This window comes from Hemiscyllium ocellatum, chromosome 45 (genome assembly GCF_020745735.1).
Source record: "Hemiscyllium ocellatum isolate sHemOce1 chromosome 45, sHemOce1.pat.X.cur, whole genome shotgun sequence".
Classification (NCBI taxonomy): domain Eukaryota; kingdom Metazoa; phylum Chordata; class Chondrichthyes; order Orectolobiformes; family Hemiscylliidae; genus Hemiscyllium; species Hemiscyllium ocellatum.
In genome coordinates this window covers 12,434,958-12,579,136 of record NC_083445.1, presented here as the reverse complement: position 1 = coordinate 12,579,136, position 144,179 = coordinate 12,434,958, and the positions used below count along the sequence as shown (strand labels likewise).

The following is a 144,179-nucleotide window of genomic DNA, read 5'->3' as shown; positions in this document are numbered from 1 at the left end:
AAAAAGTTATCTTACCTGCAGACAAAGGATGCTTGACTTTGGATGCTGCCTGAACTGCTGTGCTCTTCCAGCACCACTAATCCAGAATCTGGTTTCCAGCATCTGCAGTCATTGTCTCTTAAAATGGGATAAAAACAAGCTTTTTCCCGGCGTGAAGGATTCAATTACGAGAGGTCATGCTTTCGGTGTGAGAGGTGGAAAGTTTAAGGGGGATACACGTGGCAAATACTTCACACAGAGGGTGGTGGGTGTTTGGAACGCGTTGCCAGCAGAGGTAGTAGAGGCAGGCACGGTAGATTCATTTAAGATGCGTCTGGGCAGATGCATGAGTAGATGGGGAGCAGAGGGGTACAGATGCTTAGGAATTGACCGACAGGTTTAGACAGTACATTTGAATCGGCTCAGGCTTGGAGGGCCAAAGGGCCTGTTCCTGGGCTGTAAAATTTCTTTGTTCTAAACTGAAGAAGACGACATTGAGAAAGCGAACGCACTGCTTGCGGATACTGACGCTTATCAACACGTGGCAATACACCTGACCCCACAATTGAAGAACCGGATCACAGCCCTACTCAAAAACCTTCAGATATCTGGAGAATTAAACATGACAGATTTCCAAACAAATGAAATCAAACAGATGCAATGCACCACGCTTCTACGGATTACCCATAATTCCCAAAACCTGAACAACCACCCCCCTCCCCACCCCACCCCCCCCAGATCCATAGTCTCGCTACCCGGAACACCACCGTACAGATTGTTCAAGAAGCTACACTAAAGACTATAACACCTAGTAGAAGACTCACTCCATTCCGTTGACTCCACCCAAAAATTCCTGAAGACCATCAAAGACACCAAGGTAGAAGAGGATGAAAAAACGGTCTCCTTTGACGTAACTGCCCTGTTCACACCTAGCCAAGGAAACACTGACTACACTATTAGAAGAACCAAAGACACATACAGCAAACACCGCCAACTTCATCAGCAAGGACAACACTGTCATGCTGGTGGACCTATGTCTTACCACCCACTCCACTTTCAATTACATAACCTACAGACAAACCAATGGAACACCTGTGGGATCTCTGACAGCAGGGTTCTTAGCAGAGGCAGTCATGCAGAGACTCGAACAAACAGCTGTACCAACCATTCAACCCAAACTTTGGGTCTGCTATATGAATGACACCTTTGTCATCACTAAACAAAACAATTACAAGAAACCTTCAGGATCATCAATAATACCTCTACTGGCATAAAATTCACTAAAGAAGAGGAAAACAACAACAAACTGCCATTCCTAGATGTCACAGTAGAGCGAACAGCCAATGGGGAACTTCAAACCAGTGTCTACAGGAAAACAACATATACGGACCAAATATTAAACTATAGAAGCAATCATCCCAACGCCCACAAATGAAGCTGCATCAGAATATTATTTCAATGAGCCACCACATACCGCAATGCAGAGGAACTACGCAGAGCAACGTATTCAAAAAGAATGGGTACCCAATGAACACAGTCTGCTGATTTCTCAGCAACAAACCCAAACAAGCAGACAAAACACATCCAGAAACCTTAGCCACTCTCCCTTACATCAAAGGCATTTTGGAAATGACTGCCAGACTACTCAGACCCCTTGGTATCATGGTAGTTCACAAACCCTCCAACACTAAAACAGCAGCTAATGAACTTGAAAGACCCTATACAGCCAACAAGCAAAACTAATGTCATTTACAAAATACCTTGCAAGAACTGTAGCAAACACTACCTTGGACAAACTGCCAGAAAACTAGCCACCAGGATACATGAACATCAACTAGCCACAAAAAGACATGACCCACTCTCAGTAGTATCCTTACATACAGATGAGGAAGGACACCACTTCGACTGGGACAACACATCCATTGTAGGACAAGCCAATCAGAGACACGCACAAGAATTCCTAGAAGCATGGCATTCCAATCGACTTGGACCCCATTTACCACCCTCTGAGAAAAGGAACAGGAAATGACATCACCAACCCAAGGAAACCTGAACACATAAAGAGAAAATGGGTTACTAACACCAGTGCTTCCCTGGAGACTCGCTGATGATGTTACCTCATATGGTGTCGAAACGTTTGAAAAACGAACCTTCCAGCTCAGCGAGCAAACTTACATCCACAGGTTCATAGTTCCTTGAAAGTGGTGTCACATCTGGTCATGAGGTATTTGGTATGCTTGCCTACACTGGTCAGAGCATTGAGTATAGGAGTTGGGATGTCATGTTGCAGCTGTACAAGACATTGGTGAGACCACTTTTGGAATACTACATACAATTCTGGTCACCCTTCTATAGGAAGGATGTTAAACTAGAAAGGGTGCAGAAAAAATTTACAAGCATGCTGCTGGACTGGAATGTTGAGTTATAAGGAGAAGCTGGGGGATATGGTGAATAGCATTTTCTAAGGTAGGGGAGACCAAAACTAGAGGGCGTAGCTTTAAGTTGAGATGGGAAAGATTTAATAGGGACCTGAGGGGCAACATTTCATGCAGAGGTTGGCACATGTGTGGAATGAGCTGCCAGAGGAAGTAGTAGAGGTGGATACAAAAGCAACATATAAAAGACAGAAGTTACATGACATCAGGTTTTAGTCTGACAGAGTAAAAACAAGGACTGCAGATGCTGGAAACCAGATTTTAGATAAGACTGGTGCTGGAAAAGCACAGCAGTTCAGGCAGCATCCAAGGAGCAGGAAAATCGATGTTTCAGGCAAAGGCCCTTCATCAGCAGTGATCTGAAAGCTTGTGATTACAAATAAACCTGTCGGACTATAACCTGATGTTGTGTGACTTCTGATTTTGTCCTTCTCAGTCCAATACCAGCGCTTCCACATCACATATGAAAGACATTTAGATAGGTACATGGATAAGAAAGGTTTAGAGAAACATGTACCAAATGCAAGCAAATGGGACGAGTTAAGTTTGGAATTCTTGGTCAACATAGACAAGTTGGGCCGAAGGGTCTGTTTTCATGCTGTACAATGCAACAACTCTCCATACAATACAGCAACCGTCTTGGAATGGTATGGTCCACCATTTTAATTACATGTCCAAAGTGGGCTTTCAGGAGCATTGTCTCGATATTTGTTGATTGGGCTTACTCTAAGATTTCAAGGTTTCTAATCTGGTCTTGCCAGTGAATGTCGAGGAATGAGTGAAGAATGATATTGATAACGAATGGTGCCTGTTGCTAGTTTCAACAGGCCTCTGTTATTTGTAAAAATGAATGCTTTCCTCCCAATACAAAGAACTCCATCTCATTCTCCCAGTTCCTCTGCCTCCGCTGCATCTGCTCAGACAAGGAGACATTTTACTCCCAACTATCCCAAATGTCCACCTATTTTGAACAACATGCTATCCCCCTCTTTTGTCATCCAGACAGCCCTCCATCACACTTCCTCCTCCATTCCCCACTTCACTTCACTAAATCCTCCCACTCTAAACACAATAAAGACAGCATCCCCCCCACCCCATCCTCACCGATCGCCCAAGTAGTCTCAGCATCCAACGTATCATCCTTAAACAATTCCACCAACTCCAATTAGATACCTTCCCTTCTGCCTTTCACAAGGATCATTACCTCTACCAATCCTTGGTTCGCGCCACTATCCCCACCAACCTCACCCCCCAAACCCCAGAAACCTTCCCCTGCAACAATAAAAGATGCAAAACCTGCTGGTACACCATTTCCCTCACCTCCATCCAGGGCCCCAAACAGTCTGTCCAGGTGAGACAGAGGTTCACCTGCCTCTCCTCCAACCCAGTTTACTGTATCCTGTGCTCCCAATGTGGTCTTTTCTACATCGGTGAGACCAAATGTAAACTGAGGGCACATTTCGTCAAGTTCTCAGCCAGGCCTGCAGGGGCTGACCTGACCTCCCAGTCACCGTCTTTCCCAGTCCCTTTCTGACATGACCATCCTCGGCCTGCTCCATTGCCACAGCAAATCAGACCACAAATTGAAGGAACAACACCTCATCTTCCGCCTGGGCAGTTTACACCCTGAAGGACTCAATATTGAGTTCTCCAATTTCAAATAACCTTCCTTGCCATCCCCCCACTCCCCATCCAGCCCCACCCCCTCCCTTCCATTCCTCTGACTGACTCCTCCTTCCAGCTCCCAACCGGATTCCTTCCTCCCATTGACCAACCAGGTATTACCCTCTACCTGTGTTCACCTATCACTACCTCACTACCCTGCCCATCTGCGGCACCCCTTGCACCCACCCTGAGTCCTGAAGAAGGGTTATACCCAACATGTTAACTTCTCCACCTCCTGATGCTGCCTGGCTTGCTGTGTTCTCCCAACCTCCTACATTTCATCAGAATGAGCCAAAAGCTGGGATATTATACAAATGACTATTTAAATATTATAGAATAATATGTATGTAAATATTCTATATTAACCAATTCATTTTAGCTCAGTTCCAAATTTTCTCTATCAGTATTACAAAAGTTATTTTGCAAAAGGTTTGGTGTTGGTATACATGGAATATCAAGTGATCCAAATTGTCTCAGTGCTGTATATTTTTTGTTGATGCGTTTTTCCTCGCTGTCATTTAGAATGTATTTTGACAGGCTATTCACCAAGTAGCAACCATACCAACTTGCATTTGTGTGGTGCCTTTCATGTGATGCAACATCCTCCTGTGTGTTATACAGGAGCATTGGAAAGCAAAGTGTAACTCTGGATATGTGAGGAGATATTGGGGCAGGTGACCAAACGCTCAGTCAATTGGCGACCATGGAATATCATAAAGGAGGTAAGTGGGATGGGGAGGTGAGGAGGTATAGCAAGGGAATTTCAGGACTCTGGACTCTGACTACATTTCTCTTCAGCAGTTCTCGATCGTAATGAAAGACTGTGTCAAGTATTTTAAAAAATACCATTCTCCAGCAGAATAAGTAACTTTGAGGTTGTGTGGGACGGGTGATCTAATTGAAACATACAGAATACTGAATAGCCTGGATGGAGTAGATGTTGGGAAGATGCTTCCATTGGTAGGAGAGACTAGGACCTGAAGGCACAGCCTTAAAGTAAAGGGAATACCTTTTAGAATGGAGATAAGGAGAAACTTCTTCAGCCAGAGAGTGAATCTATGGAAGTCATTGCCACAGAAGGTTGTGAAGGTCAGGTCATTGGGTATATTTAAGACAGAGATAGATAGGTTCTTGAATATCAAGAGGATCAAGGGTTACGGGGAGAGAAAGTGGGAGAATGGGGTTGAGAAACTTATCAACCATGATTGAATGGTGGAGCAGAATCAATGGGCTGAATGGCCTAATTTCTGCACCTGCGTCTTATGGTTATGTGAGGTTAGACTCTGGCACTTGATGACTCTGCGCAAAAATTGAAAACTATTAAACAGAAAAAAACAGGGGATGCTGGAAATCAGAAACACCAGCTACTGAAGCAACTCAACAGGTCTGACAACATCTGTGGAGAGAAAGCGGAGTCAATGTTTTGGGTCCAGTCTTCAGAACCTGGACCCGAAATATACACTCTGTTTCTCTCTCCACTTATGCCTCCAGACATCTGAGATTTTCCAAGAATTTGTTTTAAGATTACTGTCTGACATTCTGTTATCTGCTAGTTTATGACTTTGTCAAAATGACTTTATAATGGAGTGTAAGTACAGAGCAGTAGTGGGTGGCATGGTGGCACAGTGGTTAGCACTGCTGCCTCACAGCGCCAGAGACCCGGGTTCAATTCCCGACTCAGGTGACTGTGTGGAGTTTCCTCCCACAGTCCAAAAATGTGCAAGTTAGGTGAATTGGCCATGCTAAATTGCCCATAGTGTTAGGTAAAAGGAGTAAATGTAGGGGTATGGGTGGGTTGCGCTTCGGCGGGTCAGCATGGACTTGTTGGGCCGAAGGGCCTGTTTCCACACTGTAAGTAATCTAATCTAAAAAGCAGTATTTCTTTGTACTGAAGGGTCCTGTATATTGAAATTCCCTATGGCTAAAAATATATGTATGTAGACCTTGAACTGAAAAGCTGTGAACAAAAATCATTCGTAGGTCAAACATGTAACATTTAAACATCTTTATTAATATTTTGCACCATTTTCAATGAGAACACAGTCAGAGTTTGTTTCAAAGACAATAAATAAATGATGACTGGTATTATCGCGTGTTGGTTCAAAACATATTGGAAGCGACTCAAGAGAGATTCGGATATGTTGTGATAGTTTAACAAGAGGGAAGGCCAGGCTAAAGCAACTAAGTCTCTGCCTCACTTTATCAGAGGCTCCGGAAGAAACATAACAGCGAGCAAAGAACTTTGCTTCAAACACAGAGTCATCACAAAAATTAATACGTGAAGGAAATGATTCAGCATTCGCTTTTCCTCTGGTAGTTTCTCACCCACCCTCGGTTAGCCAGGTCAATAGATTTTCCATCAGGTTCAACTGGAATCCAGCCCTGGGCTTATTCAATCTCTGAAATGAAACAGGACAGAATGATTGATTTGAATATCACAGTAGGTTAACTGGGAAAAGTTAATGTTTTATGAAATATAGGTAAAACACTTTCAGAAATAAATGACAGAACATTTTTATTAAAAGTAGTGTTATTTTATCTACTGAAGAAGTTATTTTATCTACTGATTCCTGAGGAAGGGCTTATGCCCGAAACGTCGAATCTCCTGTTCCTTGGATGCTGCCTGACCTGCTGCGCTTTTCCAGCAACACATTTTCAGCTTATTTTATCTAACTTACGGTACAGCTCAATATTTAGAATTTTTTTTTGTTTAATGTCTGGTTAACAGGGAGGCTGTTATGACGACTAAAATAATTGTGAGACCAGATGCCAACAGAGTTAGTGAAAGTAGCGATGTCGCTAGCCGGAGAGAGGATATTTCCTCGCGTGGTGAAATCTAGAACGAGAGGTCATGTTTGAGGAAAAGGGGTGGCAGATTTAGAACAGAGATGGGCAGGATTACTTCGCTTAAAGGCTTTGAATGAGCAGAATTCACTATCCCAGAGTGTGGTGGATGCCAAGATATTGAGTAAACCTTTGAAGGGTTAAGGAATGTGGGCAGGAACTGGAGTTGAGGCCGAGATGAGATAAGCCACGATCATATTAAATGGCAGAGCAGGTGCAAGAGGCTGAAGGGCCTACTCCTAGTTGTTATGTGCGCGCTATAGCTCAGCAGCTACTTCACTCTTGCCTTTAAGTCCGAAGATTGTGAGCTGAAGTCTTCAGACCACAACATTCCACTGGGGGAGGGCTGGACTGCCTGAGAATGACAGAATCCCTACAGGGTGGAAGCAGGCCATTTGGCCCGTTGCATCCACACCGACCCACTGAAGAGCGTCCCACCCAATCGCTGTAACCCTCCATTTCCCATAGCTAATCCACCTAACCTACACATCCCTGAACTCTATGGGCAACTTAGTATGACCAATCCACCCTAACCTGCACATCTTTGGACTGTGGGAGGAAACCGGAGTACCCGGAGGAAACCCACGCAGACACTGCGCGAATGTGCAATCTCCACATAGACACCTGAGGGTGGAATCGAACCGGGTCTTTGGTGCTGTGAGGCAACTGCGCCAAGCTGGTGTTGGAGGGAATGAATGTGAGTGATTTGTGCATTAATTTGAAATAGAAGTATTAACGTTGTCAATTTTAGATTGATTAAAGCCTCAGCCCAAAGTGCTTAAGTGTCAACTAAGTGTTATTTGTTGGCATATTAAAGTTGGCATATTACTTTAGCATCAATGAGATCAAAGATCCTATGTCATCAAAGCTGGGTGATGTAGATTTCTAGCTGCTGATAGAAAGCTGACTGCACCGGTGCCACATTTTGACCGAGATGTTAAACCGAAACCCCACTTGCCATCTCAGCTGGATATAAATGATCCCATGGCATCGTTTCAAAGAAGAGCAAGGAAGTTCTCCCTTGTATATTTATATTCCTCAATCAATGTCACAAAAAAATAGATGCCATGGTTGTTAGCACATAACGGTCCCACAACAGCTGTGCACAAAATGGCTGCCGAGCTCTCCACAGAACAATCGCAAGACTGCTAATTAGCTATGAAGTGTTTTAGAATAACCTCACACTATGACAGATGCTATGTAAATGTAAGTCTTCCTCGGCTACTCATTGTTGATTTGGAATCAAAAAGTGTAGTGCTGGAAAAGCACAGCAGGTCAGGCAGCATCCGAGGAGCAGGAGAGTTGACATTTCAAGCATAAGCTGTTCATCAGGAATGCCTGAGTTAATCAGGACTTCATTTGGAAGTTCAGATTAAGATACAATAGGGGCATTTAAGGTGGTTTTAGATAAGCACATGAATATGCAAGGAGTGGAAGGATATGGACCAAGGGTGGACAGAAGGGACTAATTTAATTTGGTGTCATAGTCAGCACAATACCGTGGGCCGAAGGGCCTGTTCCTATGCTATTCTGTTTTACCGACACCTTCCACCCCGACCTCAAATTTACCTGTACCATCTCAGACTCCTCCCTCCCCTTCCTAGACCTTTCCATTTCTATCTCGGATTAACACCGAATCAACACGGACATTTACTATAAACTGACTGACTCCCACAGTTACCTAGATTACACCTCCTCCCACCCTTCCCCCTGTAAAAACGCCATCCCATATTCCCAATTCCTTCATCTCCGCCGCATCTGCTCCCAGGAGGACCAGTTCCAATACCATACAACCCAGATGGTCTCCTTCTTCAAAGACTGCAATTTCCCCCCAGACGTGATCGACGATGCCCTTCACCACATCTCCTCCACTTCCCGCTCCTCCGCCCTTGAGCCCCACCCCTCCAATTGCCACCAGGACAGAACCCCACTGGTCCTCACCTACCACCCCACCAACCTCCATATACATCGTATCATCCGTCGTCATTTCCGCCACCTCCAAACGGACCCCACCACCGGGGATATATATCCCTCCCCTCCCCTATCAGCATTCCGAAAAGACCGTGACTCCCTCATCAGGTCCACACCACCCACCAACCCAACCTCCACTCCTGGCACCTTCCCCTGCAACTGCAAGAAATGCAAAACCTGTGCCCACACCTCCTCCCTTACTTCCCTCCAAGGCCCCAAGGGATCCTTCCATATCCGCCACAAATTCACCTGCACCTCCACACGTATCATTTACTGCATCCGCTGCACCCGATGTGGCCTCCTCAATATTGGGGAGACAGGCCGTCTACTTGCAGAACGTTTCAGAGAACACCTCTGGGACACCCAGACCAACCAACCCAACCACCCCGTGGCTCAACACTTCAACTCCCCCTCCCACTCCACCAAGGACATGCAGGTCCTTGGACTCCTCCATCGCCAGACCATAGCAACACGACGGCTGGAGGAAGAGCGCCTCATCTTTTGCCTAGGAACCCTCCAACCACAAGGGATGAACTCAGATTTCTCCAGTTTCCTCATTTCTCCTCTCCCTACCTTGTCTCAGTCCCAACCCTCGAACTCAGCACCACCTTCCTAACCTGCAATCTTCTTCCTGACCTCTCCGCCCCAACCCCCACTCTGGCCTATCACCCTCACCTTGACCTCCTTCCACCTATCGCATTTCCAACGCCCCTCCCCCAAGTCCCTCCTCCCTACCTTTTATCTTAGCCTGCTGGACACACTTTCCTCATTCCTGAAGAAGGGCTCATGCCCGAAACGTCGATTCTCCTGCTCCTTGGATGCTGCCTGACCTGCTGCGCTTTTCCAGCAACACATTTTCAGCTCTGATCTCCAGCATCTGCAGTCCTCACTTTCTCCTCCTATTCTGTTTAATGTTCTATAAGGCCTAACATTTATGTTATTCTTAATTTAAATTGGAGAGGTGGAAAGAAGTTTTCTCTCATGGGATTGAATGAAGTGAGTAGGATTTGTGATTGTGGTCTTTGTTCATGGCATGTGGATTCGGATGAATGAATTTTGTTTTCTCTTCAATTCAGTTGGCTACTTTAAGAATCTCGTTTCAAATTACTCCGAACTGTAATCTGGCCCAGTGCTCATTCATAGATGTGGAGAGAACGACACGTGAGTTACAATATGTCTGAAAGTGTACCACTGCATTGAGGAACTCATCTTGCCTTCACAAGTGGCCTGTATGTAGCACTCGGACAATTGGAGACCTGGTAAATTGTCACAGGTTACTCGTTGGTCATCCAGACGTTGGCCCTGTTTGTCAGCGAGCATGTCCAGAAGTTCGTTGATTGGACGTTCACAGTTGGTCTCTGCCAAATAAAAGCCGAGAGACTCATTTAAATGCAGGGCACATCAATAAACACATTAAAACCAAGAGGAAACAAATTCAAAACAACACTTTAGGCATCTTCCTGTTCGGGTGAACTACACTCTCTGTCCGAGATGAGACATGGAGTCATACAGCACGGAAACAAAGCCTTCGGTCCGACCAGTCCATGCCGAAACATAATTCCAAACTAAACTAGTCTCACTTGCCTGCTCCTGGCCCATTTCCTTTCCTATTCATGGGCTTTTCCAAATGGCTTTTCAATGTTGTAACTGTCCGCGTATCCACCACTTCCTCTGGAAGTTCATTCCACACGTGAACCACCCCCTGTGTCTCATGTGTTTTTTAAATCTCCCTCCTCTCACCTTACAGTGTGTCCCCTAGTCTCGAAATCCCCCACCCTAGGGAAAAGACACCTACCATTAACCTTATCTGTAATCTTATGATTTTATAAATCTCTATAAGGTTGCCCCTCAGCCTCCTATGCTCCAGTGAAAAAAGTCCCAGTCAATCCAGCCTCTCCTTATAACTTAAACCTTCCATACCCGGCAACATTCTGGTAAGCCACTTCTGAACCCTCTTTAGCTTAATAATAAGACCATATGACATAGCAGCAGAAATTAGGCCATTCAGCCCATCGATTATGCTCCGCCATTGAATCATGGCTGATAGGTTTCTCAACCCGATTCTCCCGCTTTCTCCCCATAACCCTAGATACTCAAGAACCTATCTATCCTTCCTGTAACATGGTGCCCAGAACTGGACACCATATTCCAGACGACGTCTCATCAATGTCCTGTACAACCTCAACATGACATCCCAACTCCTACACTCAAAGATCTGAGCAATGAAGGCAATGAAGTGCTAAACACCTTCTTAACTACCCTGTCTACCCAGACTAGGAAATGAATTCAGCTGATTGATAGTCACATAATGCTGGTTGGAGTAAGAACAGGCACAGTGTTGTTAGATTTATTGAAACAACGTTTATGACATATGAAAGCAAAGTGCAGAGAAACCTCGATTATCCAGCATATGACTATCCAGATATCGGATTATTCAGCAAGATCGCAAGGTCCCGATGCTCAGCTGAACTATGCCAGCCGACATTCGGTTATCCAGAATTCGATTAACCGAACGAAATACTCCCTGCCTGTGTCCTTTGGATAATCGAGGTTTCCTCTGTACTGTGAATGCTGGAAATCTGAAATAGAAATAGCAAGTACTGAAGAGACTCAGCAGGTCTGGCTGCATCTGTGGAGGGAGAAACAGAATTAACTTTACGAGTCCAATACATTTCTTCTGCCGAACTTGGACCAGTTAAAACAAGTTAACACAAACACATGAACTTATGGACAAAACTGGGAGCAACACGTCCCATACTTCAGTGACGAGTGCTTCGATCAACGATCAGCAAGCAGCACGCACACACATACGTGCACACACATACACAAATGTGCATATACAAACATGCACAGACACATACAGACAGAGTAACTCTCCTTCCCTGTTGCTTCATCAGCACAACTAGTCTCAAACCCTGGCCGTGGTAGCTTAGAGTGGAACTCATTGAATGGAGAGAAGCTGAATTTTATTGCACTTTCTATAATTTTCAAATTCAAAATTATTTGCCCTCAGGCTGCACACCTGGAGTGTCTATTATAAGCATTAAAGTTGTGAAGGTGACGTTGCCATAGCCCCACCCTTCCAGAAGAGTGAGAGACGACGGCTGGTGGTTTAACCTGAGGCTCACCATGCCCCTGGTGAGGGGGCTGAGGTAGGACCTTTGGAATTCCCTCGCCGGGTGCAGGAATTGAACCCATGCATGTTGGCATCGCTCTGTGATTGCGAACCAGCTAACTGACCCCAACTGGGGTGAGGTGCTGGAGGGGAGACGGGTCGAATGTTTTAGGAACACAGACTCAGAGAGCAGATGTTGGTCATTTTTTGAGTCTTCTCTACCATTCAGTAAAATTCTGATTGATCTGGGTTGTGGTGTACAAAAACATTGGACTTAGGATAATTCTATGATATTTTCACAATTTTTAATGTATTAGTTATAATTTTGGGAGAAACAAAATAACCAACTGTGTGGGGGCGCTGGGTCAGTTGAGACTGTGTTGTCATCAATACATCTGATGCCATTCAAATGCTTTCTACCCAATACTACATCCTGGATGGTGATGGCTGGGTTTAGCTTGGACGCTGGTTAGTCAGCAGTAGTGACACACGCAGAGTGAGTTCAAATCCTGCACTGATTAGATTAGATTCGCCACAGTGTGGAAACAGGCCCTTCAGCTGAACAAGTCAACACCAACCCTCCGAAGAGTAACCCACCGAGACCCATTTCCCTCTGACTAATGTACCCAACACGATGCGCACTTTAGCCTGACCGGCACATCTTTGTGACTGTGGGAGGAAACCAACGCAGACACAGGGCGAATGTGCAAACTCCACACAGACAGTCGGCCAAGGCTGGAATCGAACCTGGGATCCTGGTGCTGTGAGGCAGCAGTGCTAACCACTGAGCCACCATGCCGCCCCACTGATCACGGTTACCGTGAAGGATTCTCCTTTCCAACCTATCCCCTCACCTGAGACGTGGTGACCCTCAGGTCATCTCCCTCTACAAAGGGTGCAGGACGATAGTCACTCTACCTTGAGTCATAGAGACATACAGCACGGAAACAGACCCTTCGGTCCGTGCTGACCAGATATCCTAATCTAGTCCCATTTTCCAGCACTTGGCCCATATCCCCCTAAACTTTCCTATTCATATACCCATCCAGATGCCTTTTAAATGCTGTAATTGTACCAGCCTCCACCACTTCCTCTGGCAGCTCATTCCATACACGTACCACCCTCTGTGTGAAAAAGTTGTCCCTTAGTTCCCTTTTAAATGTTTCCCCTCTCACTACAAAGTGCCCAGATACAAAATGCAGCAGTACTTCATTCCCCCTTCCCCAAAGCATGTTCCACCGTTCACTAAGATCAATTATCTGTTTGTATTTCAAATTCCATATTCCCATCTACCCTCACATCAGAAGTCAGCCTTGATGTCCACTCCAGGGGACAGCATTCTCTCTGTGTCACATTGGCAGTGTTATGTCAGTTTTGAGAAGATTTGTAGCTCAGGTTGAGGTTCTGGATGTAGGTTTGCTCACTGAGCTGGAAGATTCATTTCCAGACATTTCGTCACCCTACTAGGTAACATCCTAGTAGGCTACGTCCGGAGGCCCACGGAAGATATTACCTAGTAGGGTGACGAAACGTCTGGTAATGAACCTTCCAGCTCAGTGAGCAAACCTACATCCAGTGTTACGTCAATTAAAATGATCTAATAATTACTCTTAAGGAAGTGGCTAACCCGACGGGTTATTAAAACAGAAATTACTGTAGAAACTCAGCAGGCCTGGCAACAACTGTGGAGAGAAACACACTTAATGTTTCAGTTCCAGTGACTCTTACAGTCATAGGGATGTACAGCATGGAAACAGACCCTTCGGTCCAACCCATCCATGCCGACCAGATATCCCAACCCAATCGAGTCCCACCTGCCTGCACCCGGCCCATATCCTTCCAATCCCTTACTATTCAGATACCCATCCAAATGTCTCTTAAATGTTGTAATTGTACCAGCCTCCACCACATCCTCTGGCAGCTCATTCCATACACGTACCACCCTTTGTGTGAAAAAGTTGCCCCTTAGGTTTCTTTTATATCTTTCACCTCTCATCCTAAACCTGTGCCTTCTAGTTCTGGACTCCCCCACCCCCAGGGAAAATACTTTGTCTATTTATCTTATCCATGCTCCTCATAATTTTGTAAACCTCTATGAGGTCACCCCTCAACCTCCGACACTTCAAGGAAAACAGCCCCAGCCTGTTCAGCCTCTCCCTGTAGCTCAGATCCTCCAACCCTGGCAACATTCTTGTAAATCCTTTCTGAACCCTTTCAAGTTTCACAACATCTTTCCGATAGGAAGGAGACAAGAACTGCATGCAATATTCCAACAGTGGCCTAACCAATGTCCTGTACAGCTGCAACATGACCTCCCAACTCCTGTACTCAATACTCTGACCAATAAAAGAAAGCATACTAAATGCCTTCTTCACTGTCTACCTGCGACTCCACTTTCAAGGAGCTATGAACCTGCACTCCTAGGACCTTACCATTAAGTGTATAAGTCCTGCTAAGATTTGCTTTCCCAAAATGCAGCACCTCGCATTTATCTAAATTAAAGCCTATCTGCCACATCTCAGCCCACTGGCCCATCTGGTCCAGATTCTGTAGTAATCTGAGGTAACCCTCTTTGCTGTCCACTACACCTCCAATTTTGGTGAAATCTGCAAACTTACTAAATGCACCTCTTATGCTCATATCCAAATCATTTATATAAATGACAATAAGTACAGAATCCTTGTCCTCCAATCCTTGTGGCACTCCACTGGTCACAGGCTTCCAGTCTGAAAAACAACCCTCCACCACCACCCTCTGTCTTCTACCTTTGAGCCAGTTTTGTATTCAAATGGCTAGTTCTCCCTATATTCCGTGAGATCTAACCTTGCTAATCAGTCTCCCATGGGGAACCTTGTCGAACGCCTTACTGAAGTCCATATAGATCACATCTACTGCTCTGTCCTCATCAATCTTCTGTGTTACTTCTTCAAAAAAACTCAATCAAGTTTGTGAGACATGATTTCCCAAAGCCATGTTGACTATCCCTAACCAGTCCTTGCCTTTCCAAATACATGTACATCCTGTCCCTCAGGATTCCCTCCAACAACTTGCCCACCACTGAGGTCAGGCTCACTGGTCTATAGTTCCCTGGCTTGTCTTTACCACCCTTCTTTAACTCCGTTCTGACAAGGGGTCATTGGACTCAAAAACGTTAACTCCGTTTCCTGTCCTGATGCTGCCAGAACTGCTGAGGTTGATTTGTTTCTGATTTCCATCATCCACAGTTCTATGATTTTCTTTTGAACTTTGTGGGTTAGTTTATTGAAGACAGTAGAACACAGTATGAGTTATGAAGCAGACATCAGAGCAAACTGACCCACAGCAGGTTATCTGACAGACTTAGAGCATTATATATGCACACCACACAGAGTCATACAGCACAGAAAAGGCCCTTCGGCCCATTGAGTCTGCGTTGACATAACTATCATTAAAGGCACGCTAATCCCAATTTCCTGCACATGCCCATATTTGAAGTGCTCATCTAAATTTTTTTTTTAAAGGTTGCAAGGGTTCCCGCTTCCACTACCTTCCCAGGCCCTGCTTTCCAAATTCCTACCACTGGCTGAGTGAAAAAGATTTTCTCAATTTTCCTCTGAGTCACCTGCCTGGGGAATTGACCCGTCGACCAAGGAGAACGGCTGCTCCCCTATGCAGCCTCTCTATTCCCCTCATAATCCTACACACCTCAATCATGTCCTCCCTCAGCTTTTGCTGCTCTTAAAAAAAAAGTCCAAGCCTCTGTAATCTCTCCTAACAGCTCAGTTGCTGCATCCCAGACAACATCCTGGTGAACCTCCCCTGTACTCCCCGAGCGCTATCACATCCTTCCTGCAGTGAGGCAGCCAGAACTGCACAATGTACTCCAGGTGTGGTCTGACCAATGCTCTGTCCAACTCCAGCATTACCTCCTTGCTCTTATACTCTACGCCACGCTTGATGAAAATGTCCCATTTGCCTTCTTAATTGTCCTATTCTACTGACTTAAGCGATCAGTGGATAATGACCCCAAGATCCCTCTGCTCCTCTAAGCCACCCACTGTTCTGCCATTCATTGTATACTCCCTCATCTTGTTTCTGCTTCTAAAGTGCATCACCTCGCACTATTCGGGGTTAAATACCATTTGCCACTGGTCTGCACATCCCATCTATATCTTCCTGCAATCTACGAATATCCTCTTCATAATTAACCATCCCACCAATCTTGGTGTCATTTGCGAACTTGCTTAACATTTCCCCCCACCCCCCCCCCCCAGCATTTTCATCAGTATTATTTATGTATGTAACAAACAATAAGGGTCCCAGTACTGATCCTTGTGGTACACCGCTAGCCACTGGCCTCCAGTCACTTGGACAGCCTTCCACCATTCCCCTTTATGTGTTCTTAAGGTGAACTCTCTGAAAGGCAAGGTATACATACAACAGGCAGTGAGATCCTTTTCCCACCCTACTTACTACTTGCATCAAAAATTGGTTTTTTAGAGGGTGTCTCATTCCATCCAAGGTTGCAACGCTGGTCATCCATTCGGTTCCTTTGAACATGACTCACCATGTTGAAGAACCCTTCATTTTCTGCCTCGTTGGGATCGGTTTCCTGTTGAGGAAAAATCACAAGGTTTGAGATTCTGAGGTAGGGCCTGCCCATTCAGCCTCCTCCAACTACCTCCAATACAAATAAGGCCCATCCATGCCCTCCTAAGGTGGTACGACTGAGCGTCAGCAAAATGTGCTGCCTTCAGAACTCTTCATGGTCAACGTCATTCTGCCGCTTCACTCCCGTGTTAAGGTCACAGTGGTGAACTGTGTGTTTTGGTCTGTATTAGAACATAGAATAATACAGTGCTGAACAGGCCCTTCGGCTCTCAATGTTGCGCTGACCTGTGAACTATTCTCAGCTTGTCCCCCTATACTATCCCATCATCATCCATGTGCTTATCTAAGAATTGTTTAAATCTCCCTAATGTGGCTGAGTTAACTACATTAGCAGGTAGGGCATTTCACACCCTTACCATCTCTCTGTGTAAAAAACCTGCCTCTGACGTCTGTCTTAAATCTATCACCCCTCAATTTGTAGTTATGCCCCCTCGTACACGCTGACGTCATCATCCTAGGAAAAAGACTCTCACTGTCTACCCTATAGATCATTAAAGGAAGATTGTGGCAGAAAAGGGGAAGAGGGAGATGGAGCCATTAGGTTAGTTCTCTAAAGGTAGTGGGCTCAATTCCCACTCTTTCAGCTGCAAGATTTGAATTCCGATGTGGAGGGGCCAGTGTTGGACTGGGGTGGACAAAGTTAAAAATCACCCGACACCAGGTTATAGTCCAACAGGTTTATTTGGAAGCACTAGCTTTCGGAGCGCTGCTCCTTCATCAGGTGGATTTGAATGAGTTATTGAATAAATAAATTGTTATGGACCAGACTAGACCCCCTCAAAATATTTGAAGAAGGTAGCCTGAACCCTAACTTTTTCTTATTTTAAAGGCAAATGTAATGTGACAGTCCCAGATACAATGCAACAGGTCAAATTATGCGACGTTAAGCAGAATACACTTTATTTAAACACTGTAGTTAAAATACTACCAAAGAAAGAGGAATTTAGAATAACTTAAAACTACTGGAAAACTTAACAGAACAATAGATACTGTAACAATTACTGATTAACTGCTCCAATTTAGTAACATCCCATAAACATACCCTTTAGCAAAAAGGCAATTACAGAAAAACAGATTTTGTCTCACATGCAATCTGTGGAAGAGAACCCTCAGCCTTTGGCTGTAATCAAGAGAGAGAAAAATAGCTTCCATTTCTTCAAACCCACAACAGGGTTGGAGGATTTGAGCTAAAGGGAGAGGCTGAATAGGCTGAGGCTGTTTTCCCTGGAGCTGAGGGGCGATCTTATAGAGGTTTATAAAATCATGAGGGGCATGGATAGGGTAAATAAGTAGACAAAGTCTTTTCCCTGGGGTGGGCGAGTCCAGAACTAGAGGGCATAGGTTTAGGGTGAGTGGGGAAAGATTTAAAAGGGACCAAAGGGCAACTTTTTCACGCAGAGGGTGAAATGAGCTGCCAGAGGACGTGGTGGAGGCTAATACAACTACAGTGTTTAAAAGGCATTTGAATTGGTATATGAACAGGAATGGTTTAGAGGGATATGGGCCAGTGCTGGCAAATGGGACTGGATTAGTTTAGGATATCTGGTCGGCATGGATGAGTTGGACCGAAGAGTCTGTTTCTGTGCTATACATCTCTATGAGTCTATAACAGCAACTGCCTGAATCTAAACCTAAAAACTGTAAAAAAAACCCTAGAAATCTTAGCTGGCTACACCCATCCAGGCTGCTCTATTGTTCCAACTTTTAAACACAAGGCTTCCCAAGCTGTTTACTCTCGTGGTTCTGGTAGACCATGCTCTACCTCTGCCTTACAACCTCTCTTCAAAGAAAAAGGTCAAAATAAACTCTTAAATCCATATTATTGTCACAAAATCTAGAATTGGAAAGCTCATCGCAGTAATGCTGACTGTGAGAATGTTCACAGATTGTTGCTAAAAACCCATCTTTCCTTTTCTTAGCCAGTCTGGCCTATACATGACTCCAGATCTATAGCGATGTGTTAGCCTGCTAAAGTAGCTGAGCAAGCTGCTCAGTGAAAGCAACCCACTGCATCCAGTGATGTGGGTCTACTTACACCACATGCAATATGTTTAAGAAGATAGATCACTAGCCCCTTTGAAGGCAATTAGGGACTGACGGGCGATTCTGACCTTGCCAATGATATCCTTATTCCAGAAATTAATATTAAAATCATCAGGAGTATAGATAAGGTGAATGGCAGGGTGTGTTTTTCCTAGGGTAAGGGCTTTCAAGACTGGGGACTTCTTATCAAATGTAGAGTAGAAAGATTTAAAAAGGACATAACTGGCAATTTTGTTTTAAACACAGAGTGTTTTGAGTGTTCAGCGAACCTCCAGAGTGACAACAGTTTAAAAGTGGCTAAGTTCATGAATAGCAAAGGTTTGGAGGGATACGGACCAGGAGCAGGCAGGTGGGACTAGTTTAGCTTGGGGATTATGGTCAGCATGGACTGGTTGGGCCGAAGGGTCTGTTTCTGTGCTGTGTGACTCTGTGGCTCCATCTAAAACCAAGAACTGTGGACATGGGAGATCAGAAACTAAAACAGAAAATGCTAATGGGAACAGTTGCTTCCTATCTATCCCGTCCATGGCCCTCATGATCTTATACACCTCTATCAGGTTGCCCCCTCAGCCTTCTCTGCTCTATAGAAAACAAGTCAAGTCTATCCAGACTCTCTAGGTGTGTCATAAAGTAGCCAAACAAGTTGATTATGTATCTGTAAGTCCTCCTGATGCACTTAAGACAGGTGCTAAGAGTGAGAGAGTTTCTTGGTCAATCAGAACAATATACTAGCTGCACTGCAACAGTCTCCCCTTGTTAATAAGCTACATGTTTTGATGATTAGGTTAGATTCCCTACAGTGTGGAAACAGGCCCTTTGGCCCAACAAGTCCACACCGACCCTCCGAAGAGTAACCCACCCAGACCCATTCCCCTAACACTACAGGCAATTTAGCATGGCCAATCCATTCTAACCTGCACATCTTTGGACTGTGGGAGGAAACAAGAGCACCTGGAGAAAACAGGGAGAACGTGCATACTCCACACCTGACGTGGGAATTGAACCTGGGTCCCTGGCACTGTGAGGCAGCAGTGCTAACCACTGAGCCACCATGCCACCCAAGCTGATTGGATGTCACAATGGCTAGCACTGCAGCCTTACGGCACCAGGGACCTGGGTTCGATTCCATCCTTAGGTGACAGTCTGTGTGGAGTTTGCAAATTCTTCCTCTGGGTTTCCTCCCACAGTCCAAAGATGTACAGGTGAGGTAGATTGGCCATGGGAAATGCAGGGAATAAGATTGGGGAGGGAGTGGGGGGGTGGATCTGGATTGGATACTCTTTGGAGTGGGCCAATAACCCTGCTTCTGCATTGTAAGGATTCTATGTTTGATTCATTGTAACGGGATACAGTGAAAAGTGTTGTTTTGCATGCTGTACGGCAGATTGACCCATACAAAGTGCATCAGGGTAACAGGACAGAGTGCAGAATACAGTGTTGAAGGTACAGAGTGAGAGAGAGAGAGTGAGAGAGAGAGAAATCAACATTAACAGTTGAGAGGCTTGTTCGAAAGTCTGGTAACAGCTTCATTCCCAGGCTCAGGAACAACCACATGGACACGCATACTCCATTTCCCTGATTTCATTTCTGAAAGAAGTTTATTGAAGGCTGGGTAGGAGACAGTGTCCATCAGGCCTGGTTCGACCTCAAAGCGCAGGTCAACCCAAAGGATGTAGCCAAAACCATTACCTATTACTGAATCTTTCAGATCCCCCTCCTCCCACCCTCTTTATTTCTCTCTTCCTGCTGGGTGGTCACGAAACCTCAAGCATCTGCCTTAGAACCAGCAGTTGGCCATTCTGCCCCTCTATCCTGTTCCATGATTGACCCCTGCTGATGCCTACATTTCATTTTGAATAGACCAAATCAAGAGCAATTCATCGTCGGACGTTTTGGAATTTTCAATGGGCCTCAATGGTTTCCTTTGGAGAACGGAGTCACAGATTTCTGCTGGCGTGATGCCTCTTGACCTGGAATCTCCCACCAGAGGAACTATTTTAGCTCTATCTGCACCATCTTAAACTCGATCTCCCCTTCAGCCATTCTCAGGGAGGTGTGGGAAATATCCATGCAATCTGTCCTTCCAAAGGAACCCCTTCAGCCCCTGTGATAGCTTTATGCCTCTGCAGCCTTCCCGAGACCAGTGTTGGATCTCACTTGAAAAGGGATCTATGGTAAACTGGGTGTTGCCAGGCACTCTGCCAACTGGAATTCTTCCTAATCAGCATTTGTTTTCCTGTTTAAAAGATAGAATTCCTACAGTGTGGAAACAGGCCCTTCAGCCCAACAAGCCACATTGACTCTCCGGAGAGTATCCCATCCAGGTCCATTTCCCTATTTACCCTGACTAGTGCACCTAACCTACACACCCCTCGACTCAATGGGCAATTTAGCATGGCCAATTCACCCTAACCTGCATATAGTCATAGAGCCATAGAGATGTACAGCATGGAAACAGACTCTTCGGTCCAACCCGTCCATGCCAAGCAGATATCCAAACCCAATCTAGTCCCATTTGCCCTGTCCCTCCAAACCCTTCCTTTTCACATACCCATCCAGATACCTTTTCAATGCTGCAATTGTACCAACCTCCACCACTTCCTCTGGCAGCACATTCCATACATGCACCACCCTCTGTGTGAAAACGTTGCCCCTCAGGTTCCTTTTATAACTTTCCCCTCTAACCTTAAACCTATGCCCTCTAGTTCTGGACTCCCCCACCCCAAGGGGGACAAAAGACCTTGTCTATTTACCCTATCCATGCCTCATCATGATTTTATAAATCTCTATGGATTGTGGGAGGAAACCAGAACACCCGGAGGAAACCCACACAGACACGGGGAGAATGTGCACACTCCACACAGTCAGTTACCTGAGGCTATGAATCGAACCCAGGTCCCAGGCGCTGTGAGGCAGCAGTACTAACCACTGAGCTACCATGCCACCCAGCAGTCAAGTTCAGTGTTTGGATAATGTATCCTTTCAACAAGCTGATGATAATAGTAATGGGTTGTAAAATCAGCAGAAGGTCATGATCCTGACATTGAAACCGTTAAATGATTGGGTCAGTTTTGGTTCCTGTGCCTGAATGAAGATATACTGCCCCATCAGTAAAACTGTCAGCTCGATTTTCTTCAAAAGCCAATCAGGAGGTCATGGTATGAGGGTGAATGTCAGCTCAGTGTTCAGTTGTGGAAGTTTAACCGTGATGCCTAGTTAGATCTACCACCATGACAATAAACCTAATTCAATTCAATTCAATAGTCCTTAGTCAATAGACAATAGGTGCAGGAGCAGGCCATTCTGCCCTTCGAGCCTGCACCACCATTCATTATGATCATGGCTGATCATCCTTTATCAGTATCCTGTTCCTGCCTTATCTCCATAACCCTTGATTCCACTATCCTTGAGAGCTCTATCCAACTCTTTCTTAAATGAATCCAGAGACTGGGCCTCCACTGCCCTCTGGGGCAGAGCATTCCACACAGCCACCACTCTCTGGGTGAAGAAGTTTCTCCTCATCTCTGTTCTAAATGGTCAACCCCGTATTTTTGAGCTGTGTCCTCTGGTTCGGCACTCACCCATTAGCGGAAACATATTTCCTGCCTCTAGAGTGTCCAATCCTTTAACAATCCTATGTCTCAATCAGATCCCCTCTCAGTAATCTAAACTCAAGGGTATACAAGCCCAGTCGCTCCAGTCTTTCAGCATAAGGTAGTCCCGCCATTCCAGGAATTGACCTCATGAACCTACGCTGCATTCCCTCAATAGCCAGAATATCTTTCCTCAAATTTGGAGACCCGAACTGCACATAATATTCCAGGTGTGGTCTCACCAGGGCCCTGTACAGCTGCAGAAGAACCTCTTTGCTTCTATACTCAATCCCTCTTGTTATGAAGGCCAGCATGCTATTAGCCTTCTTCACTACCTGCTGTACCTGCATGCTTACCTTCATTGACTGGTGTACAAGAACACCCAGATCTCTTTGTACTGCCCCTTTACCTAACTTGACTCCATTTAGGTAGTAATCTGCCTTCCTGTTCTTGCCACCAAAGTGGATAACCATACATTTATCCACATTAAACTCCATCTGCCATGCATCTGGCCACTCACCTAACCTGTCCGGGTCACCCTGTAGTCGATCAGTCCTTGTGAATTCAGTCGGTCGTGATATTTGAACATCAAGGTTCAATTCTACTTTCAGACAGTGGTATTATTATTCTAAGCACAGTAGCTGACTTGTTAGCATTGCTACCTCACAGCACCAGGGATTTGGGTTCAATTCCAGCCTCAGGCAACTATCTGTGTCTATGTAGAATTCCCTTGGGTGCTCTGGTTTCCTCCCACAGTCCAAAGATGTGTGGGTTAGGATGGAATGGCCTTGCTAAATTGTCCACAGCATCCAGGGATGCGCAGGCTAGATATAGCCATAGGAAATATAGGATATGGGGTGGGTCTGAGTGGGATGCTCTTCAGAGAACCAATGTGGACTCGATGGGCTGAATAGCCTCCTTCCACACTGTAGGGATTCTACGTTACAGCGGTGTCTTGCTTAATCTAAGGTTGATGAATATCTGACACTTCTGGAGTTCCATCAAACCGTTCCATTTACAAAATAACGGTCTGTCATACAGCTCTCCAGTGGTTCAATACTCGAACCGACTGAAGTTAGCCTGAAGGACTCTCCTGCTCTTGAGGAATGGTGACCTTCAGGTTGAATCACTATCAGTCATCTCTCTCTCTCTGTAGTGAGAGAACAATTCTATGGTCTGGTAGGACTATGACGACTACTTTTACTGGTTACTCTATCTCGTTCTCTGAGTCTCAATAGTATATGTCAACTGACCTCAGTGTTACATTATGCATTATACATTGATAGCATCATTATCACTAACATGTACATGCTCATTATACAATAACTACCTGCTCTGTGGGGGCTATGGACAGCCCAGATCCCTCTCCCGTTCAGCTATAACTAGGGGCGGCACGGTGGTTCAGCGGTTAGCACTGCTGCCTCACAGTGCTAGGGACCCGGGTTCGATTCCAGCCTCAGGTGACTGTCTGCGTGGAGTTTACACGTTCTCCCTGTGTCTGCATGGGTTTCCTCCAGGTGCTCTGGTTTCCTCCCACAGTCCAAAGATGTGCAGTCAGGGTGGATTGGCCATGCTAAATTGCCCGTAGTGTTAGGTGCATTAGTTAGGGGAATGGGTCTGGGTGAGTTGCTCTTCGGAGGGTCAGTGTGGACTGGTTGGGCCGAAGGGCGTTGGTGATTATTTTCCAGAGTTCGATAGATTCGGGATCAGTTCCTGCGGATTGGAAGGTGGCTAATGTTGTACCACTTTTTAAGAAAGGTGGGAGAGAGAAAGCAGGAAAGTATAGACCAGTTAGTCTGACCTCAGTGGTGGGAAAGATGCTGGAGTCTATTATAATGGATGAAATTACGACACATCTGGATAGTAGTAACAGGATAGGTTAGAGTCAGCATGGATTTATGAAGGGGAAATCATGCTTGACTAATCTGGAATTTTTTGAGGATGTAACTCTGAAGATGGACGAGGGAGATCCAGTGGATGTAGTGTACCTGGACTTTCAGAAAGCTTTTGATAAAGTCCCACACAGGAGGTTAGTCAGCAAAATTAGGACGCATGGTATTGGGGACAAAGTACTAACTTGGATTGAAAGTTGGTTGGCTGACAGGAAACAAAGAGTAGTGATAAACGGCTCCATTTCGGAATGGCAGGCAGTGACCAGTGGGGTACCGCAGGAATCAGTGCTGGGACTGCAGCTTTTTACAATATATATTAATGATATAGAAGATGGTATTAGTAATAACATTACCAAATTTGCTGATGATACTAAGCTGGGTGGCAGGGTGAAATGTGAGGAGGATGTTAGGAGATTACAGGGTGACCTGGACAGATTAGGTGAGTGGTCAGATGCATGGCAGATGCAGTTTAATGTGGATAAAAGTATGGTTATCCACTTTGGTGGCAAGAACGGGAAGGCAGATTACTACCTAAATGGAATCAATTTAGGTAAAGGGGCAGTACAGAGATCTGGATGTTCTTGTACACCAGTCAATGAAGGTAAGCATGCAGGTACAGCAGGTAGTGAAGAAGGCTAATAGCATGCTGGCCTTCATAACAAGAGGGATTGAGTATAGAAGCAAAGAGGTTCTTCTGCAGCTGTACAGGGCCCTGGTGAGACCACACCTGGAATATTGTGTGCAGTTCGGGTCTCCAAATTTGAGGAAAGATATTCTGGCTATTGAGGGAATGCAGCGTAGGTTCATGAGGTCAATTCCTGGAATGGCGGGACTACCTTACGCTGAAAGACTGGAGCGACTGGGCTTGTATACCCTTGAGTTTAGATTACTGAGAGGGGATCTGATTGAGACATAAGATTGTTAAAGGATTGGACACTCTAGAGGCAGGAAACATGTTTCCACTAATGGGTGAGTGCCGAACCAGAGGACACAGCTCAAAAATACGGGGTTGACCATTTAGGACAGAGATGAGGAGAAACCTCTTCACCCAGAGAGTGGTGGCTGTGTGTAATGCTCTGCTCAGAAGGCAGTGGAGGCCCAGTCTCTGGATTCATTTAAGAAAAAGTTGGATAGAGCTCTTAAGGATAGTGGAATAAACGGTTTTGGAGATAAGGCAGGAACAGGATACTGATTAAGGATGATCAGCCATGATCATATTGAATGGTTGTGCAGGCTCGAAGGGCAGAATGGCCTACTCCTGCACCTATTGTCTATTGCCTATTGTGGGGAATCTAATCTAAGAACCTGTGTCCAGAGTAACTCTCTGTTGAATAGTATCATTTGATCTCGCGAGTGTGCTGTATTTCACTTGAATTGCATTCAAAGGCAGCTCAGAGACAACCCATTCAACTGATTTATGAATGAAAGATTTTGTCAAAAAGTTAAGCAGGTTGGACCTTTACTGATGGGAGTTAAGAATGAGGTGCTCATCATGTAAGATCCTTGGCCAGATGGGTGCAGAGGAGATGTTGCGCTGTGCGTGAGAGCACAGATCTAGGGGCCACAGTTTAAAAAGTAGGAGGTCTTCCTTTGAGATGGCGGTGCAGATGAACTTTGTCTCTTAGACTCTGTGAGACTCCCTTCCCCAAAAAGCAGTGGCAATGAGTTCACTGAATATATTCAGGGCTGCACTCAATCAAGTTTGTGATCATTGAGGCAGTTGCAGAGCTGAAAGTGGAGCAGAGATCACCACCAAACCTTACAGAACGGTCCAGCAGACTCAAGTGGTCGAATAGCCCGCTCCTGTTCCGCGGTCTTCAGCATTCCCCCCTATGGCACAGAGTTTACAGGATTGTCACTTCATTATCATCCTGGGTGGCACAGTGCCTCAGTGGTTAGCACTGCTGCCTCACAGCGCCAGAGACCTGGGTTCGATTCCAGCCTGGGGCAACTGTCTGTGTGGAGTTTGCGTATTCTCCCCCTGTCGGAGTGGGTTTCCTCCCACAGTCCACAATGTTCAGGTCAGGTAAATTGCCCATAATGTTCAGGGATGTGGGTGTTAGGTGCATTAGTCAGGGGAAATGTAGAATAATAGAGTAGGGGAATGAATCTGGGTAGGTTATTCTTCAGGGAGTCAGTTGGTGGGCCATAGGGGCTGTTTCCACACTGTAGGGATTCAATGATTCTTTGTAACACACTTACCTTCAAAACAAAGGCCAATGTTCCACTGCATGCAAGGTAGGCCAATGTTCAGGCAGGGTCACAGCATTTTGTATACACAGCTTTCAATGTGAACTCTCTTCAAGGTAAAGTACGCAACACCTTCCTTTCCAAAAGAATGTCCAACTTGTGTGAGGTAAGGATGTGCTGCTAAAGCCTGAAATTATGTGCCTAATAGTTTCTGACCCGGTCAACGTACAGCATCTATGACTTCATTCATTGGTTCTGCAAAAGGAATTGGTGAGCTATTGCATGTTGAAAATTTTATGCTCGCACATTTCATTACAGTGTCCCTTAGAGTTAGAATGCCTACACTTTGGAAGCAGGCCATTCAGCCCATTGAGTCCACACTAATCCTCTGAAGATGGTTCCACCCAGACCCAGCCCACCTCCGCAGTCCTGCGTTTCCCATGGCTAATCCATCTAAATAATGAAAAAAGACAGAGTACCCACAGGAAACCCCCACAGACACGGGGAGTACGTGCAAACCCTGCACAATCACCTGAGGGTGGAATCAAACCTGGGTTCCTGGGAGGCAGCAGTGCTAACCTCTGAGCCACCGTGCCACCCACTGTCTCTGCCAATGGCCTTTTCTGTTGCTTGCCTTTCCAAATTGATTGAAAGCTGAGCATTTCCTTGTTGCAAACAGAAGCCCTCACCCGTCACATCTCCTGCTGTATTTGGGCACTCTAGTGTTTGTATCAACCACCAATTTCACACAAATAAGTTTCTCCCAGACTGGAAATGTCAAGTACTCAGGGACATAGGTTAAAAGTGAGAGGGGGCAAGTTTAAAGGAGATGTATGAGGTCACCTTTTATTTATACAGAGGGTGGTAAGCTGCCTGGAACACGTCACTAGGGGAGGTGCCAGGGATAACAACATTTAAGAGGAATTTAGACAGACCCGTGGACTGGCAGGGAATAGAGGGATACAGATGATGTGCAGGCAGAGCGGGTTAGACTAGAATGGCATCATGGTCAGCACAGACATGGAGGGCTCAAGGGCCTGTCCCTGTGCTGTACTGTTCTATATTTGTCAGCCTGTGAAGATTACTTTGTACTAAATTCAGCCTCCAATAACCATAGCATATCTCTCTGAGAAGCTGCCCTGGGGGTAGATGCAATCATCACCTCAACAATCCTGTTCACTAACTGACCATCTGAAAAAAACAATCACAGCTCGAGAATTCCCTGCTGCATTTGGGTCTACGGCTTCTATACACTCCTGTTTAAATGACACGAATTCTAGTCTTTGATTATGGAAATTTAAATCAGAATTTGAATTGGTCTTTTAATGCCGTGAATATCTTTTGGGGGTCTTTTAGCTCATTGGCTATTAATCCTGATATGTTAACTATATGTAGACCTGCCTTCCCAAATGCAAAGCAAATACTAACGGCTTCCTGTTCCATGTAGGGCACAACTACATCCAGAAACAATAGATCTTTAAGTGTTTTAATTTCTGTTAAGAGGTCTGCTGTGTCCCAGTTTAACTCGGAACTTCTGTGGATGTTCTGACAGTAAGCTTTTGACCTTCCCTTGCGTACTATTGACCCTGCACATACCCGATCACTTGCTTTCTTCAAGTGAGTTGAACTGGACTCTCAATCAGGATTCGCCTGCTTACCAGCAAGTTGTGTTTTGAATATTCTCCAATGCTGTAACAAGGAAAGACTTTGAGGATTGTCTCATACAATTTGATTTAGCATTGTTCACCATGTGTTTCACCGGTAGATTAACTTTCTTATTGACTGTTCAAGCACAATCATTTCTCATGAGTGACTGATCAACTTTGTTTCATTTAAAACAGTAGAAGACATAATAAGTTATGAAGCAGACATTACAGTAAACCAATTTCTGTGCATGCAATTTATGAATCCAAGTAGAAAGTGAGGACTGCAGATGCTGAAGATTAGAATCGAAGATTGTGGTGCTGGAAAAGCACAGCCGGTCAGGCAGCATCCGAGGAGCAGGAGAGTGGACGTTTCAGGCATGAACCCTTCATCAGGTCCTGATGAAGGGCTAATGCCTGAAACGTCGACTCTCCGGCTCCTCGGATGCTGCCTGACTGACTTTGCTTTCCCAGCACCACACTCTTTGACTTATGAATCCAAAGCAGGCTATCCGCCTGGAAGAGTCACAACATTATGTACACTTAAAACATGGAGTCCATAAAGGTACGCAAACACCACCTAACTGCTTCTGTTTACTGAAAACAAAAAATGCTGGAAATCTCAGCGGGTCAGACAGCATCCATGGAGAGAAAACAAGCTAACGTTTTGAGTCTTCATCAGAGCATGGGAAGGTCAAAAGCATATTTCCTAGTTGAATTGGGACACAGCAGACCTCCTAACAGAATTTAAAATGCTTAAAGAGACATCATTTCTAGACTTGGCCCAATAGAGAAAAGCAAGCCATTAATATTTGCTTTGCATTTGGGAAGGCAGGTATACAAAAACTTAACTGGTCAGGATTAATCACCAAAGAGCTACAAGAGATCCCCAAAAGATACAGACCCATTTTTATTTATTCTTTCATAGGAAGTGGGCATCGCTGCCAAGGACAGCATTTGTTACCCACCCCTAACTGCCCTTGAACTGACTGGCTTACTCAGTCATTTCAGAGAACGGTTAAGAGTCAGCCAGATTGAGTCGGGCTAGAGTCACATGTGAGCCAGACCAGGCAAGGGCAGCAGATTTCCATCCCTATAAGTCAAAGAGTGACAAATGTTTGGACAAGGTGATGGTTTGGAGATACCGGTGTTGGACTGGGGTGTACAAAGTTAAATATCACACAACACCAGGTTATAGTCCAACAGGTTTAATTGGAAGCACTACCTTCGGAGCGCTGCTCCTTCATCAGGTGGCAAAGGAGCAGCGCTCCGGAAGCTAGTGCTTCCAATTAAACCTGTTGGATTATAACCTGGTGTTGTGTGATTTGTAACTTTGGACAAGGTGAGGAACGGTTAAATCTGGGTTAGGCCCAAAAAGGAGAGTGATAGAACATTGCATTAACAGAATGAATGCAGTTGGCCCTGTTTTTTGGTATCCTTATCAGTAGGAGCTTAATCATTCTGAAATTGCCCTCATTGTGAACATTATAAGCATTTCCATTTTGTCTTTGAGTTATTTAATCCTGATGAAAACAAATGCCATTTTAAGATATCTTTATCCACCATGAAATCGAGTCACACAGGAATTTGCATCATAAGGTTGTCTGGTCACTTAATTGTCTTCCCATGAGGGATTGTTAAAGGACTGGGAAAAGCCTGCTGACAGAGATTTATCCAAAAGACAAACAGGACAGAATGTGTAATGTGTATGGTTCGTGTCTGAGGGAGGGCCACTTGAGGGAGACACGAGGAAGGGGAGAGGGGGCAGACACACTCTCAGGATCTTCCAGAGCAAAGGGGATTGAGTGTAGATCATTTTCCAGATGAAAAACAAAACCAAATCTCCAGAACGAACACTATATTTTAAAATTTTAATAGTTGCAACATAGGTGAAAAGGATTTGTCAGCCTGAAATAGGAGTTATACAGTTATACCACTCCTGGAGTACAGGAGTTATCCCATTATAGAGTCATAGAGATTGACAGCACAAATAAAGGCCCTTCGATCCATCACATCCATGCCAATCAAAAATAACTACCTAATCATTCTAATCCCATGTTCCAGTATTTGGCCCATAGTAGGGCAGCACACTGGCACAGTGGTTAGCACTGTTCCCTCACAGCACTAGAGACCTGGGTTCAATTCCCACCTCAGGCGACTGACCGTGTGGAGTTTGCACATTCCCCCTGTGTCTGCGTGGGTTTCCTCCCACAGTCCAAAAATGTGCAGGTTAGGTGAATTGGCCACGCTAAATTGCCCATAGTGTTAGGTGTAGGGGAATGGGTCTGGGTGGGTGCGCTTCGGTGGGTCGGTATGGACTTGTTGGGCCAAAGGGCCTGTTTCCATGCTGTAAGTAATCTAATCTAATCTAATCTAATCGAGATGCCTTTGAAATGTTGCAATCATATCAGCCTCCACCACTTCCTCTGGCAGCTTATTCCATACATGCACCACCCTCTGCGTGAAAAAGTTTCCCCTTAGGTCTCTTTTACATCTTGCCCCTCTCACCCTAAACCTATGCCTTCCAGTTCTGGACCCCCCCACCCCAGGGAAGAGTCTTTGTCTATTTATCCTATCCATGCTCCTCATGATTTTATAGACTTCTGTAAAGTCACTCCTCAGCCTCTGACGCTCCAGGGAAAACAGCCCTAGCCTATTCAACCTTTCCCTGGTGTATTAGCCAGGGGTAAATGTAGGGGAATGGGTCTGGTTGGGTAACTCTTCGGAGGACTTGGTGGGCTGAATGACCTGTTTCCACACTGTAGGGATTCTATGAAACATCTATTTACTGCAAAGATAGTGCAATTGTGCAATTGATTGATAATAGTTCTTTGAAAGTGGTGTCACAGGTAGACAGGGTATTGAAGAAGGCATTTGGTCAGAGCACTGAATATAGGGGTTGGGACTGTACAGGACATTGGTGAGGTCACTTTTAGAATATTGTGTACAGTTATGGCTGCCCTGCTACAGGAAGGACGTTATTAAATTGGAAAGTGTGCAGAAAAGGATTTAGAAGGATGTTACTGGGATTGAAAGGGTTTGAGTTATAAGGAGAGGTTGGAAAGGCTGGAACTTTTTTCCCTGGAGCGTCAGAAATTGAGGGGTGACCTTCTAGAGGTTTATAAAACCATGAGGGGGTATGGATAGGGCGAATTGCAAAGTTGTTTCCTCTAGGGTGGGAGTGTTCAAAACTAGAGGGCACAGATTTAAAAGGGAACAAAGGACAAGTTTTTTCCTACAGAGGGTGGTGCGTATGTGGAATGACCTGCCAGAGAAAGTGGTAGATGCAGTACAGTTCCAGCACTTATAAGACACTTGGACAAGTGCATGAATAGGAAAGGGTTAGAGGGGTGTGGGCCAAACACAGTCACATCGGACTGATACAGGTTGAGAAACCTGGTCAGCACGGACCAGTTGGGCTGAAGGGCCTTTTTCCATGCTGTATGACTATGAATTATTCTAGATGAATTATTCTAGATGAATTATTCTAGATGAATTATGAGATGGGCTAAATGGCCTGTCATCGCCATAGTTTGGAAAAACGTGAAGTGATTTTGTGAAATGACTGCAATTTGAAAGGGGCCGAGCCCAGGTTAGAAGTTGAAAGGCTATTTGTGGCAGTTGGGAGAGTCCTGCATTGCAGGTCACAGCCTCAATGTGGAGGTGTTCAACCACTTTGGACTGAGCTGAGGAGAAATTTCTGAACTCAGGGGGTTGTGAATCTTTGGAATTTTCTCCCTGAAGGGTTTGTGGATGGTCATTGAGTATATTCAGGTCAGAGATCAACAGTTCAATGATTAGGCCACTTTTGGAATATTGTGCGCAATTCTCTGCTATAGGAAGGATGTTGCAGCACTTAGTCATAGAGTTAAAGAGATGTACAGCATGGAAACAGACCCTTCGGTCCAACCTGTCCATGCTGACCAGATATTCCAACCCAATCTAGTCCCACCTGCCAGCACCCGGCCCATATCCCTTCAAACCCTTCCTATTCATATACCCATCCAAATGCCTTTTAAATGTTGCAATTGTACCAGCCTCCACCACTTCCTCTGGCGGCTCATTCCATACATGTACCACCCTCTGAGTGAAAAAGTTGCCCCTTTAGATCTCTTTTATATCTTTCCCCTCTCACCCTAAACCTATGCCCTCTAGTTCTGGACTCCCCTGCCCCAGGGAAAATACCTTGTCTATTTACCCTATCCATGCCCCTCATGATTTTATAAATCTCTATAAGGGTCACCTTTCAGCCTCTGATGCTCCAGGGAAAACAGCCCCACCCTATTCAACTACTCTCTTTAGCTCAAATCCTCCAACCCTGGCAACATCCTTGTAAATCTTTTCTGAACCCTTTCAACTTTCACAACATCTTTCCGATAGGAAGGAGACCAGAATTGGACGCAATATTCCAACAGTGGTGTAACCAATGTCCTATACAGCCGCAACATGACCTTCCAACTCCTGTACTCAGTACTCTGACCAATAAAGGAAAGCAGACCAAACGCCATCTTCACTATCCTATCGACCTGTGACTCCACTTTCAAGGAGCAATGATCCTGCAATCCAAAGTCTCTTTGTTTTGAAAGGGTTCAGAAAAGATTTACTAGGTTTGAAAGGTTTGAGCTATAGGGAAAGTCTGAATAGGCTGGGGCTGTTTTCCCTGGAGCTTTGGGGTTTGGGAAGTGGCCTTATAGAGGTTTATAAAATCACGAGGGGCATGGATAGGGTAACAAACCAAGGTTTTTTTCCCTGGGGTGGGGGAGTCCAGAACTAGAGGGCATAGAACATAGAACAGTACAGCATACTCCAGGCCCTTTGACCCTTGATGTTGTGCCAACCTTTTATCCTTCTCTCAGATCAGACTAACCTATATACCCTTCCATACACCTATCCAAGAGCCACTTAAAAGGTTTAGGGTGAAAGGGAGAAAGTGAGGACTGCAGATACTGGAGATCAGAGCTGAAAAATGTGTTGCTGGAAAAGCACAGCAGGTCAGGCAGCATCCAAGGAGCAGGAGATTCGACGTTTTGGACGTAAGCCCTTCTTCAGGAATGGGGAGGGTGTACCAAGCAGGCTAAGATAAAAGGTAGGGAGGAGGGACTTGGGGGAGGGGCATTGGGAATATGATAGGTGGAAGGAGGTTAAGGTGAGGGTGATAGGCCGGAGAGGGGGTGCGGGCGGAGAGGTCGGGAAGAAGATTGCAGGTTAGGAGGGCAGTGCTGAGTTTGAGGGTTGGGACTGAGACAAGGTGGGGGGAGGGGAAATGAGGAAACTGGAGAAATCTACATTCATCTCTTGTGGTTGGAGGGTTCCTAGGCGGAAGATGAGGCGCTCTTCCTCCAGGCATCGTGTTGCCATGATCTGGCGATGGAGGAGGCCAAGGACCTGCATGTCCTTGGCAGAGTGGGAGGGGGAGTTAAAGTGTTCAGCCACGGGGCGGTTGGGTTGGTTGGTGCGGGTGTCCCAGAGGTTTTCTCTGAAGCGTTCCGCAAGTAGGCGGCCTGTCTCCCCAATGTAGAGGAGGCCACATTGGGTGCAGCGGATGCAGAAAATGATGTGTGTGGAGGTGCAGGTGAATTTGTGATGGATATGGAAGGATCCCTTGGGGCCTTGGAGGGAAGTGAGGGGGGAGGTGTGGGCGCAAGTTTTGCGTTTCTTGCGGTTGCAGGGGAAGGTGCCAGGAGTGGAGGTTGGGTTGGTGGGGGGTGTGGACCTGACGAGGGAGTCACGGAGGGAGTGGTCTTTCCGGAACGCTGATAGGGGAGGGGAGGGAAATATATCCTTGGTGGTGGGGTCTGTTAGGGTGAGGGAGGAGGATTTAAAAGGGACCTAAGGGGCAACCTTTTCACACTGAGGGTGGTACGGGTATGGAATGAGCTGCCAGAGGAAGTGGTGGAGGCTGGTGCAATTACAACATTCAAAAGGCATCTGGGCAGGTATATGATTAGGAAGGGTTTAGAGGGATTCGGGCCAGGTGCTGGCAAATGGGGACTAGATGAATTTAGGATATCTGGTTGGAATGGACCGAAGGGTCTGATTCTGTACTGTCCATCTCTTTGACTCTATGATTCGTAGGCACTGAGGAAGTCAAAGGATGTAGGGATAGAGTAGGGAAACTGAGTTGATGTGGAGGAGCAACAATGGTGTTTATTGAATGACGGAGTGGGCTCAAGAGGGATATGGTCTATCTTCTTTCTGATTTCTTTCTGATATGTTGCAGATTGAACAGAGAAACGAGTGACACCAATTGAAGCACTTACCAGCTCAGTATCAATGGCACTGGACAATTCCTCAAGCATTTCCTCCTTGCAGTCTGTCCCCGTATCGGGCCTACCTGGGTCGGGTGTGTTGAGATCACTGGTGGGCGAGCTCTGCTGAAGCAGCTTACTGCCGTGACTCATCGCTGGGAGGGACTGGTCACAGCTTACAGAGGAGAAGGCTTGGTCAGCACTTGCTCACGATATCCCGTCCAACTCTTCAACTCTGCTCAACAGATGCTCATCGTCGTTCAGGGGATCTCACTCATCTCCTGCTCACCCCGTTCCACCAGCTCAAATACCACAATCACAGATGCAGGGCAGAGCTAGTCAGATCCCGCAACTCTCAGTCTTAGCTCATTGCAAAAAAAAAATCCACCCTGGTTCAGGTTTACAAATCCTGCAATCCTCTCCAACGCAATGCTGCAGCCTATATAGCAAGCGTGAGGTAAACACCCAATATGTTTAATCTGACAGGCAGCTTATCTCCAATGCACAATTGATGAGCTAAAAGAGTGATTAACTCTTTCGGACATGCATTAATAAACAGTCTGTACCAAATTAGACCAGCATCACGGAGTACACAATTTTGATTTCCATTTTCTAAAGAAAAGGTGCTGAAGGGGATTTTTTAGGAATTGTTAAACTGAGAGGTTATTACTGTCAGGAAAGATTCAACAGGCTGGGCTGCTTCTCTCTCAGAGAGAGAAAGAGAGAGATCAGGAGGGATCTACTGGACATAGGTTTGAGAGAGTATTATACAGAGGAAAACAAAGAGCAATAAAAATAAGATAGTCAGTGGAGATTCAGGAGAAAAGTCCTTTACCCTGAGTATGGTTGAAATGTAGAACTTGCTTGCAAAGGGGGTGTTCAAGGTGAATGGTATTGATACTAGACAGACAGATGTACTGACAAGGAAGGAAGGAATACAAGATTATGCTGATTGGAAGAGTCAAAGAGGAGATGAAAGAAAAGGTTGCGTGCAGCGTAAACTATAGCATAGACCAGTGGGACCGAATGGCCTCCCTTTGTGCTGTACGTTCTGTAACATCCTCTGTCAGTTACAAGGCATTCATCCATTCACTCATGAAGAGGTTTGTTTCTCATTTTCCTGTTGAGGAAGGTAGATCTCTCGAGCTGTCAGGTCCCTTTTACTCAGAAGTTTAAATATAAAAAGAACGCAACAAGTGAAGAGGCCATTACTTTTGATAAATTTGCCTATTGCAGACAGACGTGTCTGTTCAATTTATTGTTGAAGCCTGCACTGAATCCCAGCAGCACAGGAATCATTGAACCCTGGGAAATATTTTATGAACAATTACTCAAAACCTTGAGAATGGATGGCACAGTGGCTCAGTGGTGCCTCACAATGTCAGGGACCTGGGTTTGATTCCAGCGTCGGGCAACTGTATGGACATTGCATGTTCTTCCAGTGTCTGCATGGGTTTCCTCCCACAGCCCAAAGATGTGCAGGTGAGGTGGACTGTGTGTTGAATTGCCAATAGCGTGTAGGCTAGGTAGATTGACCATGGGGAATGCAGGGATTGGGGTGGGTGAGATGCTCCTCTTTGGAGGGTCAGTGTGGACTCGATGGGCCAGATGGCCTGTTTTCCACACTGTAGGGATTCTATGAACAACCAAACAGGGGAAGAAAGAAACAGAGTCATCGAGGTATCTATCTTTTATAGCACGTTGTAAATCTCTGACTCAAAGGGATGAGGTAGGTCGTGTCCCTACCTCTGAGCTTGGAGTTCTGGATTTGAATCTCAGTCAAAGAAGATGTGTTCATCACGTAGTTGATTATCAACTTGGAAATCCTTCCAACACCCACCAAAGGGAGGCGCTAACAGTAGGAGAGATTCTTGGTCAGCATGGATAGGAGAGAGAGTTGGAGTCTTGACTTTGACCAGTCACGGCTTCGGGCTGCAGGACGTTGCCATGGCAGCCTGGGTACCCTCAGTGGGTCCAGAACACAGCACCATCACTCTTCCCTTACCATGGCCTTTGTGACGTCATTTTCTGAATGGATTGCAATTTGAGTGAAGACAAAGAGAGCAGATTAATCAGGCCTGCCCAATGCTCGCATCACATTACGACCCATCCTGCCACATAACTGAATTTAGCAGGGCACAATCAAATGAAGGCTTAAGAGTGGTCTATTTTGTGACTAAAATGGACCGATTTGAGATTTCTGCAAGTTGGTCTGAAATAGGGGGAACAAGGGTTGATGGAGCTTCTGTGTGAAGTGATTACATTGACTGATTTCACCGGCCCCTCACTTTGTAGAGTGATCCTGCAGATTCTCTCTAGAGATTGAAGATCCAACAGAGTATTTTCATTGAGCACTAGAATCCTGCCCACTCTGGCTAACAGCTGCTGAGGAAAAGATTTTTAATCCCAACGCAGTGAAGAAAGGATTGGATCTTTCCCAGAGTTGTAAACTCTCCACTCTCCTCCTGTCGCTAAGGTCTTTCTGAAAGACCCTGCAGCCCTCTTCAAATCTCACGATTGTTAACTTCCCTCCAATTCCTTCCGCAAGGCCGCTCAGAGTTCAGCCACTGTTGAAACCTTTAGGATACTTATGACATTGCTGACAACAACACAGCAATCCTCATCCCCACAAAATCTATACAACCTTGACTGTGAGGTGATCTCTTTTAGCACTGCTCATGGGGAGTCAGGACTGAGTAGTGTTCAGGTGAAGTGTGGTTTGAGTACATGGCTGAATCCTCATTTAAAATAAAAAAAATCATGCATCCTGTCTTTCTTACGTAGAATTCGATAACATTTACAGCATAGAAACATTACTCAGTTTAACTGATCTATTTAGTGATTATTTTCCATCGAAGTCTCATGCCATTCCACTTTATCCATACATTCTTTTATTCCTTCCTGTGTTTATCAAGCTTGCTCTTAAATGTATCTTGGCTGTTATTGAATCATGCGTTCAGAAGAGGCCATTTGGCCCATCATGTTTGTACCACGAAAACTACCTATGTTAGTCCCACTTTCCAATACTAGACCCATAGTCTTGAAAGTTATGACACTTCAAGTGCTCATCCAAGTACATTTTTAAAGGGCTGTTCTCCTTAATTTCTGCAACTGGAGGAATCCTGTTCCAAATTTAAATATTCTCTAGGGAACGGAGAGTCTCTTGAATTTACTCCTAGATTTATTAGTAACGTTTTTTTGTTCAACACCAGCTTATTTGAAAGCACTAGCTTTCTAAGCGCTGGTTCTTCATCAGAGGATTGTGGATCAGGACCATAAGGCACAGAGTTTATAGCAGAAGATTACAGTGATAAAATGATACCTTGAACAAACCTAGATTAAGTCTTTCATCTTTTAGAATGGATTTGCTGGTTTCGGTTCTTCTGAAAGATGAAAGACTCAACGATCTAGGTTTGTTCAGTGTATCACTGTAATCTTCTGCTATAAACTCTGTCTTATGGTCCTGCTCCACAATCACCTGATGAAAGTGCGGCCAAATAAATAGTACTTCCAAATAAACCTGTTGGAACCTTAAACCTGGTGTTGTGAGATTTTTTAACTCTGTCCACCCCACCCCAACACCAGCTCCTCCAAATCATGACCTTTTTTTTGCTCTTCCTACCTTGTCTTTTCAGATAAAAGAGCCCTATTGTGTTCGGAGAGTTAAAACTTCAGTTCCGTTCCCATAATCTTAATCATTTTCTGCTTTCTCCAGTGGTTTTCTTGGGCTATTGACACTAGACCTGAACGCAGCATTCCAAGAAAGGCCTAACCAAGATTTTGTAGCAATTTAACCGTCTCCTGGTGTTTCCAATCTATTTCTCTAGAAACGAATCCCTGTGCTCTGTTAAAAATAAAAAATGCAAACAATGCGTTCCTGATTTTTAACCCTCGCTTCTATTCTTAAATTTCACAATCAAGCCCCATATCTATATTTAATACCTGACTTGAGAATGGATGTACTGGCACTGGAGGGGATGCAGATGAGTTTCACTAGGTTGATTCTAGAATGAGAGGGTTGGCTTATGAGGAGAGATTGCATAGACTGGGACTGTACTCCCAGTTGAAGTTTAGAATTAAGAGGGAATCTTATAGAAACATATAAAATTCTGAAGAGAACAGATAAGATCGAAGCAGGGAGATTGTTTCCACTGGTGGATGTACTGTACTTTTAAGGGAGTTAAAAGCTATCTCAATAAGATACAATGTAAACATGTGGTCCAGCTTCTGGGGTAGCTAAGGTAGCTGGTTGCCTGGAGACATAAACAGATTTGAATTAGGCCAATCAGTTTAAATATACCCCCCAAAGAAATACCAAACTCCAATCCAGTTTGATTTAGTACATTGGCAATCTTAAAAGCCAATGACACAATCTGATGCTTTGGGGACATAATGTCAGGGAAAATTGAACAGTTGGGAGGAGAACTGCCAAGCCAACAACATCTGCAAACTGCCCAGAGAATAGCTCTCTTAAAGGTACCTTTATCGATCAGTGACCTGTGAGGCAGAATCCCCAACATGAAGAAAAGAAGACCGGAATATAAAGAACCAAAAGCTGCCTGGTTTTGGGGTAAGAAGTTTTATTTTGAAAATCTTAAGCAGGGTGGGGGCGGGGTTAATCGGACTAGTAATATAGAAGGGAAAGCTAAAGATAGGTTCGAGGAAGGAGTTGTAAATAGTTGTTAGTTAATTATTCTGTTATACTTTAAGAAATAAAGTTGTTATTTTTACTTTACTTTTACTAGTTCTTGGCCTACTGAATTTTCACAGATTATTGCACGGGATAAATCTTCTCTGTGATGCTGGGTTCCAATAAGCAGGAGGGTTTACCCACTGTTGTAACAGTTTGAGAGTGCTATTTTCTGGGCTGTCCCTACATACTGGCTTGGCAATTCTTCTCCCAAACGTTCAATTTTCCTTGGTCTTATATCCCCAAAGCATCGAATTGTGTCATTGGCTTTTAAGATTGTCAATATACTAAAGATCAAACTGGATTGGAGTTTGGTATTTTTGGGTGGTATAATTTAAACTGAGTGGCTTAATTTGAATCTGTTTTTGTCTCCAGGCAACCAGCTGCCCTAGCTACTCCAGTAGCTGGAGCACATGTTACATTGTATCTTACTGAGAACACGATGCTGTCACTGCTAGCTTTTAACTCTCTTAAAGGTACAGTACACCCACATCTTCATAACAGTGGGTGGAAGTAGAACAGGGGCGTAGCCTCAAAAGAAGGGAGAGCAGATTTAGGACTGAGTTGAGGAGAAACTCCTTCATCCAAAGGGTTGTGAATCTGTGGAATTCCCTGCCCAGTGAAGCAGTTGAGGCTACCTCATTGAATGTTTTTAAGCAAAGGTAAAGGAATTAAGGGTTATGGTGAGCGGGCAAGTAAGTAGAGCTGAGTCCAGGAAAAGATCAGTCATGATCTTATTAAATGGCGGAGCAGGCTAGAGGGGTCAGATGGCCTACTCCTGCTCCTAGTTCCTTATGTTCTTATATCTAGCAGGAAATTGCTATGTAAACGTTCATATTGTAATTGCACTCTCCCACCAGTGGTGGCACTGCCGAGACCCTTCCCTCCTAGAATTTCTCATTTACCTCTGCCCACTCTGTTGGGACTGTGCATGCACTCAGTGCTGATCAGCAAATAAACAACTCCCCGGTCGTTTCAGGAGAGGGTGAGAGAGCAAATGAGGGGAAAAAAAAGTGACAAAACAGCATGACAGCAAACAGTACAACAGGCTTCACTGACAAGTGGGTGTTATACTCTTGGCATCAAGAGGTCTGAATGTCCCATAATAGTTCCAGTTTCTCTCGACACTGCACTGAAAATCTTGGTTCAAGCAGCTTTACACCCAAACTAATGTAAACTGTGATGGTGACTGTACATTTCAGAAGTCTCTAAACCGTGACTTGCTACAATATTCATTTAAGAGGAACAGTCAGCTGGTGAACGAACCTCTGTCCATTCTGACTCATTAAATCCCATCTTAAAATTCTATGTTTAGCTAATCCTTATTTTTGTATTTAGATTTAGCAAATCCTAGCTTTAGGGTAAACACTCTGCAAATCCTGGCTTTGAAGCACTTACACTAATGGAAATTGGAAATTTATGCTTTGTTGAGGAGATACTGAACACCACAGTAACATGGACTCAATCATAATTACCAGCAGAACTGTGCTTGTGTCGTCGAGGTTCAGGAAAGAGGCCATTCAGTCCACCGCATAGGAGCGTTCTTCTCCACATTCATCAGCTACAGATTTCAAATGGTCTCTGGTCTGACCATTCCCTGTGGTGAATGATCCCTTATTTCAGCAACTCGAAATCCTCCACCCCGATCATGGTTCATCCCCTTGGTCATCAAGCATCTCTACCTCTGCCTTAAACATTTCTACATCCACTCTTGAGGAAGGGAATTCCAAACCCTCTGATTGAATACTTCCATTAGATGTGGGCTTCGCTAGTGAGGCCCACATTTATTAACCTCCCTCTGGACAATTAGGGATAGGTAAGAGTCAGCCACATTGTTTGGAGTTACATGTAGGTGAAAGTGAGGACTGCAGATGCTGGAGATTAGAATCAAGAGTGTAGTGCTGGAAAAGCACAGCGGGTCAGGCAGCATCCGAGGAGCAGAAAAATCGACATTTCAGGCAAAAGCGCTTCATCAGGAATGTGGAGTTACATTGTAGGCCAGACCAGGATCACAGATTTCCTTCCCTAAAAGACCAGATATGCTCCTACAACAAAAATTATAGTCACTAGTACTGAGACTGGTTTTACATTCCAAATTTATTCATTGAATTTTAAACTGAGAAGACTACAGTGGTGGAATTTGAACCCATCGATTCATGGGGAGGTCCAGATTAACACTGCGACATTATCAGGAAAGCACTTCTTTCCTCAGTTGATCTTCTGTCGTATCTCCAGTTATGGTCACAGTGATAAATCCATAAACATTAAAAGGCCATCAACTGATCCAATGTGACCCTCTATTTAGATTGAGAACTCTATTTTGTTCTGGCAACAGTAGCAGTATGGACAAGCTACATCTCTTCCTCCTCCCCCTCGATATTGCTAAATGTTTCATCCACTGCTGCTCATGTTTCTGGTACTCCTACAACAGCACTCCACAGGGGAATCTCAGGATCTCTAAAACCAATACTTCCTCCAATTCCTCACTGCATGTGGTCTTTTCCTCACACTCCACAGTCCCTTTTGGATCATTCTGCAATCTTGTATGCACCAGGAAGGGGCTAGGTTCAGATCGTTAGATCCCTGTGCTTTAAGACTTCAACGTTGGACGAGCAGAGGGATCTTGGTGTCCATGTACACAGATCTCTGAAAGTTGCCACCCAGGTAAATAGTGCTGTGAGGAAGGCATATGGTGTACTGGGCTTTATTGGCAGAGGAATTGAGTTCCGGAGTCCTGAGGTCATGTTGCAACTGTACAAGACTCTGGTGCGGCCTCATCTGGAGTATTGTGTGCAGTTTTGGTCGCCATACTATAGGAAGGATGTGGAGGCATTGGAACGAGTGCAGAGGAGGTTTACCAGGATGGTGCCTGGAATGGTAGGAAAATCTTATGAGGAAAGGCTGAGGCACTTGGGGCTGTTCTCATTGGAGAAGAGAAGGTTTAGGGGAGATTTGATAGAGGTGTATAAGATGATTAGGGGTTTAGATAGGGTCGATACTGAGAACCTTTTACCGCTAATGGAGTCAGGTGTTACTAGGGGACACAGCTTTAAATTAAGGGGTGGTAGGTATAGGACAGATGTTAGGGGTAGATTCTTTACACAGCGGGTTGAGAGTTCATGGAATGCCCTGCCAGTAGCAGTGGTGAACTCTCCTTCTTTATGGTCATTTAAGCGGGCATTGGATAGGCATTTGGAAGTTATTGGGCTAGTGTAGGTTAGGTAGGATTCGGTCGGCGCAACATCGAGGGCCGAAGGGCCTGTACTGCGCTGTATCTTTCTATGTTCTATGTTAGGGCAGCACAGTGGCTCACTGCTGCCTCACAGCACCAGGGACCCAGGTTCAATTCCAGCCTCAGGTGGCTGCCTGTGTGGAGTTTGCACAATCTCCCTTTGTCTGTGTGGGTTTCCTCCCACAGTCCAACAAGTTATCTATGCTAAATTGCCCATAGTGTCTGGGGATGTGCAGGCTAGGTGGGTTAGCCACGGGAAATTCAGGGTTACAGGGATAGGATAAAGAGATGGATCTGGGTAGGTCCCTCGTCAGAGGGGTAGTGTGCACTCAATGGGCCAAATGGCCTGCTCCCACACTGTAGGGATTCTACGATTCCTGCACAGTCACTCCTACGCTCAGCTTAGAAGGAACTTTGCATACACCCATGTGAAATATTAGCCCTCTGAGAGTGTGTGAGAGTGTGAGAGTGTGAGTGTGTACACACACACACACACACACACATTCACGTAATGTACTGCCAGAGAAAGTGGTAGAAAAAGACACTTGGACAAGTTCATGAAGAGGAAAGGTTTGGCAGGTGGGGCTAGTTTAGTTTGGGAACAAGGACTGGCTGGACCCAAGAGTCTGTTTCCATGCTGCGTGACTCTGTAACCAAAACCCTGCAGTCTGAAATTCTTTCCTTAAACCTCTTTCCTGCAGGACGTGTTCCCAAACTTCCATCTGCCATCTCTCCCACCACTTTGTGACTTGTTTTAACAGGGGACAATGGATCAGCATTCACACTGCACCTGACCCTCTTCATTAGGCAGGTTCCACTGGAGAAACAAAAATACAATAGAATCCCCACAGTGTGGAAACAGGCCATTTGGCCCACCAAGTCCACACTGACCCTCTGAAGAGTAACCCATTCAGATCCATTCCCCTACTCTATTACTCTACATTTACCCCTACCTAGTGCACCTAACCTACATATCCCTAGACACTATGGGCAATTTAGCATGGCCAATTCACCCTAACCTGCACATCTTTGGACTGGGAGGAAACCGGAGCACCCGGAGGAAACCCGGCACAACAGTGCAGTCCCTCCTCCTCCTTTTCCTGTCCCCCATTGCCAAACCACCAGTTTCTGCCCTGGACAGTCGCTGAGTAAAACGAAATATCATTTTGATTTGGCTACAGAGCACCTCGGGCCATGTTAGAAAGGACTCTGAATGCAGGGTGGTTTTTTACTACATTGAGGCTGGAAATGCAGCGACATACATCTAGCTTGGGGTTAACAAGAAACTGGAAGGGGACTTGAAGCTGAATTCAATCATGCGCTATTGTTCTTCTTTACAGGGATTGCTAGGATGGGAGAAACAACAAGACAACATGGAACATTACAGCACAGTGCAGGCCCTTCAGCCCGCGATGGTTTCACAGGTTGGCACAACAATCTGAAGCCCATCTAACCTACACAATTCCATTATCATCCATATGTTTATCCAATGACCATTTAAATGCTCAGAAAGTTAGCGAGTCCCCTGTTGCAGACAGTGTGTTCCACATACTCGGAGTAAAGAACCCACCTCTAACATCTGCCCTATATCTATCACCCCTCAATTTAAAACCTAGCCATCACCAGCCAAGGAAAAAGGCTCTCACTGTCCACCCGATCTAATCCTCTGATCATCTTGTATGCCTCTATTAAGTCACCTCATACTTCTCTCTAACAAAAACAGCCTCAGGTTCCTCAACCTTTCCTCATAAGACCTTCCCTTCATATCAGCCAACACCCTGGTAAATCTCTTCTGCACCTTTTCCAATGTTTCCACATCCTTCTTATAATATGGAGACCAGAACTATACACAATACTCGAAGTGCAGCCGCACAAGAGGTATGTACAGCTGCAACATGACCTCATGGCTCCGAAACTCAATCCCTCTACCAATTAAAACCAACACACCATATGCCTTCTTAACAGCCATATCAATCTGGGTAGCAACTTTCAAGTATCTATGTGCATTGACACAGATCTCTCTGCTCTTCTACACTACCAATCTTACCATTAGCCCAGTACTCTGTATTCCTGTGACTCCTTCCAAAGTGAATCACCTCACACTTTTCCACATCAAACTCCATTTGCCACCTCTCAGCCCAGCTCTGCTGCTTATGTCTCTTTGTAACCTGCAACATCCTTCCGCACTGTCCACAACTCCACAGACTTTGGTGTTATCTGTAAATTTACTAACCCATCCTTCTATGCCCTCATCCAGGCCATTTATAAAAATGACAAACAGCAGTGGCCCAAAAACAGATACTTGCAGTACACCACTAGTAACTGACCTCCAGGATGAACGCTTCCCATCAACCATCACCCTGTCTTCTTTCAGCTGGCCAATTTCTGATCTGAACCATTAAATCACCCTCATCCCATATCACCATATTTTCTGCAATAGCCTACTGTGGAAAACCTTATCAAACAATGATTTTAAAAGTCAAGTTGCCATTGTCTTACCAGGCCATAGGGCTGCTCTGTCTCAGAGAGAGACGACTGGTGGTGGTTTAACCTGAGGGTCACCTTGCATCAGGTGAGGGGAGAGGTTGAGAAGCAGAGTCCACCACAGCCACGGAGGGAATTGCCCATGCTGTTGGTATCACTTCACAATGCAAACCAGCTATCCAGCCAACTAAGTTATTCAACCCCCTGAAACAATGGCTTTAAAGGTTGGTGACGAGGGGCACTCTATTCACAGAATAGACAAATTCCCTAGTGTGGTAGCAGGCCATTTGGCCCATCAACTCCACACTGACCCTCTGAAGAGCATCCCACCCCTATCCCTGTAAACCTGCATTTCCCATGGCTAATCCACCAGGCCTGTACGTCCCCAGACACTATGGGGCTAGTTAGCATGGGCAATCCACCCCAACCTGCACATCTTTGGACTTTGGGAGGAAACCGGAGCACCCAGAGGAAACCCACACAGACAGTCACCCAAGGGTGGAATCGTACCCAGGTCCCTGGTGCTGCACTGCTAACCACTGAGTCACCATCCTACCCTGGTTAATGTCGGAGTATTTCATTGCTTCATTTAGTTAAACACTTGGACTTGTTAAAATATGGCAGATGTAACTTTTTTTAAAATTACCATTAGAACTTGTGACTTCACAGTTGGATGAGGTCACAACTAAATCCAGGTAGAAGAGACAAACAAATGGAGCCACTCAGTGTGGTCAATTTTAAGCTCTTGGTAGGAAACGAGACACCGTTTGACATGAGAACATTTGACAAGTCAGTCAGACCTAATGTGAGAGTGGTCTAAATGCAAACCTTTTAGAAAATTTGGGTTCAGAAGTTATCTCCGAGCACAGTTACATGCTTCCCAATCTCCTGGATTCCCAATCTCCATCCTGCCAGGACAAAGTCAGAAGTCACACCACACCATGTTATAATCCGACAGGTTTATCTGAAATGATTTCAAATAAACACCTGATGAAGGAGCAGCACTCTGAAAGCTAGTGCTTCCAAATAAACCTGTTGGATTATAACCTGGTGTTTTGTGTGACTTCTGAATTTGTCCACCCCAGTCCAACACTGGCCCGTCCACACCCTCCCACTAGGAGGGCAGACAGAATTTGCTGACCTTTTCTGAGGCCTGACTTTTAAAGCAGACCTTCCTCATGTTGTAATCTCCCCAAATTTCCTCCTCTCTGAATCACAGACCCCTTCAGGACTAGGTTCCCTGGGTGTTTGACTGGCTTTGGAATACTCCATTCCTTAGCCGACACAGCCTCCAAAATCTCACCGTATCGTGGTGTAATAATGAAAAGGAACTCGACATTGCAAAGTTGGAAACTGCTGTCTGTCACTGAGAATGTTCTAAGCTCAGAGGTTTGTCTCATAATAAATTCTCAAAAGAAAAATAGGTCATTACATTTCATTGAAAAGTGATGCATTTAGCAATCGCATTTGTGAGCAGTAGCAATATTTAAAGCTGTAATGACTAATTCATGAACCAAATAACAAGGGAATTAAAGGCTCAACTCCACTGTGTGCCCGGAGACTCTGGAATTGAAGTCAATGATAATAGTGAATCCATTCCACCATCTGGAAAGGCAATTATTGCAAAGTGCTCTTTGAAACATGACATGGTTAGTTAACAGAGGATTTCCTGCTTAAAGGGAGCAGAAGGTCATTGAGCTCTTTAATGTTCATTCATAAAATGATTGAAATAACCCAAATTACAGTTGCCCTGTCATAATACCTCGCTATATCTAACGGCATTATTTGAAGAGCTGGTGGGAAGGCCTCTTTTTCGGTCTCTCCAGTGTCCTGGCTGATAATCATCCCACATGCTGTATATCTCTATGACTCTTAAGAGTTTCTTTAAACTATGATCATCCACATCACAAAGACGGATAAGGTGGCTATTATTGCAAGCCCATTGTGTTCCCGACATTCCAGAGACCGGCTACACTTCATAAAGTACTCTGTCAAGATGGTTGGCTCGTCCAGAGATGATAGAAGGCACTATCTAAATGCAAATCCTTCCAACAAGCTGGCTCGGGGCAATCCTCAGTGGGGTTCTCCTAGCTCCACTGCCTCTCATTCCCATGACGGGGAGTCATTCTGGTTCTTTGAAGTACAGTGCCTAATTGAAGCCAAAATTATCAGCACTCTTCATGCCTTGAATTCACATCCCCAAGAGGCAGAGCTGGTTTGAGGCTGCCCAGGCATATTTCACTTGGGACGTTAACAACCAAAGACTACCCTTCATTATAATTACAGAAGAGTAAGTGCAAACTATTAAATGTAGAGTTACATTTTGACTTGCTAATTACAACCATGGTTTATTCATTAAGCATCATTAAGAATGATTTTCAAAGGTATTTTTCTTTTGCCTTGTATACAGCTCCAACAAAATCATATCTTGCATTGGCATTCCCATTAAATCCCATCCCTTCCCTTCCCAGGCACAAAAACTAAGATTCTCGACCCCCCACCCACCTCCCCGAGGGATATGCCACTTGGAATGAGGGTTGCTTCTTCAACCCCAACATTGGGAAGATGCTTTGTCCACTCTCAGTAGATATAGGAGGCCTCAGTCAAAGTTAGAGATCTACTCCCGAATCCCAAAGCACTGAATCAAGACACACATTGACAAATAGAGATTAATTTAATTCTGTTCAAAAACTTGCTACGGTAGGATCTGAAGTCTGGGATTGCTAGTCCATTACTGAAACAAAACAACAATATTCACAGTGCGAGCCTTCAGTAAACCCTCTCCTTTACTCAGCTTAGTGTTGTGAATAGCAGCAGCACCAGTGCAAGGCAGGGGAGGACCTGCCGTGGCTCCCACTGCCGATTGGACAAGTTGCTCCCGAAGACTACCTTGTGCGGTCGCTGCTTTTTCCACTTGCATCTCCGTTCCCACTTCCCCGTTGACTTCCGCCTGGAGTTGCGGTTGACCGAGTGCCTGATTTTCTTGCAGGAGAGGGTGGGCTTAGGGGGCATTTGGACGGGAAGGAACGGCTTCCCCGCCAAGAGGGTGCAGGTTTCCACCCAGTCCAGGTAGTGGGCGTACCTGGTGAACAGGGCGGTGTAGTTGCACGACTGTTTGCAGAAGCTGGCAGCTCCGGCTATGATCCAAACCTTCGTGCGCTTGTCCTGGCATTCGAGTGGGGCTCCGTAACCTCCCTAAGTAAAAAGAAAACCTGGAACCAATATCACTGCCATTACTTGGAGCGTTCATAGTCATTGAGCCAAGTGATAGCCTCAGCTCTTTAAGTCTGTGTTTTAGTTCAGACAGTACACATTTCTTGACTATCTGAGCCCTTGCTTGGACAATACCATATTGGCGGCCCCATTAATATCAGCGGCTTGGCTGATTGAGAAAGGCAACAACAAAATGGTTGCAATGACAGTGAAAACCATTCCAGCACTGACCTTCACGAGTATGACTCAGCAGATAACCATCAATACCCCCTGTCTGTGGGCATCTGCTGTAGGAGTCTACACTGACAAGCAATTCAAATCAGGTGGGGAAGTACAAATTACGTTCCATTCTTTCTCAACATCTATCCTCGAGAACGTATGAAACCTCATGAATCTTCTTTGATCATCTTTGAAACCAGGACAGAGAGACAACATCCACGTAGGACATTTCCTTCAGAAGATCCAAGATTAAGGAATAGTTTATATGGTCAATGAAAGGAATGATTAAATGACTTTTTTTAAAAACAAGAGGCGTATGGCACAGAAACAGACCCTTCAGTCCAACTCGTCCATGCCGACCGGTTTTCCTAAATTAGACTAGTCTTGTCTGCCTACATTTGGCCTTCTAAACTTTTCTTATCATGTACCTGTCCAGATGGCTTTGAATGTTGTAATTGTACTGTCCGCCACCACTTCCTCTGGTAGTTCATTCCATACTTTTGGAGAAAACATTGCCCCTCAGGTCCCTTTTAAATCTTTTCCCCTCACTTTAAATCTATGACCTCTAGTTCTGGACTCCCCCACGCCAGGGGAAAAGCTATTTAAGCTGCCCCTCATGATTTTATAAAATTCTATTCTATGAAATAAAAGGTCATCCCTCAACCTGTGGACTCTTCAGTGAAAACAGCCCCAGCCTATTCAGCCTCTCCCTATCGCTCAAACCCTTCAGTCTTTGTAAGGATTTTTTTGCAGCCTTTCCAGTTTAGCAATATCCTTCCTATAGCAGGGAGAACAGAATTGTCCACAGTGCTTCAGAAATGGCCTGGCCAATGTCTCGTACAGGTGTAGTATGATACCCCAACGTCTAAATTCAATGCTTTGACTAAGGCAGACTCCTCTTCACTGCCATGTCTACCTGTGAAGGAACTATGTACCTGCACCCAGAGACCTCTCTGTTCGACAACGTTAGGGCCCTGGGGAGTGTTAAGTGTATAAATCGTGTCCTGATTTGCCTTACCAAAACATACTCATCTAAATTAAACTCCATCCTCCACTCCTCAGTCCACTGGCCCAGTTGATCAAAATCCTGCTGTATTCTTCTAATAACCTCAATGTTCTAGACTGACAAGTTCCCTTTAATCCAACATTTCTTGGTCTGGGCCATGGTGACAGAAGGGGTACTGCAACCAGAGGAGAATCAAAACCAGGGTGGGGACTTCGGAGGGTTTTTCTCTGCGAGAAGCACACAATTGGTTTCAGCCACCTCCAAAATTGCTCCAAACTCAATTTCTCAAATATCCCACCAAAATCCACCCGTCTAGATTCAGAGTTGGATAAGTTTCTGCCCGTCTACTGAGAACTGTAGCGCAAGCATATTGAGAAAGGAGGAACAAACAATAGGAGGAGAAGCCAGCCATTTGATCCTTCAAGCCCACTCTGTCATTCAGTAAGATCTTATCTTGTTCTCAGATACACCATCCCCCATTATCTCCACATCCCTTTATATTCCCAAATATCTAGTAAGCTCTCACTTGAATACTCCATGTTTGAGTATCCAGAGACCTTTGGGATAGAGAATTTAAGATTCTTAACCCATTGTGTGAAGATATTTTACCTCCGATTGTGGAGGAGGTTTGAAATCCTTGAAGGCGGAGTCGCAGGTAGATAGAGTAGTGAAGGTGGCTTTATTAGTCAGTGCATTGAGTTGGGAGGCCATGTTAGGGCTGTACAGGAATTTGTGTGCAATTCTTGTCTCCCTCCTATCGGAAGGATGTTGTGAAACATGAATGGGTTCAGAAAAGATTTACAAGGATGGTGCCAAGGTTGGAGGGTTTGAGCTACAGGGAGAGGCTGAATAAGCTGGGGCTGTTTTCCCTGGAGTGTTGGAGACCGAGAGGTGATCTTAGAGGTTTATAAAATCATGAGGAGCTTGGATAAAGTGAATAACCGAGGTCTTTTCCCTCGGGTATGGGAGTCCAAATCTAGATGGCATAGGTTTAAGGTGAGAGGGGAAACATTTAAAAGGGACCTAAGGGACAACGTTTTCATGCAGAGGGTGGTGCGTGTATGGAATAAACTACCAGAGGAAGTGGTCGAGGCTGGTACAATTATAACATTTAAAAAGGCATCTGGATGGGTATATGAATAGGAAGGGCTTAGAGGGATATGGGCTAAGTGCTGGCAAATCGGACAAGATTAATTTTGGACATCTGGTTGGTGTGGACAAGTTGGACCAAAGGTTCTGTTTCTGTGCTGTACACTGATTTTCTCTCTGGCTTACAGTCAAACCCTTATTCTGAGGCAGTGTCCTGTTGTTCTACATTCTACAGCTGGGATGGGGGAAAACATATTGCCAGGATTTCAGAGTCACACTTATCATCAAGGAAGCCAATTTGAGATCAAAAACAAGTTTTCCTTGACAGAGTAGATAAGGGAGAAATTGTTCCTAATCATAAACATGGCAGCATGGTGGCACAGTGGTTAGCACTGCTGCCTCACAGCGCCAGAGACCTGGGTTCAATTCCCGCCTCGGGCAACTGTCTATGTGGAGTTTGCACATTGTCCACGTGGGTTTCCTCCGGGTGCTCCGGTTTCCTCCCACAGGCTAAAAATGTACAGGTCAGGTGAATTAGCTATGCTGAATTGCCCAGAGTGTTAGGTGAAGGAGTAAAATGTAGGGGAATGGGTCTGGGTGGGTTGCTCTTCGGAGGGTCAGTGTGGACTTGTTGGGCTGAAAGGCCTGCTTCCACACTAACTAATCTAAATCATAAAAAGGGGTCAAGAACAAGAGGTTACAACTTCAGGGTAATGTGCAAAACCCTTTCTCATGTGTAGAAAATAGAAGAAGGTTCAATTGACCCCTTCAAGAGGGCATTCGATAGCTACATCAAAATGGAACCAATGTGCAGGGTTATTGATAGGGGAAGGAGATTAGCAGTAATTCACAATGCTCATATGGAGAGCTGGGGCAGATAAGCTGAGCTGGATGGCCACCTTCTGTACTGTCACAGTTCTGTGATTCTACGGGGCATTGGTTTAGCTCAGTTGGCTGGGTTGGTTCGTGAAGCAGAGTAATACCAACAGCATGGGTTCAATTCCCACACCGGCTGAAGGTACAAGTGGAAGGACTCAACCTTTTCTGTTGCCTGAGGTTGCAGTGGGCCTCAGGTTAAACCACCACCCAATCGTCTCTCTGGAATGAGAGTGCAGCCCTTTAGTGACACGCCACCTGTAGCTCACTGTTAACAGAACACACAGCATTGTAAACAAGTATTACCATACACAAAGACTGCTTCTTGTCCCAGTTTGTCACGCAAATCAGATCTTTCCTCAGGTTCTGTGGGTAGAACTTCTCACAGGTTGCAATTGTCTGATGCCCAACATTCTGCTTCACCATGTGGTAGATCGGAGGCATGGGACCTTGAGCTTTGCACAGAAAGCAAACAGGGTTAAAACCTTAGGAAAACCAGCTCCATTTCAGGCTGAGCCTAACTTAGCGAAACTGCTGAGTTTAAGCACACAAGGACAAAAATTGGAACGTCGTACGAGATTTATTCTTCAGTACTTTCCAAACCACCGGTTCAGGGTTGCTATTGCACATCTCTGGAGCAGGCAAGACCTTACTTCTAGACCAGGGGATCCAGGTTAAGGACACTACCACTGCGAAACAAGCACCTCAAAAGCAAAAGGTTCTCATATGCACTGAAGGCAAGCCCCTAAGCTGGATTTTGGACTGTCCCATTGCCTTTGTACTCTTTCCATTTTGTAACTATTTCTTCAGTAATTATCAGACATCATCTTGGAGGCACAATGGTTGACACATCAATGTATAAGGCATTGCCTACAGCACCAGGAACTTCTGTTTAGAAAGGAAGTCAGTGGAATAATGAAATCAAAAATAATGACTTTAAAAAAAAACTAAACATCCATTGGGAGTGTGGGCTGTGTACCGGTGGAAACCCAGAAGGTACATTCCCAGTCCAACACTGAGGCAGTGCAGTACTGTCAGAGATGCCATCTTTTGGCAAAACTAAGGCCCAATCCATCTGGTGCAGTAGGTGCTAAAACATCAAAATGACCAGATTTGGTATTCCAGATGGACATTTTTCCCCATGGACCATAGGTAGTTGAAAGGTGAGCTTAAAGAAGTTTAAAAATAGTGAGGGGTATAGATACAGTTGACGGTAGTTGCCTTTTCCCGAGGATGGGGGATTTCAAGACTAGGGGCCCATTTTTAATGATGACGGGAGAGAGATTTTGAGGGATATTTAAAAAAAAACAGAGATCGGTTTGCACGTGGAATAAACTTCCTGAGGAAGGGGTCGATGTGGGTAGGACCACAGTAGTGGATAAGTACATGAATAGGAAAGGTTTGGAGGGATATGGACCAGATGTGACTAGTTTAGTTTGGGATTATGGCCGGGCATGGACTGGTTGGACCAAAAGGGTCTGCTTCCATGCTGCATGACTATGACTCTAGCACGTCAAACTCTCTGGCAGCATCCTACTTCCTAGATAGGACATAGCCCAAAAGGTATGAGAGAGATGTTCTACCCAGGCAGGAAGGGGAGATGTGAGATAGGGGCACATCAATATTTCATAGATCCTGGCCTAGGGTGCCAGTCATCGGTGTGTCTATAAGGGAAACAAACATAGACATCTTTGAAAAACAAGTTAATTACCTACACTTCTCAGTTGCCATCCAGTAACCCAGCAATTTTCTACTGTATCCATGTCAAGGTGTCGATCATCTGGGAAACAGATTGGGGACACCAGGTTGTTGAATATAAATGGCTCTCGCACCAGAACAAGGGCGATATCATGGTCTGGAATTTTAACCCCAAACAGATCGTAAGCAAAATATTTGTGCAAAATGATTTTGTGGACGTTATAAATGATTTGCACGTCGTCTTGCTGAAGGGTCCCAGCAATGATGACCAGGTTCGGATAGAGTTCGCTGGAGCTGTTGGATGATTTGAAAAGCAGGAATGAAATCAGATGTCAGTATATAAAAAACAATTAAAAATGAACAAACTGCAGGTACTGGAAACTGAAAAAAATATAAGCTGCTAGAAACTTGCAGCAAGGGAATTCAATCATTTCAGACCAACACATTTTTACTCCCTACATCCCTGTCCACTTAACTCTCTACAATTGGGGAAGATTTGACTTCTTCCCTTTTTAAATGTCTGTACATTACTCCTTAGGTGTTCTTACCATCTAGCACTTGAATTTTTTAAAAAAGATTTAATTGCCTCTGACGAAAAGAAGTTTACACGCTTGGCTTTTTCTCCTTACCTGCTTCAATAGTTTTCAAAAGGGCCTGAGACTTTTCTCTGAACACAGATCAAATAAAGGGTACACCGGACATTAACTTCAGATAAAAGGTTAGTTTAATGCACTTTCAGCATTTTCCCTTTTTTTAGGGGTTTTAAAAGGTCCAAAAGTAACCCAATTGTGGTTCCCAAACAGCATATTGGTATCTCAGAATCCCTACAAGTGAGGAAGCTGGCCATTCAGCCCATCAGGTCCATACTGACCCTCCCTCTCAAGAGCATTCCCACCCAGACCACCCCCCCCCCCTTTCTCTATCCCTGCATTTCCCATGGCTAATCCCTCCAACCCTCACCCCTAGTCTGCACACTGTGGGCAATTTAGCATGGCCTATCCACTCAACCTGTACATCTTTGGACTGTGGGAGGAAACCCACGCTAACAGAGCACGCATATTCAATGGTCACCCAGAGTCTGGAATTGAACCCAGGTTCCTGGTGCTGTGTGGCAGCAGTGCTAACCACTGAGCTGTCCACAAGTACCCTTGTACTTATTCTCAATCTTGCAAGGTGCTGGACATGTGGTTTCATCTTGGTTCTTAGCTTATTAACAATCAGCTCTTCAAGCATCAAGAAAACAATACTATCTTTCAAAAGTTACTTCCCAATTAATTTGTGAAGAGGCATCCTTGAGATACTATGCCTGCTGCTTAAGTGGTGATGCTTAAGTTTCTTGTCAAGACTACACAACTACTGCAGAGCAGAAATAGAATCTCCCAGCTGAACTATCCCCTTTGGAAGGCCATCGTACAATTAGAAACCAGTTCCTTTTGCTTGGGGAAGCTTAACTCAGGACTGCCGTCACTCAGTGCCCAGCAGGCTAGAACGATGAAATTGCATGAGAGAGCGAGATACTTACAACATGAAAACACAATGTGCTGTTGTCAAAACCCACCATCTGTTCAGAATAACACCACCACACAAATACCTCCAGTTAAACTGCAATTGGACTTGCCATGGGAACTCTCCAGGGCGTATCTCTCTGGCAAAGTTGTTTTTATATTTTATGCTTGGCACACCGCACCCTGTAAAATAAATTACAACGGATTTGTAGATTCAAGGCCTGTGCATCAGACCTTGCTTCCCAGTAGCTCGTTCAGGCACTCCCGTGCCAAAACATTTGCAACTTCCACATCAATATTACCATGCACTGTATTTAGTCTAGCATTTAACTAATTGTGCTGGTTTAAGGTTCCATTAGCATTGGTTTGATTCCAGCCTTGGACAACTGTGCGCACACTCTCCCAGTGTCTGTGTGGGTTTCCTCTGGGTGCTCTAATTTCCTCCCACAGTCCAACGATGTGCAGGCTTCGTCAATAAGCCGTAGTAAATTGCCCATAGTGTCCAAGGATGTGCAGACTAGGTGGGCTAGCCATGGGAAATGCAGGGATAGAGGGGGGGGGGGGGGGGGGGGGGGGGGGGGAGGAGGATGGGTCAGTGTAGACTCAGTGCTGAATGGCCTGTTTCCACAGTGTAGGAATTCTATAGATAGATACACTGGCATTGGGAGAAGGCTGATCCCAGGTTTGGAGAAACTTCCTCATGAGGGAAAGTTGACCAGGTTGGGCTTGTACTCCTTGAATTTTAGGGAGAATGAGTGGTGGCCTTACTGATACATACAAGAGTCTCAGAGACTTGACAGGGCAAATGATGAAAGGTTACTTCCTTTGTGACAGTCTAGGACCAGAAGACAAATCTCAGAGTAAGGAGTTATCTACTTGAGGCAAAAATAGAGAACAACTTCTTTCCTGAGAAATGCGATTTGGTGAAATTCTTTATTGCAGAGGGCATTTGAGACGGCGTAATTAAATATGGCCAACGCAGAGACAGATAGACAATTTGGACCCTTTGAGAAATCTATTATGCCTTCTGGGATTGGTATGTTTGCTCAAAAAGGGAGCGATGCTGCGTGTCTCCTGATTCTAATGACAGATGTGATGTGAAGGGATATTTAATTGCATTTTGTGGCAAAAGGAATAGAATACGGAGATACAACATAGGGAACAAAAGTTCATGCTGGACAACAGCCCCACTGTGCTAATCTCTGCCTCACATACACACATTCTAAATATTAACTGAAGTAATGAGAAACCACACTTACCAGGGTAACACCAACCTCCTAACACATTCCAAACAAATATACAAATATAAACTAATTTCATCATTTTTCTAAAGATGAAGGGACAGTCATTTTAAAAACTCCCACCTCCAAACAGTTTCTTTATTGCATTTCAATGCAACTGCTTACCCTATTGTGACATTGACAGTTTCCTTTGCAGCACGAAGTGATTGTTTTAGAAATAAAATCATGACAATTATTTTCTGTCGCTCTTTAATTGGTCTATGGCTCACTTTTGTGCACTAAGAGCTCTAGGCAAGAAAGGTGACCAAATGGTGCTCATAACACACCCAACACTTTGAATTTGACTGTCGTACAAGGCTGAGGTTTAGAGGAAGGATCCCTTGTTTAAAAATCAAAAAGGGCTGCACCATTAAAATTTCAAAAGGGCCAGTGAAGTTGGGTATAGCAAAGTTAGGTATCTTGGGTAGAATGCTGCAATCAGTCCTCCTTCCTGCCTCAGTCTAGGGATTTTATAGTAATTAGTGATGAAGAATCAGCCACGACCAAGTCTCAGCATAACAGGAATCCATCTTGGACTAACAAGGTAAGGTTTATTACTACCATATGTAAGCTAAATTATATTGATGGTTATGCAAGGGCAGCACAGTGGTTAGCACTGCTGCCTCAGCGCCCAGGTTTGATTCCAGCCTCGGGCAACTGTGTGTGGGTTTCCTCTGGGTGCTCTGGTTTCCTCCCAGAATCCAAAGACATCCTAAATTGCCCATTGTGTTCTCTGGGTGGGATAGTCTATGGAGTGTGTCAGTGTGGGCTTACTGGGCTGAAGGGCCTGTTTCCACACTGTAGGGACTCTATGTTTACAAAGTAGCAGACACAACCTGTCGCCAAATAAAACTGCCCAAGACTCATTTTGACTTCCCAATCACATCGGGACCAACTTCAGCTTAGCTCCTAGACTAATACTCCCATTTTAGAGGGTGAGCTATAAAGGAGAGGCTAGAAAAACTCAGGTGGTTTTGCCTGGAGCAACAGAGGCTGAAGGGTGACTTGATAGAAGTTTATAAAATTATAAAAGGTATAGAAAGGGTTGACTGTCAGAATCTTTTTCCCCAGAATTGAAATGTCTCTATTAGGGGGCATGCATTTAAGAAGGAGATGTGAGGGGAAAGATTTTTTTTTGAAACAGTGGTAGGAATGTGGAATGAACTGACACAGGTGGTGGTGAGGGCAGATACAAAAGGGGTGTTTAAGGGACTTTTAGATAAAGCAATGGAGGGATATGGAAAAAGAGCAAGCAGAAGGCATTAATTTAATGACAATTTTGAGCACAACATGGTGAGCGAAAGGCCTGTTCTTATGCTGTACTGTTCTATATTTATGACCACTTTCAACAAGCATGATCAAGGTCACTCAAATATCTGCCATGGCTCCATTGGTAACACAGCTGCAAATGTGTTGCTCAGATTTCTCCAGCTTCCTCATTTCCCCTCCCCCCACCTTGTCTCAGTCGGTTCCCTCAACTCAGCACCGCCCTCCTAACCTGCAATCCTCTTCCTGACCTCTCCGCCCCCACCCCACTCCGGCCTATCACCCTCACCTTGACCTCCTTCCACCTATCCCACCTCCATCGCCCCTCCCCCTAGTCCCTCCTCCCTACCTTTTATCTCAGCCTGCTTGGCTCTCTCTCTCTTATTCCTGATGAAGGGCTTATGCTCGAAACGTCGAATTCTCTATTCCTGAGATGCTGCCTGGCCTGCTGTGCTTTGACCAGCAACACATTTGCAGCTGTGATCTCCAGCATCTGCAGACCTCATTTTTTACTCCATTGGTAACACTGAAATCAAAAAGATTTGAGCACAAAATCTAAGTGTGTTACTGAGGGAGTACTGAAATGTCAGAGGGTTTGTTTTTGGAACAAGATGTTAATATGAAAGAGATGATAATTTTATTCCAAAAGCAGGGGAATGCTCAAGTCAACACACACTACACAAAACTTGGCTCACCGATCCCTCCTCCCCACCTAACTTTCAGGACACTTCATATCCAGTAGTGTCTTATCTGGTATTTTCTAGCCTGGAAACAATCAAATATTAGAAGTAATTTTATTGAACAAAAACTGATTAACTGTAGGTCAATAAACTTGCTACAATACACTGGGTCAGCATGCTGGAAATTGAACTCTCAGAATCGTTAACTTTTGTGATAGCACTAACAATTACATAAAATTTCCCAATTTACCAAGTTTTCAGCCCCATATTATTAGGAAGCATGGACCAGATTTCTGTTCTGAACTAGAGTAACTATTAATTGCAAGTAGTCAGACACTAGCTACAGGTAAACAGTAACAAACAAACAGCATTTAATACTAATTAAAACACCTAAATTCCCTTGACTCCCTCTCTCTTACACACACACAGCGCTAATCTGTTATGAACAGAGGGTAAAGACAGTTCAGTAGTCATTGTTTCCAGATTCTGTTGTTGAGATGATCTTTACGACTCTTTCACTGACCAACATGTAACTTCAGTTAACTTTCTCCAGATGTTCCTGACGGTTGCCAAGACACACAAGGTGGTTGGTTCTGCTTCAAAAAAACGTCTGACTTAACAGTTAAAAGACAGCAGACAATTGTTGCAGGCAAGATAAGCTGGTTTTCACATCACTGCAGGAAACAGGGAGGTTGCTCTCGAGCTGGGAAGAACGGCACACTTCACCCCAGTGAGAATTTGTCCCAGCTCCATGTTATTCAATTACCAGAGAACCAATCTCACAGTTAATGGCAGACAAAAAAAAGTCCCTATCATTGGTCTATGGACTAGTGACCAGTTATCAATCAACTTCTCATTAGCAGTTTGTGTTGGCAATGTACACTCCCCCTCTTCTGCACCAGTCTACAATCACAAACTTCACTTACAGCTTGTTCAAACACTTACTTACAATGCCTGCTATCAATGTTGAGTTACTTGCTTCTGAAACTTCAGTCACAAAAAAAACAATTCTCTCATCTCCGTCCACATAGTTTTAAAAACAAAACAAAAAATATTGTCTTACAAACTGAACACTGACCTTTTCGGCCTCTTGTTATATTATTAATACAGTGGAAAGTTGAAATTTTTATTGCAATAGATTAGATTAGATTACTTACAGTGTGGAAACAGGCCCTTCAGCCCAACAAGTCCACACCGACCCGCCGAAGCGAAACCCACCCATACCCCTACATTTACCCCTTACCTAACACTATAGACAATTTAGCATGGCCAATTCACCTGACCCGCACATCTTTGGACTGTGGGAGGAAACTGGAGCGCCCGGAGGAAACCCACGCTGACACGGGGAGAACGTGCAAACTCCACACAGTCAGTCGCCTGAGTCGGGAATTGAACCCGGGTCTCAGGCGCTGTGAGGCAGCAGTGCTAACCACTGTGCCACCGTGCCGCCCATTAATAGCACTAGAGGAATTCCTCAGAGTAACATTGAAGCTTCAGTTGCTTCAAATGACTTTCCCTCCAACAAAAGCTCAGAACTGGATATATATATACTGGTGATTAGCGTTCAGTTCCATTTACAATTCTTTAATGAAGTAGCCAACACCTACATGCAGGAAGAATAATACAATATTCGGAGCTTAGGCAAGTGACTTTCACACTACACAATAACATGTCACAAATCATCTTCACCGAAGAGAGTCTAACCATCTTCCCTAGGCAGGTCACAAATATTTGTGTGGCTACAAGAGTAGGTCATAGGCTGTGGCGAGTGAGATTCATCTGACTTCCAAAGCCCTTTAATCACCTAAAAGGTAAAGTCAGGATATAATGCCCCCACTTGTCTGGATGGGCACAGTTCTATCACCACACCAAGCAGCTTGACAACATTCAGTAATGCATAGTCCTAGCGACTGGTATTCCATTCATCACAGATGCAGGGGAGTTGATTACAATATGCACCATCCACAACTTAAATGACAGCTATTCAGCAAGTTTTCCACTATGCCTCCTGGGAAGGTATCTTCAAGGGCCTCCCTTGCTAACTCAGAGGCTTACCAACATAACAAGGACCATAATGGGTCAAGCAGACAGCTCACCACCTCCTTCAAAGCCAACAAATCCCAGTAACCGCTTCACATACAGGTTTCCCTCAAACACTTCATAAGATGCAAGCCTACAATTGAATACAGATCTGCAGAGAAAGGAAACAATGAGTTGAAGAGGGAGAACTAACCCACGCAGGAGGCTTTTCAATGCAGGAATGGGGGAGCCAAGGAAGAGAGCCATTTTATTTGGCTACTTAACAGCAGACTGGAGCAGTAATTCTATGCATTACTATAGTGAGTATACTTCAAAGTGGATGTGAGATACTGTAAAAGATCCTGAGGTGACAGAAGCACTACATCAATGCAGTGTTTAAACAAACTACAAATACATGCTAGGAATGGAATCAAATAAGTGTTGAAAATGTAAATGAAATAAAAACATACATAAACTGAGAGTTTCTAGGACTTTAATTATTCAATGCATATACATACAAAAGATACACTGACTACAACTATTAAAAGATGAAATATTTACATCAACTTTTGCCATCTAGTTAAATCATGAAGACAATGAAATTAAACTCACTGAAATGATCAAAAGGCAGATTACATGTTGGAAACAAAAGATTCAAACAGGTCAGAGAATTAAGTTAATTAGCACTCCCCTCCACCCAGTCAAAGGTCTGTGGTGAAGGGGTCTGCAGCAAGACAGTAAGCATATGCTTAAATGTCTGCCGCCGGCCACTTCATAAGGGCTCAGACCTAATAGCGAAGGTAGGTCTGGTTTACATACAGAAATCCTGGCTGATATTAAGGTCGCAGTGACATATGCAGACACACATCCCCCTCTCTAATATAAAGTGGTAGGTGGACCACAGAGCCAGAGGTACTCATTGGATTCCAGATGCAACGATAAAGCCAAATGGTGTGAGATAGCCACTTGGAAAAGCAGAAGGAAGGAGGGGGTTGCAACAGGGTCTTACCACTACACAGAGCATGGGACCATATGTAATACACCCAGTATGAAACCTGTTGGAGAAGTACAGAGGGGTTCCGATAAACCTAGAAGCTCACTACAGAAGCTGCTCAAGTATTATGAGCAAGATAGGTTGTCCGAGCTGCCTCAAGCTCGCTCTTCAGACCAGGAGCACGCATGTGGAAAAGCATCCTCTTGGCTAGAAGAGGGTGACTGACAATCAGATACCACTGACAACACATCCTGTATTTGCCCAGATGTGACAGACCTGCCAAAGCATGCGTACTCCCAAGTATAACACATTTCTTAAATAAGCCACAATTCAGGAGATTCCCTTTACTTGAATCTGAACACACTTAAGAGCCCAGAGTGCATACACCATCCTTTCAGAATTGCTGCTGGGTTAGGGCAAGGGCATGTTATGCAGTTTGAAAGGTGCATTTTAACAAAATACATACAAAGCATAGATCGATACACAAATATTAAAGAAAAAGCACACAGATATTGTCAATCAATCTTTAAACAAAGATTGTATCACAGTATCATCCAAAACTAGAATGTTCCATCCAAAACATTGACAAAGCAAGATTTTTAAAGAGAGATTTCAACATGAACTAATGAATGTATTTACGGCTTTCATCTAAACAAAATTTACAAACATCTACTGCATTGAAAAATGTTTTAAAACCAGACTGGTGACAGGAACTTATGCAGAGGTTGCATTTAATTAGTGCAATAAAGCTTAAAAAAAGTGAACTCATGCAAATCTACACAGACGGTCTCAGAGGATGAAGCCTTGACCAAAGAGCATTGTCACCCTCCTGTGGAAACCCTGGGATGCCGAGTTCTTGCAAATACCTTTTGCCAGATTAGTTTTATTGCTGCAATAGTTTAAATATCTCCTCCAGCGTGAAGCAGTGCAGTTTTCACAACCAGGAGTTGCCTTTGTGCCAGACAAAAAGTAAACAGTATTATGCAATACCAGGGACTGTTATGGCTGATCAAGAACATAAAACAGTGCTGAACATCTCAGGGAAAAACTGGATGCTATTGAGGATAGGGGAGAGATGAAGTCTCCAGGCACAATATAGTGTAGTGAGTTTACAAACAAATTAACTCTAACATAATCCCTAAAGGCAAGCCTTCGTTCTAGCAACACAAATTCCTCTTCTTTCTCCACTGATGATTTGTCTTGAGGTAATAAACGTTTACTTGTAAATATAAATGTTATTAAAACATCGTTGGATATAAAGGTAAGCATTCCGAGGTTATATGATCTAGAAACTAATTCAACTTCTCATATTTTACAATGATGGGATACTGTGCCGTGCCAGTTGCTGCAATACATGGTGCCATCCAGTCAGAGGATGAAAGTTTATGCCATGATTCCACATACAACAGCGCAAATTTGGCAATATTAGTGGGGGAGGGGACAAGAAGGTGAAGAAACTCATGCCTACCCTGAGAGAGCAGGTAACAAAAGTTCCAGAGCAAGTCTCTGATTTTTATGTATTTACTTCAAGCAGCCGAGTAAAAAGTAGTAGTAGATGACTTGCTCACTGCAGGAGTAAGGGAGAGAACCTGCCTGGTGAGTGGGGGGGGAAGGGGATGGAGAGACAGAGAGACCTAACTGAGATTTTGGGTGGGTGGGTGGGGGGCAGGGGAGAGAGAGGTTGGAGGAAGAGGAATGACAACACTCTTAAAAGTTCTGAATAGGTCAGACAGATCACAACACTGGATATGCCATCAACGCATGCATGTAAACCACCAGGCTTGTTAAGTAAGGAGGATTACTCGTGACGGAAAATTTCACAGATAAGAAAACCGTTACCTATAATCTGCGGTTGTTTTTGGACCTCAGATTAACATCAGATTATGATTACCATGGCCAAACTCAGCATCTGTCCCATTGAGACTTGATCTTCAAACATAATTGTGTCCTAAATTCGCTTTTTCATTATTTAATGTAATTTGATAAATGTTAATCAGAGGTCCATTTGCCGACAGAAAACAAACCACAGAAAGGCTTAGCATTGGTATCCTGCAAGGATCAGATCAAATGGATCTGAAGGACATTCTCCAGCTCAACCTCGCAGATCTAAATAATTAAAACGTTTAACTGCTTATTCAGATTGCAGAGCAACTGCAACAAAGAGGTGAAGTAAAAGATACAACACACCACAAATATGCAAGCCTTTATGATTTGGTCCTTGCTTCCAGTTTACAAAACAATGCAAAGTGCATTAAAATGTACAGTGTAAAACAATACAGGGGGGGTTTCCATATGTTGAGGAGTATGCTAAATGATTATACATTAACAGAAAGGCTTTTAAAACCTCATTTCTAACAGAGATGAACAACTCCAGGAGAAAATGTTGCTTACCAGCTTTGGTTGAGCTCAAAATCAAAGCACTTCAAAAGTTAGTTGGTAGCATCAGTGTAATTTACCTTTCTATCTTCAATTGTTTAATTGTACTCTGGCTCTTTAATTATTGTAACTCACGCCACGTCCAATGAATCAGCTCCTCGTCCTGGCCAAAGGAGCTTTTCGGATGTTCTGGAGCTTTATTTCTGCAGTTTAAGGTTTTAATGTGAATGAAAGGAGTCAACTCCAACAGTTTTACAACATGAAGGCATAAAGTCCAGGAAAGGGTGAGGTACTGCCTCCAATTGAAACCAAATATTCTCACCTTTGCTCGAGAAAGGGAAAATAGCAAAAGTCAATCCCCACTTTATGAGCTGAATGTTAAGGTCAATTACATGGCTTCCCATGTGCCACCCAGGTTGACGACTCAATACTGACCAAAGGACTGAAAACGATCGTGTGCCTCTGTATATTAACAAACTTAAAAGAAATTCTCTTTTTGTTAAACATACATCAGATGGGCAGGATTGAGGTGTCAGAGCGCTAAGAGCTTGCATCTTCAAAAAAGAAAAAAATTGGATTGGACTTAACTCACTAAGTGGCAAGTAAATTAGCACTGATGCACCCTTGCTTGATAATTAAAAAAAAAGAAATACAACTGTAAACTTAAATTTAAAAGATAAATAAATAATTACATCTAATTCAGCGAGCTTAACATACAACCAGTTGATTTAGAGTCACTATTTCACTTTTCTGTGGGTTTAATCACAGTCGGGGAAGTTACAGGTTATCGGCAGATTTGGGAACTTTCAACAGTAGCTTCAGCTTTTTGTCTCCAGAGGCTTGTCTAAATTCTTCAGGCTGTCCAGGAATTTTTCAGGAGTCAGGATGTGAGAAGAACCTATGGAGGAGTCAAAAGACAGACACGTCCGGCATTGGTAAAACTGCAGAATATTTTAGTTAAACTTAAGAGTCTGACCTTCCTGAAGAGTTTTCAGGAAAATGTAGGTTTGCTCGCTGAGCTGGAAGGTTCATTTCCGGATGTTTTGTTACCATACTAGGTAACAGCAGCAGTGCTTCGCCAGAGGATCACTGAAGAGAAGTCCTGCTTTCTATTTGTATATGTTTGGGTTGGTGATGTAATTTCCTGTGGCAAAGTCACTTCCTGTTCTTTTTCTCAGTGGTAGATGAGGTCTAACTCCATGTGTTTGTTGATAGAGTTCCGGTTGGAATGCCATGCTTCTAGGAATTCTCGTGCATGTCTTTGTTTGGCTTGTCCTAGGATTGATGTGTTGTCCCAGTCAAAAGTGGTGTCCTTCCTCATCCGTATATGAGGATACTAGTGAGAGCGAATCATGTCTTTTTGTGGCTGGTTGGTGTTCATATATCCTGGTGGCTAGTTTTCTGCCTGTTTGTCCAACATAGCGTTTGTTACAGTCCTTGCACGGTATTTTGTAAATGACATTAGTTTTGTCGACATCTGTATAGGGTCTTTCAAGGTCATTAGCTGCTGTTTTAGTGCGTTGGTGGGTTTGTGGGCTACCATGATGCCAAGAGGTCTGAGTAGTCTGGCAGTCATTTCCGAGATGTCTTTGAAGTAGGAGAGAGTGGCTGGGGTTTCTGGATGTGCTTTGTCTGCTTGTTTGGGTTTGTTGCTGAGAAAAATCGGCAGACTGTGATCATTGGGTACCCCTTCTTTTTGAATACTTGGTATAGGTGATTTTCCTCTGCTCTGTGTAGTTCCTCATGTGTTGCAGTATGTGTGTTTGTTTGTTGAAATAACATTCTGATACAGCTTCATTTGTACGTGGGCATCATGGTAGCCCACAAACCCACCAACACACTAAAACAGCAGCTATTGAACATAAAAGAGCCCGTACAGACAACATGCAAAACTAATGTCATTTACAAAATACTGTGCAAGGATGATAACAAATGCTACATTGGACAAACCGCCAGAAAACCTGCCACCAGGATACATGAATACCAACCAGCCACAAAAAGACATGACCCTCTCTCACTAGTATCCTTACACAGATGAGGAAGGACACCACTTCAACTGAGACAATACATCCATCCTAAGACAAGCCAAACAAAGACACGCACAGGAATTCTTAGAAGCATGGCATTCCAACTGGAATTCTAACAACAGAGTTAGACCCCATCTATCACCCCCCTGAGAAAAACAGGAAGTGACTTCGCCACAGCAAACGACATCACCAACCCAAAGAAACCCAAACATACAAATAGAAAGCAGGTCTTAGCAGCAGTGCTTCACCTGAGGCCCACTGAAGATGTTACCTAGTAGGGCAACGAAACGTCTGGAAATGAACCTTCCAGCTCAGTGAGCAAACCTACATCGAGAACTTCAACCTGAGCTAAAAATCTTCTCAAAACGAGTTTTCAGGCAAAGCAAAATACCATTGTCCCCAGAAAGCAGTTCCATTTCGCAGATAAGAATGCTTCTGTTAAATGTATATCACATCCTTCAATCCTTCTGTTCTCAATGCATTCAATCACTCGACCCATTTCCAGCACTCGCTAGAATGAGATTCCAAAAACATTTCAAAACTTGATCATACGGCCAACACAAAGTGTCCAATTTCATTTCTCACTCTGAATGACTCAAATTGTCAAACTGGTCTCTCCCCATCATCAGAAATGATGCTTCCAACATCCAAAATGTCAAATATCCAGCAGGTTCTTCCCAGTTCTCTCTCTGAATAAAATTTAAACCCACACTAAGTTATTCTACATGCTAAATTCAGTCAGTCAGTCAGTCAGTCAGTCAGTCAGTCAGTCAGTCAGTCAGTCAGTCAGTCAGTCAGTCAGTCAGTCAGTCAGTCAGTCAGTCAGTCAGTCAGTCAGTCAGTCAGTCAGTCAGTCAGTCAGTCAGTCAGTCAGTCAATGTAAAATTTTCATTGTTGCACCCATAAGCATAATAAAATGCAACATGTACTAAAGCAAAATAGATTGAGGAGGAGGGGTACTGTAAATAGGTGCCATGTAACATTCCAATTCCTGGTTGAGGAGTTGGGAGAAGCTCCCCATCAATTAAGCCTAGAGAAATCCACACCAGAAGTAATTAGAATTAATCTTACCGAAGCAAACTTCCCTTACTGATCTAACCTCAAGTCACTGCAGTTTGAGAGAAGAATAAACCTGCTACACTCAGACAGTGCAGTAGTTTATAAGTAAATTAGAGCCATAATTCCCAGCCTACCACCAAATTCACTAGCCAATTTCAATATTCACTCAATTTTACAGGTTGTATGAAAGACAAGTTTGGGAATCAGAAGATGATTGTTTGCAAAGGTTCAATGCAAATTTGCAAGGGAACCAATGATAGAAGTTAAATATAGAAAACAGACAGGACTTACCAATCAACACCTCCCATTTGCCATCTGTAGCCTTGGTTACTTCATATGCACAGCGCATCTCAGACATGGAGACACCCCCAATAACAAAAACAATGAGCCGGGGTCCAATTCTGTACTCTGTTGGAGTCTTGTTCTTGTGCCAATGACCAAAGCGGGCGCTTGAGGAAACAACAAGGTTTGTTAATGTTACCCCATTTGCTATTAACGAAAGGATTGTCTCAGGGTTGTAGAATCTTAGCACGGGGATAATGACGCGCAAACAACCTCCTCTTCTTAGAGGATGAATAAACCATCACTTTTGGTGGCTGGCAACACTGAAAAGATGATCATTTGCTGAACATCCTCAGCTGCCCAAAGTAATAGCCAAAGTAATGGTCTGATGCAACTGAATAACTTGCTAGTGCTGTTGGAGGATGGATAAACCAGTGTGGCACAGGGGTTACACATGGACCAGATCAGGATGAGCAGCAGGGTGTTCCACTAAAAGGACTCTTGTGAATTAGCTGGATTATTTCAGACACTTTCATAGCCACTTTACAATGCCAGCTCTTAAAATCTACAATTATTAAAAAAAATTAAACTTTCAAAATTGCCAGGGTGGGATCTGTACTCGTACCTTGAGAAATAACTTCTATACTAACTACTCTCTTCTGAAAATATATAGGATCTTCACACAGCACTGCTATAGGAACAAAGTGACTAGTTTTTTGCCTTCAAATGATGCAAGACGTTATGGGGGTTCAATCATGTACCTCACAGCTGTCTGTGTTGCAGCACTTGGGGCAGGGTCGGACACAAATGGCCACTGCTTTTTGCAAAGCTTTTCTTCCGTAGCATCCTATAAGATGGACAAGATTTACATAAATATACATACTATTGCAAACTAATGGAAGGTAATGTGCACAGAAGAATGAATACTTCAGATGAGATATTGAATACATAACCATAGTGTGCAACATTTACATATTATGAACTCCAACACTTTTTTTAAAACGATTTAAGCATATGCATTTTTACAACTTCAATATGCATAATAATCTTTGCATTCACTATTTTATTATACACAAATTAATACTATTCTCTATTTCTCAGGTTTACTAGTCAAAAGAAATTTAGCTCATTCTGGATGTCTGATGCAAGTTGAATCAGGAGCTGAAATTGGCCTGTCGCAAAGATGTGACTACAGTTATGGGGGATTTCAACATGCAGGTAGACTGGGAGAATCAGGATGGTATTGGACCTCAAGAAAGAGATGTTGTGGAGTGCCTCCGAGATGGATTCTTAGAATAGCTGGTGCTGGAGCTGACCAGGGAGAAGGCAATTCTTGATCAGGTATTGCGGAACGAACCAGAATTGATCAGGGACCTAGAAGTGAAGGAGCCATTGGGAAATAATGACCATAATACAATAAGCTTCAATCTGCAATTTGAGAGGGAGAGGGTACAATCGGAAGTGACAATATTTCTGTTGAATAATTGAACTACAGAGCTATGAGGGAGGAGCTGGCCAAAATTCAATGGTGCAATACCTTAGCAGGGATGACAGTGGAGGAACAATGGTGGATATTTCTGCGTATAATGCAGAAGTTGCAGGATCAGTTCATTCCAAAAAGAAACATCGATCCTAGGAGGCGGCATGGGTGGCCGTGGCTGATGAGGGAAGTTAAGAAACAAAGTTAAAAGAGAAAAAGTATAACATAGCAAAGATAAGTTGGAAAACAGAGGACTGGGAAGCTTTTAAAGAACAACAGAGGATTACTAAGGAGGAAATATGCAGAGAAAAACAAATGAGGTACGAAGGTAAACTGGCCAAAAATATAAAAGGAGGATAGTAAAAGCTTTTTTAGGTATGTGAAAGGCAAAAGCAAAAAATGGTTAAGACTAAAATTGGGTCCTTGAAGACAGAAACAGGGGAATATATTACAGGGAACAAAAATGGCAGAAGAATTGAATTGGTACTTCAGATCTGTGTTCACTGGGGAAGACACAAGCAATCTCCCGGAGGTAAGTGTGGCTGAAGGACCTGAACTTAAGGGAATTTATATTTGCCAGGAATTAGTGTTGGAGAGACTGTTAGGTCTGAAGGTTGATAAGTCCCCGGGGCCTGATGGTCTACATCCCAGGGTACTGAAGGAGGTGGCTCAAGAAATTGTGGATGCGTTGGTGATTATTTTCCAGAGTTCGATAGATTCGGGATCAGTTCCTGCGGATTGGAGAGTGGCTAATGTTATACACTTTTTAAGAAAGGTGGGAGAGAGAAAGCAGGAAATTATGGACCAGTTAGTCTGACTTCAGTGGTGGGAAAGATGCTGGAGTCTATTATAAAGGATGAAATTACGACACATCTGCATGGAAGTAACAGGATAGGTCAGAGTCAATATGGATTTATGAAGGGGAAATCATGCTTGACTAATCTTCTGGAATTTTTTTTGAGGATGTAACTCTGCAGATGGATGAGGGAGATCCAGTAGATGTAGTGTACCTGGACTTTCAGAAAGCTTTTGATTAAGTCCCACATAGGAAGTTAGTGAGCAAACTTAGGGCACATGGTATTGGGGGCAAAGTACTAACTTGGATTGAAAGTTGGTTGGCTGGCAGGAAAGTGACCAATTCCATTTTGGAATGGCAGGCAGTGACCAATGGGGTACCGCAGGGATCAGTGCTGGGACTGCAGCTTTTTACAATATATATTGACACAGAAGATGGTATTAGTAATAACATTAGCAAATTTGCTGATGATACGAAGCTGGGTGACAGGGTGAAATGTGAGGAGGATGCTAGGAGATTACAGGGTGACCTGGACAGGTTAGGTGAGTGGGCAGATGCAGTTTGATGTGGATAAATGTATGGTTATCCGCTTTGGTGGCAAGAACAGGAAGGCAGATTACTACCTAAGTGGAATCAATTTAGCTAAAAGGGCAGTACAGAGAGATCTGGGTGTTCTTGTACACCAGTCAATGAAGGTAAGCATGCAGGTACAGCAGGTAGTGAAGAAGGCTAATAGCATGCTGGCCTTCATAACAAGAGGGATTGAGTATAGAAGCAGAGGGCCCTGGTGAGACCACACCTGGAATATTGTGTGCAGTTCTGGTCTCCAAATTTGAGGAAAGACATTCTGGCTATTGAGGGAGTGCAGCATAGGTTCACAAAGTCAATTCCTGGAATGGCGGGACTACCTTACGCTGAAAGACTGGAGCAACTGGGCTTGTATACCCTTGAGTTTAGAAGACGGAGAGGAGATCTGATTGAGACATAATCTTATTTAAAGGATTGGACACTCCGGAGGCAGGAAACCTGTTTCCGCTGATGGGTGAGTGCCGAACCAGAGGACACAGCTTAAAAATACGGGTAGACCATTTAGGACAGAGATGAGGAGAAACTTCTTCACCCAGAGAGTGGTGGCTGTGTGGAATGCTCTGCTCCAGAGGGCAGTGGAGGCCCAGTCTCTGGATTCATTTAAGAAAGAGTTGGATAGAGCTCTCAAGGATTGTGGAATCAAGGGTTATGGTGATAAGGCAGGAACAGGATACTGATTAAGGATGATCAGCCATGATCATATTGAATGGTGGTGCAGGTTCGAAGGGCAGAATGGCCTACTCCTGCACCTATCGTCTATTCTCATGAAATCCTGAAAATATCAGCTATGAATGAGAGAGATAAACCAGTCACCTCATGATCACTGAATATGCAGCAAAGTGACAAGCAGCCTTCTGTCCTAAGTTGGAAACTCACACTTAATCAAATTACAACCACAATACCTCCATGATATCTTTGATGACAGGAGTCCACCTGGAGAGTTGGTAAGTTGACTCTGTTCGTAATTTCCTTTCCGGTTTAGATTTTGAAGATGATCCACTCTTAAAATGAAGTTAAAATATATACAGGTTAACTTCACTAATGTAAGATACCAGCATTTTCTGTCTTCCTCCATTTTCAAAGTGACTGTGGATTCCTGGTGCCCTGTTCAAGCAAGACCCAATATCTAAATTCCCGATCCTAGTATCCATCAGCAAACACAATGCCCATCTTTGCAATATCCTCCATTTATCGCCCATATCCAAGTCAGCAGAAAATTGTGTTTGTATTATGGTTCTCTGAATTAGAGTTTTCCAATCATTGCCCTTCCAACTTTCATAAACATCTGATGAACTGCAAGTTAACACCATCCCAATGTGTATTTAGAATGTGTCTAAATAATAGCACAACACTTAGTTGCATTTCAGAGTCTATGGCTGAATGTGGGTCAAGTAGGAAAAATCAAATCTACCAATACCAATTTAACATCTTTCTAGCCTCACCTTTTATTTCATTACTTGCCTTTTTGCAGGTCCTGGGCTTCCTCCATTGCTAAACCCTCATCACCAGAGGAAGAATGCCTCATCTTCCACCTTGGGATCCTGCAATCCCACAGGATCAATGTGGATTTCACCAGTTTCCTCTTTGCCCCTCCCCCCCCTACATTATCCCAATCCTAAGTCTCCAACTCAGCACTGCCCTCTTGACCTTACCATCACCTTTGCCATCTATCCGCTCCACCCTATCACCTTGTCCCCACCTTCAGCTACCTTCCCCACCACTCCTCCCATTTCTCTCAGACACCGGCCCACACGCCTCATTCCTGATGAAGGACTCATGCCCAAAAATGTCGATTTCCCTGCTCCTCAGATGCTGCCTATCTGTTGTGCTTTTCCAGCATGACGCTCTCTACTTTGGTCTCCAGTATCTGCAGTGCTCACTATCTTCATCATGAATGCTGCCTTGTCTCAACATTTAAAACATTTTCTGCTTTTAGGATATTGTCATAATTTAGGAACCCACATTTTTTACAGCTGGACTTCGAAAATAATTATTGAGAAGGGGTTACAGTCACATTTTGTTAAGAATTAAATTTATGTCTGTGTGTTGGAAACAGAATACTACTTTCGCAACTGCTACATACAAAGCAAAAACGGAAAACAAAACTCAGTCAGTTTATATAGTGCATACCCCAGCTATGATGGTCGTACCCAGGTTCTGAAAGTTTCGGATGATATTGCTGTCTTCCTGGATGTTTGCATGCTGAATAAGTTTGGTGAGGTTCTCTTCTGTGATCCCTGAAACAATCAAACAGAGCAGGTTTAACTAGAGGAAACAAGATGACAGAAATAAGAATATTTCTTAACTTTCCCCATGTGGCTTCCAAAACCTCCACAAGAACTTAACAGTAATCAAAGTTTGGGAGAAGATTTGTAGCTCGGGTGCTTGTTGTTGTCGTTCTGTTCGCCGAGCTGGGAGCTTGTGTTGCAAACGTTTCGTCCCTTTTCTAGGTGACATCCTCAGTGCTTGGGAGCCTCCTGTGAAGCGCTTCTGTGATGTTTCCTCTGGCATTTATAGTGGCTTGTCTCTGCCGCTTCCGGTTGTCAGTTCTTGCTGTCCGCTGCAGTGGCCGGTATATCGGGTCCAGGTCGATGTGTTTGCTGGCCACTGCAGCAGACAGCAAGAACTGACAACCGGAAGCGGCAGAGACAAGCCACTGTAAATGCCGGAGGAAACATCACGGAAGTGCTTCACAGGAGGCTCCCAAGCACTGGGGATGTCACCTAGAAAGGGGCCGAAACGTTTGCAACACAAGCTCCCAGCTCGCCAAACAGAACCACAATAATCTAACAGTAACTTAGCCATTCTTGGCATTGGTGAGGTAACAGTGGATTTGATATTTGAGGAGGGACATTTCTTATGGTTCCTTAACCAGATGTGTCACCAATCAATAGGATCACAATTGATCTTCAATCTTGACTGTACTTTCCTTCATATGACCTTATCCCTTGATTCCTTCAGTGTCAAAAACTGAAGCGATCTCAGCCTTAAATAAACTCATTGCACTTCCACAGGTCTCTGGGATATAACATTCCATGGATTCACCGGCCACTGAAAGTGAAGAAATTCCTCCTGGTTTCAGTTCTAAACGGCCAATCAAATCTAATACTATACCATCTAGTTGAAGTTTTTCTGATCACAGGAAATAACTGTTCAGGATTTATTCTGTAAAGTCATCTCAGAATCCTATAAGTTTCAATCAGAAACAATGGCACACTGTTTTCATAAGGAAGGCACCCCAACTTAACTCATGATTATCCTTAGCCAACCTATACACAACGATGTCCCACCAATGTGAATGGACATCAGTTAATGCTGTTCTCTCAAGCTCAACCCTTGCAGAAGCCAAATAATGCAGCACAGACAATGAATTTGATAACTTCCTGTGAAGTATAGGACTGAAATGTTCAAGTTTAAATGGTCAGATTGAGACTTTCTACTTGAAAGCTCAAAGAGCTACTTTGTTGAGTGTAAGTTCAGCAAATCACATCAGGTGATCTTTTACTGTAGATGCATATTTAAATAAAAGATGCATTTTGTACTCAAGGTCAAGGGGAATTAATTCTACACAAAGGACTCGTTGCCTGAAACAAACAAGCCATATCAACAACAAGCAATGCAAAATGCAGATTACAGCTCCACAGAATGTGCCTTTGTCCCAACCTGGGAGGAAAAAAAAGCATCAGTTTACTTTTTTTGCAACATTTTCTATGTAAACATTTCATTGGAAAGGCATGGCCAATTAGTAGAATCAGGACCAACCGGAGTACAAGCTCATGTTCACACAAGGTGGTGGTGAGAAATAACACTGGACTAGTAATTCAGAGGCACAGGCCAGTAGCTGGGGAAAATGGGCTCAAATCCCATTCTAGAAAGTGGTAGAATTTATATTCAATCAATGCCTTCCGGAATCAAAAGCTGCTCTCAGCGATGATGTCCACGACAATATCATGGGTTTTTACAACAATGTCCTTTGGTCAGAGAAATCTGCCATCCTCACCTGGTGTGGCCTAGATGATTCCAGATTTATAGCAATGTGCCTGACTATCAAGTGCCCTCTGGCATGGTCTGCCAACCACTCAATTCAAGAGTAGAGGAATGGGCAATAAATACTGGGCTTGCCAGCAGTGCACACACGAGTGAAATGAAAATAAAAACAGAATTGATGACTCAAATCTATTTCACACTGACCATCGCAACCAAAAGAAACTTTTGAGCTGGATTTAAACTCAAGATGAAGAGGCAAGAGGCCAATTCTACGTTTCTCACCACCACTTCTCCAGGCCCACTTGTTAAGTTTTGTTGTCACAAAGCCAAATAATCTCATTGAATTGATCTTGTAAAAATGCTAGCTTTTGTCAACTTAATTGCCTTACCTCAAATATGACAATGCAGATTTACACAGAGCTAACATGACATTTGTCAGAGGTTGTTTTGAAATCAACTGTGTGACAGGTCATCATGTGAAAGGGATAAATATTGGGAACCACAACTGTAACACTAACATTGGACAACATAACACTATTTCAAATAAATTTTAAAAAAAAGAATTTTCCAAAAGTTATACTGCACCGTTTTTGAGGAAGATGTATAGAAGAATAATCCTGATTTTGTCATAGGATTTAATGTTCGTATCCAGTAAGATTGGCACAATTATCTTCATTGGATCTTTGACCTTCTCTCCCTCTGAATCAGTCCCCATGGCAAGGTCCTGTTTATAGACCACAGGCTCATTTTTTTATTAATCTGATGTACATACATTTTATTTGACAGTGGGGTGCTGGAAAAACTCAGCAGATCAGGCAGCATCAGAGGAGGAGAAGAATCAACGTTTTGGGCACAAGCCCTTCGTCAGGCAAGATTCCTGAAGGGCTTATGCCCGAAACGTCAATTCTCCTGCTCCTCGGATGCTACCTGACCTGTGCGCTTTTCCAGCGCCACACTCTCGACCCTGATATCCAGCATCTGCAGTCCTTATTTTCTCCTAGTACATACAGTTTATACAATTACACAATTTTTTTTTTGTTTTTACATACAGCAACCGTGAATGAATTTTTGTAAAATAGCCTAGACATTAGCGAGTTTGAGAAGATTTGTAACTCAGGTTGAGGTTCTGGATGTAGTTTTGCTCGCTGAGCTGCAAGGTTCATTTCCAAACTTTTCATCACCCTCCTAGGTAACATCAGTAAGCCTCCAGATGAAGCATTGTGGCATGGCCAACTTTCTATTTATATGTTTAGGTTTCCTTGGGTTGGTGACATCATTTCCTGTTCTTTTTCTCAGGTGGTGGTAAATGAACTTGAAAGACCCTATACAAACCACAAGCAAAACTAATGCCATTTAAAAGAGACCTAAGGGGCAACTTTTTCACACAGAGGGTGGTACATGAATGGAATGAGCTGCCAGAGGAAGTGGTGGAGGCTGGTACAATTGCAACATTTAAAAGGTATTTGGATGAGTATATGAAGGATTTGGAGGGATATGAACCATGTGCTGGCAGGTGGGTCTACATTGGGTTGGGATATCTGGTTGGCATGGACAGGTTGGACCAAAGGGTCTGTTTCCGTGCTATACATCTTTGTTACAGTTATAACAGTCATAAACAGTACAGGGGACAAACAGATAGAAAACTAGCCACCAGGATGCATGAACATCAACTAGCCACAAAAAGAAAAGACCCACTCTCACTTGTATCCTTACATACAGATGAGGAAGGACATCACTTCGACTGGGACAAGCCAAACAGACAGGCACAAGAATTCCTAGAAGCATGGCATTCCAACCTGAACTCTATCAACAAACACATCGACTTGGACCCCACTTACCACACCCCGAGAAAGAAAAAAAACAGGAATGACACCACCAATCCAAGGAAAGCTAAACACAATAGAAAGCAGACCCTATCACCAGTGTTTCATCCAAAGACTCACTGATGTTATCTAATATGACAACGAAACGTCTGAAAACAGACCTTTCAGCTCAGCGAACAAAACCTACCATCCATAGCCTAGACATTTCAAAATATTCTTTTCAAAGTAGATCCTTGAAAGTATCAAGTAAAAAGAAGTTAGATCATTAAACGTTTAGTGTCATGATGAATCAGTAACCGATGATATTACCTACTACAAATATGGACTCCAGACTGACACACAACGCACTGACCTGCTCCACTTTACACATCTTTTCAACTGAGCCCTTAAAGTGCTTCATACAGTCTTCAACCAAGTGCAAATGCGTAGAGTACTACAAAGGAAAAAAAAAGTGTGACACGATTGCAATAGGACTGCAAGCAACAGAAATAAGAGAATAGCAGGGATAATATAGACAAAACAAGGAAACATCTTCCTTTACCCTTAACTGAAAATTAAAAGGGAAAATAGTGCTTGAAGGTTGACAATGAAGGACTACAAATTCTTGAACTTCCTCCCCATTCATGAGTGAGGGCTTAGAGAATAGCCTGTAAGTTGTTGCAGTTATAGCCTCTGTAGTTTTTCTGCCTTCCAACTAACACTACACATGCTCACTTGTTCTCCAATCCCCTCCCCCACCAGAGATAATAAAATATTGTGGTACTCACTTTGCTGAGCTCCTTCTGATATTGAGGCATTTTCTTTAGTATTTGAGAAAGATCCCGCAGATTAGCCTGAAAGAAAACAGAAGTATTTCTGACACTTTTTACTTCAATTTTCTCCCCTTCTCTTTAAAAGGGCTTGGCTCTTGTCAGAGTACCACTAACATTGGAGGGTGAAGTACCTATTCTACATCCTACAACCTCAGTGTCAAGCTCTTCACAAGTGAGTTAAATCATATTCACACATGCGAATCACTTTCCAACTGGAATATGAAAAGAGGATCAAGAACGCAGTTGTAGGTCATTGTTTTCCCTTTCCTGGTCCACATGAAGCAAGGACTGCAGATGCTGGAGATCAGAGCTGAAAAATGTGTTGCTGGAAAAGCTCAGCAGGTCAGGCAGCATCCAAGGAGGAGAATCAACGTTTCGGGCGTAAGCCCTTCTCCAGTGGTGCCTGTTTGGAGTCCGTACCAGCCCATTCAACAGCTGATCTAGTCCCAGACTCTCCGGCATAACCCTTGGCCATGTTGACAGTAAACAGAAAATCCTGCTAGAAAACAAATCCTCAACATTACAAAATTGTAGCCCAAAGTCTATTAAAGTAATAAACAGGCCCCACTGAAACAAGTGATATCATGTTGAAATATTTTAGTGACTACACCGCAACTAGGTGACAGTGCCTGTTAGTAAAACTATTCTTTCACAGACCTGCTGTTACAGTGCAGCACACAGTTGCTCATCTTTAGTGTTGTACTTCAATGTCAGTTCATGACAAAGTTTACTTATTATTTGCTTTTATTTTATGAGAGAATACGGTTATTGATTAGCACAACTTTGGCAAGCATTGAAATCCCCTTCAGGCAACACTAGTGTTGGAAGTTAACATCATGATGATGTTGTGTGGTTATTGGTTATTAAGAAAGTCAGTAGAACTTGGGCTTTCATTTGGAAAAGGGGTTTCAGCAAATCTCTTTTAAAGGGATCATTTTTAAACAATGTGAAAATTAGCACATTTTACACATATCAAGGAACATAATCACAAAGTGAGCAAAATACAAAATGAACCAGAGGGTAGAATATCAGAAACAAATTTAATATAACTTAGAAAACAGATTTTTCTGCCAGGAAGTTTTAAAATTGGATAGGGACGATGACAGGTAAACATAGGATCTCTCTAGACTAATGAAAAAATGATGATTGGACAGGTGGCCTTTCTCACCCTTACCTAGCCAATAAGCTGATGTAGGAATGAGGAATTTTATGTTTTATGTAAACTAAATCAGTACAATGTGCAACCTTTCCATGGTGCAACACTGCATTGATCAGGAGGAGTGAAATGCACTTGGGTCTGGCAGCAACGTCATTTTGATGATAGGAAGAACAATCTTTGATAAATTTCATGGTAGAGACTGTCAGAGCAACAGAATGCCAACACCAGTTAGCCAGTGCTGCTGCCTTCAACATTCCAAGCAAACATCGAAATCAAGTTACGGGTCTTTGATTGATATGGCCGATTGTTTCAGGGTGTCACCGTGTTTGGTAACATATCTACCGCATGTCAGCAGGTCCAATACTACAGAACTGGTAATGTTAGACAGTAAAGAACTAAGGTTTGTGTAAAAGATCGGTCAGTCAGGTGTCAGTAGCATTTGTTGTGGGTATGTTCACCGAGCTGGGAATTTGGTTTGCAGACATTTTGTCCCCTTGCTAGGGGGATAGTCAGTGCTGTGGAGCCTCCCGTAAAGCACTGCGAAACTGTCGGTTGGAATTTATGCAGTTTTGTTCTGATTGTTTGTTGCAACGGTCAGTACATTGGGTTTAGGTTAATGTGTTTATTGATGGAATCTGTGGATGAGTGCCATGCTTCTCTGCATTCTCTGGCTGTCCTGTGTTTGCTTTGATCTATTATTATGTTGTCTTAATCAAGTGAGAGATCCTGGTTGTCTGTGATAACTGATACTAGGGATAGCTGGTCGTGGCATTTAGAGGCTATTTGATGTTCATGAATGCAGATTGCTAGTTGTCTGCCTGTTTGTCCTATGAATAATGTTTTGTGCAGTCTGTGTGTGAAATCTTGTACATCACATTTATCCTGCACATGATGGCATTGAGTCTATGAGCAGGACAAACATGGTGTACAAGATTCTATTCAAGTCAACTAATCTGTGCTGATATTTATACTCCAGAATCTCCTGATCTTAGCTTTTCAGCAAACCTTTCTAATTCACTTTCTCTCAAATACATCACATATAGATACAAGTATTCTCAATGCAAGTAACATCTTGCTTTTCAGCTGTAGCTTCCTGCTTTGTATGATCTAAAACATAGAAAATAGGAACAGCAGTAAGCCATACAGCCCTTCGAGTTTGCTCCACCATTCAGTATGATCACAGCTGATCATCCAACGGAGTATCTTGTTCCTGCTTTCTCCCCACATCCTTGTGATGTCCCGAATCTATTTCGATCTACTTCCTGAAAACATTCAAGGCTTTGGCCTCAACAGTTTTGTGGCAGGGAATTCTAGGTGAAGACATCTTACCTCTAACTCCCCTCCTTAAGAAAAAGGGCAAAAGACAGGGACTTTAAAATCAGATGCATGTTGGCTAGAGTGTATACATAGGGATCTGGTGACTGTCATGCCCAATGAAGAAAAATCTGCTCACCTTATCAGTTGTCATCCTTTTGCTTTCACAGAATGTCTTCAATAATTCTGTTACTTTCCTTAGGAGGAAAAACAAAAAAGGTGGTGTGTGTGTCTGTAGAAACTCTTAACCAATCCATTCAACAGGAAAGAATACACTTAAATAATTATTTATACAAATGGCCTGGCCTTGTAGAACCTGGCTACAAATCACACTCAGGAGAGAGGCTTGCACAAGTCCTGTTATATATATTGAGCCATAATAATTTTAATTTACTCAGCACAACGGGATAACACTCAAAGCAGCATAAATTCCTACAAATTTAGAATAGTTTTGTGGATGCAATTTTAAGAATTGTGATAACAGCTATCACCACATTGAAAGTTACTCCAATTCTAATCCAGGAACAGCCAAACTCTAGCATGGAGTACAGGTATTCTTCCGTATCCGTGGATGCCCAGAATCAAAGATAGTAGTGAACCCTATAATTTAAATGGGAAACTTACCTCCCCGGCCACCCCCAGAACTATTTCTGAAATGTTCCATGTAACATTTGAGCTGCGGTAAACTGCAGAAACCAAATCTGCGGATACAGGGATCTACTGTATTTTATCTCCGAGTGTTGAGTTTATTCAAAGCATTTTCTAAACCCAGGTACTTCATTTCAATCCATCTTTTTAAAAAATGTCTTCTTACAGCCTCGCTATCACTTAATTCTGAGAGCCTTTGTTTTTAAAATATACCAAACATTCTGGAACAGCTTTAAATGCAAGTACAAGTTGTTGTTGTTGTTACTTAATTAAATTAATTTAAATAGTGGCAGCCTCTTAGAAATAAGCTTCCAAATTTTAACCTTTCATGTGTTACGCATGGGAAAACACAATACAAACTGGAAATAAAACACAAGTTTTATTCCATGAAAGACTGTAATACACAGATCGCAAAATATATTGTACAACAATTTGTCTGGCACAAGGCTATGTCCTGGGACAAAGTGAGATTGCACCAATTTTGTGGCCTGAGCATTCCATGGAGCAATCAACTGAGATCAAAAATATTTCTTAAGCGATACAAATTGAAATGCTGTTTCAAGCAGAGTTAAGAATCTAAAATTAAGTAACTTCTGTAGTTTGTAACTTATATAACAAATTACTTCCCTTCAACATTCCCAATTCAGACATTAATGCCAGTTAAGACTAGGAGGGACCTGCTTTCAATTAATTCATATGTAAAGTTAATTAAGTGTAATTTTGTCAATTATCTTACCATTGCCATACTGTAGCCTCTCTACAAGGGAAAATAACCCAGAGTGGAGGGACAGCTATGGGTAAAGGGTGTTGCTATAGGCAAGTTTGAGAATTAGCTAGTATCATTATTAATAGTGATATGAGTGAGCGTACACACACACACACACACACACACACAGAATTGTTCAGTACAGCAGTGGCTGCACAAAAATATTTAAACGACCGTAAGACTTTGATATATCTAGTGTTGTTGAGATGAATATTTCTGTTATATGCTGGTTTTGGAAAAATTCTCACAATTTTGCTGATTTAAAAACACTGGATGCACTCTAATTCTTGTTCATTTTCTGGAGTTCTCTGCCCAAGCTTACTCCACCTCGACCTTCACAATAGGTGGAGAGGTTGGTCCCAAATCTATCCTACAGAACAGCGATTGAACCCTTGTGGTTTCAGTTGGATCAGAATGCTGCCAACAACAGGTCCTCCATCCCAAAAGAACCAGACTTACACAAATTTAGATTGCCACATCATGTTGTAGGTTGGATAGTGATTTTAGAGGCTCCAATTCCTTTCCATAAGATGACTGACGAGAAATCTTTCTGCCTTCCGTTGGCATACACTGGAATGATTCACAGGCTGCTATTCAAATGTGTCTGGCTTCATTATAAACATAACTTCTTTAGCCATGTGGATGGACTTGAAACTGGAGCTTCTGCCCAAAGCAGCACAAGATCTGCTGGTGTATTAATTATGTTGGAATAATTATTATTTGTTGCTTTTGGATTACATTCAAGAGGTTGAAGGGGATAATTACTATAAATATTTGATGGGTACATGTCAGTTCTTGTCAGGATTAAGCTAGAAATAAATGATAATGTGTGCAAATTTGCTATCCTGAAGACAGGTAGTACAGATCTGGTTCAAAACTTGCATGTATGTATCAACCAAGATCTCAGGTCATGCCAAAGCCATTTACAGCAAATACTTCAAAACAGATTCACAGTCAATAATTTAGGGAATGTGGCAGCCAAATTCCACAAGAATAATCTGTTTTACTGATGTTGACAAAATTGGAAAGAATTTGCCTGTTCTTCTTCAAAAGGGGTGGCATGGTGGCTCAGTGGATGGCACTGCTGTCTCACAGTGCCAGGGATTTGGGTTTGATTCTACCCTTGGGTGACTCTGTGACGTTTGCATGGTTTTCCTCTAGATGCTCCGGTTTCCTCCCACAGACCAAAGATATGCAGGTTAGATGAATCTGCAGTGCTAAATTGCCCAGTGTATCCAGGGATGAGTAGATTAGTTGGATTAGCTGTGGGGAACGCTGGGTCATAGAGTCAGGGGATGGTCTTTGGTGGGTCAGTGTGGACTCAATGGGCTGAATGGCTTGCTTCCAAACTGTAGGGATTCTGTGATTCTATGAAAATAGCAGCACATCTAATATCAAGCGATAACAAGGACATACTTGGAGACATCAGCAATGTGCATGTGGCGCAGCTGCAGCCAAAGTTCATCATCCTCATCCAGCAGAGTATCCTTTACTCGGGATTCTGCAACTCCTGCAGTTTCATACCTGAAAAATAAAGCAACAAGGTGTCTACAAATAGACATCCAAAAATAAAGCAACAAGGTGTCTACAAATAGACATCCAAAAATAAAGCAACAAGGTGTCTACAAATAGACATCCAAAAATACTGTGTAGAAATTAGTGTTGGGTCTCCTTCAATATACATTGCACTTCTAAGTGTTCCCTCCTCTCAAGATAATCGCTTCAACATCTAAATACGGATTATTTTTAAAACTTTGAAATATTAAAATCAGTAACTTAAAAAAAAAACTTAGTTTTAGTTCACAATGGAGCTTTGAATGACTACCATTGATACCAATGAAATGTCCTCAGACGCACAAACTGGGAACAAAACATCGCCAAGACACTAAGAGGAACTCCTGAATACGATGGAAAGATTTCCAAAAGTCTGGGTTTTAAATGCTTTGCTCTAGTTGACTGTTACTGTACATGTCGCCATTCTCAAATTTTAATGGAACTCCTTTATACCATCCATCACAACTCTCAACATAATGCACCAGAAAACAGGGTAATGGAAAAATATGCACTGAAGCTTCAAAAAAAATAACAAATATTTCAGTTGGAGTAATTTTAAAACTAAAAACTTACGAATAAATATCTTGATCAATTGGTAACAAATCGTATGCCATAGCCTGGAGGGTCAGTTCATGCAGGATTGGTGACACTGGGTCGTAGCCCCGGTCGACTATCAACAGCTGTGAACGGGACTTTTCAGGACCCTAGACAAAAATTGGAGGTTTGAGTGAAACAAAAATTAAAAAGGAGGCACAAGATAATGGCCATTCAGCCCAATGCGATTCATCTACCCACAGGAGAATCCCATTTTATGCAATGTATTGAGATTACAAGCAGCAATGGAGACACGGAGAAATTTTCCCATATAGTTAAAGTCTGGAATAGTGTGAGTGAGAGTGAGTGTGAGTGAGAGTGAGTGAGAGTGTGTGTGTGTGAGTGAGAGTGTGTGTGTGTGTGTGTGAGTGTGAGTGTGAGAGAGTGAGAGTGAGTGAGTGTGAGTGAGAGTGAGTGAGAGTGTGGTGAGTGAGAGAGTGAGGTGAGTGAGAGAGTGAGGTGAGTGAGAGAGTGAGAGACAAGGCAGAAAAATGATCAATTGCTCATTGAGAGCAATGGGTCAAATGGTCATTTTCTATGCTGTGAGTAGTTTAAAGAGGAAAGCAGTTCAAGGAAAATAAAAATCAATTAGTCTGTCCCCAGAGACTTGTACACTATATAAACAGACACAAGCACTGGTCAAGATGGGCTTCAATTAAATATCTAATAGCCAGACTTTATTTTTTGTAGATCAGTATTAGAGCAGAGAGGGTTATTTGTGCTAAAATGCTACCATCACAGGTAGGAGGAGAATCTGCTGTTGCAGTGCTCAAAACTTGCAGGTGGAGGGTGCTGTTGCACAGTGAGTTACTCTGCATTGGTACAGGGAATATCTAAATCTCTACCTAGTGTTTGGCAAGTTTACTCACTTTTATGCAGGTTTCAGATAACAGCTTTGGTCTGTTTCTCAATGGATTAAATGTAGAGTGACCTCAACCAACAGGATTCTGCTTTAATTAAATCTCAAAGTACTTTTCTTTAAATGACAGTTTGGATTTCCCCACTTTATCCTGTGGTAGTGTGGTAATAAAATGTAAAACAGCATGCAAAAATGTATCATGAACATTTCTTCCATAGATGTCTTTGAGAATGCAAATACCAACTGTGAGGAATTCCATTGGGAAATATCAGAACTGGAGAGAGGCAATAACGTGTTAAAGTTGCCTGTTTAACTTTGCAGAGATCAATTACTTTAAAATTTGCAGAGAATAGACCACAGAGATCAATTACACAGGGTGATTGTTACATTTGGAGGTACTGTTAAAGGTGCAAAGGCAAAATACAACAAAGTGGTGGAATACTCTCAATTTACTTGGATTGGCACAGCTCCAACACCACTCAAGAAGCTTGACACCATTTAGGTCAAAGTACTCAACTGGCACCTATCCAACTCTTTAAAAGGTTCATTCCCTTCATCATGGTACACATTGTGTACCATCTACAATATGCACTGCAATAATTCAACTAGTCTCCTTCAACAGCACTTACCAAACCTGTGACTACTAACAATTACAGCGACAAGAGGCAGATGCATAGGAACATCACTACCTGCAAGTCCCCTCTGAAGTCATATACCATCCTGATTTATAGGTATTGCTGTTATTTTAACGGCTCAGGTGCAGTAACTTCTCCATTTTTAATCAGTGCAATACAAGAAAAACACAGTCATACAGATGCACAGCATGGAAACAGACCCTTCGGTCCAACCCGTCCATGCCGACCAGATATCCCAACCCAATCTAGTCCCACTTGCCAGCACCCAGCCCATATCCCTCCAAACCCTTCCTATCCATATACCCATCCAAATACCTCTTAAATGTTGCAATTGTACCAGCCTCCATCACTTCCTCTGGCAGCTCATTCCATACAAACACCACCCTCTGCATGAAAAAGTTGTCCCATAGGTCTCTTTTATATGGTTTCCCCTCTCACCCTAAACCTATGCCCTCTAGTCCGGGAGTCTCTGACTCCAGGGAAAAGACTTTGCCTACTTACCCTATCCATGCCCCTCAATTCTATAAAAGGTCACCCCTCAGCCTCTGACGCTCCAGGGAAGACGGCCCCAGCCTATTCAGCCCCTCCCTATAGCTCAAATCCTCCAACCGTGGCAACATCCTTTTAAATCTTTTCTGAACCTTTCAAGTTTCACAACATCTTTCCAGTAGGAAGACGACCAGAATTGCATACAATATTCCAACAGTGGCCTAACCATAACAATGATTTTTTAAAAACTCTGATTCCACTTAAGTCTGAAGTAATCCACAATCTGTGGATTGGACAGTGCACCTGCCTTCCTGCCACCCATTTACTGCCCGTCTCAGCTGGAAGAGATTTCCATAAGTTATCCACAAGTGGAATACCGTGCTACAGGAAAAAAGCAACAGACTAACTACACCAATAGCAAGATAAAAGCAAAGGACATTTGAGGAAATGATGCTGGCACAATGATAACCTAGGACAGTGCGAGCATGTACCAGACATCGACTCTCACAATATCCTTTTGAGGAATTAGATGGCTGATGCCAAGACCCCAAGCAAGACAGTAATCAAAACAGAAATAATTCATCTAAAGTCTTCTATAATATGATTTGTCATCTATTGCTGATAAAACGTAAAAATAAATTGATTCTTTAGGAAACTAAAATGAATAAAAGATTCCAACATAGGTGAACAAGACTTAGGCTTTAATAGGAGAGTGTCTAGACAACAAATTGCCAGCTGGGCACAGAAGGGAACTAACACTCCCTCTAAAAAGAAAGGAAATACACGGAGTGCATTCACTGCAGAACTGCTTTCAACATGAGAACAAATTCAGAACATTAATATAATTTGTAAGTTGCAGTCAGTCAATTTCAGTCTGCAACTTTCTGGATGTACTAGAGGATTAGGAAGCTGGGGAGGATAGAATGAGTACTCAGGTCATGAACATAAAGCCAAATGTTGGCCTGTTGCGTTGGTATTCATTCATAGAGATGTACAGCATGGAAACAGACCCTTCAGTCCAACTCATCCATGCCGACCAGATATCCCAACCCAATCTAGTCCCATTTGCCAGCACTTGGCCAATATCCTCTGAAACCCTTCCTATTCATATATCCATCCAGACGCCTTTTAAACATTGCAATTGCACCAGCCTCCACCACTTCCTCTGGCAGCTCATTCCATAAATGCACCGCCCTCTGTGTGAAACAGTTGCCCCTGTGGTCCCTTTTATATCACTCCTCTCTCACCCTGAACCTTTACCCTCTAGTTCTGGACTCCCCCATCCCAGGAAAAAAAAAACATCAGTTTATCCTATCCATGCCCATCATGATTTTATAAACCTATAAAGTCACCCTTCAGCCTCTGATGCTCCAGGGAAAACAGTCCCAGCCCCTCTATAGCTCAAATCCTCCAACCATGGCAACATGCTTGTAAATCTTTTCTGAACCCTTTCAAGTTTCACAACATCCTTCTGATAGGAAGGAGACCAGAATTATATGCAATATTCCAAAAGCGGCCTAACCAATATGATTAATTTAAACAATCAGCACCAAAACTGCAAAGAAAACTTTGGAATAACAAAATTATTCAACTACCGAACAGCTCTACACCACGTGATACTCTGCAATTGGCAAACAACTCCAATCTTGATCAACACAATATTTGATTAATTTCGGCACATGGGTCTGTGATAAATGAATGTCAGCAGAGGCAGCAAGTAATTAATCCAATTTATTAGCTAGTTACATCTTTACCAATTCCTCCATTTACTTCATACATTAAATCAACACCAACTGGCAATTTATTGCTCATCTGAGGTATGGATGAAATTACAACCATTGTGAGGGTGCTCCACAGTTGGTTTTGGTCAGAGTTGCAGGACTGAGTTCTGGCCCAGACAGCAGTTTTGATAGAACCCCAGTCTTGTTATCTCTGATCTCTGAACCTTGCATGTTTCAGAGAAATTTTAATACCTTTAAACCTCATTTAGCTGGCAGCACAGAGGTCTAACTGTCTCCAATGTAGAATCTTCAATCTGAGACTGGAGCACATACCCTCGGGTGACAGTTTGGTGTACAGCTGAGGGAGCTCTGCATTGCTTGAGGTTTTGGTTTTCAGAGGAGATGTTTAACTAAAACCTCTTGCAGCTCTGCCACATTCACTAGAACAACTGAAGTCACTATATGATGAAGGACAAGCAGCTCCTGGCCAATACTTATCCCTCAATCAGTAATGCAGATTGGCTGATCATTCATCTCAGTACAACCAGTGGGACCATGCTGTCCAGAATGTCTTCTTCAGAAGTAATTCATTGGCCTGGAAGCTCTTTAGGACAGTGGCAAGACGTGAAAAACACTGCAAAAATGTACATTTTATTACTGCAGTCAATGTCACCTGATGGGAAAGCAGATGCTCTCTCTCTCCTTGAAGGGTTAATAACAAAGGGACATAATTTTATGGTGAAAGGCAAGAGAACTAGAGGATTTCAGGAAAACATGTTTCATCCAGAGGGTGATGAGAATCTAGAATGTACTACACAGGAGGGCAATTGAGGTGGGATACCTCACAAAAAAGGTACTTGGATGAGCACATGAAGTGTCGTAATATTGAAGGCTATGGGTAAAGTGCTGGAAACTGGGTCTAGGACAGATTTAGAGGAACTTTACTTTGTCTGTGTTGACTCGATGGGCCAAAAGTTCCTGTTCCATACTGTATAATTCTATGATTCTAACATTATCTTTACTAATCATAAATCATTCATATGACTTCAACTACTTTGATTCATAAGTTTTTCTCAAGCCTCCAGGACATTTCTAAAATTAGCACAGCACAATTAAATAAATGACTCAAGTCCCTTCTGTTGGCATAATTTTGCAATTTTTTGCATAGAATGCCCATCAAGTGTTTTATGACAGAACACTATGCAAAAATGTGCAGGTCAATGCCACATATGCAGAAAGCTATTCCAAAGAACTGACCGTGGATCTGTTTGACAAAAAAAAGAGACACATAGTAACATGCACAGAAATAAATGCACGGTTATTTACCCTTGTCTGAAATGTAATCGTTCGCATTCTGGAAGAACAGGAGAATTTGAAAATGGACAGGGAAGCAAGGGACAGAAGGAAAAAGAGAAAAAAAGAAAAAGAAAACAGTTTTTTAAAAAAAGAGAAAGAAACACTGCACGCAAACCAATAAATTGAGACCAGCTCACTTCACAGAACACTTCGCAGAACACTCATTTTCACACATAATTAAGCAGATTTGGCCATGGAGAGTTCTTAGTCAATGAGAGCACATTAATATCAAGCACTAATTATGGTCCAGTTTACCAACATGGTGGCACAGTGGTTAGTACTGCAGCCTCACAGCACCAGGGTCCCAGGTTAGATTCCAGACTTGGGCGACTGTGTGTGGAGTTTGCACATTCTGAGCTCAACCTGAGCTACAAATCTTGCTAAGTTTGCACATTCTCCCAGTGTCTGCGTGGGTTTCCTCCAGATGCTCCGGTTTCCTCCCACAGTCCAAATGTGTGCAGGTCAGGTGAATTAGCCATGCCAAATTGCCCATAGTGTTCGGTGCATTCATCAGAGGGAAATGGGTCTGGGTGCGTTACTCTTCGGAGGGTCGGTATGGACTTGTTGAGCCGAAGGGCCTGTTTCCACACTGTAGGGAATCTAATCTAATTATACTTGATATTATAAACAGTGTTAAAAGTTAAGTCTACTTTTTAAAAATTTCCACCTGATCGGTGGCATGGCTGACTAGTGAACTGGACCATAATTAGTGCTTGATATTAATGTGCTCTATCATTGATTAAGAACTCTCCATGGCCAAATCTGCGTAATTGAAACAGACCTGTAATTAATTACAAATTGCTCTTAGCTCTCAGGTTAACTTTCTGGCAGTTTTTTTTAAAAAAAGAAAAAGGATTATTATTTACCATGTGCAAAGCTCTTAATTTTCACCTGATGAAAACAAAGAACACTTAAAGATATTCACGCAGCCGAGTGTCAAGTCAAACTGACCCATTGTCAAAATGACCAATTATTCGTCACGTTACGGCTTTGCAGTAACAGCTGAGAACAAAAAAAACTCAAATTTTGAAAGTAGTAAAATCCAAATTCTGAGGAGGGAGAAATGAACAAAATTATTCTCATCTACTTGGGGGTGTTGACTCTGGCTGGGTAAGATTTCCCTGGTGACAGCAAAGAGGTCATTCATTAACTGACAGCCAAGATAAGAATACAGACACAGGAAGCATGTTATGGTGCAGAATTAGTGTCCCTAATCCTGGACCAAAAGGCCTGGGTTCAAGTCCCACCTGCTCCAGAGGTGTGTAATAACATTTGAACAGATTAATTAGAAAAATAAATGAAAAAAAAGACAGACTATTCAAACATTGAGGCCATCACATCAGAATCCTGTTAGTACCTAATATCCATAGGTTTCAAACAGCTATTTTTGAAACGCAAGTCATGAACAAGAATCTTGACTGGTTTTCATCCTCCATCTTTACTCAATGGTGTGACAATGGTATGGATTTAAGAGATGTATTTCATCCTGGTTTCCTTTACAGAGAGATTAGCGTAGCAATCAGAAGATAAAAAAAGTCTTGTGAAGCCTTGGTGTTTATTTGGGGAAAAAAAAACAAACTGGAACAGTTGAAGCAGCTGGATGGGTACAGCCAAAGTCCCACAGAACCAGGTTTAGCTTTCAGCAGTTGCTGTTGAGGTCTTGAAGGAGTGGAAGCTACTTTTCCCCTCTTTCAGTTACAGCCAAAAGCTGGGGGTTCTCTGCTTTCTAGTAGAGTTGCATGTGAGATAGTGTTCCGAATTTGCCTTTTGCCAAGGCTGCGTTATGGGATTTTACTATATTGGAGCAGTTAATTAGTAATATTTATTGTATTTATTATTCTCTTATGTTTTCCAATAAAGTTATTCAAATTCCTTCTTTCATTGTATTTTAACATGTAGTGGATAAGTCAAATTGCGCCTGGAACACACAACCTTATGTTCACCTTTAAAATAAGAAAAAGTTAGTGTCTAGACAGTAAATGTCCTGAATATTTTGAGGGAGTTTGGTTTGGTCCATAACAATAGGCCGCACAGAAGTGAAGTAGGATGAGGAGAAAATCTGAATGGAAAGAGACTTGGGCAGGACATATCAGAAAATAAGTACTTTAAAGGGCACAGGTAAAGATAGGATAAAGATAAAGATACAGCTGTGGTACAAAGCATTTCCACGTTTATTTTACCCGGTCCTCTTTATCCAAACATTTGACAGTTGAGAAATGTTCAGTTAAACCCATCATAAAAAAGGCTGCAAGTCAAATTTGATAGGAATAACTGTCCTCAGTGACAAATGAGAGCCAACCTAGCCAGTGCTAACTTAGCATTGTTAAATTTTACATCTTTAATGCAACAAAGTTACTAAGCAGTTAATTCCAACATTAGTCGATAAAGTCCTGATTGAAGGGTTAAGCTCGAAATGTAGACTCTCCTGCTCCTCAGATGCTGCCTGGCCTGCTGTACTTTTTCCATTGCCACACTTTAACAACTCTGACATCTCCAACTTCAGCAGTCTACACTATCTCCTAATTCCAACGTTAGGTCATCATAAAATTCTGTTTATGTTAAAAAAAATTGCAGGCTGCAGGAATATTTGATGGAAGAACTCAGGCTCAGAGCAGATGCCGAATCTCGATCGGCAACAGAAGTACTGATATTAGAAACAAAGCTAAAAGTAAAAAAATTATAATTGCTTTCAGAATCCAGGGCATTGGCAGCATACTGTTAGTTCAGCTTCTGCACACTGCAGATTGCTTTCTCAGCAAGCCACTGTCAGTTATTATTGAACTTGCGACACTTCAGTGCAACTTCACTTCCTCTCCCACCCATTCTTCAACAGTATCAAGGAGGCACTGTGCAACCACAGAGAAATGCTTCAACATGCAAATGTTTTAATACTTTAAAATGAAAAATAAATTAAATCTGTGAAATTTTGATGTATGACCAATTTCAAAGCCCAATATCCCCCCAGTAACTGATGTCTAATATCGTTACACAAGGACTTTCCAGTATAAAGGGCTATTCAAGTACAAGGCATTGCATTGTATTGTATTCCCACATATTTCTTTAAACCCAATATGCTCACTGCTGCTTCTCAGCAAAAAACAAACAAAAGGTACTTCTTCCCCAAAGTTGTTGGCTTTACAAATATTTTCAGCAAAACAAAGGCATAAATTAAGATGAGTTAACAGATAATTAATTGAACAAATTAGTGATAACATTACTCACCTCCCCCATGCTGGGATTATCAGCTTTGTATGCATTCAGTTTGTCGTGTATTAGATTTGCCAATGTTGCATTGATTTCTGGGCCCCTAAAAACAACAAGAAACTTAAATTTTGCATGCCAAATGATAACAGTTAACAGCTGCACAAGCTTGAGCTATGGGTTTTGCAAGCTCAGGCAGTGGTGTCACTGTGTTTGCAATACAGAAAACTATGTAAATAGCATGTTCAGAATGGTGATGTAGAGAAATGAAGGCAGTAGGGAGTGCAAGCAGTTGAAGAGAGTCAAACAGATAATGCAGGAGTCCCCTGGTGTACTGCTCACCAACCAGTTTTCATGAAGAATGACGAGTTGGAGAGCAGCTATGATCAGGGATTAATTGGTTGGGTGGTACAGATGTTTTTGTGACCATGGTTTGGAGCTGCCAGTGTTGGACTAGGGTGTACAAAGTTAAAAATCTCAACACCAGGTTATAGTCTAACAGGTTTATTTGGAAGCACTAGCTTTTGGAGCGGTGCTCCTTCATCAGGTGGTTGTGGAGTATAACCTGGTGTTGTGAGAGATTCTTAATTTAGTTCTGTGACCATAGACGTGTCTCCAGGATGATATGTTACTTCCTTGATGTTAGAGTCAAAAGATGTTCAAGAGGTTTTTTTTCGTTGGGGGTGGGGGGGGGGGGGGGGGGGGAGAAAAAGAGAGAAAGAGGGTGGTGGTGGTCAGGGAGGGTGAACAGCCAGACAAGAGTCATTGTGAGATTGGGAAAGGAAGGCGGACTTGGTCATAGAGTCAGTAATTAGGAGCTTAGTAGAAAGTTAACAGGACTTCAAGAATAACAATCTCTGGATTACGTCCAGTGTCACATGCAAATGAGTACAGAAATTGAAGACAGATGAATGAACGGCTGGAAGAGTGGTGAAGGAGGGTTTTATATTTCTGGGGCTGGCTCTGGGAGAGATGGTTCCTGTACAAGCCAGTGGGTTGCATGTGAACAGAGCTGGGACTGAATTTCTTGCAGGGTGCTTACCAGTACTGTTGAGGGGCCTTTAAACTAGCTGGGATGTGGAAATCAGGAAAGTATAACCACAGTAAGTATCAAACAAAACAGACAGCATCAGAATAACGAACAAAAATGAACTAAGAAATGGATTCTAAAATCAGGGTTACACTGCAGATTTATGAATGCACACAGTATTGTCAGTAAAATTGGCAAGTTAAGGGTGCAGATTGCCAAGTGAAGTTATGTTGTTGTGATAATAAACAGACATGCCTCAAGGGGGGCAGGACTGGGTGTTAAATTGTTGTGGTTACAAGATGTCTGTAAATAGGAAAGAGATAGGAAAGTAAAACTAGAGGGGTGGCAGCATTGGTTATGGAGTGCATTGTAATGCTGCAGAAAGAGGATACCCCAGAAGGTTAAAGGACAGAGTTGATTTGGCTAGGACTAAGGAACAAAAAGGGGTGCAATTACATTGCTCAGTGTAGTTGACAGACAACCAAATATTGACAAATATGTCGAGGAACAAATCGGCACAAAAATCAGTCATTGGTAAAGGGCAACTATAGTTACCTGAACACAATGTGGCATAGAGATAGTGTAAGGGCAACAAGGGGCAAGTGTTCTACAACAGTCTGTGTCCAATCTAAGTGTCCAGAATGGAAGCACAGTTGGACCTGGGTATACAGAACAGGTTGAAGTACATAGATCAAATATTAATGAAGGAGCATTTAGGGGCCAGTTTGCAAAGCAGTGTGATGCTAACAGGGTGTGTTCAATTTCCACCACTAGTTGAAGTTACCATGAAGGATACTCCTTCTCAAACTCTCCCCTCCCTGAAGTATGGTGGCCTTCCAGTTAAATCACCATCAGGCATCTCTATCTAATGAGAGCGCAGCCCTATGGCCTGGTAAGACTATGGGGACTAACATCATAAAGTTTAGGGTAATGGGCTGAAAAAGGACAAAAGGATAATCCAGAGAATGAATAATTAACTGGGAACGGCTAAATTCAACTGGACAAAGCTGGACTATATGGTCTGGAAGAAAATACTGGCAGGAACAAGTGTAGCCAAACAACAGGTTTTTATATTTAAAAAAATGGTTCAGGCACTGCTGTGATATATTCCCACTAAAAAAAAGGGAAAGGAAGGGCAAACAAACCTTAAGCTCTCTTGATGTAAAAGGAAATCACAATTGAGAGAAAAAAAAAGTGCCCCCATGACTGGTTTCAAATTTCAAATTGAAATTACAGTGAGAATCAAATCAAATACGGAAGGTTCAGAAAAGAGGGGAAAAAACAAATAAGAACAGCAAAGGAGAGAACTGAGGGAAAAAGACAAGCAATGAACAAAGGGAAATCGAAAAGATCTTCTATAAACACATCAACAGTAAACGGGGGTGAGAGGACGACGACTGATTAAGCACCAAAAAGGGAATTTGCATACAGAGGTAGGAAATTGCAAGTGTTAAATGATACTCCGCTTGATCTTTATTCTGGAAAACTGAATGTTGCTTTTATTTAAGTAATTTTATCTTGAATGTCTCATTTGATCCTGCCTTAAATAGAAACAGTACCCAGAGTTATACGGTAAAGGAGCAGAGTGGCACTATGTTGTGACACATTCAGAGATACAATGCAGATAAAGGGCTGAATTAATCTAAAACACTTCACTCAGTCATCCAAAGACCAAGAATGGAATTGAAAAGGCTACAGTGCTTTTGACACAAATTGTTAAGTGTCAACATTACTTTGAGAGAAATCAAATGGGAGATAAATGGTCCAATTTCTTGTGTACTCCAAACCAATACCATTCCAGTGAACAGATTCTCATTTGCTCCTCAGCAAACACACATCTAAACAGAGCAAGGGTCAGCTTTTCTCCCCTCTTCCAAACTTGACAGCGCATCTCACTTCAACAACTGCATCAGTATATATTTTCAATCTCCGACACAGGTCATCTCCCTGACCATGATATATTACTAACTTGTATGGCAAGATATTGAGTTGTGAGCTTGCAGCCACCGGAAGCTTGTTAGCAAATGTTTAAACTCAATTAGCAGCATACCTTTGAGACAACCTTCACTCGTGAGTAATCTCATCCTCTGCTAGATTATTCCACGTTTCTGTGGATATGCATGATATAACCCACAGCCTCCCTCAAATAGCAGATTGAAAAGTAAGGTTTGTTTTTAAAAAAAGGTTTAAAAAACCTGAATTTTATTGCATTTCTATTTCACATTGTATTTTAAAATATGGAAGCTTGAAAGGAGAAAAAAAGATTGCAAAACTACGTTTACAGATACGCTGCAGCAATAAGCTAAAAAAATAATAATTTTTTAAAAAGTGTGCTTCACTGAAGCACGAAGGAAATGCTTCAATTAAACAAGGAAAACTTAGACTGGGTGACCAAAAACTTGATCAAAGTTCTGGACTTTTTAAAAAACGCTTACTAAAAAAGGATAGTGGAGTGGAAGAGGGAATTTCAGGAGCTGGAGACATTACCACCAATTGTGGGGAAAGGAGCGAGAACTGGAAGATTATAGACAGGAAGAGACAAGGCTATCAAAGGATTTAAGGCTTAAACATTTAAGTACAATAGATAATTGGAGGAGAAGCCAGTATGTGCCAGCAGGGATTGAATTTGAACAGTAACTTCACATGGCCTGAATTGAAACGGATTTTGTCAGCTTCATCCAAAACAGGAAGGAAATGATGTTAAACTCGATTTCTTGTAGGTTAGTATGTATCTAGCTCCATATGTCTATCATTGAGATCTTCATTCGTAGCAACTTCAAATTCTGAATTCCATAGGTGGGTTGAAATAGTTGAAATGAAGGTGAAGAACTTAAGATAAATCGTAATTTTTGGAATTTGAAGGACAAGACATTAAGGAAATTACAACCATTCAATTACAGCATGACCAATTTCATCTACCTGACTCTGTTCTATAATTCTTCAAACAAAGCTCCTCAAAAGTTCAGTTCAGATGTTTTCAACAGACCTAGCCTTATCACCACTTGTCTCGAGGACTGGAGGGAGGAAAGAGTTCTAGACCTAGGTCCATCACTTTGGTATAATGGGAAGGGGAAACATTGATGTCAACAAGGATTGCAAACAGACTTACTTTCTATATCTCACAGCTGGATATTCCTTCAATGTTTCACATAATGTTGCAATCTGCTCAGCCAGATCCTCCAACAGGGTACTATTACCATTTGCAGTGTGAGAGCTGAAGAAGTGATGGAAGGAATCCAGAGAATCCAGCGAGAACACCTTATGGAGATCACACACAGTCACTGGAATGCCAGCATTGAACATAAGCACACTAAACCATGGGCAGCTACACTATGTTATTCAAGGAAAATATGAACGATGACTATGTACTTTCGACAGAAAGCAAGATAAAGCCTGCTTTAAATTCAAGTCAGTGAATTGTTTATGCATAACAGTTAATATTCTCAGGGTTTACTTTAATAATGCAAGATTATTACAGTAATAAAGCTGTTCAAGGCATGAGATTTATCCAGCCAAATGGTGCACATTAATAACTTTAATAAAGTGACTTGCCCTCAAAGGCAGCTACATCTATGGAACTGCCACAAACATATTAAATTATTCAATGCTGAAACAATGGAGTGCCCTCTGGTTTAAAGAGCAAGGTTTATTTTACAGTTATTTGAAAAATGCTCTGTTTTGGAGAAGAAAAAGTACATTTAAAAATTAAAAAGTCAAGACATATTAAATCAAATTCTCTCAAAACTGAGAATTCCTTTTATTTACCACAATTTTGACTGTTTTTAAAACTTTATTGCAAAAGAAATTAAAGGCATGTCAGATTGACTTGAAATGAAAATATATTTGCATCATTAGTGTGGCACAATGCAACTGCCACTCATGCAGGTCTACTGTAGCATCAGAAGTGCTTTCCATGGTTAAAACGATGCATTATTAAAACAGCTGTCCAGCAATTACTCACTTGGGATTCGAGAGGAAGGAAAGATGCATGAATTTCTTTCAGGGTTTTTACTATTTTTGTGCATCGTGATCTTCCAAGCTCGGTAAACAGCGACTCTGGACAGGCTGCGGAGAGCAAAAATTGGGACTGAAACCAAACCAGATTGATCAATGCCCAGCACAAATTTTTAGTTAGCCATTGTGGTGGCAAATAATCTAACTTACAAGGAAGGATCAAGGCCAGTTAGTGAGTTCATATAGATGGCATAACTTCTACCAAACTATTAAATAAAAACTTGTAAACTGCAATATTTGTGACATAAGGTTTTATTCTTTGTAATGCTTTGAAATAAATCCAATTGTAAGTTTCTCTTATTTTCTCTCCTCCATTCCTTCCATCTGACAGAGTACCCTTCCCCCTGGGGTACATGCAATTCAGAGGTTTACTAGAGGTTTAATTCTAGAGCAGTATCAATTCAATTTTTAGATTGGAGTTAAGAAAATGTTTGAGCGATTATTGATAAGACTTTTTCCTCATGAAAAATCTGTGGAGAAAGCTGTCATGTAGGGGCACTGTGTGGCATGACAGTGCATTATTACATTAGTTCTACCTGCCCCCCTCAATTCCCAATCTACTGGCATACAATTCATAGAAGACAAAGGCAATACTTTCTGCCTTGCAGAAGGGAAGGCATGGGGTTGGGCAAAAATTTAAAAAAGGATAATATGTAATTTACACAAAATGCCTAAGTGTAATACGAGTTTATCTATCTGGAGGACTTGCACCTGGATGAAACCCTAGAGAGAGAAGTAAACTGGCCCAAATTAGTATTAGAAGACAGAGTTTGGGAGAAGATTTGTAGCTCGGGTGCTCGTTGTTGTGGTTCTGTTCGCCGAGCTGGGAATTTGTGTTGCAGACGTTTCGCCCCCTGTCTAGGTGACATCCTCAGTGCTTGGGAGCCTCCTGTGAAGTGCTTCTGTGATCTTTCCTCAGGCATTTGTAGTGGTTTGAATCTGCCAATTCCAATTGTCAGTTCCAGCTGTTCGCTGCAGTGGCCGGTATATTGGGTCCAGGTTGAAGTGCTTGTTGATTGAATCTGCAGATGACTGCTATGCCCCAAGCACTTCGACCTGGACCCAATATACCGGCCACTGCAGCGAACAGCTGGAACTGACAACCGGAATCGGCAGATTCAAACCACTATAAATGCCGGAGGAAAGATCACAGAAGCGCTTCACAGGAGGCTCCTAAGCACTGAGGATGTCACCTAGACAGGGGACGAAACGTCTGCAACACAAATTCCCAACTCGGCGAACAGAACAACAACAATTAGAAGACAGAAAATGGTCAAAACAACATTACATTGAACTCTGTGCATTCAGTTGATCATATCTTAATTATAACCAGTACAATATATTTTACAACATGAGAAGTCAGCTGAACCCCTTCTTGACAGGTAGCAGCACTTCAAAAATGGAACACTGGCTCCAATCCTATTTACCATGAACCATATCCTTCCCAGATTCCTGTCCACATCACTTATACTACTACCTGTAGTAAGCGTTCCAGTAATCCTATAGTATAAATTGAACCATATCATATGCTCTTGGATTTTCATGCAGAACTATGGAAAACATTGATATCTTTGCTCTTCCAGAAAGGGTCCAAAACATGCATGTGAAAGAAAAAGCAACATTTGGAATAGCAATAACTTCAAGGTTGTTATCTGCTCAAATTAAAATTGGGGAAACTGGAAATATTAAACACTTACTGTCAATGAAGAACACATGGGCTGCTTTATACATAAATGTTGGAGTGTCTTTGAAGTCATTAATGAGGGCTCGAACAGACTGGAAAGAAAAAGATGAAGAGTTGCACCCAGGATTAAAATAAACCAGAAACATATATACATATTTTGCTCACCATGTATTTACTTCTCCAATGTATATGAAGAACAACTACCCCATACTCCTTGATGGTCTAATGAAGAGTCATCTGGACTTGAAATGTTAGCTTGTGCATTCTCTCTCTCTCTCTATTAGATGCTGCCTGATGCGATTTCCAACTTTTTTTGTTTTCAATATTTCATATCAAATTTGAACAGTAGGACACTATTGTTTAATGGTTAATTGAGTAATGCAATTGTTGACAGCTCAAATCCCACAAAAAAAGTTATGAAATTAAATTTATTAAATTCAGTAATATGGTAGGTTGGGGGCCAAAGTGACTACCATAACACTGACAAAATTCAACATGTTTATTCAGTTGTAACATTTTGGAACTCTTCTGAATGACTGAAATGTTATAATCCATTCCCTTCTCCTAGATCTTTCTCATTTCCAGAATTTGTCTGAATTTCAAGTATCTTTCTGTTCAGAATCCAAAACATTAAACTAGTGTTCCCCCTGAACAAAACGCAGATTGACCTAAAATGTATTCGCAACAGTGCTGCCTTTTATTTCAGATTGCCAATATTTGCTGTTTGCTCTTATATGTAATGCAAGATCAACTATCCGCTAAACAGGATTGAAATAAAGTTCAGCTGGGGTAAAACAGAGGCAAGAGAAAGAGAATATCAGAATCATGGATCATAAATGCCACCTTCTCAGATTAACTGCTCAACAGGACTTATGCCAATCCATTTTACCTTCATAATCAGATATTTGACCATTGTTTTTCTGAGAAATACACAATGCCCTACAAATGTCACAAAGTAGTGCACATGACAAACACTTTAAAACTAATTTTAATACTGCACTAAAGGCCCATAAGGAAACTGGCTCCTGCCATGCAGGTCCAAAGCAGCAGTGCTCCAAGAGCACGTTCTGTTATATTTGCTAAAGAACTTACCCACTTTAATTGATCTTTCCAAAGCCATTAAAAACAGATTTACTGCTACAGTAGATAAATATATCAATCACTGCTGGTTAACAGAAAAACACCCCAAGGTATTTCATGGAAGCACCGTTAGATCAAAACTTGCATCAAGTCAAAAATATACATAAAAAAAGAGGGGAACGAAACAAAAAAAAAGGATGCAGACAACCAGAGACAAAATGAGATATAGGGGCAAATTCCATCATGTGGGGTCTGTCTTTCTTGTAGGGTGTCACATTTCTGATCCTGGGATCACCAGTTCAATTACATGCCTAATCACTAACTGGAGGCCAAGAGTCTTCCTTTGGATATACATGTAATTAAAGTGGTTCACATGGTGATACACTGTAAAGGGACTCAGATTTTTAAAATGACTAAACTAAAATTGATGGTTTGAGACTAGGTTTGAAGCTCACACAAACTCTACAATTTGCTGCTATTTGTTTGCAACTGCCAGAATTTGCTGTTCAATGCTAAGTTTTTAAACAAGAATTCCAGAAAAGATCAGCTTGCCCTGGATATTTGAATTACTATTCTTTTCTGCTGGTATCTGTGCTAAATCCAACCCAGACAAAACAGAATAGTGACATCCCTTAGATCTGTAGTTTGATGGAAACAAAAATAATCCTTCATCCATTATTTTCCTACAACGGCAGTGCCATTTATTTCTCCTATTTGTACTCTTACACAGAAAGCTGATGTAAACTTAGTGGTGATGATAATATAGTTTTCTCTCCACAGCATAGCTGAGGTAGGTTCCAAATCAGTAGAAGCTAATACAAAAGTACTTTTTGTATTTGTATAGTTGTAGAGCAAGTTAAACCGAGCATTAGATGGCCTCAATCCGGTTACTAGGAGACTGGTATGGGTTTTTTTTCAGTTGGGGTGGAGATGCATTCTTCAGCAACAAAGGAGACATGCACCGTAATAGTCTGGTGCCACACCCATTGTCAAATGAAGATGACTGACTTTTTAAACAAATACACAACCATTCAGAGTTTGGACAGTAACCTGAACAAGTGTTTATACTTGCAGCTTGTATTCAGTACATGCCTTTTCTGATGGTGTAATCAAGTAGATGGCTTCCAAACTGGGAATTGGCTCCCGCCGCTTGTTGATATCTTCGACAACTGGAAGAAGAGAGACCATGTCGCAACAAGTATCAAGTATCATTATATGAGAATTAATACTGTAGTCTTGGGAGACAGACATATGTATCTGTTACGCAAAAGTTGTGAACACCCTGCATAACCTAGGCTTCAGGCAAGGAGGAAAAAAAGACAGATCTCAGCTTCAATAGGGTGCAATATTTGAAATCATAAAACAAGTATTTCTGAAGAAGCACCTAATCCTAACCCTTTTCTTCCACACACTAAATTTTCTAACAATCACCTGTATTTCAAAAATAACGCAGAGAAGGGAAGAGAGAAAACAATGACAGACCTGTTAGACTAATGTCAAGTAATAGGGAAAATCCTAGAATCTATTATAGAGAATGAGATAATGGGACACTTGGAAAATAATCTGAGTCAATATGAATTTATGAAAAGGAAATAATGTTTGACAAACCTGTTGGCAGTTTTTCTGCATGTGTGACAATGCTGCTCCTTTAAACAAGGTTATAAGGAGATTAGATTCCCTACAGTGCACAAACAGGCCCTTCGGCCCAACCAGTCCACACCGACCCTCCGAAGAGTAACCCACCCAGACCCATTTCCCTCTGACTAATGCACCTAACACAATAGGACAATTTAGCATGGCCAATTCACCTAACCCGCACATCTTTGGACGGTGGGAGGAAACCCACGCAGACACGGGGAGAATGTGCAAACTCCGCACAGTCGCCAGAGGCTGGAATTGAACCTGGGACCCTGGTGCTGTGAGGCAGCAGTGCTAACCACTAAGCCACTGTGCTGTCTTTCGTTTTCTTCCCCCCCCCCCCCGCCCCAAGAGAGGTTGTAAAAGACAGACTCAGAAAAGTCTGGGTTTGGATGGGTTTTAGCTCCAGTTCGATTATAGCCAACAGATTCTTCCTCAAGCAAAGGGTTTTCAAGCTTTTAAAACAAAAACACTTGTAACAATGGAAGTGCTCCCAGCTCAGGTTTAGTCTGGTTTGACTTGTTATTAGCACAGTAATGTTGTAGAAGCTACTGGACCCAGAGAAGCAGGTCTATACTGGTACGCTCTTGGAGATCTCTCCTGTATGACCCTGCTTGACTTTACCTTTTGTGCAAAGACATGTTTGTGGGGATTGGTACAAGTATTGGAACAGTTGGAATAACCTGAAGTTTTGGAGAAATTAAGTTATTCTGTACTCGGTTCTCTTTTGTTTGTGTTTCATTCGGTAATCTCATAGATAAATACAGTTTTGTTTAAAACTAAGTGGGTTGACCAGCTGCATCACTCCTGGAATAGCTACGTTATACCTGCTTAAAACAACTAGCAAAATTAGGGTCTAGACCATGTTCTTGAAATGTTTTGAGGGGGGGGCCAGACCTGGCCCATAACACGTTACCAGCAAAGTAAATAGTGGATGCATTGTACTTGGACTTTCGGAAAGTGTTTGGGGTGGTGCCACAGAGATTAACAAACAAAATTAGAGTACAAGGATACTTTTTTTGGAGGGGGGGAGGCGCGGAAGAGAGAATGAATGAGGGACAGCACAGAGAGACAGACAGCGTGGACGGAGGTTTGGTTAACAAAACGAAAACAGAAGGAATAAAATGGTTTGCTAGTATATCCCACGTTTGGGTTCGAGCAGTCAGCAATCTGTAATCAATTGTTTGGAGTCAGAATCAGCAAATGACAGGAATGGACATCACCAACCCAAGGAAACCTTAACACAAATGGAAAGCAGGTCACTAACACCAGTGCTTCACCAGAGGCTCACTGATGTTACCTCGTATCATAAACGTCTGAAAATGAACCTTCTAGATCAGCGAGCAAACTTACATTCAGAATCTAAAATTTGCAAATGACAAAAATGGGTGGTAATATAAGCTGTAAGCTTAGTGGGGATTTCAATAGGTGGAATGGGCAAGAACATGGCAGAGAGAATATGTGGTAAATAAGTGAGGTAATCTGCCTTAATTCAAAGGAACAGAAGTAGAGGGTACTCTTCAAACAATGGGAAATTGGGAGGAGGGGGGGGGGTAGAGCTCCAGAGAGCATGAAAATTGATGTTGATTGTATTGAACAGTATTGAATTTGATAACTCACTAAATTGGAATCTAGTGTCCTTGTCTGTTAAGAGTCTCCTTCCTCTCAGAGTTACAGACTTCGCAATAAACTAAACTGATTCCCATTTTTAAAGAAAACAAGTACTTTTACTAATATTAAAAATGGTATGCCAAGTAGCCTCCTGTGTGAGTTCATTATACAATGATATATATTACCTGTTTCATGGATGCAAATACAATACTGTGCTTTACAACATGCAGAGGTCAGGTGGTTAATGAAACTTTGGACTGTGCCTCTGTGCAATAAAATTAATCCTTGGCAGATCCATCCAGGCAGGTTTCTTTGTGCAATAATTAAACAATGATCACTTTGCAATGTAAAACAATATATACCAAATGCACAAGTTACCCTGGCTAGTCTTTACACCTTCATGCAGAACCCTTCCCCCACCACCCCAGCCACGCAAGCCAACTCCATGCCTTCCTCAAACTGGGATTCAAACTAAACAAATGGTTACATTTACTCACTGGTAATGCCTTCTGCCATTATGTCAGACATTTTACAACAGGAAGACAAGATCTTCATACTTAGGTGATCCACAAGCAGAACCTAGGAAAGGTTTAGAGAAAGTTGTATTTAACCAATTCCTTTTGATTATTATTTGGGAGAGGCATTTAATCAAGACTGACAGCATGATATTGTGACAATATATTTTAAAAAAAGCAATGGTTAGGTAATGTTAAAATTGGGTGTTAAGAACATAATTTAAATTTAACTGCAGGGCAATGGGTACAAATGATCAAAAAGGTAAACCGTATATTGGGAAGCTGTTCATTAAGTGACTGATAATTGAAATGGTTTTGTCATGCTGCAATGGAGAATTTCCTACATTTTCACAGAAACATAAGAGCATGAGTAGGCTATTCAGCCCCTTGAACCTGCCCTGGATTAAGGCTGATTATCCACCTTTCTGCTGTCACCCATGTTATGCCATAATATCGTTAATATACAAAAATCGATCTTGCACACAATGGCTGTGGATCAATGGTCAGCCATGGCAAGGCTTTTTAAAATGCTACCCTCTTAGTAAAGAATTTACTCATCTCATTGCTAAATAGCTTGTACCTTATCTTCAATGGTTAGCCACCCAAGATCCTTTTTACCTACTCTAGCCCTCTAAGCATTCTGCTTATTTCAATTAGCTCACTTCTCGTTGGCCTAAACTGTTAAGAGGCCCAGGTTCCTCAATCTTCCCTAAAAATGACAGCCCCACCAGTGCAGGAATTAGATGAGGAACTTCCATTGCATTCTTTTATGGAAAATATACCTTGCCATGGGCAAGGGAACCTTAACAATGCACAATAATTGAAGTGTGCTCTCACTAAGATTCAAGACAATTGAAACAACACCATTATTTTTATACTCTTATCCTAAGAGGATAAAAGAAAATATACCATCTTCTTTCTTTTCTTAAGTGTTTGCTGCACCTACAGGCTAAATTTCAGAGAATCATGAATAAGAATACACTAGTCCCTTCGGACACTCACGCTTCCCAAATCTCTCACCAGTAATGAAATGTTTTGCACGCCCGTTCCTCCAATCAATGTGGAAACCTCTCACTCAATCACATTTTATTTTATCTGCTATACTCTTATCCACTCAATTTGTCTAAATGCCCTTGCAGCCTCTTTGCATCCTCAACTCTCATAATTCTATGTTTGCGGATAACTAGCAGTATGTTTGGTCCCCACATCAGACTGAACTGCAGCCCGAAGCACTGATCCTTGTGGTACCAGACTAATCATAGCCTGATAATCTGCATTTCAATCAGATAAGCAATCCTCAATTCATGTCAGTATATTAGCCTCTAATCCATGCACTCTAATTTTGTTAACTAACTTCTATTGGACTTTATCAAAAGCTTTCTGAAAATCCACCATATCCAATGGGTCTGCCTTACCTCTTTCACTGGTAACATTCTCAAAATACTTGGAACAGATGTGATTTGCCTTTCATAAATCTATGTTGACCGTCCAGTTATCACATCCTTTATAGTAAATCATATTCGTTCAAAGTTTGTGAGAAGATTTGTAGCTCGGGTGCTCATTGTTATGGTTCTGTTCGCCGAGCTGGGAATTTGTGTTGCAGATGTTTCGTCCCCCGTCTAGGTGACATCCTCCGTGCTTGGGAGCCTCCTGTGAAGCGCTTCTGTGATCTTTCCTCCGGCATTTATAGTGGTTTGAATCTGCCGCTTCTGGATGTCAGTTGGCCAGTGTATTGGGTCCAGGTCGATGCGCTTATTGATTGAATCTGTGGATGAGTGCCATTCCTCTAGGAATTCCCCTGGCTGTTCTGTTTGGCTTGTCCTATAATAGTCATGTTGTCCCAGTCGAATTCATGTTGCTTGTCATCTGCGTGTCTGGCTACTAAGGATAGCTGGTCGTGTCGTTTCGTGGCTAGTTGACCAAAAGATTACAGAAGCGCTTCACAGGAGGCTCCCAAGCACTGAGGATGTCACCTAGACAGGGGACGAAACGTCTGCAACACAAATTCCCAGCTTGGCGAACAGAACTACAACAGATCATATTTGTATCATGACCGATGTCAGACTAACAGATCTTTAATTTCCTGTTTTAGGTCTCTCCTTTCTTAAATAGGGAGGTTTCATTTACAATCCTTCAGTCTGCAAGCACAATTCCACAATTGGTAGAATTCTGAATGATGATCACCAATGCATCCACCATCTGTACAGTCACTTCTTTCAATACTCTGGGAACTAAATCATGTCACCAAGACTCGAGGGTTTAAGCTTTAAGGGAAAGGCTGAACAGGTTAGGGCCAGTTTTCTTGGAGGATTGGAGGTCGAGGGGCAACCTTAGAGATTTATAAAATCATGAGGAGCGTGGATAGGGTGAATAGCCAAGGTCTTTTTCCGAGGATGATGGAGTAAAAATAGAGGATGTAGGTTTAAGGTGAGGGGAAAGATTTAAAAAGGACCCGAGGGGTAACTTTTCACACAGAAGGTGATGCAAGTATGGATCAAGCTGTTAGAGGAATTGGTGGAGGCAGGTATAATTAAAAGATTTGAAAGGCATCTGGATAGGTACATGAATAGGAATTGCTTAAGAGGGAAATGGACTAAATGGGACTAGGTCATATTGGGATGTCTAGTTGGCCTGCGAGTTGAACAAAGGTGTGACTCTAACTCAGATCGGGAAATGTCTCAACTTAGTCCTTTAAATTTCTTTAGTACTACTATTTTGTTTGACACTAAATGCTAACTTATTTCAGTTCCTCATTCACACCAGGCTCTTGAATCTTTATTATTTCTGAAAGGTTTCTGGTCTTTTCCTTGGTGAAAACAGACACAAAGTAATTATTTAGCTTCTCTATCACTTCCCACAACATTTCAACTCTGCCTATAATTGACTAATATTGTACTTGCTAATAGTTTTCCTCTTTACTTACATATGGGTACCTTTACAATCCATTTTCATGCTTCTTGCTCATTTATATTTAAAACTCCATTATCAGTTTCTTTTACCAAGTTCTAAGATGCTCCTGATCCTCAGGCCTCCTAGATTTCTGGAAACCTTAAACCACCTCCTTTTATCTAATACAATCAATCTTTAGCTTCCTTTGTCGACTATGGTTAACTCACTTTTCTGATTAGATTTTTGTGCCTTAAAAGTAATGCACATGTTTTGTTAAAAAATGTATTTAATCAGTAAATTTTATACACTGCACATCTACTTTCATATCTTTCACCAATCCATAACAGCCAATGGGCCCCTTATACCTTCATTGCCTTGTATAGATTTAAGACCCTAGTTTCAAATTGAATTACATCATTTTCAAACTTTATGGAAAATTCTATTATAAATTACATTTTATTATTTAGGGAAGAGAAATTTGAGGCAATATTACTAGTATTTAATAATTCATCAGAAAAAGATGCCAGTGATTTGGTAGAAACTGATGTATTGTCACCTTTCATACATAATGAAATTACATTTCTAGGGAATGGATTAAAGACCCAACCAGTTCAACATTAGCAGAAGAAAACAACAAAATGGAACCCTTACTAAAGGAGAAAATGCAAGAACACCTTAAATTAAAAATATAACAATGAATAGTCAAATATGGATTTCAAAAAATGAAAATCCTTCTTGATCCAATATCTCAAACTTTTGGAAAAGATAACAGAGAATAGATAATGGAAGTGTTGTGTATGCTATTTGTTTCAATTTTCAAAAGACCTTCAGTAATGTGCCCCATATACTAAATGCACATTTTTTTTTACTTAATCCAATCAGGAATCTTGAAGCCACTGGAAATCCAAAGCAAAGAATAGGAACACAGGATGGATATTCAGAATTTCAGGAGGTGGGAAGTGGTATTCCACAAGAATTTGTATTGAGTTCACAATTTATATTTCCTAAATGCACAAAGTTCAAATTGTTATTGATAATTGATAAATCTTTGATACCAAATAACACCAGCTTGCAGATGAAGGGTGAGCAGTCAATTCTGAGGAGGACTGCAACACATTACAGGAGATAAGTAAATTTGTAGAACAGGCTATTAATTGGTAAATGAAGTTCAGCACAGACACATGAAAAAGCGAGGTAGTACATTCTGCTAGTAAGAATAGGGAGGTACTTATTTGGTGGGGCAGAGGAATAAAAGTATCTCAGAATACAAACTAGACTTCATAGTTACAGAATAAAGAGACCGGTATTTACAATTTTGTCAATGTACCAATATCAATGAGAAAGAGGGGTATCATTTGGTCTGTTTTATTTCTCCCATAGTTTTCATTACATTTCCTGCTTTTTATCCCACACAGAAGTTAGTCACTGCAAAACTACTTTAAGATAATAATTGTTCATTGCCAGTTTGTCCTGCATTTGAAAAACTTAAAACATTCAATATAGTTAACTTTACTTTTCTATTGGCACTGAATGAATCTCTCATTTAACTCACGAGATTGATAGTCTGAGGTTTCCATGTGCACTCATTTCTTAGCCTGCTAGCACTACTGTTGGACTGGGAAGCAAAGGGGGGTGGGGTGGGGGGGGGGGGGGGTGGAGTATGGAGCATTAGATGCACCATATCCTCAGAAGAGGCTTCTTTTGGATCACACCAATCACAACGTTACAAACTTTCAGCAGCTGTGCTTTAAACAGAGACCTGTGTGTGTCTCAATCTGGATCCAAGCCAATCAGTAAGACTGGAGCTGACATCCTTTTCCCTTGTGGATGAAGTTTATTAACCAAGTTTTAGCACACAGCAGACCCACCTGCCTTATGAGTATTACCTGAATTGATTGGGAAACTGAAGTACATTTTCCATTTGCAGATCTTTCAATGATTTATTTTGAACTAAGCAGGTGAGCTGAATGCACACTTTTCATTCTTTTTCAATGCTAATACCTTCCATTTACCTGTTCTGAATTTTATCTATTCTATTTTGCCCTCCTGTAAGTCTTGGAATTTTTGGGATTCTTAACTGGTCCTCCTCTTCTTAGACAGTCCCTTAGGATTAAGAATGACTTGCTTCTACCCTGCTCCATTTCGAAGACCTGGTACACTTACTCTAATGCAATAATTTATATAAGCTTTGAGGAATTTATGGCTCAGGTATCAGCATTTCATGCATCATATAACAATGAGCTTTTGAAAAGTGTAAATACCATATCTGATTTAAGCAAACACTGACAACACTATCAAGCTATTAATTACTGCCAAAGATTTATCACCCTATGCCACCTAGCATTCAAGCTAAGGATACAGAGATTGTATTTAATTTATTGCACTGTCAGAATTGCAAGACACTTCCTTCCAAGATCAACGCTGACTGGAGATGAAACAAATCAAGGCAGTGACCACAGCTCAATTGCTTGGAATCTTCACATTCCATACAAAATGTAAGTTACATGAGCCCATAGAAACATTACTGTAAATTCAGTCACTAATTTTTTCCAAAGGATGGTACAGCAAGCTTATGATTGGAAACAGCATCCAACCGCCTAACATCACTAATAAGGTCCAAATTATTCTTATATCAGATTTTGATACTGGTACTTGAACCATTGAGTAAGTCCAAACGCACAAAAGAAACTGCCTGAAGATGAATCATTTCTCTTTCCTTCTCCAAGCTGAAAGTATTCAGGTCCAAATAGGTATTACATACCTTCCACTCTCCATCCTTCTTCAGATTCTTGATCACCCCAGTTAAAATTTCTACAAGAAAAGAAAAACTCCAGTTGAGATCATAAGAAAAGTATTTATGGGGTAATGTTTATTTTCATGTCTTGATACAGTAGTGTAAAGAGGATACGTGCCATATTAAACAGAAATAAATAAAGCACACCCTGGATCAGTTAAGTCCTTCAATCAAAATACAGATATGGCCAGCAACAAATAGATTATTGAAATGTACTTATTCAAGGAACAGCTACAGTGGATCCTTGATAAGTATATACCTGATGTACCTGTCAGGCAGGGAGAAGAGGAGTTGTCCAGCACGGGAGCCGTGGTTTACTAAGGAAGTTGAATCTCTTGTCAAGAGTAAGGAGGCTTATGTTAGGAGATGTGATGGCTCAGTTAGGAGGCTTGAGAGTCACATGTTAGCCAGGAAAGACCTAAAAAAAGAGACCTATGAGGAGCCAGGAGGGGCCATGAGAAGTAATTGGTAGATAGGCAAGGCTTTCTATAGGTATATCAGGAATAAAAGAATAACAGGAGTAAGATAAGGGCCAATCAAGAATAATAGTGGAAAGTTGTGCATGGAGTCAGCAGAGATACGGAATGCACTGAATGAATACTTTGAAAAAGACAACGCTATCGAGGAGAATATGGAGATACAGTCTACTAGATTAGATGGGATTGAGGTTCAAAAGGAGGTGGTGTTAACCATTCCGGAAAGGGTAAAAATAGATGCATCCCCTGGGCTCAATGGGATTTATCCAAGGATTATCTATGAAGCCAGGAAGGAGATTGCCGAGCCTTGGGCTTAGATCTTTATGTTGTCATTGTCTACAGAGATAGCGCCAGAAGACTGGAGGATAGCAAATGTCATTCCCTTGATCAAAGAGGGGAGTAGAGACAACCCTGATAATTATAGTCCAGGAAGCCTTACTTCAGTTGTGGGTAAAGTCAGAGTCAGTGACGTATAGCATGGAAACAGACCCTTCAGTCCAACCCGTCCACGCCAATCAGATATCCTAACCCAATCTAGTCCCACCTGCCAGCACCCGGCTCATATCCCTCCAAACCCTTCCTATTCAGATACCCATCCAAATGCCTCTTAAATGTTGCAATTGTACCAGCCTTCATCACTTCCTCTGGCAGCTCATTCCATACATGTAGCTCATTCCATACCCTCTGGCAGCTCATTCCATACCCTCTGCGTGAAAAGTTGCCCCTCAGGTCTCTTTTATATCTTTCCCCTCTCATCCTAAACCTACGCCCTCTAGTTCTGGACTCCCTGACCCCAGGGAAAAAAACTTTGTCTATTTATCCTATCCATTTTGTAAACCTCTATAAGGGTCACCCCTCCGCCTCTGACGCTCCAGGGAAAACAGCCCCAGCCTGTTCAGCCTCTCCCTGTAGCTCAGATCCTCCAACCCTGACCATATCCTTGTAAATCTTTTCTGAACCCTTTCAAGTTTCACAACATATTTCCAATATGAAGACGACCAGAATTGCATGCAATATTCCAACAGCGGTCTAACCAATGTCCTGTACAGCCGCAACATGACCTCCCAGCTCCTGTACTCAATACTCTGACCAATAAAGGAAAGCATACCAAACGCCTTCTTCACTATCCTATCTACCTGCGACTCCACTTTCAAGGAACTATGAACCTGCACTCCAAGGTCTCTTTGTTCAGCAACAGCTCCCTAGGACCTTACCATTAAGTGTATAAGTCTTGCTAAGATTTGCTTTCCCGAAATGCAGCACCTCACATTTATCTGAATTAAACTCCATCTGGCACTTCTCAGCCCATTGGCCCATCTGGTCCAGATCCTGTTGTAATCTGGAGGTAACTCTCTTTGCCATCCACTACATCTCCAATTTTGCTGTCAACTGCAAACTTACTAACTGTACCTCTTTGCTCACATCCAAATCATTTATGTAAATGACAAAAGGTAGAGGGTCCAGCAGCGATCTTGTGGCAGTCCACTGGTCACTGGCCTCCAGTCAGAAAAACAACCCTCCACCACCACCCTCTGTCATCTACCTTTGAGCCAGTTCTGCATCCAAATGGCTAGTTCTCCCTGTATTCCATGAGATCCAACCTTGCTAATCAGTCTCCCATGGGGAACCTTGTCGAACACCTTACTGAAGTCCATATAGATCACATCTACTGCTCTGCCCTCAATCATCTTTGTTACTTCTTCAAAAAACTCAATCAAGTTTGTGAGACATGATTTCCCATGCACAAAGCCATGCTGACTATCCCGAATCGGTCCTTGCCTTTCCAAATACATGTACATCCTGTCCCTCAGGGTTCCCTCCAACAACTTGCCCACCACCAAGGTCAGCCTCACCAGTCTGTAGTTCCCTGGCTTGTCTTCACTGCCGTTCTTAAACAGTGGAACCATGTTAGCCAACCTCCAGACTTCCAGCACCTCTCCTGTGACTATCGATGATACAAATATCTCAGGAAGATGCCCAGCAATCACTTTTCTAGCTTCCCACAGAGTTCTCAGGTACACCTGATCAGGTCCTGGGGATTTATCCACTTTTAACCGTTTCAAGACATCCAGCACTTCCTCCTCTAATCTGGACATTTGCAAGATGTCACCATCTATTTCCCTACAGTCTATATCTTCCAAATCCTTTTCCATAGTAAATACTGATACAAAATATTAATTTAGTATCTCCCTCATTTTCAGCGGCTCCACACAAAGGCCATCTTGCCAATCTTTGAGGGACCCTATTCTCTCCCTAGTTACCCTTTTGTCCTTAATATATTTGTAAAAACCCTTTGGATTCTCCTTAATTCTATTTGCCAAAGCTTCCTCATGTCCCCGTTTTGCCCTCCTGATTTCCCGCATAAGTATACTCCTTTCTTTATACTCTAAGGATTCACTTAATCTATCCTGTCTATTCCTGACATATCCTTCCTTATTTTTCTTAACCAAACCCTCAATTTCTTTAGTCATCCAGCATTCTCTATACCTACCATTCTTCCCTTTCACCCTGACAGGAATATACTTTCTCTGGATTCTTGTTATCTCATTTCTGAAGGCTTCCCATTTTCCAGCCGCCCCTTTACCTGCGAACATCTGCCTCCAATCAGCTTTCAAAAGTTCTTGCCTAATACCATCAAAATTGGCCTATCTCCAATTTAGAACTTCAACTTTTAGATCTGATCTATCCTTTTCCATCACTATTTTAAAACTAATTGAATTATGGTCGCTGGCCCCAAAGTGCTCCCCCACTGACACCTCAAGTCACCTGCCCTGCCTTATTTCCCAAGAGTAGGTCAAGTTTTGCACCTTCTCTAGTAGGTACATCCACATACTGAATCAGAAAATTGTCTTGTACACACTTAAATTCCTCTCTACCTCAACCTTTAAACACTATGGCAGTCCCAGTTGATGTTTGGAAAGTTAAAATCCCCTGCCATAACTACTCTATTATTCTTACAGGTAACTGAGATCTCCTTGCGAGTTTGTTTCTCAATTTCCCTCTATAATATAATCCCAATAAGGTGATCATCCCTTTCTTATTTCTCAGTTCCACCCAAATAACTTCCCTGGATGTATTTCTGGGAATATCCTCCCTCAGTACACCTGTAATGCTCATCCTTATCAAAAAATGCCACTCCCCCACCTCTCTTGCCTCCCTTTCTATCCTTCCTGTAACATTTGTATCCTGGAACATTAAGCTGCCAGTCCTGCCCATCACGGAGCCATGTTTCTGTAATTGCTATGATATCCCAGTCCCATCTTCCCCCCACCACTACCCCCCCCAACCTTACTAGTTTAAATCCTCCCAAGCAGTTCTAGCAAATTTCCCTGCCAGTATATTAGCCCCCTTCCAATTTAGGTGCAATCCGTCCTTCTTGTACAGGTCACTTCTACTCCAAAAGAGATTTCAAAAAGTGTTGGAAAGAGTTATAAAAGGTAGGATTTATAAATCATCTGGAAAGGAATAATTTGATTAGGGATAGTCAACATGGTTTTGTGAAGGTTAAGTTGTGCCTCACAAACCTTAGAGTTCTTTGAGAAGATGACTAAACAGGTGGATGAGGGTAAAGCAGTTGATGTGGTGTATATGGATTTCAGCAAGGCATTTGGTAAGGTACCCTACAGTAGGCTATTGCACAAAATAGAGGCATTGGATTGAGGGTGATTTGGCGGTTTGGATGAGAAATTGGCTAGCTGTAAGATGATAGCTTGTGGTTGTTGATGGGAAACGTTCAGCTTGGAGTTCAGTTACTAGTGCTTTACCACAAGGATCTGTTTTGGGTGCACTGCTGTTTGTCATTTTTATACTTGGATGAGGGCATAGAAGGATTGGTTAGTAAATTTGTGAATGACACTAAGGTCGGTAGAGTTGTGGATTGTGCCAAAGGTTTTGTAGGTTACAGAGAAATTGATAAGTTGCAGGGCTGGGCTGAGGGATGGCAAATGGAGTTTAATGCGGTAAAGTGAGAGGTCATTCACTTTGGAAGGAGTAACAGGAATGCAGAGTATTGGGCTAATGGCAAGATTCTTGGTAGTGTCGATGAGCAGAGAGATCACGGTGTCCAGGTACATAGATCCTTAAAAGTTGCCACCCAGATTGATAAGATTGTTAAGGAGGCATACAGTACGTTAGCTTTTACTGCTAGGAGAATTGAGTTTTGAAACCAGGAGGTCATGCTGCAGCTGTACAAAACACTGGTGTGGCCGCACTTGGGAGTACTGCGCACAGCTCGAGTCACCACACTGTAGGAAGGATGTGGAAACTTTGGAAAGGGTTCAGCTGAGATTTACCAGAATGTTGCCTGGTATGGGGGGGGGGGGGGGGGGGGGGGTCTTAAGAGGAAAGACTGAGAAACAGGAGGCTATTTTCATTAGAGAGAAGGTGGTTGAGAAGTGACTTAATTGAGACATAAAAGAAAATCAGAGGGTTAGATAGAGTGGACAGAGCCTTTTTCCTCACATGGCGATGGCAAGCACGAAAGGACACAGCTTTAAATTGAGGGGTGATAGATATAGGACAGATGTCAGAGATAGTTTTCTTACTCAAGAGTAGTAGGGGCGTGGAACGCCCTGACTGCAACAGTAGCAGACTCGCCAACTTTATGGGCATCTAAATGGTCAATGGATAGACATATGGATGAGAATGGAATAGTGTAGGTTAGATGGGCTTCAGATTGGTTTCACAGGTCAGCACAACATTGAGGGCCGGAGGGCCTGTACTGTGCTGCAATGTTCTACGTTCTAGATAGAATGAGGGGACCAGATTAGAATCACTGACTTCATAAAACCTAAATGGACAAGAATAAATAAAGTGTAAACATGGCGCTCTACAGTTCAAGTAGTAAAATGTTTTACCAATCGTCATCATTTAAAATTCAACAACTAGTTAAAGCATATTGCTAGATTTATGGAGAATTTGCATTATTACATGTATTGCACACATTGTGAAATCTCAGAGGATTGTTGCTAGTTCAACTTATTGAGCTGTCATTTATAATTAATAATACATAAATCATAGAATGTGTTTTATTCACACTAGTAAGTGCATTATGTAAAAGGTTAAATTCATTCCTCCTTTTATCAAACAGTAATGGAGAAGAAGCCACTTAAAGTCAGAGTCGTACAGCATGGAAACAGACCCTTTGGCCCAACTCATCCATGCCAACCAGATATCCAAAATTGATCTAACCTCATTTTGCCAACTCGTATCTCTCTAAACCCTTCCTATTCATATTCCCATCAGGTGCCTTTTAAATGTTGTAAATGTACTAGCCACCTCTACTTTGTGGCAGCTCATTCAATACACACTCCACCCTCTATGAAAAAGTTGGCCCTCAGACCCTTTTTAAGTCTTTTCCCCCCTTACTTTAAACCTATGGTCTCATGGTTTGGACTCCCCTACTCTGGGAAATTGACCTTGACTGTTCACCCTTTCTGTGCCCCTCGCGATTTTATAGACCTCCAATTTCACCCTTCAGCCTCTGATGCTCCGGAGGAAATAGCCCCAGCCTATTCAGCCTCTCCCTGTAACTTAAACCCTCCAACCCCAGCAACATCCTTATAAAATCTTTCCTACACCCTCTCCAGTTTAATATCTTTCCAAAACAAGGAGACCAGAATTGAGCGCAGTACTCTAATCAATGCACTGACCAATAAGGCAAGTATACCAAATGCCTTCATCACCGTTTACCTGCGACTCCACTTTCAAGGAATAATGAACCTGCATTCCAAGCTTTCTTTGCTCAGCAACACCGCCCAGGACCTTACCGTTAAGTGTATTCTGCATAACAAAATAATAATTTCTTCATTCTTCTACAAGAATCCATAGTTAATTCCTTCACTGCCAAACACTATTGTGAGAATTACTCACTAACCATCTACAATTCATTCATGATTTTAAAATTTCTTGGACCTTCCTTTAACCACCTTTTAGAAAAAGCACAAATACTCAAATTGTCAATCCTGATTTTATTTTCGTAATAAAGGGAAAGCCAGATGAGTGACAGAGGAATTGAAGAAAATGCAGAGGGAGGTTAACTACAGTAAGTCAAGGAATGATGGCATGAAATACAAATCCGTGGAGACCAATTGGACAAAGTAGAAATTTACAATCACAGCACAGTTGATTCTGAACTACTCTCTTAAATAGCCCTAACAAACCACTCAGTTTCGGGCAGTTATGGATAGGCAATAAATGTTGGCCCACACTTATCCATGAACAAATAAGACAAAAGCAAAGAAAACAAGTCTTGCAATTCTAAAGGTTATTGAAATTTCCTTTCCAAGGATTTGCTATCCTACCTGTAATGGGAAATGTCTTAATGCCAACAACCTGTCTCCTCTTGGAGAAGCTCAATATTTGAACAATACCCTTGAAAGATTATGGTGTGACATAATATTAAAGACAGTTAGATTATAAGCATTAAGATGAAATTATCCATAAGTGCTCTGAAAATATAGACATTTTAAAGGCTGATCAGCAAAAAAGCAAACCATGTACATCTTAATCATTTCTGAATGTTATTACAAATACAGTCATTGCACTGCAGTGGTAACAACGAACTGGAGGCAGTTCTCTACTGATGGTGCGAGAAGTGCAACTCAAAGATTAAAAAGTGGAGCTCTCACACAAACAACTATTTTGGCTTATAATCGCACATTGGTTAAGTTCCCAAAGTGTAGAATAAGAGCAGATGATTATTTAGCGGAGCTTAGATTAGGAGCCATATTCTTATAGGCAAAAGTGAGGACTGCAGATGCTGGAGATTTGACTTGAGAAAGTGTGGTGCTGGAAAAGGAAGCAGGACAGGCAGCATCTGAGGAGAAAAATGGATGTTTCCAATAAAAGCCCTTCAGTCCTGATGAAAGGACTGTCTGAAATGTCGATTCTCCTAGCCAAATTCCAACATTCAGATCTTGCCCATATTCAGTCAGATCAGTGACTGGGATGTTTCTCAGATCACAAAGGGTGGAGTCCCCAGAGCAGACAAAAGCTGGTGAGGAAAAGTGTTGAGCTAGTTGACTTTAGGTGGGAGCATGCTTTGGGCAGTATATGGATGGTGATGGCTTACATAAGGGGACACAGCTTTAAAATGGAGGGGTGATAAGATATAGGACAGATGACAGAGATAGTTTCTTTACTCAGTAGTAGGGGCTTGGAATGCACTGCTTGCAACAGTAGTAGACTTGTCAACTTTAAGGGCATTTAAAATGGTCATTGGATAAACATATGGATGAAAATGGAATAGTGTAGGATAGATAGGTTTCACATTGCAGCGCAGTACAGGCCCTTCAGCCCTTGGTATTGTGCTGTGGAACCAATGTTCAATTACTGGGCTCAACACCTGGATGGGCAATCACGCACTCATAGCCAACATTTAACCAATGTTCCTGGCTGAAACACAAGCAAATGTAAATACTTCACAAGGATATGAAGTAGTTTAGTTGCAATACTTTCCAAATAGCCTACTGATGGCAGATCAATATGCCTGCTAGATTTGTATTTAGTTAATGTGGAAACTAAGAATTATGACATAGCAACAGCCTACAAATGGTTCTAAAATTAACTTTTTCAGACATCCAGGCCTGAAGGGCTTATGCCTGAAACGTCAATTCTCCCGCTCCTTGGATGCTGCCTGACCTGCTGTGCTTTTCCAGCAACACATTTTTCACCACAAAATTTAAAACAGGGCAAACCAGTTGGAAAAATTTTAAAACATGACCAGAATACCTTCAGTTCATGGGTTAGACAGCCCAGGCCTACTGAATCCCATCACCTCAGCCCCCATATGATGCATTAAGTATGATAAATGACATTTGTCTGTGTTGTCTAATGTCTCAGATGGAGGATTCCCAACAGGAAACAACATATTCAGGCAAAGGGAATAAGAAAAGCAGAGCAGTTCATTCTAATACAGGTTTGGATCCCATTTTTAGTCAGGACAAATGCTGCTTATTTTATAACAGGCCATTTTTTATTTCTAACATGTAAACAAAAACCTTACTAAAAACAGAGAAAAACTACTTTGGAATCCAATGTGGATATACCCAGCAACTATCACACTTTTATAAAGGGACTGAAATTCATTCTCAATTACTTCCCAATCTGCAGCTTAAATCAAATCAAATATTCAAAACCATGCCACCTCTAACATAATTCTGTGCAAAATATCTGTCTATCACTCTGATCCTTGTAAACCTCCAATGGCCTTCTGTCCTACGCAGGCAAAATTTCTACGTTCTCCACCGGCCCCTTTTGTATTTCCACAGTATTTGCTCCTCCTCACCTTTACAACCACCTCTAATCCCAAGTCTCCAGCTCACAAAAATTCTCTGTTGGGATTTTTGCTCTCCTTTCCAGTATCATTTGTGATACAAAGCAGTAGTTTAAAAAAAAACTTTAGCAGCACAGATCCAGCTACGTGCACATAGTCATCAGGTTCCGAAATGGCTTCGACCTGCTAAAACCAGACACTTTTACTCATGCAATTTCCTGAGTCATGCCGACAAAGTCCAAAGAGGCTACAAAACCCTAACTTGCCTTACTTAATTCCTTTCATTTAAGCTAAACTGCTTTTCAGCAACAGTTTCCCAACAAATCAGACTGACCTATGGTTTCTCACACAGTTGGCTACTGCAATTACCCCAAATCAACCTCTCACATATGGACTACTGGCATGCTTCCTTTGCATCAAATGTTGTGAACTTATTTATTCTAAAGCTTTTACTAATTAATGATCCAAGTAGCTGTAAGGTTATAGATCAGAAGGCTCCAAACTCTGTCCGAAGCAGTGGAGGATCTCTGCTGGCTAGCACATGGGCACTACCACTACTACAACTTGGCTGCTGTTAAATGATCACTGTGTGGTCATCATATGAGACATGGATGTTTCTCAGTTTTGGTTAGAATGTTCTCTATGGTTAAGTAACATACTGACAACCACTACTTGGGATTATGAGGACTGATTGGACACTGAAAGATGGCTAACCAGCCAGTACCCAACAAACAGCAAGAGTCTACTTTTTCCAAGGGATTAGGAAAAGAAAAATCAAAATTGGCCAAAATTCAATTTAACACAAGTGAGAAAGCATATATCAAATTTGCAGTGTTAATTGAAAATGAATGTAGTCTAACATTAGGGAAATTAAATATCTAATTAAATGTAACAGAGTAAAGTCTCATTTTGCACATTACAAAATTAGAGGCTGGAGGAAGAACTGGCAATATAGTTTAGCTAAACTCTGCAATGGGAGAGAAACAGAGTTAATTAACAGTGCAGACATCATTAAGATGTTTAACTTACTTGCAACATGAAATCGTATTATTGGGCTGCACAATATCCCTAAGCCTTAATAAAATTATCTAAACCAATAAAACAAAAACTTAGCTCCGAACCAAATTAGATTTATTTAAAGTTTAACTGATAATGTTGGCAACTGACTGATTAAAACAAACTCACTCCTTGGAGAATGGATTTTTGAAGTTGGCCATTTTGAATGGGCAGCTTTGGTGGTAACTCCACTTGTTTCTAGCTGCATTTGAACTGCAAGTCCTCAAATGAGAGCAGGTTGAACAGTTTAACAGTCAGCTTGCAACAAGCTGGTCAACCCAATTATTGAAAAGGCTGCACTATAATTCAACCCACACCCTGTGTGGACTTTTTTTTGTCATATTTGAGAGACTACATTGTGAACTTCTGTCAAGGTCTGAAGAAATTTGACAATAAGACAATACTCAAAAGTTTATTACAGTCCAGGAAATTACACAAGGCCAGTTCAAACTTCCTGTCTTCAATAACTGCTGTTTATCAGGAAAATAAAGTGACTAAATTGCAGACACCTGTAACCCTGATCAGAGAATCCAACACTTTGAAAATCAACACGCTGGGGCAAATAAGGAGTAATTAAGCAAAAATAACAGTATTCAGTAACCATTCATTAGCAAGCTCAGAAAAAAAATGCATTAGTAAGTCAGTTATGAATTACCACAGCAAAGCACGACCCTGTCTTCAACTGCTCATCTCCTGACAATCCTCACTCAGTTACAGGGGGAGCCTGTTTTTCTGTGTGTTGACATGCAGTCTGAGCGTGCATGCACGTCTGCCCGTGTGTGCGCACGTGATGCCTCTGTATTGCAGAACTGTAAAACTCCATATCGCTCAGGTCTGAATTTCACAGAAAAAGGGATTCTAAGGGCATGGAAAGTAACAGAAGAAACAACTGTCCAGGCAACCACTGTTTATGGAGAAGCTATACCACAGAATATGAAGAGCAGTCCAAAAGTTAATTCAACAGTTTTAATCTATTACCAAGCACATCTTCACACATGTGGGCCCTCTTCCTGCTGCTCCCTTCCAAGAGTGCCATGAGTAAGATGTATGGTTTTAACCATAACCACAATGAGACCAGTTAACTCAAGTCAGATGAGGAACCAAACCTGGGACCTTTACACCAAATGCAGTCACACACACAGCATATTATATATATTATTGCGAGTATCATTAATGCTACCACACAGAAGCAAGGTTATTCTAGTTCTTGGGGGGGGGGGGGGGGGTGAAATCACAGAATACAAGCATTTTTGTGATTTAGAACAATTCACACTGTTTTGAGATGCTACAATACTTCTCAAAAGGGCTACACAAGTAGTAGTAAAGGAGAAGTACAAAGTTTAAGATTTGGAGAAATTATTTTAAACTAGGAGGGTAGCAAATCTATGGAGACTAGATTATTAAGTAGAGTCAAGGTTGAAGTTAGATTTTTTTTAAATCAGTAAGGGAAGCAAGAGTTAAGGGAGAAAGGCAGGGTAAGTGGCATTGAGGATTAACAGATTACCCATGATGTCATTGAATGGCAGAGCACTCCACAGACTAAACAACCTAGTTTAGCTCCTACATTTTATGGTCTTAGTCGCTGGAATTACAGCACTGTAGGACTCAATGAGCTTAATGGTATCCATGCCAGCATTCTGTATAGCAATCCAGTTGGCACTGCTTCCTCCTTCTACCCTGCCCCACCCCCACCAGCCCTGAAAGTTACAGCCCCCAAGAGCCTGGCCAGTTTGAAATAATAATCTTCTCTGCTCCACCACTCTTGTAGGCAGCATGCTCAAGCTCTTTAACATTTTCTGTGCTGTGTAAGAAAATTCTTCTCAACCTCCCAAAACCTTGAGCCTGAGGAGACACATTGGTGCTGGTTAGCTACAACAATTCTGTTAAACCTGAAGATAGTCAAACTAATATGCCTTTGTTTTTACAAAAATGTTGGGCTGCCTACGGTGGATAGCACCATAAAATGGCTGCACGTGGTTAAAGGTTTTACTCAACTTAGAATAGCTTACTTGGCGTAGTTTGTTTTGGAGCAAATCATCAAGTTGGATTAATGGCTCCGTAGGTAGATCTATGCAAGGTAGCAGCTTATATATGCAGCTGTGGTTGCTTATGTAGAAATAATTAGATAAGAGCACCCTGCATGCAGATGGTCTAAACTGATTAAGTATAAAATTTGACTCAGACCGGTCACAAGTGGTAGGACAGATCTATTCATTTTTGTTAAGATTTACCGATAACCATAGTTATAGATCTCAAACATATACACACACAAAACTTGCACAATAAGCATGCAAGAAACTCCATTTTGAAAAATCCTATAAAGATGGAAACCCATTTACAAAATGCAAATAGAAAGATTTATAATTGCAGCTGCAAGATAGTGTTTGTGTTACCTTCCAAGGTCAAGTGAGAAAGAAGCTGTTCTTAGCTATAACCGTATAACTAACTTCATATCAGAATTGATGTCGCAAATTTTATAATAACTAGACAAAATTAGCATCCTTTTGTAACTCCAATGAGAATGGTATGTAAAATAAATTGCATAACAGAATTCAAAAGGTACTTGGTGATAAGCTAGTTAACGTGATGCAGTTGGCTACTGTGAGAAGGAGTGCAGTTATCAACACATTTGAATGTGATTGTATACAGTATCCATTGTTAAAAGCCACTAGGAAGGGAGATCAGAGTGTCTGAGAAACATCATGCCTACCCATATCTAGCCATGCAGTTACATGATTGGCTTAGTTGGAAGTTTATGTCATTAATTTATAACAATTAGTCTGTCATTGCTAAAGACAAACTGAAAACAAAAATGTATAACAATGCCTGTCTTTTCTTTGTCCACTGCAGCAACATATGGATTTCCAAAGGCTTCTTCCCACTGGTAATTTCAATAAACTCTGATGCTGGAAGAGGACTCCAGGTGTCGAGTGATTCATTTTCATTCCACCCCAACAATTAATATGAAAAGAGTTCATTTTGCTCACATGTAACCCAACTCTAAAGCTCCCCAGCACAATATTAAACCTCATAACTGTCATGTCTGTGCTCCAGCGGATGTAGGGAGGGGTAGATGGGCGACAGGAATGCACAAAATGCAGTTCATCCACATTCAAGAATACAGGTCTTAGTAATGTAAGAGATTGCATTTCTTTCTAAAAAAAAATGTAGTCAACAGGCAAAAAAAAGTCTCAAATCGCAGTAAACTTCAAATGTACTTTGAGCTCAACAACTCGTGATAGCAGAGTGTTTTAAGCTTATACTGGCATACTCCAAGTATGCGCACACACCTTAATTACAGCAAACAGCATTAAAATTCCCCACCAAAAATCATTTAGTCTCAATAATAAAAATGGATTTCCTTGCTGCCACTTAGAAAAAATGATTACTGCTATTTTTAAAAACTTGTTCATGTGACTGTTGGCCAGGCCAGTATTTAATACTCTTCCTTAATGTCCTGGAGGATGACAGTAGTGAGCTGCCTTCTTGAAGCGGATGGAATCCCCATTAGCGCTGTTTGAAAGTTCCAGGGTATCGAGCCAGTGAGTTAAGGAACATCAATATAACAGCAAATCACAATGTTGTGGCTTGAACAGGAAATTGATATTGGTGGTATTAATTTTCCCAGAACTTCTATGTGCAGCAGATCGTGGGCTTGAAAGTTACCATGGAAAGAGCAGTGGTGAAAATGCAGATGACACATTGCAATTGCTGTGCATAGGTGGCAAAAGAAGTGAATGCTGAAGGTAAAGAATGGGGTGCCAAACCTTTCAATCACTGCAGCCATTCAATCCATCAGACAAGAGTTCAAGCCATTTTAAACTGTATCCTTCAGATGGAGCAGTGAAATATTTCATGTGAACTGCTGCACAGAAGAGTAGAACTTTCTCTGTTCATCCCAACTGCAGAGAATCAATTTGTGATTTGAATTCTCTCAGTTGTGCTCAGTGCAAATCTTTTGGGCAAACACTTTGTATAATATAGAACATAGAACAGTGCAGCACAACACATCGGCCCTTGACGTTGTGTGCTGGCCTTATGAATAAAACTGAGCTAACAGTTAATGTAAAGAGAGGAATATCAGTTAAGTATTTTCAGATTTGCATTGTTGCTACTAATCAGCATTAAAGCCCTCCATTTGTCTATGATTTCCCTTTGTCTCCATTTATATGACAGTCCTTTTGCAACAAAGCCAGGCCAGCCCAGGCGAGGAATATTTCTTTTTAAAAATAAACCAAATAAACTGGCTATGGTATGGGTAGGAGGGGTGTTATCAGAGTAACTTTGCGTACAGAACGAGCTGAGTAATCATAAATCCTTTTTACTACTAATTTGAACTGGAAATTGTCTGGAAAAACAACTAATTTTGACTTGGATAAAGCCATATTTTCAGGTAGAAATTGCCAATTCATATACTATTCAGTCACCATGAGCAAAACATTAGGTTTGATTAGACTATAACACTTCATTTCAGGCAATTTGCAAAAACAATACAACTGTCAAGGCCACCACAGTTCCTTTCAATGAGTTTGGATGAGAAGGTTTGGCCAGGAGATGAATGGCATGAAAGTATTCTTTCTCACTGTTCACTAAATTGGAGCAATCTGCTTACATACACAATGAGGCCTCTCAGAACTTGCAAGTAACAACCATTGCTTGCTTTGACCAGCAGACTTTAATTCTAATGGAATGTGTGCTGGCCCGACTTGAGATACAAAGATACTGTACTCCCCTCAACTTGCTGCCAAACTAAAATATTCATAAAAAATGCCAAATCAAGTTCAGACAGCACACAAAAGCCAATATTGCATTGTTCATTTAATTCATCACTTCAAAAAAAGTGTTGCAAGATCAGCGTCATAATCAGCTACAGATATTTTTGCACGCACCCAATCTATATTCACTTAAAAGCTCCAAATGCTCTTACTGAAAAACTCAAATAGGAAAGAACTAGAGCTATAACAACATCGATGGCATTTATGAGATTAAGTGCACATAGCAGTGAATTTCAAAAGCTACTTGAGTATTATGCTTCAATGAAGGTTTGTGACATTAAAAGTAAAAGGGATATTAAATATTGCTAATGGGATAGAATAAACCTTTAAAAGAAAGTTAATGATTCAAAAGCCAGAATCATATTTCTTCTCTGCTAGCTCATTCATTACAAAGTAATAAGGAAAAAGATGTGAAATGTGCAATGTTGTCCAATTGATCAACTCATTAGAGAATCGACAAGTTATGTAGAAAGCACTGTTGGACCGAAAGGGTTCAACTGTTTAATCTTATACGGATGAATGACACTGAAGTAGTTACAGAATCACAAGCATCTCAAAAATGTGTTTCAGGAACTCTATTTACTAGCTTGTTACTTGCAATGCTCAAAAATGAAGAAACAGGAAACAGATTGGTGACACAAGGTTTTAACATTTGAACATTTCTTCAACTTCCTGAAAATAACTTGTTAAAACTCCCCTACAGTTTACATCAATTCTACCACTAAGAATTAAACAATGGTGACATTTTCATTAAATATTTACTTGAACATTAGTAAAACTGTATCTGGAATATTAGAGTGATGTTATGTGAATCACTGATATTGATAGCGACAATGGGAGCAATCTGCATACAGAAACCTGGTAGCACACAAGATAAATTATACATTTTAAATTTATCAATTTAAGTGGAATTTTTCCTATAATACATCACAATACAACTTTGAAGAAACAAGTGTCAGCTTTGGTCATTTACTGAAGCCTAAAAGATCACGAATTGTTATGTTGTTAACTATTGTATGACTATAATACCACCTATTAGGAGTTCCAGCTGTCTTGGTTGAGACTGCTTTGGCAAGATCCTGTTGTATCTTTCCCTCTGACCAGGATAAAATCTATTTTCGTTCTAAGGTAAAGTTGCCATTGTCCAAGCAGACCACAGGCCTGAGGGGGTCAGTTAGCTGGACAGCTGGTTTGTGATGAAGTAATGCCAACAGCATGGATTCAATTGCTATGGTGGCTGAGTTCCTCATGAAGGCCTATCTTCTCAACCTTACTCTTCATCTGAGATGTGGTGACCCATAGGGTAAACTCACCATCAGTCATCTCTCTCTAATGAGACAGCAGCCTTCTAGTCTACCTGCACTATGGTAATTTTACTCCTATTCTCTACTGTCTAAGTCAGAAGCTACCAAACATGGTTTCACACCTTACTTTACTTAAAAATCTTATGAAAATTCATTTCCTGTTTCTCCATTTCTTTGCACTGCACACGAGAGAGAGAGTAGACAGATTTCCTATATTATAATTTTTATATTATTACAAAATCGTCCACACAGGATAAATGGGCACAAGAGATGTTCGTTCGAATGCACTGACTTGGTGGGAAATGTTTATCAAGGTGACTGAATTATTAATGCTGAGACACTTGTTGCTCAGGATATTAACTAATGACTTTTAAAGAAGTGGTAGAAACAAAACATTTACCACTTGTCCATGAAAAACAGGAATAAAAGGTTCCACCCATTAGGAACCAACTGAAAAGGGCGCAGGGATATCTAAATACAGTGGAAAATTGGGCTGAAAAACAACAAGTAAAATTCAGAGTTGCCAAGTACAAAATTATAACATTAAATATATAATAACTGTTCAACTAAAAGGATAAAAAGCAGAGAAAAATAGCATTTCAGAGTATTGGCTAGCACACAAAATCATCTGCCTGCATAATGCTGGTCATGTATAAATAAAGCAGAAGTTCGGTTCAGACAAGTGGTAACACACGCAAATCATTAGTACAGGACATTGAGCCTATATAGGTCATTGCCTCTCAATCACTGGGGTAAATCTAGTTACCACATTACAGAAGGACTGCATGGTATCAGAAATTATCAGGAGTAACTCACCAGGTAGTAATTTTTTCAAAGCTTCATATATCTTAAACTGCCATTAGCAAGCACGATCTCCGCTACAACTACCAAAGCAACTTGGGAGCTCGAGTGTATTGGTCAAGCTAGATCAGGAAAACTCAAAAGAATAGAAACCAATATGAACCAAACTTTTCTTAGTCTTTTTCTGCCTGACCTTCAGTAGGCTGCAACACCGGAATGGATTGGCTATCTAATTTATGTGCAAAGTCTGAATGATTCAAGACTCCAAACCTTAAAAAAAAAACGAGCAATATATTACTCTTTGTGAATCTCTGCACTTAGCTGATATTAAAAGCAGAACAAAGGCTGAAGCATCGCTTAAAAATACTTAAATGAATCAGAAAGAGAAAATTGGGAAAACCAGAAGGTTGTGAGTAAGTAAAATATTTAAAGCTTACCAAAACAATGACAGTTTTTTGATTTGGTATATTAATACTAAAACTTTATAGGTTTTATTGCTTAAATTAGTCTGACTGCATGCAGAAGGAGGGCTTATGCCCGAAACGTCGATTCTCCTGCTCCTTGGATGCTGCCTGACCTGCTGCGCTTTTCCAGCAACACATTTTTCAGCTCTGATCTCCAGCATCTGCAGTCCTCACCTTCTCCTGGCTGCATGCAATGTCAAAATGAAACAAATAAAATCGACCCAAATCGGTTTCACTGAACCCACAGAGTGTATGAGGCTGCAGTTATATTGCATTATCTATCCAAGGTCAGCAATAGCAATGTACATGCTCACACGACAATAATCTATTTGACTGTGGACTACCTATAGTTGTGAATGGCATGCTGTAACTGCCACATAACTCTACAGGTGGTGTTCAGGTATATGAAAACAAGCTCCGCTATTTGATCTGCAAACTTTTAGATCATTTGGGAGTGCTAAATGGACTGCCCAATTCCTTCAAATTTTAAAGTGAAGCATGGAATATATAAAACTTAGAGTGGTCTTCAACTGAGCATTTGTTGAACATGCTCTATACAAAACCAAGTAATGTAAAATGACTTCCTACAGACTGTATACTGCTGCAGTTTTGTAAGATTAGTTCTACTGTCACTTTCACCCCAAGAATAATTGAAGTATAAGCCACTATCTTGTTTGAACTGCTGAATGCATTTATTAATTATTCACAAAATTGAGGGAAGAGAAGCAAGTTACAGTTCACTGGGTGACACTTGTTAACCACAGATTGGTTGCTTAAAACCATTTCCCTCCAGGCCAGATCATCACATCTGATGGCACAAAGATAGCACTTGTGCAGTGACTCCTGTATTAACTTTATTTGCAGAAATACATTTCAGAGAATGACAAGCTGGTGGCTAATGTATACACATGAAGCAGAAATACAAATAATGAAGAGGGAAGAAAATAAGAGGAAGTAACATGAACAAAGAGTGGATCTTAAGGATACAAGAAAAGGAGTCTGATGAAAAGATATATGTTCAGAAATGGAGATCCAGGCTGCAGAGGATAATAGCTAAACAATGTCCACCACTGTGGAAGTTACAATACATTTTCTTGTGTTAAAATGCCTATTTCAAGAATACAATTTAGTTCTTCTCAACTCATTTATGTGCATTGCACTTCTAAAAAGAATTGCTTTCAAAACACAAGTGACAATGAAAATAAATGAACTGTAAAATGCTTTGGGATATCAGGGTAGTTTACAAAGAGACCCTTTGTACAGAAACAGACCCTTTAGTTCAACCAGTCCATGCCAAAAGTAATCCTAAACTAAACTAGTTGCACCTGCCTGTCCTGGCCCAAATCCCTCCAAACCCTTCATGTATCTAAGTAATGCATCAGTTTCTTACATTTGTACCCGTTAAGAACCATTGGGCTGCCCAGCTAAATATTGCATTTGAAACAATGTTCACTACTACGTCTGAACGGCATCAGCTCCTTTTTGGAAATGGCCTGTTTACCAGAGGTTTATGATGTTCCAACTCTCAGGAGTAATATGCAATGTAAACTTTGAGGATATTAACATTTCCTGGTATGTGGCAATGTTTTTAACATCATAAACTGATCATGCAAAATATTGGTGGTTAAAGTCACATGCGGGGAAACAAGTTCTAATACTGGATCACAAAACCCAACTGAACCAACACCACCAATTGACTTGGGGTTCATTTTCAATGACACGGGAATGAACAAACAGTCTTTAAAGCAAAAAAGGAGTCTTAATGATCATTTAAGTCTGCCAACTTTAACCTTCACAGCAGAAAAGTTACACCAACAACGAATATCGGAAACTATTGCAAAAGACTTCATTTGAAGGCATTACAAATTTCATGTATGAATATTCTTACAAAACTTCCAATGTGTTTGAAACAACAGTGCTGTACTATCAAACATTTTACAGATACTTGTAAAGATATTATAGCTGTTTTGTTGAGCTGATTGATGCTTAACACTTCAATGCTTTGAGATTACTGACACGGACTTCATTTTTACAACATACATAGACAAGGTTGCTTCAGCTGGATGAAGCTGGGATTGTTCAGTCTCCAGACAGCTCCTTAAAAGAAAAGTGTTATTTCCTGCAGATATCTATTCTGTTTGAAACCAACCTAGGTTGCAAGTATGCACATTGTACTTGCAGATACATATTCATATAATTGATTAAACATCAAAGTCAGATGGAGGAAAACTTACAATACATCTTCAGTATATGAAATATGAATAATGAGTAGAATGATTATTTAAAAATCAGGAATTGGAGAATGAATACAGCACAAGAAATCACCATTTGGCCCACTGTGTCCATGCAAAAGGAATTTAGCAATTCCCATTTCACTGCCATTTCACCTTCACAATGCATTTTTTCATCTACTGTCTCGACCCCCTATTGATTTTCAGCTTTCCTATTACGTATCCTCTCAACCTGGTCTTCTCAAAAGAACAACAATGGCAATAAATTTAAAGGAAAAATATTTACAGCCCATTTAGATCCACGCACTCATACCAATGTTTATGCTCCACATATTCCTTGACGAACTGTTCAAAATTCACCAAATCTCTTTTCAATCCTTACTCCAGTTTTTCCTTTTAATGCACCTTCTTTCTTGTAAGAGCATTAGATGTATTACAGGATTAGCTGCTCTCTCATTCAATTAAACCATGACAGATCTGAATCCAAAATTCCATTTTCCTGCTTTTCCTACATAACCCTTTACTCTCTTACAGATTAAAAATCTGACTGAGCCTTGACTCCCTGGGTTTTTAAAAAATGCAGAGAAATGAGGACTGCAGATGCTGGAGACCAGAGTTGAAAAGTGTGGTGCTGGAAAAGCGCAGCAGGCCAGGCAGCATCCAAGGAGCAGGATGTTCTCCTGCTCCTCAGATGCTGCCTGGCCTGCTGCACTTTTCCAGCACCATACGTTTCAACTTTTTAAAAAAAAAACACAATCTCACCAATCTGGGTAAAGAAAACCCTCAATTTAATACTGGATTTGCTGGCAACTATCTTATTTCACTTGCCATTAGTTTCAGTTTTTTGCCATAGGATGAAACATCTCAGTACGGTGGCACAGTGGTTATTACTACTGCCTCACAGCACCAGGGACAAAGGTTTCATTCCAGCCTCAGGCAACTGTCCTTGTTGAGTTTGCACAATCTCTCAGTGTCTGTGAGAGTTTCCATCGGTTCTCCGGTTTCCACCCAAAAACCAAAAGATGTACAGGTCAGCTGAACTGGCCATGTTAAACTGTCCCATAGTTTTCAGGGATGCATAGGTTAGATGCATTAGTTAGATGCATTAGTCAGGGGTAAGTGTAGAGTAACAGGGTAGGGAAATAGGTTTGGCTGAGATACTCTTTGGAGAGTCAGTGTGGATTTGCTAGGCCGAAGAGCATGTTTCAACACTGTAGGGATTCTATGACATCCTGTTCAATCTCTATATTTACCTTATGAAATCTTTGCTAATTGTTAAAGGCTATCTGGTCATCCTTTAGCCCATTCACAGTAAAATTAGCCCCAACCTGTTTGGTCTTTCCTGACATACTTAGTTTTGGTCTCACAGAAAACACATTTTGTACTTTCAAACCTATTTATTTAACAGCTACACTTTATTAGCAATGCATAAAGATTTGTTTTCATCAAAACTTGTTTCAACAGCTGCAAAACAAGTAATAAACCATTGGATCGCTGGCTGAGTAATAGCTTGGGGGGAAAAAAAACAGGTGCACACATACCCTGCAGCATTTACTGGACTTGCAGAAGGACATTTTACTCTTTGCACTGAACTGACCTCCCTCAAAAGATAAAACCCTCTTGTGGATCAAAACTGAAATAGAAAACCTAACATTTAAAGCCACATTTCACAAGTTCTATCAAACAGGAAATTTCTCGAGGTACATTAACCCAACAGCTTTGGACGGATCAGTAAATAAATAGCCTATCAGAAAATATTCTTCTTCAATACCAACACTCTAAAATTAAAAGAAATGCATCAAGGCTGAAATGCCTTTGCGGACTTATTTATACATTGTGTATTAGCTAAATAAATCGACATAAAAAGAATATTGCACCACACCCCGCAACTGATATTTTAAAGCCATCAGCTCATTGCCTGCTGTCAGTCCCAGCCCTGGGCTGCAGCTCAGGGGAACCGGAAGTCCAGCGCGGGTTGCGATGGACAGCACCGGAAACCAATCAAGCAATGGAGCGAAGACCAGATACCCAATCAGCGACGAGAGGGCGGTGACCCTGGGTGGGGGAGGGGTAGAAGGCTGGAGGAGGCGGTGGCCGAACCACCTCCTCAGGGACCGCTGTCGGTTTATTTTGCTTCGAACCGTTCGCATCCTCGGCGGAGCTGGAAGGAAAACATTCGAACGCGTTCCTTTCCCACACGGCCGAGAGTGGGAGGGAAAAGAGATACAAGAATGAAGGAAACAACACCGGCGAAAACGAACTCACTTTCCCCGACGACCGCCTTCAACCCCATCGGCGCCATCTTGGTCTTTCCGCCTCTCGCGCAGGTTACACGTCACTTCGCTTTATGACGTCACCTGCCCCTTGGGACACGTCATCACCTAAACCACATATGACGTCGCACATTCTTACTGCGGTGAACGCCACGTGTAACAGATGTTGTTGTGTTCGTTTGTGACATCATCCGTACCTATTGTATAACGTCATCCATTTTTAATTCTGACGTCACCAGTCCCTCTCACTGGATCTTCGTCTATTCTCATCTCTTCCTTCAATGATCCCTGGGGCCCTTAGACCTCCCAAATAAGACCATAAGAAATAAGAGGAGCAGGCCGTTCAGCCCATTAAGCCAATTGAATAGGATCTGGTGGTGGACCCAGGCCAGACACCTTCAAAGCATTTCAAGAAAGTAGCCCAGACCCTAACTTTTCTAGTTGTTTTAAGCAGATGTGGAATGGATATTCCAGGTGTGATGCAGCTGGTCAAACCACTGAGTTGTAAACAAAATAGAAATTATTTGCAAGGTTACCAAATGAAACACAAACAAAAGAGAAAAGCATATAGAATAACTTAACTGTTTAAACATCCAACAGATTATCCCAATCTAATGCTGCTGTTCCAAATTCCTGCAATAAATCACCATAAACACCCCTTGGCAAAAAAAAGGATGAATCAAACAAAGGGTCTTACAGGAGAGAGAGAGATGTCAGAGAGATTCAGTATTGAATGTATCTTCCATGTAGCTGTTTCTTTGACCAATGGCTTAAAAAACTGCTTGCTCTGAACAGCCAGACTGCTAAAACCCAAACCAAAGATGAGCTGGGAGAACTGGCAGCTTGCCTTTCATTGTACAAGTGTTTTCAAGCTTCTTTCAAATAGATCAAGCTAGACATTTTGGCAACTCTGCCTCATCCAACACTTTTGAAAAAAACAAGGACAACACAACCTTGTTAAAGGAGCAGCATCGTCACACATGGCCAATCTGACACTCTTCATATCCGCTTTGCAGCCCATTCCCCATTACCCGTGATTGCCTGACTAACCAGAATCTGCTTACCAGTCTGCAGCCAGTGAAGGAATATTTGGGTGCTTGTGGCCCATCATTGGCTGGTGCTGTGAGTAAGAATACAACACCACTTGGACCCGTAGGCCTGCTCATATCAATCAATTGGATCATGGCTGATCTGATTATGCAACCTCCCACCTCCCCTCCCCCCAACACCATACCCTGATCACCCATCACCCCCTTGCTTTCAAGAATCTCTTTAATGCTAATACCACTGGATAGTAATCCAGAGGTCAAGGCTCTAGGGGTATGAGTCTTAAAAGCCAACATGACAGCTGGTGAACTTCAAAATTTATAAACCTGGCATTTCAGAATGTCAGGAAAACCTAGGAAATCTCTCATCTCACCCTGGCCTGACCTACCTATGATGCCAGCAATGTGTTGATTCCTAAATGCCCTCTGAAATGGCTTAGCAAGCCACTCAGCTGTCTCAGGCCTTATCACATATCAGATGGACCGCAACAGGTGGCTGGCTACTATCTTCTCAAGGGATAGAACAAATGCTATCCTTGCCAGTCAACCCTTGATAAAACAAAACAATAACAATTTGCATTACATTTCAATCCCTCCACCACCGGTGCTCAGTAGCAGCAGTGTGTACCACCTACAAGATGCACTACAGAAATTCACCAAAGATCCTTAGACAGCACCTTCCAAAACCATGACCACTTCCACCGTGGAGGACAAGGGCAGCAGGTACTTGGGAACACCATCACCTGCAAGTTCCCCTCCAAGCCACTCACCACCCTGGCTTGAAAATATTCTGCTGTTCCTTCACAGTCATTCGGTCAAAATCCTGGAATTCCCTTCCTACCGGCATTGTGGGTCAACCCACAGCAAGTGGACTGCAGCGATTCAAGGGGCAACTAGTGATGAGCTATCAATGCTGGCCAGTCAGCAATGCCCAAGTCCCACAAATAAATAAAAAAATTAAAAATTTTTGTCAATTGAAAGTCAGTGTAGGCACCAGTTTAGGAACAGTAAGATGCAACAAACACAGTCACGTGCTTTCCTATCTCTCCAATCTACCCCAGCAAAGATGATGGAGTATAAAAGTAAGCAAGTTTGCTAGAACTTCACAATCTGTTGGTGAAACCAACTATTGTATACAGTTTTGCTATTCTCATTTAAGGAGACAAAGACTTGCCGTAGGAACATTTCAGAGAGACCATATATGTTGATTCCTGAGATGAAGCAGTTGTACTGAAAGGAAATTACAGGGCAGTTAGCGTAACTATTGTCATAGTGAAACTGTTAGGATCCATTGTGAAGGAAGTAAAAGCAGAGCACTCTGAAAATTTCAGTGTAACCCAGCAAAGCTAACATAGTTTTGTGAAAGGAAGGGAGGAAATTACTGCAGATGCTGGAATCTGAACCAAAAACAAAAAATGCTGGAGATCACAGTGGGTCAGACAGCATCCATGGAGAGAAAGCAAGCTAATGTTTCGAGTCTAGATGACTCTTCATCAGCTCCGATGAACGGTCATCCAGACTCAAAATGTTAGCTTGCTTTCTCTCTATGCATGCTGCCTGGCCCACTCCGATCTCCAGCACATTTTGTTTTCAGTTCAGATTCTAGCATCTGGGGTAATTTCCTCTCCTTTCACAAAACCATGTTAACTTTGCTTGGTTGCACTGAGATCATCAGAGTGTTTTTACTTCCTTCACTATGACAATAGCTAACTGCCCTGTAGTTTTCTTTTAGTGCAACTGTTTCATCCCAGGAATCATCGTAGTTGACCGTCTCTGAAAGTTTCCTGAGGCAAGCCTTTGTGTTCAGTTTTCAGTTTGTGAAGGGGAAATTGCACTTGACTAATTTATTGGAATTTATTGAGGAAGATAAAAGCAAAATAGATGAAGGAGAATCTGTGGATAAGGTATATATTTCCAGAAGGCATTTGCCAAGGTACCATGCCAAACATCACACAAAATAAGAGTTCATGGTGTAGGGAATAATATATTATCATGCATAGATGATTGGTTAATTAACAGGGAACAGAGAGTAGGCATACATCTTGGGTCTGGAAAATGTGGAGTGAAGTGTCACAGGGATCCGTGGGGCCTTAAATATTTATAATTTTCTTCAACAACTCTCCATCTGTCCACAGTAGGCACCAAATCCTGAATTTTGTTGAAATGCCCCTTTGATTTTAGCTGTTGCATTTAGCTGTTTAATTCCTGGAGATTTAAGGAGGGTTAGCAATCTAGAAAGAGTTTTGCAACTCGGCAAGAATTACCATGCCACAGAAAGACTCCATTTCAGAAAGACTCCACTTCCCAGTTAGCCCATTGGCTGTATCCCTGCAGCCCTGCAAATATATCTCCCTCAAAGTGCCCAAACAATTTCCTTTTGAAATCATTCACGTCTTCTCTTTCATCATCCACATGTGGAGTAAGCAACGCCACCTCTGAGGTGTGCGGCTGTGTGGCTGCGTAATCGTTCCGAGGGTCAATGCACACTGAACATCAGTCACAGCAATGACTTCCCAGTTCCAGAAGCTGCTGCTGTGCAGGTTTCTCAGAAATCTGCTCGGAATGTAAGAAATGAGTGGGAACACTGGGACCGAATTCCAGGTTAATACCATTTACTGCAGACAAAAATGGTCCTTCATATTTTTTGCATGTGGCACCCTTTTTTTACATTGTCCATTTTTATTTAAAAAGGATTTCTTCCATTGCCTTGGAACTTACATTTATCTGGATTATTATTCCAGGGCTCAGGGTTTACTGGATTGGCAACACAGCTGCAACCCCCATCATTGGTGATGGGGATCTTTGATTAAGACATTCACAAGAGCTGCTGCTAATAAAGAGCTTTCAAATTCTCCATAAAGATTAACAATCCCTGCTTCGACTGATTGGTGCATGTAAGCCATATGGTTCATGTTTGAAATTCGGATGAAGTCTTTTGATTGTCTCCTGAAACAATCAGTTTCACAGCAATTAGGCAAGTGGTGCACATTGCAAAACTAGCCTGTACAATTCTTTCGGCACCATCTAATCTTATCGTACAACCTACATAAATAATACCAACTGGCAGATGGCTAAAATGATTGGAACTATTCATTCAGAAAGAAAGTGAAAACAAAATCAATGCAGAAAGTGTGTCCACTACTCCTATTGCATCAATCTGCCTGCCTGGTGCAGTCCAACATGAAAGATAGCAGTATTCTCCTTCGATCACATCTAAAGGGAGCACAAGGGGCAATGGACTCTACAACAATTTGGAATAATACTTTTTAAAATGTGCTCCACTCACTGTATTGGAGTCATACAGCACAGAAACTGACCCTTCGGTCCAACCAGTCCATACTGACCATAGTCCCAAACTAAACTAGTCCTACCCGCGTCCATTTGGCCCATATGCCTCCAAACATACTTATTCATGTACTTATCTAAATGTCTTCTAAATGTTGTAACTGTTTCTGCATCCCTCACTTCCTCTGAAAGTTCATTCCACACACAAACAATTCTCTGTTTAAAAGTAATCATCGCTCATATCTTTTTAAAACCTTTCCCCTCTCACCTTAAAAATATGCCTCCTAGTCTTGAAATCCACCACTCTAAGGAAAAGACACCGACTATTCACCTTACCTTTACTCCTCATAATTTTATAAACCTATATAGGATCACCCCTCAACCTCCTACGCTCTAGTGCAAAAGAGTGCCAAACTACCCAGCCTCTCCTTATAACTCAAACCCTCCAAACCGAGAAACATCCTGGTAAATCTCTTTTGAATCCTCTCCAGCTTAATAATACCCTTTCTATAACAGGATGACCAGAACTAGACACAATACTCCAGAACAGGCCTCACCAATGTCTTGTATAATTTCACATCCACCATTTTCCACTTCCTTTCTTCTCCAGAAGTGTCTCTTGTAACACGACCAACTCTAACTTGCTGGGTAGCAGTCTGAACCTTGAATCAAGAGGTGTGGGTTAACTTTGGGGACTTGAGCATAAAGCCTAGGTCTATGTTATAGGCTGGAAAGCATCTAGGGACATCCTGAGGTCCGGACATAAGAGTTAGGAGCAAGAGTACGTAAATCAGTCCCTTGAGCCAGCTGATGCCATTTGATGCGATCATGGCTGATATCAAATCAGACTCAACTCCACTTCCTTGCTCACTCTCCACAACTCTTCAACCTGTTAGTAATTAAAAATCTGTCTGATAGGAGCTCCATTATAAAATTCTTCCTCACTGACAACTTCAACAGTGTTCTTTCAGAGCAGATTATGTAGCTCGATTACTATTTTGACAAACACAGAAGTACTTGACAAGGGGAATACGATCTTCCTTTCACTCCTAAACTTCTCCTCTTGTAACCAATACCAAATATTTGAACACCTTCGCAGTAGGAGACAATATGCTCAAATCCTAAAACGGAAAATGCTGGAGAAACTCAATAGGTCTTGGCAGCACCTGTGGAGAGAGAAATAGAGCTGATGTTTCGAGTCCAGTGACCCTGCTTCAGGAACCGTCCCACAATTTCTGTTTTACTTCAGGTTAAGTGGCACAGTGGCTCAGTGGTCAGCCATGCTGCCTCACAGTGCTGGGACCTGGGTTAGATTCCAGCTTCAGACGACTCTGCACTTTCTACCAGTTCAATGTGGGTTACTTCTGAACACTCCCGTTTCCTCCAGCAGTCCAAAGATGTGCAGGTTAGGTGGATTGGCTATGCTAAGTTGCCCATCATGTCCAAGGATGTGCAGGCTAGGTGGATTAGCCATGGGGAGGCGGGATGGTCAACGGCCAAATGGCCTGCTCTCACACTCTAGGGATTCTATGATCTCCGGTATCTGAAGTCTTTGATTTGATTGTTCAGTTCCTAACTCATGTGATTTCATGCTTCAAACTCAGGACATGGGCGAATTGTAAACAGTCGATTTACCTTTTGCCAGTCAGCTTGATTGTTTCTCGCTTCTTGTATTGTGAAGAGTGCCCAAGCTATTGGGACTTGTGGGTTTTCTAAGATATCCATTAAAAAGTCTTAAGCACCACAGAGGCTGCAGAGCAGTATTGCTAACCCTCCAAGAATTAAAGATTAATCTGCTGAACATTGTGCAAAATAAGAGCAGAATACGATTAGAAAATTTTTTAATTTCTTTTTAATCTTTTTTTTAATATTTTTTAATCTTAAATATATTTGTTTATTAATGACGAACATTGTGAAGACAGAGGTGGCAGGTCGACTGGGTGGAGATGGGAAGTTGCGCATGGAACCTCCAGGCAAAACCCCAATAATTATTGATTACCCTGTGTTTTTTTCTTATTCACTTCAGGTGGATTAGCCATGGTAAATTAATTGAATTGAATTAAATTGAATTAGCTTTATTGTCACATGTAGTCAAATGAGTCAGTGAAAAGTTGATAAGTCGCCACTTACAGCACCATCTTAGATACCGAGGTTCCTCGTACAGATTCTTCAGTCACGAGATTCGTTGCAGAGTAACAATGTGGGCTTACAGGGATAGGGTGAGGGCATTGGGTCTGAGTGGGATGTTCTTCAGAGGGTCGGTGTAGACTCGATGGGCCAAACAGCCTCTATCTGTACTGTAGGGATTCTGTGATTCACTGATGGGATGTGGCTATCATCAGTTGGGTTAGCAGTTATTGCCTGCTCCAAGTTGCCCTTGAGAGAGTAGTGCCTTCTGGAACCACCGCTGTCCACATACTGTAGGTCGGCCAGAAATGCGGTTAGGGAGGGAATTCCAGGATTTTTTACCAAACAATGGTCAAACTGATAACAGTGAAGGACTCAATGATGGTGTGCCTACAGGCATGTTTCATAAACTGACCAAAATTGTTCTTTCTGAAAGTATCCAAGAGTGAACAGACGAACCTAGGGTGAGTTCATTAAGCATTTGGAGAAAAGCTGCATTCTTAAACTAACTGCTGGATAAGATCAACATTTTGTTGGTAAGTCACTAACATCTCAGCTGGACAGAACTCTTGTGTCTAAACTCAACAAGAGAGTAGCTCTTCGCTTTTTAAAAAAAATCTTCCTCTTATTTAGTCGTAACTGTGAACCATCTCGAGTCATAGAGATGAACAGCACAGAAACAGTCCAACTTGTCCATGCTGATCACATATCCTAACCTAATCTAGTTCCATTTGCCTGCACTTGACGCATATTCCTTTAAACCTTTCCTATTCATATATTCATCCGGATGCCTTTTGAATGCTGTCATTGTACCAGCCTCCACCACTTCCTCTGGCAGCTCATTCCATACACGTACCACCCTCTGTGTGAAAAGGTTGCCCCTTAGGTCCCTTTTATATCTTTCCCCTCTCACCCTGAACCTATGCCCTCTCGTTCTGGATTCCCCCACCCCCACGGAAAAGAACTTGACTATTTACCCTATCCATGCCCTCATGATTTTATAAACCTCAGCCTCCAATGCTCCAGGGAAAACAGTTCCAGCCTATTCAGCCTCTCCCCATAACTCAAACCCTCCAACCCTGGCAACATCCTTGTAAATCTTTTCTGAACCCTTTCAAGTTTCACAACATCCTTCCATTAGGAAGGAGACCAGAATTGCGTGCAGTATTTCAAAAGTGGTCTAACCAATGTCTAACCAGCCGCAATATGACCTCCCAACTCCTATACTCAATGCTCTAAGCAATAAAGGAAAACATACCCAAAGCCTTCTTCACTATCCTATCTACCTGCGACTCCACTTTCAAGGGACTATGAACCTGCACTCCAAGTTCTCCTTGTTCAGCAACACTCCCCAGGACCTTACCATTAAGCGTCTCAGTCCTGCTCTGATTTGCTTTTCTGAAATGCAGCACCTCGCATTTATCTGGTAAGTTTGGAAAATTGAAGAACTCCTCCAACTGAATGATCTCCTGCTGGAGGATTCGATGATTGATTAAAAAACCCTCTGTGCGTAAACTGGAGTGATTATGCACGGTTATGCTGCAGAACATTTACTTTCGATATTTAATTACATGAAACCTTCATTAAGTTTTATTGCACAGTTTGATTTTGAACTGTGTCTGTTCTAATTTAAAGATATTTTCTAATTAACATGTTCGGAGATGACATTACACTAGAGCAGGCAGGAGTCATACTGAAGCCTTATGGCTCAGATGCAAAGACAATGCCACTACACCACAACAGCCCTTGGCTCTAATTTAAAACAGTTTGTCCTGATAAACGTTGGTAATTGTATAACCATGATTTTAGATTTACCCTCTGAAATTTAATTGATATGCAACACCTGGATCATCTCAAAGGCCTTGTTTGCTTGAATAATGGCACTTTTCCAATTGAGTGGATGTTTAAATTAAATCCAATTAAAGTTTGCATTTCAAATAGTTTTTAGCAAGTCAAATATTTTCCTCATTTGTAATGAACATTCCAGAGCTTAACTGATGCTAAATCTGTAACAGAGTATATAAAAATTCACATTTGATTTATGAATGCAACATTAAAACGAATGAGGCAGACTTGGCCACCATAAATGGCGATTTTCATTGCTATTGATGTATCAATTGTCAAGCAACTTGGGGTGAGGAGGTGTATCCCTTCCCTCTAAGATTATGCTAAAGGCTCATTCTGGATGATTAATAACACACATAGAGTCCCTACAGCATGTAAGCCAAATGGCCCATTGAGTCCATACCAACCCTCTGAAGAACATCTCACTCAGACCCACCTCCCTACCTTATTCCTGCAACTTCACATTTCCCATGGCTAACCCACCTAGCCGCACATCCCTGGACACTGTGGGCAATTTAGCGTGGCCAACCCTAATTTGCACATCTTTGGATTGTGGGAGGAAACCAGATTACCTGGAGTAAATCATCACAGACACGAGGAGAACGTGCAAACTCCGTTCAGTCGCCTGAGGGTGGAATCGAACCCAGGTCCATTGCGCTGTGAGCCACCAAAATATTTCCAAAAATATTATTTTTTTAGGAGGTTATTGGTCGTAGAAACCCAGGGGCCAAATCGCCAATTGAGGTGTGGCAAGCATTAGGTAGTTAATTGTTATCCTTTTGTGGTGCAGTGTCAGAGCCCCTGTCACTGAATTGCATGCAGCCCTGAGAGAGTAAAAATATCTCACTTCAGTGCCAAAAACCTCAATTTTTAAACCTGCCCACCCCACCCCCAGGTGTGGACTCATTCTTTCTGCATACACTTTGTCAAGCTGTTTCAGGATTTTATGCACTTCAATCAAATCAATCTTCATTTTTTGAAAGTCCAGTGAAACAAGCCCAGTCAGTCAAAACCTTCCTCAACAGACAACCCCCTCATTCTATGTATCAATCTATTAAACTTTACAAGAACGATCGTGGAGATGAAGGGCTTGTCATATGCGGACTGGTTGAAGACTCTGGAGTTTATAAGGATGAGAGGGGGTCTGACTGAAACCTACAGAAGCCTAGAGAGAACAGATGAGGAGACTGTTTCCACCAATGGGAGAGACTAGGACCTGGGAAAACAGCTTCAGAGTGAAGGGATGGCTCTGTAGAACTGAGATGAGGAGGAATTTCTTTAGCCAGAGGGAGGTGAATCTGTGGAATTCATCACTGCAGTAGGCTATGGAGGTCAAATCATTGAGTGTATTTAAGAAGGAGATAGATATGTTTTTAATTAGCAAGAGTTAGGGGGAAAAGACATGAGAATGGGGTTGAGAAATGTATCAACCATAATCAACTGGTGGGACGCAGTCATTGGGCGGAATGAGCTGAGTTCTCTGGACCATTGCCAATGCACCAAAATCCTACTGGCCAGACCTGCTCACAGTGTTAGAAATGTAGTCCAGACAAGACTAGAATTTAGAGACAGAGTTCTAATTCCAAACTGCTATCTCTCCAGTTCCTGTTTAACAAGGTTCCACACTGGATACCTTCCTTCAACCAAAATATCCCCATTAGCAAAAGTCAGAAAACATTTCCAGCCCTAAGGAGTCAGAATAAAAACTTGCACGTTCATTGGTCATCTTTTCAATGTTCAGTAAGGCCGTGAAAATCTTTCAAGGGGAGTCATTTCATTCTCATCACATACTATATGCAAAATTAATTCCTCTCTTGTGTAAATTTGACTTGTTCTCATTTCCATTTGTTGCTGGCAAGATTTGTATTGCATGGAAGATTAGCTCTTGTCTGATTGATTTCACTAGGTATAAAGTATGCCTGCTGGTCAGTTACAATTCACCAGGGCCATTTTAGCACTTTGATTTCAGCTGAGGAAAACTGGGTCTCTCTGACATCTATTACCAGCTTTCAACTAAAACTCGAGACAGACATATTATTCAGTTCATGTTCTCTGATGCCCATTCAAAGCAGTGAGTGAAATGAGCTAGGTGAACCTGTCTTGGCTTTAGTACATTAGAGGAGAAAGTGAGGACTGCAGATGCTGGAGATCAGAGCTGAAAATGTGTTGCTGGAAAAGCACAGCAGGTCAGGCAGCATCCAAGGAACAGGAAATTCGACGTTTCGGGCATAAGCCCTTCATCAGGGCTGATGAAGGGCTTATGCCCGAAACGTCGAATTTCCTGTTCCTTGGATGCTGCCTGACCTGTGCTTTTCCAGCAACACATTTTCAGCTTTAGCACATTAGACCAAAGTTCAATTGAAGGAATTGCATTTATATAGCTTATTTCACTGAGAATCATAGTTGTGAAATTGAACAGGGTATAGAGTAATGTAAGACACAATTGTTAAATTTTGCAAAGGGTAAGTCCTATGCATTGCATTTTAATTAGATAACCAACTCTCAACCAGATTTATTCACCTAAATATTGCTTTCAGACTTCTGCTTTGTGGGAGTAAAAGGGAAGATAAAGTGTGTGGTTTGTTCCTGATCAGACAATGCGGATGGTGAAACCCCATGTAAGATCTCACATCTTGGATTGTTCAAATCCAAGGGGAATTCTCACAGACATAACATTATGTGCACAGTACATTGGCTGTCACCAGTCAGCTCGGAGTCAATCACCTGAACTGAGGAGATTCTAAATCTTCTGGTTAAAATTTTTTTTGTTTTTTGTTTTTTTCTATTTTTGTTTTTTTAAAACCAAATCACTCTTTATTTACTCGTGGGCAGCCGGCTCACCCAGCCCACTGGATGGAGGAGATTCTAATCTCCTGTTTGTTATGTATTTTTCTTGTCTCAAAAAAAGAATAACAGTAACACACTAGCTGTGTGACCATCCAGCCCATAATCAGTCCCCTGAACTGAAGAGATTCTAAATCGGCAAGTTACAGCCTACTTGGGGTTTTTTTTGGTTTCAAAAACACAAAGAAGGCAATGTCTCTGATCAAGAGAATGTTTCCCGCAGTCCACTAGCTGTGGCCAGCCAGCTCAGAGTCAGTCCTCAACTGAGGAGGTTCTATTGTGTTTCTTTTTGGCCAGTTCAGGGGACTGATACCAATTAGCCAAATTCTACTCTAGTATCTTGCGGTCTTTGGTTAACAATCTGTCTATCTCAGTTCTCAATCGACTTAACTTCTGCCCTTTGGATTTCAGGCTTTGGAATTCTTCTTGCTGTATTGATCTGTAGGACTGATACTCTCTGATTCAATAGTTCAGAGACCACTCCGGCTATGTTCCTTCTCTATCTGTTACTAAAGATGTCATATATTGTATTTTCAGATACTATCATACAGGATTCTGCTTTGGATACATCACTGCCACCAATCCTCCTTTCTCTATGTTGAGTCTAGGGACTTGCCAATTTTCAGTTTTGCAAGGCAGATCACTGGTGTCTAAAGAACAGAAGCACTTGTCTTACACAGCAACGTACTTTATTGCATTATAGTAATAGATACACTTTACTAATCAGAGATAATTAGCAAGGCAGTCCAGAGAAGGTTCACTAGGCTGATACAGATTTGGAGGGAGGAGAGGTTGATTAATTTGGGTCTGTACTATTTGGAATCTAGATGAATGACAAGTGACTTTACTGATCTTAGGGGACTTGATTGGGTAGATGTGGAGATATTGTTTCCCCTTATGGGAGAGTCTAGGACCAGAGGACATAATCTTCCCACACTTACAATCAAGATGAAGAGGAATTTCTTCTGTGTAGGTGGAGGACACAGTGACGAACGAATGCAGAAACCTTTATTCATCTTCCACCATCAGTGCTCTTCACATCAAAGGGCAATGCTCAGTGATCAGAAAAAGTGAAGGGGAGGGTTGAGATTAAATCAAAATAGAGTCGGAGGGGGAATAAAACACTCCATGGCCCACCTGTCCCTGAGAAATCTTCTTGTATGTTTGAAGATCAGCCAGGTCAGAAATCAGTCCTCAAAAATAAAAAAAAGACACTGGCTGTGGCCAGCCTGTTCAGAGACAGTCCTATGACGTGAGGAGATTCTATTTGATTTAATCTCTGGCCTCTCTTTCATCCCGTTGTTTATTTTTTTTCTCCTTCTTTTTCCATTTAACATATAACCTCCACACTACAGCAGTAGTGCTTATTTTTCCCCAGCACCATATTGTGTGTGTGCAGGTGTAAGACACAGAGAAGAACAAGTGCAGAAATCTTTACTCATATTCCACCACCAGGAAGAAAGGAAACATCCGAGTGGCCAGTGACAAGCTGTGCCCCTTCTCGACAAAGAGCAATGCCGTGTGATCAAAAACGTGAAAGGGGAGGACAGGGATTAAATCAAAATAGAGTCAAAGGGGGAAATAAAACACTCCATGGCCCACCTCTCCCTGAAAAATCTTCTTGTTGTATTTTTTTTTTCCCCTAGCACTCATGTTGTGCGTGTGCAGGTGTGAAACACAGTGAAACACAACAGGTGTACAAATCTTTATTCAATTTCCACCACCAGGATGAAAGGAGATACCCAAGTGGCCAGTGACAAGCAGTGCCCTTCTCAGAGGGCATTGCTGTGTGATCAAACAGTGAAGGGGAGGGCAGGGATTAAATGGAGATAAAACACTGCACAGCCCGCAGTGCCCACCTCTCCCTGAAAAACCTTCTTGTTGTATTGGTCAGCCAGGACTTTCCTGATTGGAGTTGTTAACCTGGGCCACTCAAGGATCTCAGTGAGTAAGATCCACCTGGTTCCAATCACTCCACCTTCATCCCCTCACTAATCAAGAACCTATCTATCTCTGTCTTAAGTACACTCAATGACTTGGTGTCCACAGCCCCCTGAGGAAATGAGTTCCACAGATTAACTACCCTCTGGATGAGGAAATTTCTCCACATTTCAGCTCTGAGATTGTGCCGTCAGATCCTAAGTCTCTCCAATTGTCAGTCACTAATGGATCCCAGTAGCAGCTATTGATTCCCCAGGCCAATCTTAACCCATTTCTTTGTCTGTCCAATGGTTGTTCACTCTCTCTGGTCTTCATCTCCACCCATCATTTATTCCTGCTCCATTCCCCCACCCCAGCTTCAGCATAAATACCAACCTTTCCCTAGCTTCAATCAATCAGTTCTGAAGATTTGCTGGAGTTGAAACATAAACTCTGCTTTCTCTTCACAGATGCTGCCAGACCTGTTTCTGACATCAGGCATCTGCAGTTCTTTAGTTTTTTTCGTTTAACACTTTCGACAGATGTGGTTGCTACGGACAACACAATGGAGTTCCATCAGCTCCCACATCACGTAGTTATAACACATTGCCAACATCTCCATTTTAGTTACTTAGCTCCTAATTTGATTTCTGAAGATTTGTTACTGGTCTTTTAATTTGTATCTTGTCAACATTTCCTCTGCTTACCTCAGTCGGAAAGTATCCTATAGTCAAATACATAGTCAATATAGTAGCTATCGCTAACTAATGAATTCACGATTTGTCTGTGATGTCATTTCTGTGCTGGGGCCTTGACTTCAATTTATTCTGTTTAAAACAAAACTTACAAATTTTAAAAAAAAATCTCTTCCCTTCTGCATTGAATTTCCACATTGTCTCCAAGTTTCCCAAGCTGTATATCCTCGCTCATGCTGTGTCTGACTCTGGTCGTGATCTCTCCTGCCTGACTGTGCAAAGCTCACTGATCGTGCACTTTCACAAGTCTCTTTCTTAATCAGAGTTGAAGTGAGTTGAGATTACTCAAAATAGTTAAGCTTCAACAGTAATTAAGCCATAATGAGGCTCTATTCAGGCAATTAACTGATAACTGTCCCTCAGTTTCTATCTTATGAACTTTTTAATTGGACGACTGAATTTTAAACTTTTAAAGTGGAGAAAATAAAGGTTTGCCATTGTATTCTCACATTGACTCCAAATTTCCTGAACTTTATACTCATACAGACTGTGTTTCACCCTAATAGGGTTTGAATGGGTTATTCTTCAGAGGATCGGTGTGGACTTGTTGGGCCGAATGGCCTGTTTCCACACTTTAGAGGGATATGGGCCAAGTGCTGGCAGATGGGATAAGATATTCCAAGATTAGTTCAGGATATCTAGTCAGCATGGACGAGTTGGACCGAAGTGTCTTGTTTCTGTGCTGTACATCTCTATGACTCTATGGGATCTCTCCTTCCTAACCGTGTGAAGCTCACTAATTTGAATCAGTAAGGGGATTAAGGGTTATAGGGAAACTGCGAGAAAGTGGAGTTGTAGATTCAGATCAATGATAATCTTATTAAATGGCAGAGCAGACTCGTTCAGCTGAATGGTCTACTTCTGGCTCCTACGTCCTATGGCCTAAGTACACTGGGGAATTGTACAGAATACATCATCTCCTGTAAGGTACTTGAGTACAGAACTCAACCATCTCTAGCCTAAGTCTGTGTAACATCATCAGAATGGTGGAGCTCAAAGCAACATGACCATTAACTCTTTTAGGAACATTATCATATACTGTACAACATCTCCTCGCGAGTCCACAATTAACTATTGTACACCATACTCAATGTGACACGAATACTTACTTCTACAGACCCATTAACCAACCTTATGCAATAGTATATCTTTCAGAGACCAAAGCAACTGCTATTTCAGGATTACATGCCATATGTTTGATCGTGTAAGACGTCAGTGAAGAAGGAACAATAACAGAAGTCGCTGGAAAAGCTCAGCAAATCTGGCAGCATTGTGAAGAGAAATCAGAGTTAATGTTTCGGGTGTGATGACCGTTCCTGAGAACCCAGATTTCTGTTCACAGATGCCTCCAGACCTGGTTAACTTTCCCAGCAACTTCTGTTTTTGCTTCTGATTTTTACTG

The 144,179-nt window shown here is 42.2% G+C and overlaps 2 protein-coding genes across 2 annotated transcripts; both read right to left on the bottom strand.

Moving 5' to 3' along the window:
- Nucleotides 1-47,427: 47,427 nt before the first annotated feature.
- LOC132835867 (serine protease 52-like) lies at nucleotides 47,428-63,299 on the bottom strand. Its single transcript, XM_060854963.1, has 5 exons — nucleotides 63,218-63,299; nucleotides 54,298-54,463; nucleotides 52,789-53,069; nucleotides 51,384-51,532; nucleotides 47,428-47,869 (listed from the first exon to the last, which is right to left on the bottom strand). Exons 1-5 carry the CDS (start codon nucleotides 63,297-63,299, stop codon nucleotides 47,465-47,467), a joined length of 1,083 nt encoding a protein of 360 aa, XP_060710946.1. The 3' UTR covers nucleotides 47,428-47,464.
- stxbp2 (syntaxin binding protein 2) lies at nucleotides 60,002-129,015 on the bottom strand. The gene is made up of 19 exons (XM_060855326.1): nucleotides 128,948-129,015; nucleotides 107,268-107,317; nucleotides 101,600-101,681; nucleotides 98,946-99,022; nucleotides 96,787-96,865; nucleotides 95,037-95,140; nucleotides 94,185-94,333; nucleotides 90,067-90,151; nucleotides 81,764-81,894; nucleotides 81,053-81,160; nucleotides 78,362-78,419; nucleotides 75,705-75,770; nucleotides 75,290-75,370; nucleotides 73,700-73,838; nucleotides 71,258-71,364; nucleotides 70,030-70,128; nucleotides 67,025-67,110; nucleotides 66,273-66,430; nucleotides 60,002-63,793 (listed from the first exon to the last, which is right to left on the bottom strand). The coding sequence occupies exons 1-19, from the start codon at nucleotides 128,982-128,984 to the stop codon at nucleotides 63,714-63,716; spliced, it is 1,776 nt and encodes a 591-aa protein (XP_060711309.1). The 5' UTR covers nucleotides 128,985-129,015; the 3' UTR covers nucleotides 60,002-63,713.
- Between the last annotated feature and the right edge of the window lie 15,164 nt (nucleotides 129,016-144,179).

Coding starts and splice junctions, on each gene's coding strand:
- LOC132835867 (XM_060854963.1), bottom strand. CDS start 63,299: ATGGGAAGCCATGTAATTGACCTTAACATTCAGCTCATAAAGTGGGGA. Junction 53,070..54,297: donor GCACATTGTGTTTTCATGTT/GTAAGTATCTCG, acceptor ATCATCCAACAG/CTCCAGCGAACTCTATCCGA. Junction 51,533..52,788: donor ATGGCAACTGAGAAGTGTAG/GTAATTAACTTG, acceptor TTCTGTGCAAAG/CTCAAGGTCCCATGCCTCCG.
- stxbp2 (XM_060855326.1), bottom strand. CDS start 128,984: ATGGCGCCGATGGGGTTGAAGGCGGTCGTCGGGGAAA. Junction 101,682..107,267: donor AGAAGGATGGAGAGTGGAAG/GTATGTAATACC, acceptor AACCTTTCCTAG/GTTCTGCTTGTGGATCACCT. Junction 81,161..81,763: donor ATTGATCAAGATATTTATTC/GTAAGTTTTTAG, acceptor TTTATTTTTCAG/GTATGAAACTGCAGGAGTTG.